Raw genomic sequence first — 121896 nt, forward strand, 5'->3', positions numbered from 1 at the left:
TAAAGGCATTCTCCAGATTCATCCGTTCACTGCTCTCCCCCCTGATATCTAGGGGATGTTGGGTAAACAGAGGGGGTGGCTGAACAAACTGAGGTTTGCTACCCTTCAATCCATATTCAAACACCATTTTCCTTTGAATAAAGAAACTTTCAAAAAGGTTTAATGCGATTGATGTGCTTCAGATTGGGTGAACTTTTGCGATACGTAGAATATTTTATTTTTGTGTAACGTACATGTTCATAAAAAACTATTATTTAGTATCTTTGTAAGTGACTACTTAAAAAAAACTCTCGTATTTTAAAAGCATACTTTACGTGGGATTAAATTGGTAAAGTTATCATACGAAAATCTCTAAGAAAAACTCTTCATACAAAATCATACGAAAATCTCTAAACAAAAAAAAGTTCTTTATTTTTGTAGACAAATAAACTAATATAACCTTTTACCATTAAGTTTTATTTCTATCGTAATTATTACTTGTTTAAAATAGCTATTTTAATGTGAAAAAATGTTTTCATAATATGTTACCAGTATTTATTAGTTGTAAGCTATTTCCAGTCAATGTCTTGCTCAGTTAGTCAGGCGTAAAGCGAAACGACAAACAAAGGTGACGCGTATGCGGAAAGGAGTGACACACTGAATAGAATTTACAGAAAACCGATGTAAACAGTCCGTGCTTTTTACTGTACTATGTGTTTTGCTTGTCAAAATCGACGTGATGTGACGTGACGGTACTTGCTTCCTCCGCTGATCATTCATGTCACTTGGGGACGACTTTTTGGCTCGGATTTGTTATTTTTATATCTGTATCATCTCAATGGATATTATCAGATTAAATCAAACCACAATTTATAATTGGTGTTTAAATACTCAAAAAAACAAATAATTTTGACCACCATCATCCTCTTTTTCGCACCAAGTTTTGCATAGGGTAATGCATTGATAAACCAAATACGTCCTAGTTCAATCATCTGTTACATGAAGGCTAGGCAATCAGTCTTACGCCAGTCGAAGAGCTATGAAACATTGGAGTTTGAAGAACTTTTGTAATCAATATTTTATGTCCGACCTCCCAGATCGAACTAGGATCTCCAGAATATCTAACGGTTTTGATACATACCCGTCTCTTTGTCAAGAAACTTATTATAAGAACATGACAATCTCACTATATACCTTGACTAAAGTGGTTGCACAAAACCATAAAACCAACTTGCTGATAAGATACATTAAATTAGAAGCTAAAACCAATTGCATAGTGCGATTTGCATGTTGGTGTAATTAGTGTCCTGACAAAAAAACAGTTGCGTCTCGAAACCGGTAGACATCGCAAAGTCGATATGTGGTTGTACACAAATATTGACTTATAATATTGAGATGTTTGGCAACGCTTTTAGGTTTTTTTTAATGCAGCAAAACAGCGTTTATTTGGCATATTTAGTAACATATTACGAGAACAAATTTTTATCCACTAATTCTTAAGACTTTTCGGTTGGGCACAATTTTTTAAGACGTTAAATTTTTTGTTAAGGCAGTCACATTAAAACGTGCGTGGAACAAGCTTAAAGACATAGAAGCTCGAGAAGAGGAAAGGCAGATACAGGAGAATCACTTGAGGAATTCATACACATTCTTTCGAAAATTCCTGGATGTTCAAAAGTTAGTGCTGAATATAAAGAAGAATGGATGGTGTGTGAATCGTCAGACCCTGGGTTTTAAATTCTTAATAATGATGAGCTTATTGAAAGTGTGAGAGAAAAATGTGTCGAGGAAGAAGATGACATTACTCGATATTGTCGACGTAATTAATTAAAATATACTCTTTTTCGAAAAAATCCAACTATCCGAATGAGGTCTGATGCCAATTGATTCGGATAATTGACGTTCTACTATATTCACTGTCAAAAAAATTATGTTTCCGCACAAAAACCGAATCAATCATTTTTGCTGACAGGGAATACATTTAATTTTTTTAATTAACAAGGTTAATGTTAAAAACATGGATATTTTAAGCAAGTTGGTTCGCAATTTTGAAAATAATTTTTAATAAGTCGGAAATTTACAAAACCAATGTAAAAAGGGCTCATTACAAAAACATTGGCAAGTTAATCGTAATTGATCCTTTTTATAAGCACAGAATGGTGTTAGATAAAAGGGTATCTCTGATGGAAAGAAATGGGGTTGTTATTCGTGAAAAAATGTGTGAATGCTTCAATAAAAATGCATTTTCACACCTTTTAATGGTTCGTTTTTTATTAAAAGGATCCTTTCTAACAATTCTCCAGTCAAAGGGTTACTGAATCGGCCAGGGGGCATTTTGGAAAAAAGCTTTGAGCTCCTGTTGGCTTTTAAACCACCTTCAGCTAGGGGCGAATTTTCTTACTCTTGTATTATAGGGACTTCCACGTGTTTCGGTTTATTCATATAACCTTTTCCCTTTTCCGTCCATTACACAGGATTTACTCTCTTGGTTGATGATGGTCAATTTGTAAAGAAATGATCAACCGGGTTACTTTGGAAAAGAAAGAGTTTGGAAAAATAGGGTGTGACATAATCATGGTAACGACAAAAACCTATCTTCTGACTAACGTGCCAAAAAAACTCTTTGATAGTAAAACAATGAATAAAATCGATCCTACGTTTTAATATATAAAAAATATTATAGTATATATCACTATCATCCTCTTATCCCTGTAAAGGGGACTGCATTAGTACGTATACTCCTCCAGCCTCTGTGGCGTAGTGCCCAAGATGCTTGACTCACACACGGAAGGTTCCGGGTTCGATTCCCGGAGAGAACACAAAAAATAAATGTGATTATTCTTAAGCCTGGGTGTTCTGTGATGTATTTCACCACTGTAATTGGGCCTCCTGGCCTGTTGTGGCGCAAAAAAAAAGTATTAAAATATATACTTAATTTAGTGTGACTACATAATCTGATACACGGAAAGGTGTCAGTCTTACTCATCGGGTATAAGTTGACGCTGAATGAAATATTGCGTTGTTAATGACATTAAAGAAGAAATGCGATTACAGAGAAATATAATGAATAAATAGTTTTTCTGTCACTCTATTAAAAATGATGTCTCCTTGTATTGTGCGAAAAAAACTATTGTACGTTGAACTGATTATGCCAAACTGAAATCGACAAAATCGAGCTTTTACTGTCCCGTTTTCCGCACCCCAAAAACTGAACGGATTTTGTTATATTTTTTAGAAGGAATTTAAAAATAAACGTGGCCGCCACGTTCCGCAATATTAATATTGGTTTGCTTGTTGATGATACAGGAAGCTTCGAGTCTACGGTCAGAGATAGCAGAAGTAAACGACGTTATGCTTCGATGTGAATTTATAACATGTCGAATAACACGATAGGCGACAGGTCGACAGGCGCCGTGGCGCAGTTAGTTAGATGGCCAACTGTGAATCTTGCGTCACGGGTTAGATGTAAACATTCAAAAACAATTTTTTTTATACACAAAAAACAACAATCTTTCCATTTTTTGCAAATGCATTCTCCTCGAATGCAACCCTGGTAGATCGATGAATAAAACATTTATGCTCCAAACTTCTTTTTTACATATTCGATTGAAAATTTTAATATCTACGAACACGCATAGCGCAAAGATCTATGTTTTCTAAAAAATGCACGTAAATCGGTTAAGCCGTTTAGGAGGAGTACGGTGACATCACACGTACAGAGAAATTATACAAATAAAGATAACCACACGGAGAAAGTCAAAAATCGATGAAGTGTCAAACTGTATTCCCAAAAACGTGCTTAGAAAGAAAGATTTTTTTAAAATCATTAATTACCGACCAATCTCAGTTAGATCTCAAGAGGTGTTTTTTAAAGCCAAGATAGTGCTGTAGTTACTGAAACTATCATGTAAAGCTGAAACTGACTTTTAAAGATTACTCACTAGTCATGGCAATGTTATTAAATTTAAGATTTATGTTTATAAATAATGTCGAAAAATGTCACCTGTTTGAGTATCTCTTTATCAAATTTGCATGGATATTTTGCACCCATAGGAACATTGTTTCATATTATTTTCATGATAAATACCTCACCCCGTATTTTTCTTTAATCGAAAGGAAAAAACTATTATCAACTTGAATGGTCCATTAAAATAAAATTTTATTCTTACACCCCAAATTTATTTGATGTACTTTATGTTTCTTAAACAAAATAAATAAAAAGTATCCTAAATAATGATGAAAGCGAAAACGAACCTCGAATGCCCGATTAAGAGTACTGAATACTATCACAAGACCACAAACTATTTTGATTAGGCTTCTTGTGGTCTTTTATGGCTCAAAAGACATTACTCAAAGACACATGTTTAAACTTTTATCATTTGATATTGTTGTTTCGCAGGAAGAGCGACTCAGAATACACAAAGCAGTTGAAATCTGTTGTGTACGTCATATCCGGCCTACCCAACCCGGGACATAAAACGCACGCTTCCCCAGTTACCGCCCTTTAATATCTGTGCGCTTTTTATATTTCACGTTCAGCCCTTATTTCATCTCGGCTGGATACTCCCCCAACAGAAAAACTTGATAAATATTTTTTATACGAAAAGTTGGATTCGGAATTAAAAAACTTGCGGTGTCAAATTATTATTTTACCTCAAACATTAAGAATATGTTAAGTAGAAATACAAATATGACGTGAAACTTTTCTGTCAATAAAATGAAATTTATGTTGACTTCTTGAAGGTAAAAACATTTTTTTTACTAGACGACAATACAAATGATTATTAAATATTTGTATATAACCACTTACCGACTTTTCTATGTTTACCGGTTTCGATACGTACCCGTCTCTTCGTCAGGACACTAATTAAACCAACATGCAATCCAACATGCAAAACCCACTATACACCTTCACCATAGTTGTTGCACAAAAATATAAAACCAACACGACATGGAATTAATAAGCACACGCACTGATTAGGACAAACATGTACTGATCAAATTAAGAAAATATTCTCTTATTTGAGAATTAATAAAAAAAATAGAGGGAATGGAGGGAGGGGATAAGAATAATAGGTTTTATGGGGTGACTATTACAGTGGAACGTCGTATAAAGGACTATATTGGAAGTTTGTTTGATTATTGATCAAATGAACATTATTTTTTAAAGCTTTCCAAACGTGAAGAATTCCCATATTATTTACTTTTAACCCTTTATTATTTGTATGTAAGATTTTAACTCCAGTATTTTTATTAAAGTCATGATTTAAATTAATTAGGTGATTTGCAAATTCAAAGAAACTATTATTGTGAAGACACCTCATATGTTCTTTAACACGAATATCGAAATCTCGAAATCAACGTTAACTGAAGGACAGAAATTGCATTTTAATTTGTAAACACATGAATTATTGAGAACCAGCGATTGAAATCAGCGCATGTTTGTCCTAATCAGTACACGTGCTTATTAAAATGCATGTCGTGTTGGTTTAATATTTTTGTGTAACAACTATGGTGAAGGTGTAAAGTGGGTTTTGCATGTTGGTTTGCATGTTGGTTTAATTGGTGTCCTGACGAAGAAACGGGTACGTCTCGAAGCCGGTAGACATAGAAAAGTTGGTAAGTGATAAAATACAAATATTTAATAACAATAAGTAAAATGTTTGACCACAAAGTTAATGCTTTAAATATTAATAATAAATGATTAGTATTAAGAATATATGAGTTATGTTCCGGTCTGGAAACTTGCTTTAGTCTTCATCGAAGCAAAAATATTTTTAGACAAGTTCGTACAGGAATAAGGTTTTTTTTATTGATTTATTTATGTTATAAAGTAATTGTGAAATGAAATATGAAAGCTATCTGAAAATCAGATATGTATCGCACCTAATCTCCGCTAAGAACACGAATCGTGTTACCTCACTTGGGCCCAAAACATCAAACTATTGAGTTCTGAAAATAGTAGCTGCAGAAAAATACGTTTGGTTTAAGGAATGTGGAAATAAGACAACAGACGCAACAACCTTCGGTGACAACCGGCATCAAGCGGAGGTTTGTATCACGTATACCTCCCGAGGGCCCCACGCTTCCTTCTTTACAAAGCATAAGGTTCTTGTGGTCCTGGACGTCAATCGACGAAAATTAGATTTCACTTTTTAGACAAATGATTATAACTCTGTTATCTTTCCACTGTAATTAACACCCTGGTGTTTTATATCTGAGACTCTTGAGTTCAGTTTACGGTAGGAAATGTTTTGTAAGTATAATGTGCACGCAACTACACTGGCTCAGTATCAGGCATAGAAGAAACATCCACATTCTATCACTTCTTCACAATATTTTAAATAATCCCATTTTGCTGGTTTGTCTGAGAGAGCTCTTCCAACCTCTATCACAACACGGACTTTATCTTCGTTCTAGTGACGAGAGAACCCTTTTTATATCCTTCCATCGCTCTTATTTTCTCTTGCCTCCTCTTTCACAGTAGTAGCTGCTTGATTGTGGAATAATCTACGCACTAATGTTAGAGACGACCCTTCTTTATTTACATTTAAGTCAAGATTGAAATGTAAATATCTAAATATTTAAGTTGTTCCTTTATCTTTCTACTTTCTTTCCCATTCCCTTTCCTCTCTTCACAGTATAGTGTTATTTTTTTATGCTCTTATTCTTTGTTTTCAACTTCTGTATTTAAAATGTATATGTATGTAAAGTGTTAAAATAAAGATGAATAAATGTGGATTTTCTACTCCCTGCATTAGCGCCCGATGCGTAAGTTCGGTCACCTTTACTTCATTTATATTTCGAATGGTAGAGGTTCAAATGAGTTGCCTTACGTTGTATTGGATGCGGTACACAACTGCCACTGAATTTAATTGCTTCACAATAAAAATATATCGTAAAAACATTAATGTCTGCTCGTCTTGTGTTGGGCGGATCTAAGCTCCAGTATCTTGCAAAGATAGTGCGTGTTTCTGACGGCAATGGCGATATAATTTATTAAGTCCCCAGAAGAGCAAAGACAAAGGATGTTTTCCTCAGTTCCCTGATGTTTTGTTTATAACCTGAGATGGTATGGTAGCAACTCTTTTCAATTTCAATAGTAACTCAGCTTCATCCTTACAGAGAGCGCTATTCTAAAATACGCGAGCCTTTCTCACCCTCGTATTTGTATAAAATATTTATTTTATTTTATTTCTAGATATAGTGTAATAAGTAATGTTTTAATTTTTTTGTTGTCAGATAATAAATCTTCTTGGAGTGATTTTTGTAGTAGAATTATTTTTTAAATTCTGATATCATTAATTAAGCGACTGTAGAAAAAACAATTCATTTCACATGATGCAGCACCCATTGAAATGTCAAAAGTGCTTAAAATAATATATAATTTACTGCATTCGATTTTACAGCAATTTTCCGATTATTTTTTTACACATACATTTTTTTTTTTACAAAACCGTTCAAAAAACTTTCATTTCATTAATTCAATCAATAAATTTCATTTCATACCTATATTTTGCTTTTACAAATGAATTAATTATTTATCTACGTTTGAGAGAGTTTTGTAAAAGTTTTTCTAATAATATATTACAACAGAGATGAAGAATTTTTATAGAAGGGAATATAGAAATCTAGGTATTTACGAAGCTTATGGCCTATCATTGGCTGGTTTAACAGATGAAAGAGTTGAAGGAATACAGATGTTCAAACATAGGCAGAATTGTGAATGTTAGACATTATTTAAAGGAGCCTCGTAAACCAGCCAATGAAAGGTCATAAGCCTTGTAAATACCTAGACTTCAATATTCCCTTCTTAAAAATGTTCTCCATCTCCGTTGTAATAAATTAATATTTTCTCAAAGGGGTTGAATCCAATTTTTGTCTACAATAATTTTAAAAAACGTGTTATATTGTTAATTTTACTGTTTCTTTTTATAAAAAAGAAACAATATTTGATTTCAAAGATGTTTTTTTTTATTAGAATCACGTGTACTAAAATTATTTTGATTATTTTTCTTTATTTGTAATTGTGTATGTGGATATTGTTAGTAATTTCATTTGCACATCTCACCAGTTTCAGTCGTAAACCAAACTCATTGTCTGAAGCCTGTTCCATACCCTATTTCACTACTATCTCCATATCAACCCTTATAAATAGCCGGAAAGGCTGTAGATCACGTCTGGACAATTATTAACAACCACAGACCCATATGCCACCCCGCTCTAAACCGAGCCTTCGATATCAATGCACGCCGAACTTGAGTTACGAACGTGAGGATGCGTAAATTGAAATGTATGTAAATGGAAGGATCGTAACTTGAAGTATTCATCGAAACGTATTTTGTACTCTTCTCCACTGTAGTATGTACAGGCAACTAATGGCATACGGAGCACTGCATTGCGTTTCTTAATTAAATAGTGATTTTTAAAGAGTCCTAAACTAAAAAAAACTTCCATATTCCCCTCTCTGAAATGTTTTCCATCCCTGTTGTAATATGTAAATCTCAATGACTCCCCAGAAAACCCAGTTTTGTGTCTACAAAAATTTGAATAAACATTAAATATTGTTATAAAACCAACTGGTACAAAAATAAGTTAAAATCAACATATTACAACAGAGATGATGGACACATTTAAGAGAAGGTAATATAGAAGCCTAGGCATCTACAGAGCTTATGATCTATCATTGGCTGGTTTAAGCGGCCACTTTACACACTATGTAACATTCGTCATTCTGCCGGTATTTGAACATATATATTCTTTTAATTCTTTCATCTGTTGATGTTTGTGAATTTAAAGAGCTGAAACCTTTATTTATGCGTGTGAAATTCATCTGATTGAATTATTTCACCTACATACTACGCAACGCTTGACTTTTTTTTTTCAATTTCTATAGTTCTTAATGGACCAGGTGGATTTATCGACAATATTTTTAGCTAGTCCAATTTTTTTAATCTGTTCACAACAGTAAAGGTTTCATCTCGTTATCTTTAGTAAAATCAACAGATGGAATAATTGAATAAATATGGATGTTCAAACATAGGCAAAATAATGAATGTTACATAGTGTGTAAAGCGGCCACTTAACCAGCCAATGTCAGATCATAAGCCCTATAAACGCCTAGACTTTCATATTCCCTTATCTTTAAATATTATTCATCCCTGTTGTAATTTGTTAATAAAAAAAATCGTTTAAAGAAAATCAGTTATCATATTAAAAGTTTTTTTTAGATGATACGTCAAAGTTATTTTAGACTCAAGTTTTGAAATCAGATCGATGAAATACACTTTAATAATTTGCCATCATCAAAATTCTTACTAAATAATAACTTTTGTGGGCATTTCAAAATAATATGTAGAATTTCAAGCCTTGTAGTATCAAATTTAGTGATAGGTATCCTTTATAAGTTTTCCTGTTTTACTCCGAATTAAACGTTTATTTAATTTTGTTTACGTAAACTATTTTATTTGTAAATATTTTCTTATGATACACGCTTGCTTTGATAAGGAGACAATAAGAAAAAAAGAAACGCAAAAAATATAGATTTAAAAAAAAAATAGTCTGCATCTAAGTAAAAAGAAAAAATATTAACATCAAAACAAAGCAATCAAAAATATATTTCAACGATTTGTAAATAAGATTATTTAGTATTTCAGAAAAATATCTTGTTTTTTTTCAGCCAAGCTTTTACACTGTGTAAACATTTCACGTCGTATGTAAATATAGTTTCACAGGGCAGATAACATAACTTCTAGTTGACAAAGTTAAGGGTTAGTATCAATGCTTATTGGTTACAAGTTTGTCCTATTCTGGGGGCTTCGGAGGTGTGAGTGCGGGAAGTTTGGGGGTGGAAGTGGACCAAACAATTCCCTTTCAACTTCTTGGGAATTCCAGATATGCGAAATCGAAGGTCGTTTGAAGGTCTGCCATTTTCCGAAAAAAGGATTTTTGAAAGTTTTTCTTTTCTCTTTCTCATATTAAATTCAAAAATTTTGTGACCAAAACTTAATCATACCGATAATCAAATATTTACATTTTTCGAAAAATAAAGGAAAACAACAGTTGGAATTATGCCGTTTTCTATTTCATATTCCTGTTGTAGTGAAGCTGTTTTCATGTGAAGAATGATTATATTGAATTTCAACTTACCTGTAAATATTGTTTTATGCAAATGAGCGTGCATGAATTTAAAATTTCACTTACATATTTATGTGGAGTTTATTAATAACTTAACAATGGAAAAATACAATAAAACGGATCCCGTCCATACTGGGTGAACCTTAGCGTGATATCCTTAAGTGTTCTATTTTTCTACTGAATGTATCGTTTATTTATGCTTATAAAGGTTTTTATTTTTAAAAAAAATAAAAAAAATAATGTCGTGTCGAAATACCCGAAATCAGCGCCGAGCAAAGAGAGTCTGCATTCAGTTTGTCAGTTGTTGATGACGTGTTGCGTTGGTACGTGGGCAGGCCTGGCACCTGGTGTTGCAATAATGTAAATGATAAATCGTTTCAATCACTACCTAAGAATTAGTTGTACTTGGCATTTTTTCTTTATTTTTTCTTTAGTAAAAACAACTTTAACTTTTGATTTATGCGTCGACCGGTTTTGAGGTAATATCTTCATCTTCATGACTTGAACTTACTTAGAATTACTCGCGTTGCTATTTATATTAAATAATATTGTATGAATGAATAAAAGAAGGGAAAAAGAAAGAAAAACAAAACAAAAAAGGAAAAAAAAAAAAAATTCTTGCATTATTTATTATTTAAGTAAATAATTTAAATCAACATCTATCAATGTGCAAAAAACTATTACGCTTTTTTTAAATAAATAATTTTGTTATGATTAAGCCAAATATTTCAAATTAAGAGCTTTTTTCACTGGCAGTTGATAACTGAAATATAATTGAAATTGAACTTATTTGGTTTTTTAAACATAATACACCTCCGACCGTTTGTGAGTTATTTTTAGTTTTAAAATATAATTTTTCTCATTTCGTCAATTCTTATTTTTTTTGAAGAAGACATTGATGATTGTAATGATATTTTAATTTAAAAAAACTTATCCCCAAATCTTATAAAATATTTATATATAATCCCTTACTGACTTTTCTATGTCTACCGGTTTCGAGACGTACCCGTCTCTTCGTCAAGACACCAACTAAACCAACATGCAAATCCCACTACACACCTTTGCACTAAGTGCAAATGCTCATTAAAATGCATGTCGTGTTGGTTTCATATTTTTGTGCAACAAATGTGGTGGGTTATGCATGTTGGTTTAATTGGTGTCCTGACGAAGAGACGGGTACGTCTCAAAACCGGAAGACATGGAAAAGTCGGTATATGGTTATATACAAATATCAAATAACATTTAGTAAAATGTTTGAACACAAAGTTAATGCTTTAAATATTAAAAATAAAAAACTTATAACAACAACAACAACAACAAACTATCAGGCCGTTTTACAGTAGGGGTAGGCAGAGAGGATATAATACCATATCAATCTGTCTTTGCATACAGACCTCGCTTCCTCTACATTCATACATCTTCTCATGCACGCACGCCGTATATACCTATCCTTGACATGTCCATCTTCAAGTATTTGAAGAACTTGATCATGCCATGTCTTTCTCGGTCTTCCTCGTTTTCTGCATCCATCAACATTCGCATCGTAGATCCTTTTAGCCGTTCTTTCGCTGTCCATTCGCTCTACATGTCCAAACCAACGCAGCACCGCTTTCTCGATTCTGTCGATAGTGCAAGTCTTAGCATTAGTTCATGGATCTCGACATTTGTGCACCTATGTATCATACATCCTTTTACCACACATTCGCCCGAGGGATCGCGTTTCGATAGCATTCAACCTACTTTCATAATTGTTTTTCGAATTCCATACTTTGCTCCCATAAAAATCTTATCGTTTACATACTTTAATCATTTTAAATTTTTTCTTACGGAATAAATTCAAATGAGCGGTTTTGATCTATTTTGCATACTGATAAATGCAATGTGAACGTAATTTTTGAAAAAAAAAAGTTAAGTTATTTAGGGGGCAGATAGAGCTTTTACATTTAGACGTTTTACTAAAACAGGTGTATTTTTCATATTTACCTGCTAGATTTTATGAAAAGCGTAGTCATGTACCCACAACAATTTTCAATTAATTTTTTACTCAAATTATACTTTTTATTTTGGATCGATGTCATTTTGACTGGTATGCTTAGAATAATTAGACGCAAGTCACCCTAAATCAAGCACGCTTGAACAGACAAAATACGACTCAAGGGTTTACTAAATAGATAAGACTTTGGTGAGCATTACTTACGGAAGTACTATATAGTATGTACATACTTGACTAGTTTCTACATATTTCCTTTAGTTGGAGAAGAAGGTAATCCAAACATAGCCAAGTAATTTACTAACCGCACTTTTATTCTCAGCTAACCGGTTATCTATTCTCTATTGTAAAGACTTGGTGAATATTTACCCATGTTTGACAATAAACTCAACCCGAGTAGTTAAACATTTTGGAGCATTTAGGTAAATAGTATTAAAGGTATGTCACTAAAATTGAGAATTGAGTAGTCGGAGTTTATTATTTTGTTATTATTTTTTAAAATCCGCGTCCATGGTCATATCGCACCTTTAGGATGAAAACTACTTGAATAAAAAAAGATTATAATTAATTAAGATCATAAAACGACTTCAATGAACATTATCCATCTTTCTGCATTAAAAAAAACGCGACATCCGGGTGGGGATATGACAAACCCATAACATCGGTCTCTTTATTACTTGGAGAATTTAGATTCCATGTCAGTACGGAAGCGACGCAATTAGTGTTATTTGTATGTATGTATGAAGGACCTAACACAGACAAACATTTAGTGAACGAAAATTGGTTGAGTAGATTTTATTCCGCATGTGTACTTTATTTTTTTAAATATTAAAACGATCAATTTAGTTTTGTGATTGTTTCATTCTGACTTACCGATAATCTTAGTGACTTATTTACGTTTGTGTCAGTTCGTAAATAAATAAAAACATGTGTTTGGTGACCTGATCTAACCTATTAAAAATAATGCCATTATTTCATTTATCAACGAGGTTTTGTTTGTATTTTTTTCAATCCAATAATGACTCATTAAATAAATCTCTTGTTTACTGTATTTACTGTATATAATTTATTTTTGATACTTTTTTTATAGATTCACAGCTGAAAGCTTTCAGTATAATTTTTAACTCGAAATTAAATGCTTACTTTGAAAAGTAAGAAACAATCGATGAAAGAATACGAAGGTGTCACAATTTACATTCTTCTTTAGCAATTTCTCAAAAAGGTGATTTTTTTAGTTGAGTCGTTTTCGTCCTAAAAGTGCTATGTAAGAAATATTGTACATTTTTTTTTTCCATTTTTTTTTTGCACCACAACAGGCCAGGAGGCATAATTACAGTGGTGAATTACATCACAGAGCACCCAGGCTTGAGAAAAATCACATTTTAATTTTTGAGTTCTCTCCGGGAATCGAACCCGGAACCTTCCGTGCGTGAGTCAAGCGTCTTGACCACTACACCACGGAGGCCGCCGTATAATGTTAAGACATGTTATGTCTCGTCGGGTTAGTGAAGTCATCACGCACCTTTTTAGGTTGATTTTAAATTTCTCTCCTGTGTAATTTTAAAAGTGGTCAGATAAGTCATTGTAGTTTAAGTCAAATTTATAAGGTTGGGTGAAAAAATATGCCTTTAGGAATATTTTTTAATTTAAATATTTAAATAAAAAAAGTTGGTTGTTGTCATATAATTCGAAAGTTTTATTAGGTAAAAAAAGTACATGTAACTAACATAAAAATAGCACTTTTAAAAAAATATATATATGAATAATCTGCTAAGCTTCTATTTTAAAGACTTGCCAGCCGGTAGAAAAAGAAGTTATGAAAATACACAACAACACCCAAACCAACTAGGATGTTCAGTGCTACGGGAAATTAGATAAATATAATGCTTTATTAAACGCGGTATAAAATTGAAGCATTATTTTAACTGAAAATTTCTGCTTTGTTGTTGTGTTGAGATCAATTTCCAGATTCCAGAAAGCCAGCCCAATAATCAGGACAACTCACCGAAGAAAACAAGTAACATCACGTGCGGAGAACTCAAAAATAAAAAAAGAAAGAAAGACACATTGTTGAATTATTTTGTTTGCAACTGACAGAAATCGAACCCCGGACTCCAGTTTAACAGTTGGCCGTCTAACCAACTACGTTCTTTAACCCCTATCGTAGCAAAATGACTCGAAAAAGACATAAAATTGTTGAAACTGCTTCAGAATTTCTTTTTTTTGTTGTTTGTTTAAGTTTATTATTAATTTTGATAATACAGTTAATATTAAAAAACGTGGTTGAGCAGTTTTAAATTAATGATTATTTACTCGTGTTTCAGTTCGTGAAAAATAATGAGATCATATGTATTTGAAAGGATGAACTGTTAGAGTAAAGACTTAACAACATAGAAAACCCAAATATGAGTAGAAACAGAATAAGAGTTAAATCATTTTACGTATTGCATTCTTAAGTTTATGCGTTCAATGTTCAGTCTACGATAAAACCCAAATTTGTTTGCTAGTCTTGTATAAAAAAAATAAACAATTATTATATTTAAGTGATTTAGGGTCATATTATAATGTGCGTATAATGTGAGTGTCTATAAAGTAGAATGCAAACAAAAAAATGGCGGATTTATCGTTAACGCATGTCACTGCACATAATTTAAGTGCTATTTAACCATTTTAAACTAATCAAAATATTATTAAACTTAATATTTAAGTTGACACAGTGTAAAAAAAAACACTCCTAGTGTTTTTGGTCAGGAGCCGGCCGTGGTTTGATTATCCATATTTCTTGAATTATTTTATCTTTTGATTAGTGCGAACTAAAAACAGATCAAAAGCTCTAAATGCTTAGACTTAAAAATAAAATATTCTCCATTATTGTTGTAATACAAATATAATATCAATCTTAGCATGTGAAATTAATTCAGTTTTTCTATTTAATTGAAATTTTTGATCTACACAAATATCCACATTTTGGAAACAAAATGTCGGTGATAAAATATTTTCAAATGAAAATTGCAATGCATTTAGGTGAGAGAGGGTTAATTATACCAGTAAAACAAAATAAGCATTATCTTGAAGTGGCTTAAGAAATTCGCGAATTTAACCGTAATAGAAATAGTTTGAAAGACTTCAAATAACACAAACCCTGACTAGACAGAGGAGCCTTTTAAAGCTACCCTTTAACCCTCTCATTCCACCGCAACACACAATTCCCTAGGGGCGGAATATTCGCTAAGGGATGGACCTTCCGAAACTGGCTTTAGCGGGAAACCTTAATCAAAATGGCTACATGAATAAATAACGATATCAAATTAGGTATTCAAAAAGGATAATGCTAATTTTATTTTTCGTTATTTGCAACACTGAGAAATCTTCCGACCCGCCCTTTGAAAATACATTAAATTTAATTGTATTTTTTTGAAATATGATAATCCTAAACACGATTTTGTCGGTGATTATTGTGTGATGAAAGTTTAAATCCACCTTATAAAAAATATAAAAGAAATTAATTTTTATCCACTTAAAAAAAAAAGTTGTTAAAAACAAAGTTTATTAAATAACCACCAAAATAAGTGCTTCGAATATAAATTATATCAAATTTATCTGACTGTGATACGCTTTAACTTGCATTTTAATGATACACACGCTTACACCCACCCAAACGCTTTCTCTCATACAAATACACACAAACACACCCTTATGCATATATATATTTTTTCTGGTCCGTTTTTCAACCTTTTTCAAATATGTCATTTAATCGTTGTTCACTAAATGTTCCTTTAAAATAATAAATAAATAAAATATCAAGTGGAATAAAAATATGTTCAAACATAGCCAAAATTGTGAAAATTATGCAGTGGGTAAAGTGGCCTCATAAACCACCCAAATACAGATCTTAAGCCCAGTTAATATTATCTTATCTAAAACTTTCTCCATCTCAGTTGTTATTTGTTGATCTTAATCTCTGGTGGCTGAAATCCAGTATATTGCCTTCACACATTTGTACAAACTCAAAACATTGCCGAAAAAGTATGAACATTAGAAAATGTTTTCATGCGTTGTCTAGTGTGATGTTAAATGATAATTGAAGCTGATTGCAGCTGTAAATCTTCATAAAGATGAAGGTTTCAGTTTTTTCGCTAAAATCACCGTAAATTATTTACTACGGATGCTTCCTTAAGGCTTTAACTTCACTTGCCTACTTTAAAAGACATCAGGTTCTCGACAATGATGGATCAACGAAAGATAATCGGCAAGTACATTACCGAAAAATATTGTTTTGTACAAAACAACTTATGCGTTTATTAATTTTAACTTATAAATACATAAATAATTATGTTTTTGTAATTTTAAACAACAAAACCAATATTCAATGATTAGGTTGTTTTAAAGTTTAGGGTTTTATAGAATCTATGAAAAAGTATAAACCACACATAATGAAGTTTTAAAAAATAAATAAATTATAATTTGATTTCACGATGACCTTTGAAAGAATAAATTACTTTTAATGTCTGCTTAAATTTTTATTTGTATCCTGACATTTTTAAACACCTTGTTCTAAGAAGTATGCTTATTTTCTTCAGATGGTGTGTAAAGTTAAAGATCTTATTCATAAATATTAACAAAATGTGTGTTAAAAATGTGTCAGTATTTCATTTAAATATTTTTCGTTATATTCTAGGGAGATTTTGTAGTGCATTAAAATGTTTGTACTCTTATTTTGTTCAAAAAACATATTAATAAAAATATTCGCGTTTTATAATTATATTATTTTATTTATAAATCAGAGTTACAACTCTATTCGGGACATAAATAATATTAACACTGTCCGGACAGAGAACAACAAAGTAACAAAGCAAGTTTAGCACCTTTATAATTTAATATATCACAACAATATATACGCCTAAAACCTTTTCTTACTCAAGCAGAATTAATATTTAAAAAATAACGCTTTTAAGTATAAAACAAGTAGTGAATCTACTTAGGGAGATAAGGTCATTAACATCACATGCCATGCAGATGATGCAGCCATAGTGATAATGAGAACATATCTATCTCAGTAAGTAAACATCTGGATGCCTAAAAAATGTCGTATAGTTCAATGAACACATGATCATTGGAAACATAATTCGGATATACAAAACGTGTGTTTATTAATATATAAAAAATCCAGAATATAGTGTTAATTGAGTTTTATTCAACTTGCTTATGTACTCGTATATCAAATGAAATATTAGCTTTACCATTTCCCATACATTCAGCGTGTTTTCGCATAATTTTTGGAATTTATTAAACGAAATTTTCCTTCCTAGAACAACAGAAACCGCGGTACAATTAAAGGCAGACCTTTGGGGAAGGGACTGTAATAAAATAATTCAAAGTTATACAGCTGTTACCGCTAAAGGAAAAGGGCTTTCCTCTACATCTGCCGGTTCTGTTTATTACCTGACAGTACTGTCATAGGGCACCAAATAAAAATTTCTGGAAGGTTGCCAGTTGTTAATCGGACCAATGCTAATTGGCCAAGCTGTGATAGTGGCAATGTAGTTTCCGTTGATAAAAAGTATAAAAAAACGCTAGTACTAAAACTATTCATTTACTTATTCAGACCAGTCACACACAAACCTAGAATAAACATGTATTCCTTTTAATATCGGATTTGAAGTTCACCTTAAGTATTGTTGTCTGTTTTGATAAAAACATATAACAGATCGTTAAAAAACTACTTCTGTTCTAGATTGTATATATATGTTTTTAATATTGATGTTTTTTGTTGATATTTCTTGATAAAACACCATTGTTAAATATTTTGATAAAATTATAAATCAAGATATCAACGAAACATCTTGGTTTAGACCAGTCTTGAAGATGCCTACTTAGGCAAAAGCGCTCGTCGGTCAAAATAATAAAAAAAGTAAAACTAAACCAAGAAGTTTCATTGATAATATTATTTATAATTTTATCAAATTCACATGTTTTTTTACATATGTCTACCTATTCCATATAAGCGAGGCTGCATTTTTAAAACATACCATTTTTGTTTTGAGAAAGTGCCGTCTTGCTGATGTGAATTTGACTTCAGTTTTTAGTGCCTCTAAGTTGATTTATCATTATTATCGGTAATAAGTATCGTTTATCTATATTTTAAATATAAAATACATAACATTTAATAAAAACGGTTCGTATTTTATGTAAGAATGTTAGCTAAAACATTTAAGTTTGTTAGTGAAAATTCTTTGTGGAAGTTCATTGTAATTTATAATATAAATAAAAGACGAGTAATACTTAAATCTACAAATTTGGAATATTCAGTGATCGGTTTCATCGCTTTCTCGACATCTTCGAGACTTATATCATTATTAAGGAGTTAAATGTATTTATACAAAACAGAGGTAAGGATAAATAATTTAAAATCATATGAAAGTAAATTAAATAAAGTTATTTTTATCTTAAGGATCATTATCAAAAAAAAATCGGGTTAACTTTCGGTTAAGTTTGAAGGATGGGACACTGAAAAAAATACTAAAACCCATTAAAATAGGATTATATCAACTCATTAGTTAACTCGAAATTTTTTTAATAATGATCCTTAAGATAAAAATAACATTTTTTAATTTACTTTCATATGATTTTGAATTATCTATCCTTACCTCTGTTTTGTATAAATACATTGAACTCCTTAATGAAGATACCAGTCTCGAAAATGTCGCGAAAGCGATGAAACTGGTAACTATATATTCAAAATTTGTGGATAAAAGTATCACTCGTCTTTTATTTATATAATAAAAAAATAATAATTTTAGTTTGTAAAATGTTTTTTTTTGTCATTATAACATCTCAGGGGTTGTAATTATAAAATATATTTATATGCTCATATTTTAACTGATGTTAACATACAATTTTTATATTAAAAATATTTTTTTCATTGTTTCAGGTGAAATAACAGTTTTATCAACTAAAGTGAGATCTCTTGAGAAAATCATCGCTGGATTCGAGGTATGTCAAGTTTTAAGAATTAATAATTCTTTTTTTTTATTTGCATTTTTTTCATAGTAATGTTGTATGACCGTACTCAAACATAATTAAATGCATTATATGTAATTATTTGTAATATTTTAAAAATTAAGGTAAAACAATTATATCATAGATCATTATTATGAAGATGAATAAGTAAACAAACCGGGTAATTAAAAAAAACAGGAAAAAAAGTATCAAATATTCATAATATTTAATATTTTTTAATCACGATTTGATTATAATTTGATAAGCATAACACCATGGTTTGAAATGTTGTTATTCTTATAATTCACTTTATGTATCATAATTCACGTTTTCTAAATATAGGGACAATCATCCATTTAAACAAATTATGGCTTACGTAAAACCGACTCTAAAAAAACAATGTATCAGTATTTTTGCGGTGGCGTATTATTTGCGTTCGATAGTCCGTACTGACCTACACTCTAGAAAATACAAGAATCATATGGGGTGCTTATTAAACTAGTCAAACTTATCAAAGCCCTTCACTTACGTAGTGAATGCCAAATCAGAATCAACGATGTTGTCATAGATTGGTTTGAAGTTACCACCGGAGTTCATCAAGGTGTCGTTCTTGCACCGTTCCTTTTTATAATCCTAATGGACTTCATCCTAAGGAAGTCAATACTACTAGATTGAGGAATATCCATCTTTTTCTCCCGAAAACTCTTCGACCTAGAGTATGACGATGATGTGGTTATAATTGACGATTTAGTCACGGGTCTTCAGGCTTTAAAATACAATATTGCCAAAACTACTGTGTAACACTTGATGCCTTGATGCCCAAAATTCCCTGACCCTGTCAAACCAAATCATTTAAAGGGTCAGGAGTTTCAAATACCTGGGAGTACATGTTGCGGAAAATGGCAGCATTCAAAAAGAACTGGGAATAGGAAAAGCAGGTGCCATATTCAAGAGTATGAAGGGTATCTGGAGATCAAATATTTACTCTGTGAAAACTAAATGCTAACTTTATAACGCCTGCATAACACCTATTCTCCTCTATGGATGCGAATTGTGGCACCTCACTAGGGCCCCAAACAGCAAAATGCTGAGTTTTGAGAATAGGTGTTGCAGAAAAAACTTAGTTATGCGGTGGTTTGGCTTTGTGCGGAATGAAGTAATAAGAGAATTGACGCAGAAAACTCCGGTGACAACTGTCATCAAGCTGAGGCGATACGACTGGCTGAGCCATTTACTGCGGATGCCTTTTGGGAGCCTTAACAACGCTTGCCTACTTTAAAAGGAAAAAGGTTATTGACATCCTGGACCTCACTGCTGACTATTTGTCGGCAGTTCATGTCAGAACTAAGAGACGTGAACCTAACTTAGGAGAATGCACAGGAGATGGCATCCAACAGAGATACCTAGAGGATTTTCGTGGACACCATACGCCCCAACTAGGAAGCGGACATGGAATGATGATGTATTTTTTAAGAAAAAAAAACTTATTAATTTATTATCTCAGTGCGAGGCAGATGTTCATGGCAAATACTTATGATCATAACAAAAACTAGTTAATTTTGTTTATTTACAAAATAGTGAAGCTGTATTTTCTAAAAAACTTATCTACATAGAGTTTTTACTTGTTTTGCACAATTTGTTTTCCGTTTCCTTAATGTATTATTTACTACTTGTTAAACGTAATTAAAAAAATGCACTTATTTACATGAACCCATAAAATACAAATTACCACAAAGCAATAAAAATTACAACTGCTAACTGAAAACGAGATTTATTAACTTATTAAATATCTTACAAAAATGCATTGACTCATAAAATAACTGTATTTTATGTTGAACGCTATGTAAAATAAACCAAAAAATTTGATTTATACAAGAAACATACGACATTTCTGAAAAATTCTAATAAATAAATGTATGCGGTGTCAATTAAAATAACACCATTTAAGTTTTCCAAATAAATTTTCTCATAAGACTTACGAAATTAGATTCAAACTTTCAAATAACATATTTGAAATGTCCAAATTCTGCTCGGAATTGAGTAAAAACCAGAAGTTTTAGGCTAACGATAGTCGAAAGGCGAAGTTCCATCCCTCCATGCAGTAAGGGATGTTTAGGAAGGCTTTGCTGGGTTTAACTTATATCAGATATGTAAATCCGTCACCCAAAGAGATGTTTTCTAGAGTAATCTCCTTAATGGAAAAAGACGCCGAATTCGATGTTTAAAATTTTGTTAAATAAATGCATGATATATAAGCAGTGTTATAAAATAGAATTCATAAATAAATGTATCTTGTTTCACCTAAAATTAAGTTATATTTTTTAACGTAGTTTTTTTTTTTTAATGGGAGCGTTTTAACTTTTTTTTTAAGTGACTATCTTTTGTTTCGTCGGCATTTGTTTCAAAAACAAAGTAGTGATTTAAAAAAATGACAAAAAATCGTTTTGATCCATTGGTAATCCAATCTGAAACGCGTGAATCACGAGAATATATGGAAAAATCATAAAAAAGTAGTAGAAAAATTAGACAATTCCATTATTTCTTGATTCATAAACGTTTTTATTTAAAAAGCATCAAAACAAGATTTCGTGTCTTACTTAATTTTATACTTTTAAATACAAAACAAGTATTTAAGTTTCATATCTAAAATAAAAGTTGATCTTAAGATACAATACAGATAAGTTCTAAAACTTCATTTGAATATAGTTTTAGTAGGAACATGTACTTTAAATCATTGATAAATAATTGATTATTCGAGCCAAAAGATGTCTGAGTACTGGGCTTTAAAATTTGAATAATAAAGTAATAAGTTTCAGATCCTTTTGCGCATAATTATTCAACTTACTGAACTTTTTTTCATTTTTCTTCAGTTTGTTACATTTCTCTTTACTTATTTAATAAAAGCTCCATTCTAACTCCAGGAAAGCTATTCATTTTGCATTTTTAATAATGTGTCCTAAGTAAATTTTTGTTCACAAAATACATTTCTTAAAAATACAATGGATCTCTTAGTCCCCATTTTTTAGTACAACTAATGGAAACAAAATAAACCCGAAATTCTTCTAAGAAGAATTAAATTAATAGAAAACACACATTTTGTAATTCAAATACATAATGGTAATTCATTCATTTTTGCGGTCAAATTACAATATGGTTGAATCTCTTTGTAAAATAATAATTTTGAATAAAACATATAATATTTTTGTTAAAATATTTATGGCCTTTGGTGAATTATTTTACTGAGTTCTTTAGCTTTAAATTTCTTTAAGAAATAAAATAACCCCTAAACATTGTGAAATATTATCTTACTATTTTTAAGTATAAAAGTTGGTTTATTAAAAAAAAATATTACAATTTATTTAATGCATTATAAACAAATATGAAATTAGAAAAAAATATAAAGATTGACCGATAGCTGAACAAATATTAAATATAATTAAAAGATTCAGGTATTTACTTGACAAATGACTTGTCATTTTGAAACATTTACAGTTCCAATCATGTTTATTTATTATCGTACATTTTCCATGTATACAATTAAAAGGATTTAAATTTAATAATAGTTTAAAACATTTTAAAAAAAGAAAAGAAGCATTGACAAACATAAGGGACATCAAGACGAAATCTGGACTATTTATCTAATGCTCGTTTAAATCGTTGTAAACTTTAACAAAAAAAGTCCAGATCTCGTCTTGAGTCAACAATACGACAAAGACGGGTCATTGGAGAATTAAGGCCATAGTTTGTTATATGCTGATCGATGAACAGTGTTTCATTGTTATCAACCTACGAGTCGGAATATTGAATTTTACTTCTGGGATGGTAAATTTCTGAAACACTCATTAAAAAAAAATGAGAGATACAAAAATTGCTTTACTTTTATTTGTAAAAACAATTCGTGGTTACAATAAAAAAATATATATCCAAAAACAATGATATGGGAAATAAATTTCATTGATAATTGGTTTAAATCGGGTCATGGTCCCGAGGTAGTATTGTGGACTCACGGACCAAAGGTTCCAGGTTCAAATCCCACTCTACCACAACTCGATTTACATTTTTCCAGTACAAGTTATTTACGACTTTTAAGAAATGGTCTGAAAATTTTTAACATTTGAGTAAATATTAAGAACTCTTAAATTTCTCTTTTTATAAAAAAAAAAAACAAAATAAAAGTTTATTTTATTGGTCAACATTACTCTAATTATACAATGGATTTAATATGTACCTACTAAACCATTTATGGTATGCTTAGTAAGTTTTTTTTTTAACCCTTAACTACAATTGACTAAAAATATTACATCTCCTTTATGTATCGGTCGATTTGAACCATAAATAAAAAGGAAATTTTATGTGTACGTATACTAAAAATATAAATAAAAATCCTAAGTCATTTAAAGCATTGTTAATTTATGAAAGGAAATAAACTAATTTAATGGAATAGAGCATATAATTGAATTAGAAAATACTGAGAACAACATATAATCTGATATAGTTGTACCGTATTGCTGATTAAATAAATGTACAGTTATTTATTCAAATTTGAAATTTTATCATATTCTGAAATAAAAATAGTTTTAAAATAAAAAAAGAGTATACATTATAAAAACATAATATAAAATAAAAAAAAACTGACAGTAATCTATTTGGGCTTTATTTTCGTTCGGCACATTTTATCAATATTGTGTATTTAGTTTAAAAATATTCATCTTCTGATTCATTGTTATTATACTCACTTTTTTATAAAACAAGCCATAATGAATTTATTCACTTAGTTCAGTTTCCATTTACACCATGAAAAAATACAGGAAAAGACCAACGTGCATTAATATGCATAGCATACAAACATTTATATTAGGGTGGGTCGATATTATTTTTTTCCGAATTTCGATATGAAAAGGGTTTAAAAAGTGCTTTTTAATTACTCAGAATGCAAAAAATATTAAAAAAAATATTTGATACTACTTTTGGCTCTCAACTATAGCTTGAAATTTTCGAAAAAAAATATTTTTTGCGCTAATCAGGCTGTCATTTAGTATTTAAGTAAGAAAATCAATCCAATAAAATTTTATAAAGTATATTAAATTTTATTAAATAAGCATCTAAGAGCGTAAGTTGCACTTTGTTTTGTAAATAGGTAGCATATTTTAATGAGCCATTGTTTTCGTCAATAAAAGCCAGGCGCTTAACGGAATTAGTTCCGCGGAGTGTAAACTTTTTGCATTTCGGTAGTCTTTAAAACGTGTTCGGGCTGAGGGCAAAAAGTATTATGGAAAATTTTTTGAATAATTTTATGTTCAATGTGATCCAAAATGCAACTTTTAAGACCCCTTTTGCTTTGATGTCTAAAAAAAAAAATATACATCATCGGCTCACTCTAATGTATATAGGTCAAAATGACACAGATCACTTAAAACATTATTTTTACAGACATTTTAAAGCAAACAATCATACTACACCAATGCCGTTTGATGCATCAATTTAAACTGGAAATAAAAATAAAAAAACAAACAAACAAAGTATCACAACGTTTCCCCACAGGGTTGAGCAGAGAGGATAGAACGCCACATCTGCATTTGCATGTATACCTCGCTTCCTCTACATTCATAAACTTTCTCATGCACGCACGCAGATTTTTTTTACTCTTGACATTTCCATCTTCAAATATTTTTTTTTTTTTTTCCATTTATTTTTTTTTTTTTTTTTGCACCACAACAGGTCAGGAGGCCTAATTACAGTGGTGAATTACATCACAGAGCACCCAGGCTTGAGAAAAATCACATTTTTAATTTTTGTGTCCTCACCGGGAATCGAACCCGGAACCTTCCGTGCGTGAGTCAAGCGTCTTGACCACTACACCACGGAGGCCGCCATTTTATGGACTTGATCGTGCCACGTCTTTCTCGGTTTTCCTTGTTTCCTGCATCCATCAACATTCGCATTGTAGATCCTTTTAGCCGTTCTTTCGCTGTCCATTTGCTCTACATACCCAAACCAATGCAGCATCCCTGGAAATACCAAAACATAAGACTGATATATGATAGTTTGATGGCACGGTATGTAAAAATAAGTTTTGTGTGCGGCATTTTGGCTTATATATAATAGTTACGGGTTAAAACAAAATATCGATTTGTTCTTTTAATATTTTCTCTTATTTTGTTTTCTGAAAAAAATATTTTTATAGATATATTATTAAGGTAGGTACTAATGTTAGTTCTAAGTAGACTTAATTTGATTTATCTTTATTATGTTATTACCACGAAAGCGGCGCAATTAAAAAAATAAAATAATAACCATATAACTTTATTTTTTTATTAAAGAAGGTAAAAACATGTACTGAAAATATAAAAGGAAAAATAATGAAACACACTTAACCGCGAAACCGGCTTGTCAGCAGATTTTTTATTTTTCCTTTACAAAGAGAAACGTTAGAGAAATTATATAAATTTAAAAAGTAATATAAACATTATTAAGAGCTAATAGCATACCTAATTTTCACCCAAAATTTATTTATAAAAATTAAAATAGATGACATTAAATGTAAATCAATATAAAGATCTGTTACACATTAACCATTTAATCATTTTTTTCTTAAAATCTTTGTCGTATTTTCGTAATCTACCAATATGTTCGCTACCCCTAGCACGATTTGTAATTTTTTTTTTTTTTTTATTTTATATAGGTAGGTAAACTTAATTCAATATATCTTTGTTACGTTAATACCACCAAAGCGGCGTAAATTAATACATAAAATGATTCAAATAAAACTTTCTTTATCTACCAGTATGTTTGCTACCTAGCACAGTGTGTAATTATATTACCATTTTGAACTCTCAAGAAAACGGTTGACAATAGTCGGCAGGATCAACAAATTGTTTCTTTAATTTTACATTGTAAAGATGGCAATTGTGTTTCTAAGATTCTGTTATATAAATTAATGGCTGTTTTCATTTTGTCTCTTGCTATTGTAGTCTTGGACATTCTCCATTCCCTGCGATAATGAGGGGTTGCAAACGGAAGTAAAGGGAAATTGGTACCGCTTCCTTACTAATTAGTTTTTATTGTGACAGATATATTTTTATTTTAATTCTAATTGTCTGAATTGTCTTCGGTTAACTTTTAAAGAGTTGTAATTATTTCAATAATTGCCATTTTACATGTCTTTGTTTTTCGGTCAGAAAACAATTTTTGTGTTTTTTATTAACAAAATTAATTGATAAAATTTTATTAGAACTTCATGAGTAAAAAAAAAAACATTTTTTGATAGACTTTAAAACCAAACCAAACAAAAATATTTTTCAGTATCGTAATATCAGCGCTACGATTTTTAAAGCTTTGTGATTTTAAAATTACTCCGCCTGTGACTTCTCTACTGTGAGTTGTCCTAATTGGTGGGTTGGCATCCCGGTAGCCGGAAATGCATCACAACACTCTGTTATTGGTGGATTTCGGAGAACTAGTGACCTCGTTAAAATTAGTTCATTTTTGTTGAAATCATTTTTATTATCTTTTTTTTGTATTTTCGAGAAACTTCTCCATACAATAAAATGTCCTGATTTTTTTACAGCGCGAGAGAAAACATTATACCGAATTTTCCATTGCCGTGACATTCTTCGTGAAATTAAAAAAAGAAAACCGTGTTTTGTTGTTTTTTTTTGTTTCAAAGAAAAAAATGGGTATAATCTTGTATACTTCGTCTTGTAAAACAGAGTTTTGGTTTATTTAATAATAAAGTTTATATAAAGGAGTATTTTACGTAATCGGCATATTTATTACGCCACAGTTAACATCAACAGTCTAAGACAGTATTATTTACCATTCAGAATATTCCAATTAATATTTATGAATTAACATGGGATATCAACAATAATACAGCTAGATTTTCTAACCACATATTGGTAGGTAAGTATTTTCAGGATACTGAGAACGTTTTGCGTTTCTATAAAACGTTGATTTTAATTATTCAATAAATATATTACGGATAAACAAGACGAGTGATACTTTAATCCACAAACTTGGAGAATTCAGTCACCGGTTTATTCGCTTGAGCGACATCTTTGAGTATCACTCGTCTTTTATTTCCATAATAAATTAAAATGAACTTCTACCATGAATGAACTTAAAACTCAAACTCTAAAATGTTTTAAAATATTTTTTAATTTTACTGATATGAATTTTATTTTTGAATACAGCTCAAAATAAGGTTATTAATTTTAATGTAAGCCAAAAGATGAAGAAAACATTATCAGAAAATACGAAGAAAAAAATGTAATAAAAAATAAAAATTTTGAGCAAACGACTTAATCGAACTAAAAATAATTGAACAATGTTTGAGTGTGTCCGAATGTTTGCAGACAGGCTGGTTTTTCAAGCGTTATCTAGATTTACATTTATTGCAAAAGAGACGGAAAACATTTTTGAGAAGGGAATATGGAAGTCTAGGCATTTATAGGGCTTATGATCTGTCGTTAGCTTGTTTAAAAGGCCACTTTACACACAGTATAACATTCTTAATTTTGCCTATGTTTAAACATCAAGATTTTCTTAGCTCTTTCATCTGTTGATCTTTGTGAAGTAAAAGAGTTAAAACTTTTACCGCACAAATGTCCAAAAGATGAAAGAGTTGAGGAAATGTGGATGTTTAAACATAGACAGTATGGTGGGTGTTACACAGTGTGTAAAGTGGCAACTTAAACTAGCTAACAAAGGGTCATAAGCCCTGTAAATGCCTTGACTTCAATATTTCCTCCTCAAAAATGTTTTCGCTCTGTTGCAACAAATTTAGATCTGAATAATTCCCGAAGGAGAAAATCAATCCAGTCCGCAAACATTTAGGCATTCTTAAAATATTTTTGAATCAACTTACTGGTAAAAAAAGAAGAATAAAAATTGGAAAATGGTTTTCAGGCATAGCCTAGTAGGTGAATTGGTTCAACCGGATGAACCTCACCCACATGATAAATATTTCAGCTCTTTAACTTCAAATAAGACAACACATAAATTGGTGAGAAAATGTGGATGTTTAAACATAGGAAGGTAGAAATTAGTAAAATGGCCACTTAAACCAGCGCCTTGTGAATGCCAAGACTTACATATTCCCTTCTCGAAAATGTTTTTCCCCTTTTGCAACAAGCCTAGAATTGATTAACTAAACCATAATTAAAAAATAAAACAAATGAAAGGATTCTCATTATGTTGTTAAGTTTCCATTGCCATGGCCTTATAATTTTTCCATTTTTAATAAACATTTACTGATGATTTGTGTAAGATATTTTAAAAGAAAAAAAAACGTTAAAATAAAATAACTAGCTTTACATAACATATTTCCAGCTAATTTAACGTATCGAAAAATTCTAAAAATGTATTTCTTAACATACTTTTTGAGTACTATGTATTTATTTATTTTTGTTTGATTTAAGTTGTCGAATTATATTAAAAAAAGCGAAAAGAAGTTATCTCATTTATTTAGTAGACGTAAGAAATTTTTTAATGAATATTTTACAACTTTAATACATTACATTTAGTTGTATCAGATATGTCATAACACGATGATGGTATAATATTTCCATGATTTCTCATCCCTGAGTAAGACAAACCCTTGTTTTATAATCCCACACCATAATTTTCAAAAAAGGCTACCAACACAATATAGATTTTCATAAATCTTCCACAGATTTACCATGGACATCTTATCTTACACAATGGTGAGGCAGCTCCTGTCCCTTCACCACGCGCACTAAATTAAATGAACAGTTAGCTCAGACGTGAACCGCTTTGTGTATAAATCATGGGCGCCATCTAGCCGCACAAGCGCATGTTGAAAATAAATGGAGGATGAGAAAATGGCTGATGTTTTTAAAAAAACGCTATGCAAATAAGGCACTCAGATCTTTTTTCTGGTAAATAAATTAAGCTGCTGGTGAGACAAACATTTTTTCCCTAAAAGTGGTAAATAACTTGTGTTGAAAAAATGGAAATCGAGTTGTGGTAGAGAGGGATTTGAGCCTGGGACATTTGGTCCGTAAGTTAACGATGCTACCGCGGGACCACAAATTGGTTAAATTATTAAAATAACAACATTCAAGAAGCTTCCTTGTGATCTTTGAAAAAGTATTAGAGCAAGATTTTCTCTGCAAAATGAGTTTTTCGAGGTATTATACCGAGCGCCGTTTGCACTTTTTTCCGATGTTTTAGATCGCATTTATTTATTCAACATTTTTAAAATGTACAGAGGTTCATTGTTTCAAGTCCCGACTAACTAATAAATTCCTGTATTTAGGTAGAACCTTCTTTTTGAAGTGCATTTTTTAAAATTAAATTATGCTTAAAAAAATCAAACAATAATGAAAATATCAAAAAATTTAAAATAAATATAGATTAGAAAACATACCAATAATAATAACAATTGAAGCATAAATATAAATTAGAAAATGAAACGTGAATTAAAATTATTTTTATATTTATTCTCGTATATACGCTTAGTGGGCATTTTTAAGGACATATGTATACATAGAACAACAACAACAACAACAAACCATCACGCCGTTTCCCCGTAGGGGTAGGCAGAGAGGATAGAATGCCATAATACTCTATCTTGGCATACAGACCTCGCTTTCTCTACATTCATACATCTTCTCATGCACGCACGCCGATTATTCCTACTTTTGACATGTCCATCTTCAAGTATTTGATGGACTCGATCGTGCCATGTCTTTTTCGGTCTTCCTCGTTTTCTACATTCATCAACATTTGCATCGTAGATCCTTTTAGCCGTTCTTTCGCTGTCTATTCGCTCTACATGTCCAAACCAACGCAGTACCCGTTTCTTGATTCTGTCAATAATGCATGTCTCAGCCTTACATACTTCACGGATCTCGACATTTGTGCACCTATCATGCATCGTTTTACCACACATTCCAATTCCATTATTTTTCCAATTCCATACTTCGCTCCCATACATTAGAGTTGGAACTAGAACTCCGTTGTGAACTGCTAGTTGAGCCTCCTGTGATAAACATTTGTTTGCCAAAGTAGATTTTAGTGCACCGTTCACTCTGTTCCCAGCACTCACCCTCCTTTCAATATCTTTCTCGGCCTTTCCGTCCCTAGTAAACATACTTCCCAGGTACACAATTTTTTCACTTGGTGGGAGTAAAAGCGGGAGAAATGTGTCTATAAATGAATTTGATTCAGTGATCGTATGAAAGAAGACAACTTGTTATCAAATAAATCAAGACTGGCATGTTTGTAGGCAGACCAAAGAATTCTGGGCATAGAGGAATGAAAACCATAGTTAGTTTGATGGTTATCGGTATGAAAGAGTAAGTTTTGTCTGAGGTTTTTAGTTGGGACAATTAATTTTATTTATCTCAGAAGTTCAGGCGCATCAAAGAGTGGGTGGTGAATTATAAATAGGACTTGAAGGTCGGATTTTTTTCAGCGGTTTTAAAGAAAAAAAATATTTAAAATAGTTTTTAACTTATTATATGTATATCATAATGCAAGTCTCTGGATAAGTCCACCCTCCAGCCTATCTTTCTCAAAAATCGATGTTGAACTGATTCAATACTTTTGATCTGAAGATCACAATATGGAGGCCAGGCAACAGAGGAATACTCTAAGTGCAGGTGAACTAGGGAACAGAAAAGAGTGTTAAAGGTCTTATATTTTTTAAGTCATTTGTGCTTTTATAAATAAATCCAAGGAGTTTTAAGAATTTATTGATAAGAAGTTCAAAATGAATTTTAAAAGAATGTTTAGTGTCAAGTCAAGTCAACCCAAATTTCGTATACTAGACACAGTTGATAATAATTAATCGTTCAGTGAGAAGTCGTAAATGATTGGATTTTTCAGACAAAAAATCTCATAACTTTGCACTTACTTCAGTTGAGATGTAGATTTTTGGATGAGCACTAGGTGCTAAAAGATAATAAATCTGATAATAATAGTAAACAATCAAAAGGGTTTTCAATCTGCTTGAGAATCTAAGTGTCGTCAGTGAACAGCCAAATTGATGAAAAAAGGAAAACATTTTTTAGATCATTGATGAATCGATTGAATAGCAAAGGAGCAAGCAATTTTTAGTCATAGATTATAGCGTTTATAATCAGGGTTGATTCAACACTCATTGTGCATCTGAACGGCCATTGCATCTAAGAAATTCAATCAAGACTTTTTCTTGCAGTTGAAATAATATATTGCATAAAAATTTTATAAAGCAAAGTAAAAAAAAACACACTTATTTACAAAGGTACTTAGATTACAAAAAAACTGTTTTTTTTTTTTATTTTTAATTTTGTTATATATTTTTTTTTCAATGTACATTAGAGATAAAACAGAGTATTTAAAAAAATAACTATTGCTTATAATTGATTTCCCACAACATACCGAACACACACCACATCTGAGGAAGGGAGACCACATACTATAAAAAAATTACTAGTTGCCGAAACATGAAAAGCTTCCCAAAAGAGCTCTCCGTTTTATAGAAACTGGCATTTAGAAGTACACAACACAGTCAACATTATTAATAATAAATTTTCGTTCAGAACTGGTATTGGTAATGGTATTCCAAATGATTTCACCAGGGTAAAGAATGCATTGCTAGCACGTTATTTACAACAATGTTTCGAGTATGTCCAAATGCTTGACTAGCCAATGACAGGTCATAAGCCTTGTTATTGCCTAGACTCCCATATTCCCTTCTCAAAACTGATTCCTTTTTTGTTGCAACAAATTTAAATACGTAATTTACATACTAATTGCGTAAAAACAACTTTTTCGCAACCCCTTAGAGAGCGTTAAGAATCACAATTCAAGTTAAAAATGCGATTTCTTTTTACCACAAATTAGATCTTGGCTTCTCATTTGAAAACCAACTCCTGCTTGTCTCCAGCGTCCTCTGGTTTTATATAAGCAGCCAACAAAACGGTATCAGTGAATTGAGAATGAGAACTTGAAACCCGAAAGGTCCACAGTAAAAAGCTAACCTAAAAATTTCTCCTCCGCTTTGTGACAGTTGTTGCTGATATAAAAAATTCTGTCCGTATTATTTCAACGTTTTCCATATACTAAAACGAGCCTACATACACAGTTTTTGTAGGGCCAGCTGCAACATTAAATGTGAAGTTAAAGTTAAAAAAATATTTTTAGGCTTTCATAAAAATGGGCAAAACAATTTTTAACAGTCCATTTTAACAAAAGCGCGACAATTGTTCGACATCAGAACCATTTTGACTTATATTTTTGCTGCCACTAGCTTTTCACATTTATAAAAGAGTCTCAGTTTTATTTGTTGTTATGTGCTGTGTTAATGAAATGGTCAAGATTTGCATCTGCAGAGAAGAAAATAGGAAGTTTATTTTTTTTAATTAATTGGTGGCATTCGAATACTGTAATAATGACATCGTTAATAAAGTAAGATTTCTCTAGTATTTAAAAATATTTATCCATTAGAAATTCCGTTATGAAATAAATAATACACCGTTTATTTTATATATGTTCGATAGTTCAAAATTTAAAGATAACAGGTTTTCTTACTTATAAGAAATGTACGAAAAACACTAAATTATCTGAAACAGGCGTGACCCCAAAACTAACACATAAATACGTAAGTTCTTTTAGGAAACTATTCAGCGAAAACGTTCTATAAACCTCCTTCTGTTTCTAGGCCTCTAGAGGTTGTATTCGGGACTTTAATGGGGTTAAGCACTACCTAAGCGAATTTATTGTTCTGTAGGACATTAAAGTTGAAAATGCTTCCTGAAAATATGTTCCTCTGAACATTCTTGAAGTTATGTGAAGACAAAAACGTGAGCTTCGAAAGAAACTCCTCAAACTTATTTTCTTGAACTTCTTAAAACCTCTGTGGTAAAATTGGTAATTTTTTTTGTACAGTAAAAAAAACAATGCAAAAAACCTTTATGCTTACATAATTGGCGTCCATGGTGAAGTAACTATAAAGCTCACGGGGTGTCTGGTTTGATTCTTATAAAAGCACAATAATTCAATTCAGTTTTTATGTTACGTTTAGGCGATATACATAATATATTTCACCACCTCCGTGGTTTGTTGTGACCCCTTAATTAGGCCAGTGGTACATAGGCCACTGCATAAGTTAACCAAACGCAGCGAATTGTAATCATCTGTTACATGAAAGTATGGTGATCAGTCCTATGCTTCAGGTACCAATGAAATATTGTGGTTTTCAAAACAATCTTTAAAATCAATATTTCACTTCCAACTTGCCGGAAATTGGACGCAAAACCTCAAATATGGCAAGCGATCATACCAGCCACTACGCTATGAGGCAAACGTCTCTCCACTCGATTATTTTTTCGGGATTTTTACCAGAGAACAGCCATTGAGTCGAAAGTACTCGTCCAGGGTTCTGGTTCTAATATATTTCACTCACAAAATATTTTTTTTTATTTGCCAGTCCTAAGTAAATATTTTCTAAATATTAAACTTTAAATATGCTCTAATAAAAGTAAGGTCTTTAACAAAAATAATATTAAAAAAAGAATAATCAAAATATTGTTGTGAATTTTTAAGCAAAAACCGTTAGTCAAATCTTTTTGACACGACCAGTAATACACTTTTGAATTGTTTATATTTTACCACATCTACAAAATTATATACTCCATGTACTCAAAATAATACTCACTGTGTTTAAAATAATAATACATGTATTACAAAAACTTTATTTTTAATGTTGTTTATTTTGTTTTGTTATATAATTGAATTTCTCACCTGGAAACCTATGGTAAAGTAAAAGAGGTGAATACAGAGGTTATGAATCATTACTTATTCTTATCAACCCTAATCAGTTTGACCTTGCTGAGAGATGCTTTGTGGAGAGAAACTTTTAATGGCTTTCCTTAACAAAATGGATAAGGAGCTTAGAACAGCTTTTAAGATTAAGTCCAACTTCTTTTAATGCGCCAAACCAAGCTCCAGCGGAGGATAAAGATAAATGCATAGTCATTCCCTTTTTAAATGTACAGTTAAGACTTTTCATGAAATAGAAGTTTGTCAACCTGAAAATATTATGCAAAATTTACGTTAAACAAAGTTGAACAAACATTTTAATTAGTTATTTGTTACAACGAAGAAATTATTTATATTTTACTTATTTCGAAAAATTTGCTAAAATTTAAACTTAATAAATTAAATGATTGTAGTCTAAAACAGTTGATTATTTCATTTTGAGATAAAACGTTTTAGAGGTAATTTGATTGTGGGTAGCTTTGACTTAATAAAAACTGTTACAACTGGCATACGCATAATAAATAGCCTTATAGTAGTCTTAATCACGCTTGCCTACTTTGATCAGGTTTATAATATCTCAGACGTCAATTGCTGACCGTCGGTAGTTCCAGAAAAAAAAACTATTGGATGCAAACCTTACTTGGAAGGACGCTCAAAAGTTGATAGCCGATAAAGATCTGAGAGAAATTGCAAAGATCTGTGCATTCATGACACGCCTCAGCTACGAAGCAAACGTAAATTTATAATTGTGACACTCCCACATTTTTTAAGGTGGGTACTTTCTTTTATTTCGAAAGTATTCTTTAGCAAGTATAGAACCTCCCATGACTTGATTAGGTAAATCAGTTGTTTTCTTCTTCTGAAGAAGGCAATAACAAACGCTATCTTCATCGATAAGTATTGAGACAGTGAACTAAACTTTTTAATATATCTACCTAACTCTGTATATAAAGCCAGCTCTACAGACATGTCGATCCGTGTTTTCAGGAAGATATTGCTATTAATGGAACAAAAGTTGCAATAATTTATTTTTTAGAGGCAAAATTTCTTCTAGGAATAGCAGGCGCCACATTCAATAGTTTGAAGGCGGTCTGGAGATTGAATATTTACTCAGTAAAAAATGCCGCCTATATAACGCCTGCATAACACCTAGTCTCCTTTTCGACTGCGAATCATGGCACCTCACAAAGGCCCGAGCAGCAAAATTCTGAGTTTTGAGAATAGGTATCTCAGAAGAATCTTGGATGTGCGGTGGTTTGACTTTTTGCGGAATGAATTAATAAGAGAATAGACGCAGCAAACTCCGGTGACAACTGTCACTAAGCGGAGGCGATGCGGTTGGCATGGCCATGTGCTGCGAATCCACGTTTGCTTACTTTACAAGGCATCAGGTTCTACACGTTCTGGATTTCCATTGCTAAGTGTTCGTTGGCAGTTTGTATCAGAACTACGGGACGCGAACCTGACTTGGGGGGTTGCACAGGAGCTGGCAGCCAACATATATGCTTGGAGGATCTTTGTGGACACCATATGCTCCAAATAGGGAGCGGACGTAAAATAATGAACATTTCTTCTGAAATTCTGCCATTGCACATTAAGGCGCATGTTATTTCAAACGTCAAATGATCTGACGCATGCACTGTAATAAACCTCGAATATTCCAATCTTAACAGCTTGATTGTCCTAGCTATCAAACATTTCTCCGCTCTCAGCGTCAAATTATAATTGACTTACCTACTTGTCTTTCTGATAATTTAAATAGTAATCTGTGACAAAAAAAGTCATTAAAAACGATTTAAAATTAAAATAAATCGTAAGTAAAGCATAAAACGTTTGCTGATAAAAATTTTAAAACACAAGTGTTCAAAAATGTTAATAGATATTAAGTATTGATATGTAACCACTTACCGACTTTTCTATGTCTACCGGTTTCAAAACGTACCCGTCTCTTCTTCAGTACACCAATTAGGGTTGCCTACTAAATGCATAGCATGTTGGTTTTATATTTTTGTGCAACAACTATGGCAAAGGTGTATGATGGGTTCTAAATTTAAATTTAAATTATTTTTTTTGCACAACAACAGGTCAGAAGGCCCAATTACAGTGGTTAATTACATCACGGCTTAAGAAAATTTTTTTTTTTTTTTTTGTTCTCACCGGGAATCGAACCCAGAACCTTCCGTGTGTGAGTCAAGCATCTTGAACACTACACCACGGAGGCCGCCATGCATTTGCATGTTGGTTTAGTTGTGTCCCGACGAAGAGACGGGTACGTCTCGAAACCGGTAGACATAGGAAAGAAGTGGTTTTATACAAATATTTCATAACACTCATGAAATGTTCACTTGAACATGATTTATGTCACTTCTTGTGCATAGATAAGCATACCATGGGGTACAGGTGTCCTCGATAGCTTTTAATGTCTGTACCTTCTTCGACTGTCATAACTTAAAGATACAGGTCGATGATGGGTATTTTTGCAATCGCCCTGGTACGTTTGCGTTCTGATAATGGTTTGCTGTAAACACACACAGATCTTCCCCTCCTTTTCCGGTCTTCAGTTACATGTTTTACATGTAATATTAGGTGTAGTTTACATTTTCTAATTTGATCACGGCGGGGTCATCCTCAATGGTTTGTGTATTTTGCCGTTCTTTCAAAATATATGCAGAAGGTTTTATAAGTTTGTTTTCTTTGACGGATATATTTTATCAAAAAGTCTTTGGAAACTAGCGTAAATAAAATAATGCTTAAGAGCAAAGGATTTTCTACTCACGTTGCAATGTTGGTAGAGGATTGCTCCTTCAGAGAAATCTTTTACGATGGTTTTATTTGCGTCTATTCATATCCTAATAAAGACAGTTGTTGTCCTTTCCAACTCCCTTCTCTATTCCAGACCGTTCAAGAAGATATTATCCCACGGGATAGACGAATAACTATAAAGCTAGGGATTTAAGTTTCTGCGAGAAAGTCCTTTTACTATTCACAAAGAAGTTTGTTTTACGCTCATTCGTTTAAATAAATAGTGTTAACAGAATGCATAAATGTGTATAATATTGTTTGAAATATATACTTTAGGTAAAATCAAGTGAGTTAGTATGCAGAATTTCTTGAAAAATAATTCTGGCAATATCCTTGGATACTTCAGCTGTAAGTAAAATAAATAAAGTTTTTTTAAACTTTGAATGTTTACATTGCGTTTTATTTTTAATGCGTTTATGTATGTATATATTAATAAGCATATGTATGCTTTAAATTTATTTATTTAAACACGGATGAAAAAGTCTATTTAACAATTGTTAATACATTTCTTTATAATATATACGGGTACAATTAAAATAAAATACATCTGATGAAAATTAAAGATAGGACAAAAATTAAATAATAATTGCTCATTTTGAATAAATTATAAACCACTTTTTTCGTAATTTTTTTAATTTTTTTTTTATTTTTTTATTTGATTTAATAGCATAATTATACATTTTTACAATTTAAAAAAATTTCACTTGTTATATTTTTACTAAAACTAAAATCCCACCAAGCCACTTTTTGTAGCTTGTTAATAAATAAGCTTGTTAATAAAATGTCTTATGGGCGCTTAACAATGCTTTTCTTTTTAAAAAAATCTCTAGTGACCGAGTTTCGTCGTGACCGACGTCATCAGACTTGACGTCAAACGTGATTCTCGACATGGTTCATTAGAAATATTTATTTAGAAAAATGAATTTATCGTTTCGTAAGTATTATTGTGGTTAGTTTATCTACGGCTGTTTTTGTAAAAATCACCTTAAGACCTGTACAATAGTTTATTCTTGGTAGAAATAAAAAAATTATTTAATTTTTTTCAATTTTGGCTACTTTTTTTTATTTTTATTTTTAAACGACTTGTTACGGAAAAAACATATTTGATAGAATATTTACACTTTGATATAATGTGAAAAAGAAGAAAAAAAATTATAAAAAAACATTATTTCATATAAATATGTACTAGTACAAAGCAGTTTTATATGAAGATATATATTACAAAAAAAAAAAAACTTTAAAAATGTGTGGTTGTAAAAATTTTAATTTTAAAAAGAAAGAATTTTTAAAATTTTTGAGTGGTACAAAAAGTAGTAAGTAAGTGGTAACAAAGAGCAATATAAATAAAAAAATACAAAAAAAAAATGTAATAATAATAACAATTAACAAGAATTTGTATATCTGGGTAGTATGTTTACTAGAGATGGAAATATGGACAAGGATATTGAAAGGAGGGTTAGTGCCGGTAACAGAGTTAATGGTGCCTTAAAGTCTGTCGTAGCAAATAAGTGTCTATCGCAAGAGGCTAAATTAGCAGTTCATAATGGAGTTCTGGTACCAACCCTAATGTATGGAAGTGAAGCATGGAGTTGGAAAAAAAGGGACGAAAGTAGACTGAATGCTGTTGAAATGCGATCCCTCAGGCGAATGTGCGGAAAAACAATGTATGATAGGTGCTCTAATGTCGAAATTAGAGCAGAATGCAAGGCTGAGTTAAGCATTATCGACAAAATTAAAAAAGGTCTTTTGCGATGGTTCGGTCATGTGGAGCGAATGAATGATGAAAGAACGGCTAAAAAGATTTATGATGCGAATGTGTCTGGTTGTAGAAGTCGAGGAAGGCCGAGAAAGACATGGCATGATCAAGTACAACAAATTCTTGAAAGCGGTCATGTGAAAAGTCGGAATAATCGACGTGCGTGCATGAGAAGATGTATGAATGTGAAGGAAGCAAAGGAAGTGTGCCAGGACAGAGTGGTGTGGCGTTCTATCCTCTCTGACTACCCCTCTGGGGAAATGGCGTGATGGTTAGTTAGTTAGTTAGTTAGTTAAGTAAACACGTAAAAATGGTACACAATAAATATTACCCATTCTTAAGTAAATATAGAAAGCACTTTAATCTGACAAATGTAAATTACCGTTCACTGTCTTTAAAATGATGAAATTGAGTTGATTTATAAAAACTATATTTTATGTAACAAATATCAGCAACGTCGGAATACTTATTGCCGAGTACATAGAGTTGATTCAGAATAGCATTATATGAGCATACTTTCAGAAAATTGTTGCAACTAAACGGAGGTACTTGGCGAGTCCTTCGTCCAGATACCTTCAATTTAATGAGTGCTAATAGTTTTGGGCAGGCCTATGTAAGGTTAAAAATCTTAAGTTAATACATTAAATATATAACTTTTCTTCTCTCGGTTAATTTTTACAAGTTTTAAGTATTTAATAGAAAGTGAAAGTAGGTAAATTAAAATCTGATCCCGAGTTTAAAGTTAACGTATCTTAAAAAAGTATAATATTTACTTTTTGAATTTTTTGTCACTTGCAAAATATAGCCAAGTATTTTTAAAGATTTATTAGCGATGCAGTTTATGTGACTGATAAAATACAACTTTTGATCGATTATTACTCCTAGATTTTGCACTTCAGAAACAGAAACTAATTTGTCGTTTCCAATAAGAAGGGTCATTTATTCTAAAAAATGGCATGACCTGACATATTCTTTTATTTGGTTGCAGCTTATTTATCGATCACAACATTAGCAATTCGTCAGAATTTTTCTGTACAGTTAAGCAATCATTGACAGTGTTGATTATTGTAAAAAAATGTATATCATCAGCATCAACAATACCTCAACATCATCTATTATATATATTACATAATTTACAAAGATAATGAAAAGTATTAGACCCAAGTGGAATCCCTGAGGAACACCACTTGTTGCAAAGAAGGAATGGCATTGAATGTCATCAATTTTAACCCTAAGTATTCTACCGGTTAGGTAACTTTTATACTAATTTAGTATAGGTCCGCTGATACATAAAATAGATTTTACAATTAGTTATGAAAAAAATCACTTAAAGAAAATGGAAATCAATTTCTAGTAAGGTGGAGTTCAAACTTCGGACTTATAATTCGTGAGTTTGTGACACAAATCATAGAGTTACAACGCGTCTTCCGGCTACTTAACGCACAAACGGTTGGTAATTTTTTTCTTTGTATCAAATAATCATAGAATTTAATAACAGACAGAAACTTGATCACAGCACATCTCGCAAACTACCGAGCGCATGGATGCTGTGAAATTCACCGTCATTTACGTAATTTAAAAAATTTACTAAAGTATGTATTTTTTTTTATAGTTTACAATTTTAATAAAAGTTTAACAGGTACAACATGTCCTGCGTTAACATGTCAAGCTCATGGATGGTTAAAACTGTAGACCCTATGTACTAAATGAAAGTATAAAATAATTTGATAGTCACTGAAATTTACACACAGAAGCTAGAATTTTATTTTTTATTTTTTAAAAGCAGCTACAAAACGCCTAGATGAAAGAAATTATAGCTGAATAAAAATTATTTCAATAAAAAGTATGCATTAGACAGAGAAGTACTTTATAGTCTCTGGACTGGTATCTCAAAGATAAGACTGATCATCTTACCTTCGCGTAGTAAAAAAGTCGAGACACGCTGCGGTTGATATACCAAAGTGCTTAAAGTACCATTAGATGCGGATTGCGTGATGATGATGAAGGTAATTTGTTTTATTAATGATAGACGCGCTTAAAATGCAAATTGAAAACTTCATCAAGTTTACTACACGTAACACTCCGTTATAGTTTAACCAGAAAATCACTGCCTAGCTTTATATCTAACCCTCTTGGATAGGGGTTGTATTATTATGTAATTTAAACTTGGGCGGTTACCGTTGATTTTAACTGTCAAAAACAGAAGTCTGTGATTTTAGGAAAACAGTGTAAAGCAAAATACGTCACAAGGTTTCATACTCAATTTCCAAATTAAAGAAGTTTTATTAAGTAAAAAAAAAGTTTTAAAAAAGGCTGAAGGAACTCTTTCAAGAAAATTGGTAAACAGTATTCTGAGTGTGTACAAACGTTTGAAGACCAATCCTGGAATAAGACCCTGTTAGGATTTTATCTGCATAAAAGGACGTCTGTTTTATCAAGATATGAAAATTTTTGCTGGTATTGAGATTTAGAGCTCCTACCTTAGTTCAAAATTGACGAAAGACACGAGGTTGATGTTTAATGCATATTTATTATATGGCGAGTAAATAAATGAGAAATGATTAATATTTAAAGCAATAACTTTGTGGTCAAACATTTTACTAAATGTTAAAAATATTTGTAAATAATCCTTTACCGACTTTTCTATGTCTACTGGTATCAATGCGTACCTGTCACTTCATCGGGACACTAATTAAACCAACATGCGAAAAAATATAAAACCAACACGAAATGCATTTTAATAAGCAACCCTTCCATGCACTTATTAGGTGATGAAAACATTAAATGTTTATTTATTTATTATTATTTATTTATTATATGTTTGCACCACAACAGGCCTGGAGGCCCAATAACAGTAGTGAATTACATCACAGAACACCCAGGCTTGAGAAAAATCACATTTTGATTTTTGTGTTCTCACCGGGAATCGAACCCGGAACCTTCCGTGCGTGAGTCAAGCGTCTTGACCACTACACCACGGAGGCCGCCAATGTTGTGGATGATTTAGTTGGAAAAAGAGGGAAGATGTGAAGGAAAGAAGGAAGGGGCGTGAGTTTAATAGGTATAGGGTGACTATTACAATTGAACATCGTATAACGGGCTATATTGAAAGGTTGTCTGACGAAGAGACGGGTACGTCTCGAAACAAATAGACATAGGAAAGTCAATAAGTGGTTATTTACAAATATTTAGTAACATTTAGTGAATAGATGAGATTTTGTTGTGAAGAACGAGAGTAACGGCGATGAAGAGTTGAACTGGCTGCACCTGAACTATGTACATGCTAGAATTGATTTGCTGTACGACGCTGACTCATTGGACTGGCTGTTTGGGCTGACTGTTTGGGCTTACTAAGCATTACAAAGCCATTTGCATTATTTAAAGGCAACATTATTTTGTTATTCATATCTCCATGGCGCGAATGATCTGCAGGACGTTGCTCGTATCTAGACGGACGTTTTATGTGCCATACTGTTCAGAATATAATGTTTTGTATTCAAAATTAAATGATGACTCGCTTCATCGGTCGTTGCTCAGTTTTTCAGATGAGATCATTGCAGGTGTGTGTCATCAATAATGGACCATAACCCCCCCAGATACATTATATTCATTCATTATTCCCTAATGGTGTATGTCCGTGAAAAGTTCACTTCCCTTTTTTCGTCAATTCAACGAAGAACATATTATGTACTTCTAGGTTACCTTATTTCAGCACAAAGATACCAGAGCTTATGTATAGATTACAGAGAGCTCCCTTAGCCAGTTTTTTTGTTAGGCAACGAGACATTTCCTCATATTTGGGCATCGTCTAGGAGACTCCTCAAATACGGTGTGCGTATGTGGTGGTCAAGCTGTGCCTCATGGTGAACAGAAATGTTCATTGGTATACTAACTGTAGCGTATCTTGATCATTTTTATTACATGAAAGTAGTGAAAAATATTTTAATGTAAAACATCTTTGAAAAACCTAATACTACATTTCATTGGCTGGTTTAGATTAGATTTAGATTTATTTATTGATGACAAAATACAAGGTTTTTAAACTGTACATATTACATGACATTACATATTTTATTTGTACGAAATATTCCTAATCAGCAAAAGTGCTGGTGTGAGAAGATATTATATATAATTGCACAATAATTTAAACAAAAAGTAGGTAAAATAACACCACATATCACTCGTCACACGGGCTATGGGAACTGTTTTATTAGGGTGTTTTTTAAGTACGTATGTGTTTTGTATATTTTTTAGGTCATTAGAAAGTGAATGGTAAAAATTTATTGCTGTATTCAAAAAACTGTTTTTTTTTCTGTTGGTCCTAGGTCGTTCGCAAGTTAAATTATTTGATGATCTTGTATTTATTTTATGTTTGTTGTTGTTAAAATTAAATTTAATATTTGTCTTCATTTTATTCGTTTTCATCCTAAATATCATTTTATTTTTTTCTGTGTAGATGAATTCCTGTAGATTAAGCATTTAAGAGTTTAAGTAATTTAATTCTGTCAACCATTATATGATTTATTGTTTCAGCATTTACTTTGTGGAAAAACATTTTGAATTTATTTAAAATAAAACACTTTGTAAATAAATAATTCTGCCAATGTTTGAACAGCCCATATATATGAACAAACTCAGAGTATTGGTAATTAAACCAGCTGGATATAAGAAAAAGTGTTCAGACATTATCTACTAAATAGGTAAAATAATTCAGTCAGATGAACTTAAAAAAGGTTTCAGTTCTTTAACCTCAAAAAAATCAACATATTGTTGAAAAAAAAAAAATATCTGAAAATATAAGCAGAATACTGTTTTTTTTATATTTTTTTTATTGAAATTTTTTCACATAAGCATTCTTCTAAACAATTTTTATTTCCTGCCAAACTGCAAAAGCAGTTTCTTTGCAAGGATTTCTCTCTTTAAACATTTTGGTAACACAATATAATAATGTTTACATAAAATATAAAAAAATCTTAAATATATCAATAAAATAATTTTTTTTTAAAAATTGAATAAAAGTAAATCAAGTCTTTTTTGATAACGAAATATATAAAAAATGATAAACAAACACTTTTTTGACACTGTTTTGAATTGTTTGGTTTCCCCATTTAAAAAAAAAAAATACACACTTAACTTTCATTTGAGAAAAAGATTTTTAAAACTAATTTTGCTTTGTTTTTATTTATATCACTATTCTGTATTTCGTCCGGGAGTCTCTTTACTATGCGAGGAAGTATATACGCCCTGGTCCTTTCTCCATACGCATTTATAACTCTTCTTTCTATAAAATTTCCTCTCACTTTTTGGCGCGTTTCATGCTTTTGGTAATTTGGTAAGGTATGCAAAATAAAACACCTTTATTTTTTTTTATATATATCTGATAATGTCTTAAGATGATGGAACGCGTCACGTATATTTTTTAAAAAAAAGAACTTAATCCAATACAAGTATTTTATTTTGGATACCTAAATTTCAATATGAAATTCTACCAATTATCTGCATGCACTATAAATGAGAATAAGAAATGTTACACAGTGTGTAATGTGGCCACGTAACCAATGACAAGTCATCAACCCTGTAAATGCTTAGACATTCATATTTCTTTCTCCCAAATACATATATCACTATTGTAATATTTAAAAATATTTTATGTTGTAACTTTTCATTTTAATGAATGAATCGTTTTATTTTGAATTTGTTCATGTCTTGATTTTCTTGGAATAATGTTTTCTTCATTTCGCAAGTCGGGATTTCAAAACAATATCTTTATGAAAGAAAAACAAAGCTGTGGAGCTTATCAATTTCATTAAAAAAGGACTTACGGAGACAACCTTCTTCAGTTTACATTGCATAAGTCCTTGTGAAAAATTCGTGAAAAATCACCAGCATTTAATTTTTGTATTTTATTTTAGCGTTTCAATAGTATTTAATTTCAAAATATCGCTTTGTGAATTCATTTATAATTACTAACACAGTGTTAAGACTGTCAAAAATGCTGTAGAAACTAATATATTTTGTATTTAAATATTTAACTAAAATGATCGTAACGGCAAAAAGATCTTTTTTTTATTTTATTCTAGATTATACTATTTCAGGTAAAATTTAAAACCCTTTAATCCAAAAATAAATTCACAAATTACTCGTTCTCTTTTTTAACGCGAACACAAATTTTATATTTAACCTTTTTTTCTTAAAGAAAACGGAATTTTAGACAAAGACAAACATATTATATAAGAAACCAATAAATCTATCTTTTTACTAGATGTTTGAATTAGATTTTCATTATTAATCATTTTCGAATTTACTTAAAATAAATGAGGGTTTTTGAAGCAAATTAAGAAATCTTTACCAAAAAATGGAATAATAGTTATTGATTCCAAATAAACTATACATAAAAACCTAGTAACCTAAATAAACAATAGGTTAATTCATAACCGTCTATAAATCTAACGGAAAACGATTTTAATTATACAACTTGAAACCCCAATTTAGTTGAATTAGAGAAAGTAAATCATAAATAAACATCTAACAATTATTTTTTCAAAGTTTTTCGCAAATGTTTCCTTCAATGGAGATTTCTAAGTTTGCTTCTAATACCCCCATTATCATCATCAAATCCCAACATCTAGTCTGCAACAAACGACGGTGGAAATTTATATGCAGCGTATCTCGATAATTCAACCCAGGACAGAATGCCGAACACTCCTCTAGTGGAACGGAAGGCCTGTTGACTACTGCCAACAGGCCGGCTTCTCCTGAAGAGTTTTAAGTGGTTTCCTCTCCACGTGAGCAAATGCTGAGAAGTTCCTGATTAGCCCACATTAATATATTCCTCCTGATCCCAATAGTTTAGATAAATTTTAAGATATTTAATTGCAGAAAAATCCACTTTTTGAAATATAAACCTTGTATCAGCAAGGTAAATAATAAAGCAACTCCCATAAAAAAAAATAAAAAAAACCCAGGACAGAGAAATTTGCAATGTAAACAACTCAGTAAAACAAGGTGAATGTTACACAGGGTGTAAAATGGCCACTGAAACCGGCCAATGATAGGTCGTAAGCCCTGTAGATACCTAGACTTCTATATTACATTCTCTAAAATGTTCCTTATCTGGGACCCCAGGGACTTGAATCCATCTTCTGTCAACAAAAATTTGGCAAACTCAAAATATTGTCGGTAAATTCACCTGGTCCATGAAGAAGAATAGATATTGAAAAAAATTCAGGCGTTGCATAGAATGTAGGTGATATAATTCAATTAGATGAATCTCACCCGCATAAATAAAGGTTTCAGCTCTTTAACTTCACAAACATCAACAAATGTAAAAATTTAAGGAAAACAGATGTTTTTATATAGACGGATAGTGACTGTTCCACAGTGTGTAAAGTGACCACTGGAACTAACCGATGATAGGTCATAAGCCCTTTAAACGCCTAGACTTCCATATTCCCTTATCTAAAATATTCTCCACCCCTGTTGTTATATGTAAATATCAACAACTCCCCAGGGAGTTGAATCTAGTCCTTGTTTACAAATATTTTATATTCAGCCTCCCAAGAATTTAACTCGGGACCTCAAGCATTGAAAGCAAACATTCCAACTACAACACTAAGAGGCACAATTTTCCAAACTCGATTTTTTTCTGAAAGTACCCATCAAGTCAGAAAAAATCAAACTCAATTATAAACACCTCTTTCCAGCTTCCACTCCCACAAAGTCTACTAAATACTATTGAGTCTTTTTACTTTTTTTATAATAGTTTTCTAAGCATAAATATGTCCTTAAAAATGCCCATTGGGCGTATATATAAATAAATAAAATAAATAAATTTGTTCAGAATGCTAATTCTATTTAACACGCATATCTGTATACTTTATCCACCCGGACACAGATACAGATATTTATATTTGTTATATGTTTGGCAATTGTAAAATTTTTATTCATGAATTTTAATGATTAAATTTTCCATATAAAAACATGGATGATTCAGACTTTTAAACCTTCAGAAATTATATTATTGTAGTGAAAATCTAACGCAACTGAATTAACAGAAGATGTATGGGCGTGTTTGATTGATCAAAGGAAAAATCCTAGAGCTATTACAGGTTGTAAATAAAAAAGCCCTTAGTACAGTGCAATGGCCGGATCAGCGTTGCCAACTAAAAATGCTTCAGTTTTGGTAACCTGACCGAGTTTATCCAGGTGCGTCCGCTTTCTCCTACATGATCATGATCTAAAACAATTGATTAGACAACTCTAAAAAATAATTTTAATTGAATAAAGAGAAACAAATAAAATTGTAATAAATATAAAGGAAGATTTTGTTATTAAATTAAATATTTTTCTATTTCCATAAACAAAAATCGGTTGAGTAAATAATGCATCTGGAGTTAAAAGCTTCGAGCTGCCCGAAATGGAGCTTTCACGTTAGCGACCAGGCTTTTAGGAAACTTTCAGATCAGGTAACTGACGGTTAAGGACATTTCCCTGCGCTGAATGCATTATTATTTAAAGTTGAGTCGTACGAACGCTCAAGGAATAACAATATAAAGGATCTCGGGGTAGCTACTAACCTATTTCCGCTTCCCTCGCCATGAAAGTAAGAATAACTTATTCATAATAATAAAAACTTGCGAGTGGCATCATATTTTATGTGAGCTATATAAATACAGCTCAGACCTAAAGTTATTATGATAAAACCTATAAAAATTGTGCATTATTACTTTTTAACAATAGGGAAATTTCACTTTTTTATAACAATTTTACAGTAAAAAGGGTCTATAAATATTGTCGAGTAAAAAACATTTTTTTACCTCTTATTGGAAGAATGAAATTTTTTTGTAAATTTATGATTTTGAATTTCCGTGAAAACGATCATTGCATTGGCCACGCCCCTAATACGTCACGATTCATGTTTATTTTGAACTAAGTTTGACATTGTTTAAATTTTTATTTATCATCGTCACGAACCTTGACGTCACAATTATCAATGACAAACATGTTACATAAGACAACATTTCTTCACAGTATTTTAATGGTTTTGAAAAAACAATTATTTTTTCTAAATCCATTTCGTATGTTATTATCTGTATCCATAGTGTATTGCACCCCTTTTTTATAGCATACATCACGTTCTTTGTGTTGGGCAAAACAAGGCGATCACTATGGAGTTTGGGTGCCGACCCTTATGCATAGAAGCGAAGTCTGAAATCGAAAAAAAACAAGGATGAAAGCTGCATGCTGACGAAATGTGATTTTTGTGCACGTTTGTATGATAGATGCACACAGGACATGTCGAGATCCGTGCATTATGTAAGGACGAACAAACAAACAAACAAACAAATAAACCATCACGCCGTTTCCTCGTAGGGGTAGAGATAAGGGATAAAACGCTATAACACTATATCTTGGCATACAGACCTCGCTTCTTATACATTTATACATGTTTTTATACGCACGCCAATTATTCCTACTTTTGACATGTCCATCTTCAAGTATTTGATGAACGACTTATCGACAAAATCATGAAATGAGTTCTGCGTTGGTTTAAACGTGTAGCGCAAACGGAAGGCACAAAAACGGCGAAAAATATTTACAATACGAATGTTGATGAAGGCAGAAAATGAGAAAGACTGAAAAAAACATGGTTTAAATAAATCCAATAAATACTAAATTTCAAGATGGACACGTCTCAAGTCGGAATGATCGGCGCGCGAGCTTGAGAAGATGTATGAAGGTAGAGGAAACGAGGTAACCGTTAAAACGGCCGTCTTATAATGCGTCTTGTAATGTATGTTAAAGTTATTTAGTTAGAAGAATATTACCCGCATAAATAAAGGTTTCGGCTCTTTAACTTCACAAACATCAAAATATGAAATAATAGAAGAAATATAGATGTGCAAATATGGGTAGAATGTTACAACGTGTATAAACCACTTATAACTTAAACCATCCAATGACAGGTCATGAGCCTTCTAGATGCCTTAACTTCTATTTAACCTTGTCTAGAATGTTTTTCATCTCTGTTGTAATATTGTATTAATTTTATTTGTTTTGTTTTTATAAAATAAAAACGACATTTTGTTGCAACTGAGGGGAAAACATTTACAGGTCTTTTGACCTGACATGGTTTGAGTGGCCAACATGTAACATTCACCATGTTGTGAAAAATGGTTATCTTTAAACATCTACATTTCCTCAACTCTTCTTTCTGTTGACTTTTGTTGCAACCAATTCAGATCTTAATAACTATCTAGGGAAATCCGGCTTGTCTACAAACATTTGGACATACTTAAAATATTGTTTAAAACTACGAAAAAATTTTAAATTTTCAAAAAATGTTTCTAAAAAAGTACAAACACATTTGCTATGGTTATTTCGTTTGAATGCATTAAAAATGTAGAAAAAATAATGCAAAAATTTTAAAGCAAAACAATTAAACCAACCAAAAATAAAAATAATTTTAAATACTGCTTTAATATAAAAGACTTAGTTTGTAAAGGGATGTATGCCAGCTTTTACTTTACACCAACAAATTCCTATTCCCTACAGACTTAAGCCTTGAAAGCCTTAGTAATGAGGTAGCCTTGAACTTTTTCACCTGTTGTATTTCACCTTTACACCCCCTCTCTACATTCATGTTTTTACTAAAAGATTCGAGAAAAAAATAAAAGAATTTACTTCAGCCATACACACAATTTTGTTATCAACTCAAAAAAACAAACGTAAAGTTATAGCATGTGGGGTGGCGATTATAAACTTGCGTGGGTATTATTTGACTGAATCGTTGATCTTTGTTAGTTTTTGCGGGGTGAGAAAAGATGCGTTTGCGCAATGATGGCAGATGTGGACAAGAACCTCTGTTGAAAGAAATATAAATCTTTTTACTTCTTAGGGAGTAAAATCCAGCCCTTGTCTACAAACAAGACATACTCAAAATATTGTTGTAGAGATAATTATTGTTAAATAAATATTGTCATATTTTTTAAATGTACTCCTCTCTTAATGAATCTCATCTTATTCTTGTGGGTAAGGTTAGTAGGTGTACATATTAAATTGTATTTTTTTTTGTTACAACCGTGTATTGTTTAAAGGTTTTTTTCATAAAGCGATACTTTAAATGAAGACCCCAAAGAATTACTCAATAAAGTACTTATACGCGAATGGAAAAAATGTGATACATTTTTCACGACCCTCTCGCGGTTTAATTTGATATTATCAAAATACGGGTACGTTATTTATTTTCACATAATAAATTGTGGGAAAAGTAGGGTAACTTTACCCCACTTATACAGTAGGGCAAGTGCGGCCCACTTGTACAGTTGCTCCGGAGTTTCTAACCGGTTAGCCCTTCACATTACTAATTCAGGAGATGTTTATTGCACGTTTCTCGCCGCAAGTTGTGGGAAAATGTTAATTAATGGAAGAAAACTAAACGGTATTTTGTTTCATTAATTTTTATTTTTGTTTATTATTTATATCACGTTCTTCAATTTGAGCCATGTTACTTCACTTCACCCTGTTTTTCATACAGGTACAGTGCGGCTTACGTAAAAATAAAACAGTTCTTTTGCAGCATCATTTTTTATGCCCACCGTCTATAAAACAGTTTACCCGCATTAATAAAGGTTTCAGCTCTTTAATTTAAATCTCAACCTTTTAATTTTAATCAACAGATTGAAGAAATATGGATGTTTAAATTGAAGGAAAATTGTGGATTTTACACAGTACGTAATGTGGCCATTTTAACCAGCTAATGACAGGTCGTTAGCCTTGAAAATGCCAGTCAATATTTCCTTTTCTTTATGTAGTGTTTTCAATTTCTGCTATGATTGGTTAAATACACGAATTGTATTTAAATAAAGATTGGACATTCCATTATTTTTTAAGCATTTTTTCATATATAAATTGTTATTTGAAGCACTAACATTGTAGTTATTCATTACGTATAATAAAAAAACGTAAAACAACTTTGTTTTAACCCACATTTTTTTTCTACTGATCGGTTTCAAAGCTACTCAAGCTCCTTAACAAGGTATTGTTAACTAATAAAATCTATACTTTTTTATTTTAACAGTAATTATTAAATATTACATCAACCGTATGGAGCTTATAAGTCGAGTCTTCTTGTCATATTATTGTCATGATATAATATTTAGTAATCAGAGTTAAAATAAAACAAGATAGCATTCATTAGATAATTATACCTTGATAAAGAAGCTTGTGTAGCTTTGAAACCAATCAGTAGAAAAATAAAAATAATAGTGTAAAAATAAAGAAATGTGTTTCACGGTATAACAAAACTATACAAAACAATTGTGTATCTTTTAAGTAGAACTTTTTTTTTCAAAGCGTTAAATTATATATTTTAAAGTAATTTATTTGTTTCGAAAAAACTTGGTTTATTTCATACCAAGTATTTTGAATTGATAACTTATATGTAGTAATTACATCATTACAATGTAATTCCATCAAGAACTGTCGATAAATAATTTTAATCAAGTATAAATAGTCAATAAGACTTATTTATTTATTTATATATATATACACTTAAAATAATAAATGTTAAAAATAATATAAACAATTCAATATAATGTGAAAAACATGAAAAATAAATATTTAAGTATTATTTTACACAAATACTATTGGTTACGCGTGAATGTTTACTGTCATTTATATGTTTTGGTTGTCGGCTTTTCCTTGAGAAGTAGGAACCTGAGCAGCCTGGCAGTACCTACCGCATTGCAACAATTCACAAATTCCATTTTCAAAATAAACTGACAGTATTTTTTTCTTAAAACAAATGATGTCTTCTGTGATCCGCACTATAAACTAACAACAACAAATAAGATTCGTACCGCTATCTTGCTATAGGAAGTTACCGCTTAAGTGTCAGCATTTATATCATCACCGCAACCAATATCTAATCCTGATACACCAAATAAAATAAGAAAGAACTTGACATCCGCATCATTCCCGCATTAATAACTATAAATAATATATATATGTATGTATAACACAGCAGTTTTTTTTAAAACCATATTTAGACATAAAAAAATAATTAAACAATGTGTGCAGATATAATTTTAAAAGGAAAATAATTTACATTTTTATTTTTCTTTAAAAAGGTACAAAATATAAGTATATTAAATACAATAAAATTAATTTATCTTAAAAAAAAATTTAAAAAATTAGTAATAATAGTGACAATTAAAGTTATTCAAAAAATAAGTATACACGTAAATATGGTACACAATAGTACCCATACAAAAGTAAACATAGAAAGCACTATAATTTAAAAAATGGAAATTACCGTTCGGCATCTTTGAAATTATTAAATAGGGTTGATTTACTCGTATATAAGATATACTTTTAGTGAAAAATATCAGCAACGTCGGAATAGTTATTGCCGAGAACATGGAGTCGATTCAGAATAGCATTATACGAGTATACGGTACGTGAATTGTTGCAACTAAACGGAGGTACTTGACGAAACATTTGTCCAGGTACTTTGATGTATCTAATGTGTAATTTGCGCGAATAAACTTATGAATACGGTGTACAGCGCTGGTATAAAATATTGTTTTGCCGATGTTAACTTAAATCGGGTTGTGGTCCCGTGGCTAGTGTCTCGGACTCACAGACCAAAGGTCCGTGGTTCGAATCCCACTCTACCCCAACTTGATTCCATTTTCTAATAGTGAGTTATTTACAACTCGTTGAAAATGGCCCTCAAAATTAAATATTTGGGTAAATCATAAGAACGCAAATATTTCATTTTTATAAAAAAAAAAAAAAAAAACTTGAAAGATTATAAAAAAATGTTTATTTTCTGCTTATTTCAGAGATTCAAGTGAAGTGGGAAAGTAATGTACTGATTTGTGAGCAAGATGATCGCCGCGGCTCGCCTCTGTCCGCTGCTAGTCGCGCTGCTCCTCTTCGCGTCTCCGTTCCCGGTAATAGGAGACAAATGCACAACGTAAGTCAAAACAATACTTATTTACAAATATAAATATTTTGTATCTATTTCGTTTATAATGTGTAAAAAGGTATACAAAAACGTTTTTATTTCTTTAAAAATCAGCACTAAACAAAATAATGACGAAGTTTTATCAGAGTATTCTAAAGTAAAATTATTTTTTTTAAGCACGGAAGTAATTTTTTTTTCAATATTAACACAAAAAAATTGAAATTAAAATCCTGCTAAATATAAAGCATACTCGTACAACTCGTGAGCAGGTTTTTATATATTGTTTCAATATTTTTACTAAATTAGTCGTTATTTTAATTGAAAAACTTACCTTAACTTATTTAACCATTTTATTTATTTTATTAAATTATTTAAAATTAAGAACTTACATTTATAAAAAAAACCTTTTTCCACAAGCCAAAATTTGTGCAAACGTCTTATTCTTACATTTAATTTACTTTTCTTTTATTGTTTGGTAAAATGTTGAATATTTTAGGTAAAGGTACATTAGTACAGTGTCGTTTCGCCATATTTATTACAATATCTAGGAACAGCTAGCTCTTCCACACTAGTAAACCTGGTGTAATAATCATTTACCAATTTTTGTTTATCCTCGGAGTGCGATGCATGCTGACAAATTAAGTTGTACCAAAGTAGAGCCCTGACTTTCTATTTTCTTATGGTTTTTGCTTATAAAGCTTGCAAACAATTGTACACTCAAAATATTGTATATATCAGAATAACTATATCCAAAATGCAAAAAAAAATTATATTGAACATTTGATAAAATTAATCACTGAAAATAAATGATCACATTAAATGACATTGAAATCAAAAGAAATCTTTAAAAACCCTTCTAAATTTATTTAACAAATAGAAAAATATGTGTCCTAATATTAGGTGAAAAAAGTGAGATAGAACACGTTCCATCAGGGGTGCCACAAGGTTGGACCCTACCTTATAAATAATATATGTGACTGTTATTCAAAAATTTTTAAATAATGTCAAACATTATGTATATGCCGATGATACTGTTTTAGTAATGTTTTACAAGGATATTCAAAATGCAGAGAAATTGCTGCAAAAAAACGTTGTGAATCTGGAAAAATGGTCTCATGACGCAGGTTTAATAATTAATCCAAAGAAAACCAAACTATAACAAAGATCGTAGATTTATCTCACTGAGATCTACAATCTGGCAAAATGCGGTATGTCTTGGTTAAGTAGAGTTAGAGTATATTATCCGTCAATATAATATGTCTATTTTTCCATTTTCAAATATCGCAAACTGAGATAATATCATTTAACAACAAACATGACTTGTCAACAAATGTGACATACTATCTTTAGAAATGGAGTATTGAGTGACAAATTAGCTTATTTTACCTTCTTTGTTTTAGATGGCAAAATATAATATTTTCAAATATATATTTGTTTGTCAACCATTACTCTATTTCTAAAGATTGTATATCATGTCTGTTGAAAGATTGCCAAAGATGGCATGTCAAATATATCTTGTTTTGCCGTCTTTTTTCTAGGTGCTAAATATGATTAGTCAAACATTTCTTTTTAGCGTCTGTTTTAGATAGCAAAATATGATAGTTCAGGGATGTCCGCAAACAAATTTTTCTTCATTTTGTGCACAAACAAAAAATAAACGGCGAAATAAAATCCTACAAATAAAAATGTTCAATGCATCTTTTGATACTTGAATCGGACTTGTAAACTAAAATTCTGATTTTTCAGAGCCCATCATTCAAAATGTACAAAAAAAGACATATTATATTTAGTTATCTTTCGACTGTTAATATTTATTCGTTTATTTGATTAAAATCAGAAACATTTGCGCTGAAATAAATTAACTACGACTATGTATGCTTTCCGAATTTTTGTTTTTGAGCTTGGCAAAATGAATAATGGCATCGATTTGATTTAAAATGAGAAAACCAAGAGATGAATGTTGGGCGGACGTAGAGGAGGAATTTTGTGGGTCAGAAGGAAGTATTCCAAGCACGTCTGATGGAAGAACGAAAGGGGCGTAAAGGCGGCAAAGGGTATAAAAAAGTCATCTGACAAATATGGTACAAGTTTTACACCTATGTACATTTCTAAACAGGGAACGTAAAAGTCAGCGAATATGTTTTTTATAGCCAAGAATAACTCAACCAATACCCCGTGCCTTATTAATCCACCAGATATTAATGATAACATAAAACGGCGGTCCCTCGGATAACTTTTTAAATGCCTTTGAAACCTGGTTTGAATTTAAATTGACTTAAACATTTTCGAAGACACAAAAATTCGTTCATATAATCATTTTCACAAATAATGAAACACGTGACACTGCCAAGTAATTAAAATATAGTAATCATCTTACTCCTATTCATACCCTATGGCGCATAGGGCACTGGTGTAAAAGGCACTGGTGCAACATGTAAACAAAATATAAAGATACACAGACAAACAGTAGTATTAATTGCCTAGCTTGGAACGGGGTATGTACCCTTGTTAGCTGGGCAAAGTGAACATGGAATCGTATTTTGATAGAGAGTGTGAATAAATAAATAAATTAAAAAAAAAAAAAAAAAATAATGATTTGTAAGAGTTTTTAAGCAGAGTATTTAACAATAATTGTTGCCCTAGGGCCTAAATCATATTTTTTTTTTTTCATTTATCATTTATTTATTCATATATATGCACATTACAAAATGGAATATCCTAATTCATACATATAGAAATCATTAGGTAAAATTAGGCATATTTAAAAAAAAAATACATTAGTATACATAATATCCAAAGAATAATATGTTGAAAAAGTAAGAGAATCTTGTAACGAAAAACTCCCTCAGAGACGTGAAAAATGTCAATGTCCAAAGTGATATTGTTCAACATAGAGATAGCCCTTCCAACAGGCATAACCATTGGCAGGTTGGTCTTGTTTATTGGAATGTGAAACAGTCTATGCTGACGCTGTCTAAGGTAATTATCAGGAACATAAAAACTAATGCTCCGCATAATTTCAGGGTTGTCAATAATACCGCGCAACAATCGAAAGAAGTGCGTTGTTAAATACACATTCCTTCTAGTCTTCAAACTGCTGTAACCAAGCATACCCTGGAGGAACTCAGTGGGATAAAGCCATGAATAATATCCGCTATCCGGATAATATCATGTATAAGTCAACATTATGCTCTTTATTGTTAATGTTTTATATGAATGCGTATTCTCTAAATTTGTGTTATATTTAGTGTTTCCTATCAATTTCTTATGAATCTTGTATTTGATGTGTTGTGGATAGTTTTAAACTTTTATTGGATCAGAAATAATATTTTATCTTCAAAATAATTAATAATAATAAAGGCATTATTAGTTTTCATATTCTTTAAAATATTACCAGTGAAATTGTGAGCAGCCCGAAAAAATGGTTGGTGTTCAACCAAATTCTATATGTACATAATTCATACGATTCGTTCTCGTTTTCTCAGGCTTTTCCAACCCCAGTTCCAAAGCTATTGAGTAATTTCCATACTCGCTGATGCCGCGCGCGCTTTCCGTTACTTAAAAATATTTCTTTACGTACGGCAAATCCCTTTTTGTGGAAATGCAAAGACGATGCCATTTTTTAAGAGATTCAAGCTGTTTAGTGAAGAATTCTACGGAATAGACCAATCAATCATGGGATTTTGAATGATACATTTCAATTTAGCTTGATTTTCATACGAAAATTGCTAGTATTAAAAAAATATTACAAAAGTGCACAGAAAAAAATACAAGTAACTTAACAATTCATAAAGTTTGAGATAATATTAGAGCCTACTGCTTCAATTACAATTTTGTTAACATTTCCCTTCCTGTCCCAAAAACATTCGCGCGTTACGGTGCTGTGTAGTAATTACACATTAGAGATTTTAAATCGAAAAAAAATATGATTCAAAAGAAATTGATTAAATTATTTAAAGTTGAAATTTAAAGTGACGTTTTTTTATTTAATTGCTAAAAATATGAAATAAATATTTGCTCATGCTCTCAGCGCGTGCAAATAACTACTACAGGGGTCTGGGAAAAGTACTAGAAACTTTGCTGTTCACGCATGTCACGCATAAAAGTATCTCTCTTGCTCCCGAAAACATCTGTATTATTGAGAGTGAGATGTAAAGAGTGTGTGAGACAAATATATATTAGGATTACTCCTTTACTACGTACTCCGCAACAAGCGACATACTGGTAAACTTTTTATTGTTCTGATGATTTATCTCCAATTTTTGATAAAATGCTTTTTCTGTTCCCAATAAGCATTAATTATTCGATAAAAAACCAATACGTAAATGCAAAATGGAGGAATATCGAGAATCTCAACCAATATTCTTTTTTATTTATGGAGATATTAAAGTTATTAGATGCAATGTGTACTAGCAACACATTACCGGGAAGGAAGAGTTAGAGGTTTAATACAGTATAATTTATACCTACAGTTTCAGTTTATGTTAATGTAAATTTTCATTACGGAGGGAGTCATAAAATCAGTTACGTATACACTTTAATTACAATTTCAGTAAAACTGTATTTATAGTTTCGGATACTGTAACAGTTACTTTTTCAGTTTCAGGAGTTTATTAAAATGTAGTAACTGTTTTAGATAAGTTGTAGTTACAGCTATGAACATGCTATCAAAATTGCAAAAAAGAGCATATGGCCATGAAAATTTTGGTAATTATATTTAAATACTTAAAAATTAATCAAAACTAAGTGTTTATATGTCGAGGTGCAAGTTTTCCTCATTGACATTGGTTAAATGCAAAAGCGTCATTTCTCAATTGTATAAACCAAATCACTCTTTGTAAAAAAACGTTTTACATAATTCTAAAATAGCGAAACAAATGTTGGAAAAGAAAAAACTTAATTTCAAATACGCTTAACTTAAAATAATATTGATATTATTTTGTAAGAATAAGTAAAAAAAAAACATTTATTTGGTAACCTACTGAAAGTTATTGATTTTTAAAAAGTAGTTCTTTTTTTCTTCTATGTGTTACCCTCAAATGTGAATTGTTATTTAAATTTGTCAATTTTGCTCCAAAATAATAATTTTTACATTATTTTATCGTTTGTTCATCATACCATTTCAACACCTAATGTTGCATAGGGCACTACATTCATACAACAATCGCAGCGTATCTTTTCTATGTGTTACCCTTAAATGTGAATTGCTATTAAAATTTGACAATTTTGTTGCAAAGTATTTTTTTAAACTTTATTTTATGAAGGTAAGAAGATCAGTCTTATGCTTCAGGTGCCAGTCCAGGGACTGTGAAATATTCTAGCCTAAAAACACCATTTGAAATTAATATTCATATCAACTATGTCAGGAATAAAATCCGAAACCTCTTGCATGGTAAGTAGACGCGCCGATAACTACACCGCAAGGCCGACAATATCATTTGTAAATGAAATGTATTAAATTTTAAAAATATATATTAATATCGATAAAAACTGGTCTGTATTTGAAATCAAGTCTCTTGGCAATGATTTATCACTTTATGGTAGTTAAGACACATAAAGTCGAGAAAAAATATTATGTATCAAAAGAAAATTGGAGACTTAACCCCCGCGTTTTTTAAGGGAGTGAGATGTTTTTCTTTAAAAATGAGAAGCGAACACATAAAAGGGAATCTAAAAGAAGCATTTACACACTTCTGGTTGAACGATAAAGATAGATCTCAGCAAAATATATAAACGAAGTTTTCCCAGAGCACGAATTGTGTCATGCCTAAAACTCGTACAATTTTTGCTCAGAGACATCTCTCCTTTATCGCACCTAAAGTGTTTGATATTTTGGAAGAACGTTTTAAGCTCTGAAGGACAAAAAATATTTTCAAGAGAGGAGTGGATTTTCCTTAGTGGGGTGGATTTGAGTGGGAAACTCCGTGATGATTTTCCGAATGTTTGAGTTTGCTGTTTATCATATTAATGTGCCATATATTATTTTTTAGAATTTTTCTTTTGTTTCTGATCCAAAATGATATTTGTGGTGACTCATATGTCTGTATCAAGTAATTGCTCGTTCCTACTTAACACAGTAGTTTTAGTATCATAGAATTGAGACTTGTGAAAAAAAAGTGTATAAAAAACTTCTTTTTAGTAAATTAATAAATGAAAATAAACCAAAAAATCAAGCGAATACCCGTTACAACGTTCGATGAATTTCTGATAGATTATTCAAATTCCTTGATTTTTTGTACTCGTACTTATCTTTCTCCTATTGGTGCATAAATAACTACAGCGGTAGATCTATTTCAGCGTATATCAATCGTTTACACACTTCATATGATTGAATCGTACAGTTACAAAACGCTCTTTGAACGAATGACGAAAAAAATGATACCTAAAGATATCGAGAACTTATATATCAATAAATCTAAAAAATAAGACTTCGGCGAGTTATCCAATCTCACTCCGTTGTATTGAAATATCGAAATTAATAGTCATGTGAGTTTTTACACCTGTTCCACTAACGTGAATACTGTAAAACAATCGAGTCATTGAATTATGAAACCTGTTTTAGGCGTAATAAAAAAAAGCATACATGTATATCGCGAGGAAATGATTACAAATAGGTAACTTTACAATTAGCATTTTTGTGTTACGCACTATAAAATAATGTTTTCTTCCATGAATGAAACAAAAAAACGAGTCGTAATTTATTCAAATCATAATAATTATATGTTATATTGTACTTTTACATCGATTCCTGTCGATATATTAGAAAAGTAATTGAGAAGACATTTTTGTTTATTTCTTGTTTAACTGAGATGTCGCGCTAGTCTATATACGATACAAGACTTAAAACATCTTTTAAATTGTTTCAAATGATAGTTTTGTATTTTTTGGAATCTTCAAATGGACATTTTTACATCAGATTTAAAAATTAAAATTTGTACAACTATGCTGGACACAAAAAATATTCATCCTTGCCACGCGAAGAATGAATGTGACGCCAATACAGAAATAAATCTGAAGTGAGAGCACAGAAGATAGATGTAATAACAAAGAAGACAGAGACGCTGTTCCGTGGCCGGTGTTTGTGCGAAACAGATTCAGTCGGTTATAGACAGTAAAGGGAGACGCACGCATGTAAGATACGCGTATTTATGCTATTTAATTTATTTTGCTATGACAGAGTTGAATTAAATGTTTTTTTTAACAACTTATGGAAAAGGAATAATAAACTATCAGTTGTTTTCCATGATTTATTCTTAATGTCTGAACTAAAGAATATTTCGCCTTTCGCTTGAAGTAACAAAATATTACATCACCTCGCGCAATGAAATTATTTACAACTGTCTTTTAAGAGTTAAAAGTAATATGATTTTTTTGCATTTACAGGGTTGTTTACCTGTCGTCTATTATTCGATATAAGGATTCATATCGTACATCCAATAAAATAGACTCAAATAAAAAAAATAAAAATAGGAGAGATTAAACATTTTAGTAACAATGATATATTATATTCAAAAACCTTTCGTTGAGCTTTTAATTTTTTTTCACCCTTTAAAGCAATGCCGATGTGTCATATTATATATTGAGATATGTCTCGAAAGATGCTTTTACATTTATCAAAGAAAATTTCGAATGTGTCATAAAGAAAAAGGGAAAAATAAGACACCGTTTGAGAATCGTCGCGTTCAAATAAGTGTTCGTGTGTCATAATGCCATCAAGCGGCTAAATCGTGAAGCTGGGATTACGTCTATTTTTCAACACTCTGATTCAAGAAAAGTATTTCAGTAGCAATTTCAATCATATAAACAATAATAACTTATTTAAAATTTGCATTATTCGAATCAATATTTAAACTAAGCTCTCCGTTAGTAATATTTATTTATGTTAATACCGTTTATTTCATGGGAATTTTCTATTATTATTATTTATTGCTATTATACTACTAATTCCTAAGTGTTTCCATTTTAGTTATTTTATTTTTAGTCCTTTTTTACCTTGCTTTTTCTTAAAAGTAATCTATATTTTGTAGTATTAAGTTCATGTAATATTTTGTAAATAAAGGTTTGTATTTGATTTTCTGAAATTGTTAATTTTTTTCCTTTTTTTCCTATTTTTGTATATCTTATTGATGAGCAAAATACAAGATTATTCACAAAAAAAATATTAAAAAAAAAAATTACCGTGAAATTTAAAATAAACTAATATTTTCATAAATATTTTATATTTTATTATTGTGTCAAAATCAGATTTTGCTGCTGTGTAATTTAGAAAAATAAAATGTATTTTTTTTAACATTTTCTGACGAAATCAGTTTTTTTTTGTTGTAAAAACAAAACAAAAAACGAAACATCGTGCCGTTATTTGTAGGGTTAGGCAGAGATGATAGAATGCCACATCTCTATGTCATTTTTTATATTTTTTTATTCATAATATATTTATTTATCATTTATTGAGACGTAGCGATCAGATTTTGTTGCCTGTTTATTCATACATCTTCTCATGCACGCACGCCAATTATTCCGACTTTTGACATTTCCATTTACAATTATGTTTTGTATTTAGTTGTGTCATGTCTTTCTCGGTTTTTTTGGTCTTTTTCGGTCTTTCTCGTTTTCTGCATCTACCAATATTTGCATGGTAAAAACGTTATGCCGTTCTTTCGCCATCCATACGCTCTACATGTCCGAATGAACGCAGCACTCATTTCATTATTGTGTCGATAATGCTAGTCTTCTTTTGAGTTATGACTCTATTTTATCGGACGTGCAATATACAGTGCTCACCGTTTGTGATTTTTCACTTATATGATCTTAATTTTTTCAATTGGTTTAATTTCGAAATAATTCCTCTAATTTCTATTCCGTTTGATTCTTTACAATTGTCAAAATTGAAAAACTCTTAAGTTTGCTAATATTTGTGTGTATACTAGTGACGTACTTATTTCTTAAAAAATATTTTTTGTAATCTTTGTGGACAACAATGTAAATTCAAACCAAAAGGGATTTAATTTATTGATATTGCAATAGTAAGGGAGAACTTTTTATGAATGCAGCACAAAAGTCTTACCATTTATAAGGCTGGTTTAACATTTCACATCTACTTTCCTGTTATGAATGATGACTTTATGTTAATATTATTAAAATCCAAAGCATTAACTTGAAATATTACTAAATGATTGCATATAACCACTTACCGACTTCCTTGATTGAGACGTAATCGTTTCTTCGTTTGGACACTAATTAGACTGACACGCAAATCCCATTATACACCTTCACCACAGTAGCTGCACAAAAATATAATACTAATGTGCTGATATGGCAAATGCTTTCAGCAGCTTACATTAATGAGCACTGATTATAATTTATGAAAATGTTTGATATTGTGAGAAAAATAGTTAAACTAACTGTTAAAATAGTTGAATTTCGGCCATTGTCAAGTCATATGGCCGGAAAATTCTAAGACTTTCAAAATTGCTTATTGACGACATATCGATCATCAATCTTGTTTTTTTTTTTTTACAGCGGGAATATAAACTATTTTTATTTAGAAAATTGATGACCCTTTAGATCTTGTTTCAAATTTAAAATCTGGCATCGTAAACCCTTCCCAGGCTAAACTTATTTGAAACAGGTAAATTTATTTACCCGATAAAAACAATCCGGCCAAAGATATAAATTGGCCGTTTATTACTATTAAGCCAGAAAATTTCATTTCGCCGACTTGGCTTGGCGGAGAACAAATTTTATTCCCTTAATAAAGTATTATGCTTACTTGCGAAATAAGATTTAAGACAGTTTTAAAAAATAGTAGTAATATGAATATTACTCATGTTTTACAAATCACATATTATTTTTAAATTAATATTTGAAACATTGTGTCATTTCCCATGACCGTTTTTGTTACTTTTTGATTTTTTTATTCAACGAAAATACGCATAAAAACATTTCAAGGGATTTTTTTTTGTATTTATTTAATATCTGCTTTGAGAACAGTGCATTTGCTTCGATTTAAGATATTTATTTATCCAGTTAAAGTTACACTAGTTTACATATTTTTGATATTATTCAGAATTTTCAGGCTGTGCCCGTGTTAAGCCATAATAATTAAAAATAATAAAAAACACATTGCAAAATAAATTAAATCATATAAACATATGATGCTATAAAATAACAATCCAGAAAAAAAATGTATTAATAGTTAATAATAATATTCCAAAGACGATAACACAAAAAAATAATTAAATGTCAGTATTAAAATACAAATTAAACTAATTTTGTCACAAACATAATCAAATATACCAAATATAAGAGACATTGGAATCAATAGAAAATAATACAAAAATATAATTGAATTGATGATTGAGATATGGTTAAACAAGTAATAAATAAAATGCCAAATAACAGTTAGTACGAAAGTAAATAATAACAAAAAATCAAGATACATGTTATAAGCAAATAAAAGTATGAAACGAAAAGAGATTAGTAAAAGTTTAACTAGTATGACTAGATATGAGTTCCGGAGGGGAGCACTAGGAATCCCAGACCTAAAATGCCATAAATACGAATTTAAAAACTAAAATCGTTTTAATTGTTATTTCATAGTAGTGTGTTTAGAGCGGTTTTTTTTAAAGTAAACCTTAACGCATAAGAAAACAATTATATCACATATTGAGGCAAATTGGATGGTTAATATTAAATATATTTTCCATAAGGATCTTCAAAAATGACAAAAATTAAAATAAATTGAATATGAAATATTTATAAACTGTATGAAGTTTATATTTGAAGCACTAACTTTGTGGTCATTATAATAAAATAATTCAAACAACTTTGTTTTTAACCACTAATTTTTATTTTCCACCGACCGGTTTCAGAGCAAACAAGTCTTCTTCGTCAAGTTTTTTTATTTATAAACTGATTTAATTTGGTTCACTGTTTATTTTTGTAATGTCAACAGTACCTATTTTTTATGAACATCAGAATGAGCATATTGAACGAATATAGATAGTAAGTATGAATATTAATATACAATATTTCATGGGTCTTAAACTAATAAAATTTATTCTCTATTTTAAAAAAATAAAACAAAACCCATAATTCATCTAAATAAGGTTGTACATATAAAATAAGTTGAAGTAGGAAATGACATTTTCAGATATCGATATGGTCTGCAAATTCATTGCTGAGGTTTTGCATTTGATGTAGAGTATTGAATCTAGACTTGCAATAAAATATATATTGGTTTCTCATAGTTTTGTTTAAAGCATAACGATCTATCATTTGCAATAGTTGCAATTAAAGTCAGATAAAAAACACTTTAATAGCATTTCAACAATATCAAAACGCATCTAAAATTATTTTTTTAATTTGTACCTTAAAGAGTAAATCACAGGAGCCGTAGAGTAGAATGTCCAGGAAACAAGATTTTGTGATGGTGCGATTTTCAAAACATGATAACCTTTGAACCAAATGAGATAATTTCAACCTTTTTTTAGTCAATATGTTTTCATAAATGGTACATGTTTTTTTTATTATATTACAAATCTAATTTTATACATATGGTAAATATTATAACTGTAACTCTCAAAAAAAGGACAAGCTTTTGTGCTTGGAGAGTGACTGATACCCGTATGCAGAGACAAAACTTAAGGTGAGGAAAGTACATTCTAATTTCAAATGCAGAGAATAACCCGAAGGTGAAGACAATATAATGTACTTTCCTCACCTTAAGGTTTGTCTCTGCATACGAGTATTACTCTTTTATGGTTATTTATTTATTAGAATCTATATAATTTTGAATATACGAGATATAGAAAAATAACGTTAAGGATATAAAAAGAAAAATAAAAAAAATAAAAATATTAACGCTAATTGAAATAGAATGCAGTTTTTACATGGGTTCAAAAAAAAATCTTTGATTTTATTTATTAATATATGTTCTAATAATATTAAGTTAATTGGCGAGATTATTGTAATTTTTAATACCTTTTAAGACAAAGCTATTTTGACCATGATTTTTGTGGAATTAAGAGATTTTAATATTATTTTGGTATCTGCGTGACTCATTTATTTCAAATTAGTTTATTTTTTCTACTTTATAAATTTGTACTCGTATAGTGGAATTTATTTAACAAATAGTGCCTACTGGGCCTTGAATATTAGGGATTTCTTTAAAATGACTTTAATAATTAATCTTTGTACTGTTTGAGAAGGTTTAATATATTGGCATATGCACCACCACATACAACAATACCATATTGTAACTAAGATTGTGCAATTTAGTAATACACTGTTTTTAAATTATTTTTTTTTTTAAATTTTCGATAATTTAATACATTTGTTTATACATTTTCTAATACATTGAAACAATTCCCATATAAAATAGTATTTTCATTTTAAGTGTGAGTCTATGTATACATTAATAAATTTTATTTTATTTGTTTTATCAAGTACTGAACGTGTTAGATCGCAATTAGTTTTGTTGGAACTGCTTTGGTGAATTATTATTTTTATTTCTGAATCTTAATTTGTTTTGTCAACAAAAAATGGGATAATTATTGTCGTTTCTGTATTTAAAGATAATATATTTTTGTCAATCCACAATTTCAATTTATTCATAACATTATTAGCTACTAAATTTACTGAAATTCAGTTTACTCCCTCAACTGAAACAACATTATCATCGGCATATAAAATTATATTTTAATTAAAATTTTGACAAAATACGTCATTGACATAAAGAATAAATAGAAACTGAAACAGGGTATTGTGACCTATCATCCATGAGGTATTCCAAAATCGCAAGTATCAATTTGACTATAATATATATATATATTTGGCTAGAATCGATAACTTGTAAGCCATTCAATGGCTTTGCCATCCATTCCCACACCCTTTAATTTTGATTTTTATCATTTATCATTTATCATTTATTTATTCATATACATGTACATTACAAAATAAAATATCTTAATTCATACATATATAAATAATTAGGTAAAATTAGGTATATGTAAAAAAAAACACATTAGTATACATAATATCCAAAGAATAATATGTTAAAAAAGTAAGAGAATCTTGTAACGAAAAACTCCCTCAGAGACGTGAAAAATGTCAATGTCCAAAGTGATATTGTTCAACATAGAGATAGCCCTTCCAACAGGCATAACCATTGGCAGGTTGGTCCTGTATATTGGAATGTGAAACAGTCTATGTTGACGCTGTCTAAGGTAATTATCAGGAACATAAAAGCTAATGCTCCGCATAATTTCAGGGTTGTCAATAATACCGCGCAACAATCGAAAGAAGTGCGTTGTTAAATACACATTCCTTCTAGTCTTCAAACTGCTGTAACCAAGCATACCCTGGAGAAACTCAGTGGGATAAAGCCATGGATAATATCCGCACTCCCTCATGTAGAGAAACCGAAGAAATTTCTTCTGAACCCTCTCCACCATAAGAGAGTACTTCAACTCACACGGTCCCCAAATCATCGAGCCACTCTCGAGTCTACTTCTACGCTTGTTAGTTTATTGTGTGATACAGTATCAAATGTTTTTTTTTAAGTCAATTAATATACTAATACACTTTGATCTATAAAAAACTGCCTTTAGTATGTACATTATAAACCTTTTTATGTTTGTATGTGCAAGCATTATCTCCTAAATAAAAAACAATAATTAAATAATAATTAATTAGGTTTTTTTGTATTTTAGTTTTTTAGTACTAATTGTGGACTAAATTTTCCGTTGACCAGTAGGTTTTTTGATTGGCTGGAAGAAGTTGCTTTTAGCAATAAGTCCACCAAAGTACTTGTTCTATGTACTTGAAGTTTCAAATCAATACCAATTAATTATAGACCAGTATTTGAGATGGAATGAACAAATTGAAACTATAACTGCAAAAATTAAGCGCTGAATACATTTTTTCATCCCACTTAGAAATATACTTAAAGTCCCGGACTAGAAACACCTATACCATGCACTGGCCAATTCTGTGTTGACTTACGGTCTAATTGGTTGGGGAGCTTGCACAAAAACCGCCCTTGAACCTGTAGCAATTGCACAGAAATCTTTAATCCGAGTCATTTAAAAATAAACATTTCGTTATCCAAGTGACTTGCTCTTCAAAGAATTCACAGTACTGAATATTATTCAACAGTATATATTGAGAACGGTAGTGGTTACACACATTAAGAGAGACATTTACCCAAGCGTCAACCACAACCATAATACAAGATACTCTAATAGGAATATGATACTAAGTGAAGGGGTCAACACTGTTCTGGCATCGAGACAACACTATTACGTAGGCAAAAAGGTCCATAACCTTTTGCCAGAATCGTGGAAAGACGGGAGTGTTGTCAAGTTACGGAAGGTGTTGACCTCGCTCTTTCATGACATTGGTCGTAGGGAGTCAGAAAAGTTGATGCATGCCACGGATTGGAGAACCTTACTGGATGCCAAAAATAAAATATAAAAAATAAGGAATAATTAAAAAAAAAAAAAATTTATAGATGACAACCATGAAGTTTCGCATAAATAAATTGTCTATGTTTTTATGAATGTATGTATGTGTATGCGCATGGGTGTATGTACGTATGTGTGTATGTACATGTGTATATATGTGTATATTTATATATATGTGTGTATATATGTGTATGTCTGTATGTATATTAATCAAAATGTATCCGAATAAGTTTATATTTTGTTTGTCTGTGCTCTATATTAATTTGTTAACTATTATAATATATTAAAATGTAATTGCCTAGCTTGGAACGGGGTATGTACCCTTGTTAGCTGGGCGAAGTGAAAATGGAATTGTATTTTGATAAAGAGTGTGAATAAGTAAATAAAATAAAATAAATACATAAATAAACTTTCGAGGCAAAAAATATTATTTTCATAATAAATTTTCGTTTACATAGCATATCTGGGACTATTGATATTTTTGCATTAAAACAAAGCGGAATTCAGATTCTTATTTCAACACAAAAATGCATTTTCATGACGAAAGTGGACTGAGGTGTTTTATTCACGTATAAAATAGCTTATAACGATAATTTCTGCATTTTCAACTTCAAAGCGGAAAAAAGTGGACTTCTGTGCTTTATCATCTAAGGTACATGTATTATTATTTTATATTAGAAATCAAATCTTGGACCTCGAGAATGGTAGGCAAATGGATTTACCTCCACTCAATTAGTTTTTTAGGAATTTTACCTGAGAGTAACCATCGAGTCGAAAATACTCGTCCAGGATTCTGGTTTCATAATCAGAAATGTATACAGACAAGCATTCTTTGTGTGTGAGAATAAGTATTATTTTCTTATTATTAAATTTACAAGTTAATCCTATCCTAGCGTGTTATCTTTTTCATGTCAAATGAGGTGAGATATAAAAACTATCTTCCTTTCTTACCTCGGCATGAAATATTCATGTTTTATTTTCTCGGGTACAGAGGGTTAGCTGCTTGATCGTGTTTAATGTAGTTGACATCTAACGGAGTCTCCCTTTACCATTCCCAACGAGTGACAATTTATTTAGCTTTTTACCTATTTCTTTTTCGGCGTCACGTTATTTTCAGTGTAACCTTTTTATTTATTATTTTTACATCTCTTCAAACCGTCATTAATCTGGCACTTTAAAATGTCTTCTAAAAAAAGTGATATCACGTTTCTTGCTTTGAGAAGGTATTAAAATTAAATTTTAATGAATTTGTTATTTTATTTTATTTTCATGAATTATTTACAAAAATGATGTAAGATAAACAAGTACTTAAAAGTGATAAAAACATTGAATTAAATTAAATACAACGTTTGCATTACTAAAAGTTTATTCAGAATAATTTTATTTATCCTAAATCATTATTTATTTATTATTTTATAAGTGTGTACATGGCACAAATGCTTTTTAATAACATAAATACATCTAACATAACAGTGTTCTATTACAAAATTATGAAATAATATAATAAAAATATATTTATACATATTACATAGTTGTTTTATAAATTTTTCCGTATAATAACTTTGGGGTTTTAATACTTAACATATTTAGGTAAAAAAATAATAAAAATAAAGATAACGTGGTATATTCGAAATAGCAAAAATCATAAATCATTGATTTGTTGGTATTGTTGCAATGTATATTTAATGTCCGAGGTTTAATACTGTCTTCTGATAAAAGCTCAAGCTCAACCGTTTTAAAAATAAAATATAAAAAGAAACAATATAATAAATCTTTTTTAAAATTTAATTAAAAAAATATATAAATTAAAACTATAAAAAAACAAATATCTAGTCATACGTTTTATATGACGTTAATTTATTAAAACATTTTTTTTTACTATTTTTACAAATGAACATAAACACTTAAACAGCAGTCAGAATCCTATCATCATAGTTAGGGTATTTGGAGTTCACAAAGAGCCTCTAAGAATCTCTGACAGCTGCCAATTCTTACGCATCCTCCCGAGTCAGATTCGCGTCCCGTAGTTCGGACATAAACAGCCGACGAAAAATTCAGGACTTCAAGAACCCGAACCCTTGAAAAGTATGCAAGTGGGGTTAAGGCTATAAGGAGGCATCCGCAGTACATGACCCAACCAAACGTATTACTTTATCTTCTTGATGATAATTATCACCGGAGTTTGCTGTGTCCGTTTTCTTATTTCTTCATTCCTCACAAAGTCAAACTACTGCACACCCAAGATTCTTCTAGGACGCTTGTTCCTAAAACGGAGTATTTTACCGTTTTGGACCTTAGAGAAGTACTACGATTTGCATTCGCAGAGAATAATAGGTGTAAAGCAAGCGTTATAAAGGCAGACTTTGGTTTTCATTTAATAAATTGCATTTTTCAAATTAATTTTGTATTCTGAATTTATTATCCTCAAAACGTACGTTAGTTATTATTATATGATAAAATCATAATCATCATTCCCTTTTTGCACCTAACGGTGCATAGGGCACTGCATTGGTACACCAATATGATATAATATGATGACTAAAATATAACGAATCAGTTACTGGCTTTAACGTCAATATAGTCGTTTTTAAAATATTGTAAAACAGCAAGTATTACTTATAAAGAAAAATCAGTTTCGTTACATACCAATATCGAAAATATAAAAATAAATTTCAAAAATTTCAAAAAATCTAGTTTATTCCTCTTTTAATTCTACTTAAGGTATACAAACGTTCAAATATAGACGATCCTTCAATGGAGATTTCTAAATTTGCTTCTAATACATAGTGAATGTTACACAGTGTGTAAAGTGGCCACTTACACCACTTAGACACTAAATTACAGGTCATGAGCCCTGTAAATGCCTAGACTTCTTTATTACCTTCTCTAATATGTTTTTTATCTCTGTTGTAATTTGTTAAAAAGTAGTTATTTAATTCCGTTTTTTGGATAATAACACTGCTTTTTAATTCTTGTGACAAATCAGAAGATAAAAAGAAAAAATAACATTTTTCATTTTGGTAAGCTAGTCGCATAAAAGTGTAAGAGTTAAAGCGTCCCTTCTTGAAAGTGCTGGGCGTTAATCTGGGGGTGTTAAACATGAGGTCATAACAACTTCCTTTTTCTCTTTCTTCCTATTTTGCACCCCCTCTCTCTTATCTCAGCCGTGGGGGCACTGAACCAGAAGAGAATTTGGTTCCTAATGAACCCCATAGTATTCAAGACCTAAGGTCTAATAACTAAACAAAGAAAAATCCCTTTGCAGAGAGAAAATAAATGTCTCCTTTTGTGTGAGGAAGTTTGATGTCACGCTGCGAACAGATAAGAAAAATGATAAATTATTCAAATGGTGTGATGATTCGAAATTTCCGACCTTTCGCTGATTTGTCGGAACAATTTTCTGGTTGATTTTACTATTTACTGCAAATTTTCGTTGATTCCAGCTGGTTAAATCACTACTCATGTAAAAATTTTCACTTTGTTATAAAATCATGATTTTATTGTAAATTTGATTTATCCTTCAATAAGCAAAAATGTTCAGATTGAGTGTCAGTGTCAAGTGTCAAAAAATTTAAATGTTATCATAAACATTATTAAACACTTTTGATAAAGATTTCTATTGATAATTATTTATATATTTGTTATTATTCCCTTTCCGCACCTAATGTTGTATAGGGCATTGCATTGGTACATCAATTGCAGCGTATCTTGATCATTTTTCTTACGTGCAGGTAAGATAATCAGTTTTACGCTTCGAATATAATAAATTACGCTTTCATTCGTTATTTTCTTTATACGAAAAAAATGTTTAATAATGCATTCCACCAGTTTTAATGATTTTTAAAGTCTGGCTGATCACACAACATAAGGTGTACATTTTACAGCACACTTTTAAAACTGACGTTTGTCGTGTCATTTATGTATTAAACATCTCCTTTTTCTTCTTCTTTAGCCTTGTTTTCTCCACTGCTGGATAAAGGCCTCTTCCAAACGTCTCCATTCCTTTCTATGACCCGCTTTCATCATCTATGTTTTACCTATTGCGTTTGACCTAGAGTAGGCGGCTACAAAAAGCGTCTGTTCCCTATTAAGGGCGGCTAAATCCTAACTCACCAACACGTATTTCAAGCGTGGTGTTTTAATGCCAAAACCTCCAAACAAAATGAATTAAACAAATTATTTTACATTTTTATTAGGTTACTCAATTGTAACAAAACACTTTTTTATTTGTTGTGTATGCAGATACTTAGTAGAATTTCACATCACAATTTCATTCACAAGGCATCCAAAATAAAACACTTTTAGAAAACACTTTGAACACTTTAAACAGTTGAGGGTCTCAAAATTTTTTTAAATAACCTTTTGTAAATGAAATCAATATATTAAATCTTACAATTATATTAATTTTAAAGCTGCATCCCTACAAATATTTTTAAAAATGCAAGGTTTTCCCTATATACTCATAATGTATCCAATTAGATGTCACATTTTACAAGTAGGACATTTAGGTCCAAAGTTAAAAAGATTAGAAATTTTAGAAATAAATAAGATAAAATATAAAAGCGATTAAATATAAATAAATCAGCAGACAGAATTCAAAAACTCACCCTCATTAGTCCCCTTAGTTGGACCCTGTACATTGTAGTAAAGCAATATTTTTTTCATAGAATAGAATTCTCTCTTACAGTACACCGCCAACACATGTTTCAATAATTTGTCCCACTCTGTTCCATTGAAATATTGCGTACTGTATCTCTTTCAACTTATTTTTTACTGTACCAACACTTAAGATAATATTTAGCTTTATATCCTTACACTGGATAATATTCACTAGTCTGAAGATGCCCATTAGAGAGTGAAAGCGCTAATTGGTCAAACAAATAAGTGTAAGGGTACCAAGTTTTAATTTTAATAACTTATATGTAAATATAGGTTATGACATCATTACAATGAAATTCCATCAAGAATTGTCAATAAATAATTAAAATTAGATAACAGGTTTTTTTTTGTTTTTAATTTATTTAAATAGTATAATTATACATTTTTACAATTTAAAATAAATATTCACTTGTTATATTTTTACTAAAACTAAAATCCCACCAAGCCACTTTCTGTAGCTTGTTGTTGAAGATTATATTTATATCAACTTAGTAATATTATTTACATTTATTAAAACAATGAATAACAGATAAAAAATAACAGCCGGAAAAATCGGAATAAACAGAATAATACGTATGTTAGTAAATGAATTTATAAAATTAAAATACTCATGCCCTTATCTTTTTTATTTTTTTAAAGAGAACTGGGTTTCTGGAGACATACACCTTCTCATGAGTATCTATACCGTAAAATTTCTAGTGCTGTGGGTCTTTTCTGTAAATTGAGAAATGTCGTTTTTGTGATCAACACTATTTAGGAAGGCGATTATTTTAGTTTTTTGCATAAAGAGGCTTGATTCTTTTTAACAGAACATAGAATTGACCTTACTGCATCCGATAAAGTTTTTATCTTATTTATCCGAAAAAAGTCACAAATGAATCGGAAAAAAATACATAAAAACCTAAAATATAAGAAATCAAACTCAGATTTGAGTCTACTGAACATTTTTTTTTATTAATTGCTATCACACCACTAAATGTAAAGGCTGAATGTCAGTAACACTATGCATTCAATAGGGATATATCTAGACAGGAAAACTTTCTGAAGTCCGAACTGACAAATCGTGCAGAGTTCCCCTTGACAGACAATATAATCTTAATTGTATGCCAAGGGTGAGGATATAATCTCGCTTCGGTTTTAGACAATATGTTGGAAGCTCAACCATCTATCAGCCAAACCATAAAACATCATTTACACAAAACATCAGAACGAATCCGGCAGTTACCTAAAACGCATCCAATAAAGAACCTTCCAAATAAAAATCAACTTAAAGTATAATTTTATCAGATACGAGTACATATCAGTTGGGATTGAAAATAACTTGAAAATGGAAAAAAAAGCCAGAAAAAACTTAGTTAGTTAGTCGAGAAATCTCACCAAAAATAAATAAGTGAAAAACATAACAAAGGACATTACTACCTAAGAAAGACATTAATGGAGTAAATAAACGAATTTTGGTGTCATCATAATTCAGCAAGGCTGAAAGAGCCACCTCACATAGAAACTGATAACAGCCACGTAAGCCAAGAGGAGTGATGCATATCGGTAGTCAGATAGCCGAAGGGACCATCTGTAATTTTCAAAAATGTTCAGGACTGCTGAAATACAACTCAATTTCAAGACTTTAATCCACAAACTAAATTATTTTACTGTTGCTTTCCAATTATAAATTACCATTCTAAATGATGCTGTCCTTTTTTGTTTTTTCCATATGTTTTTACTGAAATAATAATTTAAACCTTTAAAAACTAAAAAACAAAACAAAATAAAGATGGTCCCTTCTAACTACCAATATGTTGTAGAAAGATGGGTGAGAGGTATAAACTGCCATAGAATGTGTCATGATTTATGCACTAATGTGGATAAATACATACTAAATGTTATTTGTGACTTTTTCTTGACTGGCGCAAAATAATTATTATTGAAAATAAGAATGGTTTTTACAGAAGAGAATACACGATTAATTTGTGTAATGATCAAGAATCATATTTTACATTCAGTTCCTATTATTTTTGATATTTTTTCTTTACAAATTATTTTTTTAAATATTTATTTACATTGTTCGTCACAACTTACTTTACACTTGTAACAACTAACTCCACGGGTAGGGTTATAACAGTTTCCGTATTTTGTAAAACTCTATTTATTGATTTGTTATTTGGATGACGACTACTGATGACTACTACGACTTGTTATTTGGATGACGACTACTATATACCAAAAAAAATATTAGTAAATTACAATTTGTTTTCTTATTAAACTTTGATTTTATTAAAGGTTTTTTGAAAATAACGTTTTTTGTGATTTAGTCAAAACACGCCCTACCCTTCCCTAGAGAAATGTGATTTAATATTAAAGATTTATAAAAATAATATCCTAATTCCAAGAAACAAACAACTCGTTAGAGAAGCTTGGCGTAATCATAAAAATATTTTACATCAACATCCGCATTACATTCTACCTCAGTGAAATTTCCTCATTAGATTTCTTCCAAAATATTTCCTCGAACATGTTCGTCTCAAGGACATAAGAGCACTCTAATAATTTCAGTTCTGGGATGAGATTTACCGCTGAAAATATTCTCTTCCTAAAAAAGCTTTGTGATGTTTTAAGCCAATTTAGTCGCTGAAAGAAACGCCCGAAAAGAATGTTATTAAAATTACGTGGAACACACACCGTTTTTGAAAGCAAACCTTTTACCCACATACTGTTTTTTTACTTGAAACCATTATAAAACCCCATAAACATGTTTTATTGAGTGCTTTTGTTTGTCAAAACAACTTTATGGTAATTTAGTTATGATAATATCATTTTGAGTATGTTTTGTTTGTTTCCCTTTTATTTGTGGTTATAAAGATGTATTTTTAAAATTTATTTTGTTACATGAAATATGTCTTTTAGTTTACCCGGTTAATAGACATACATATTTATGTACATACTTCTACTAATATAAGGTTTAATATAAACACTTCTGTCTCTCTTGTATCAAATTAAGTCTTTCCTTTTGTTCAATCCAATTAAAAAATACATTTTTTATGTTTTTAAATCTTATATCTTGTTTTTCTATTTCAGTCAGTTATTTTGTCTTAATAATTTGAAATAATTCTCATGAATTTTGTTTGATGCTACGTATTTTTTTTATACATTGGTTTCAATGTACAAAACAGTATAAATTAATAATGTTCAAATCTTCTACATAATTAATAAATGTAGCCTTAAAAAAAATCAAGCGGAAATAAGTCAACTTCTTTGTGTAGTGGTAAATTTTGAGGTCTAGGGTTCGATTCCTGGCAGGGCGAGCGTAAAATATTGGTTATAAAGATGTTGCTACTTTGCAATATTTCAATGCTTCTGTACTGGTACTTGAAGCGTAAGACTAATCACCTTACCTCAACAAAGATGATATAAGTACGCTACAATTGGAGTGAGAATGCAGTGTCCTATGCACCACTAGGTGCAGGTATAGGAATAATGATGATGATTGTGACGATTTCTTAATGTGTCTTTTTTTTAAATGTATTTTCTTTATTATTCAATGAGAACCTTGCGGTTTATATAATACACCTTAAGGTAAGTTTGTTAATTTTTATAATATTTTTTTAATTCATTTTTTAATTTCTGTAAAATTGCGGTATTAATATAGTGAGTCATGTTACTGTACACAAGTAGTCCATTGTTTACAGGTTGTTTAACTTAAGCTGGCGCGTTCGCAAAACTCACACAGACGCATTTAACATCTACAGGAAGTTGATTTAAAAACAGTTATATTAAACTTTAACCGAATTAATGTGCTATCTTTATTGTTCATCGATAAGTGTGCATACATTTTCTCTCCAATATAATATGTACTGTGTATTTAAATTACGCTGTATTAACAATTATTTTAATGAACACAATATATTAAATACAAAACATTATTCTTTAAAAATAAATAAATATACGACGTTTCTTTAAGAGTTTGTTTTTTTCGGTCTAATCCAAAAGAGATTTTTAAAAACGCTCAATAAAATATCAAGATTATAAAAATCAATATTCTTTACATTAAAAATGTATTTGTGCAGGTTTTGCGAAAGCGCCAGCACTAGATAATCAACCCATGCACGATTTGATGAAATGAAAATACATATATATTTATAAACAGGTGTGTTTAATCCATGGCTTAATACATATGCATCAAATACATTTTTTTTTTTTTTACTTTTATGAATCGCAGCGAAATTCAGATGATTTTTTACCATATCATTAGCAAGTAACAAATCAATAGTTGTCTTTGTCACCCTCATAAGCACGTAAGAGCGCAAGAGACAGAAATTATTTTCATAATGCGTATGCCGTGCGATGTCATAACCTGAGCTTATTCACAAATACTACAAAATGCGTTTGTGTAAGTATTGCAAACGCGCCAGTTTTAAAAAATCCACCAGTTCAAGTCGGGATTAGCCTATTCTTGTTTTGGTTCTTTGTATGTGGTAGTGTCGTGAGCTTCCGTGTTGTGTTAGTGTATGTCAGTTACTCTGGTCAGAGAGATGTCATCTTCTTTAAAGTGTCCATGTTTAAGTGTTTCTAGTTTTCTCAGGCTGTTTATGTCTAGGTGTAAGGTAGTCTAGATTATGTGAGTATTTAAGTATTTTTTTTGTTGCCTTTGTTGTCTTTGTATTGTTGTTTTGTTCCCAGTTTCCCAAACAGCTATAAGATAATTGAGTTTGCTTTCTCCATATCATTGGCATTTAAAGGTTATTTCTTTTTGCGGAATACATTCTTTTATTTTGTAGAACACGCAGATTTTCAATATAGTTGTTCCATTTTATTTGTCTGTCGAGTATGAGTCCTAAGTATTTTGTTGTTTTAAGCTCTATAAGTGTTTTTTCGTGTATTTTAATGGTCATTTAATGGTATTAAAAAATAGCACTCTTTGAAGAATACAGATTACATATAATGACAGTTTTAATGACATCGACATATTACATTGTAAATACCATATTTTTATCAGATCTGTTCAAGACATTTTAAATTTATCTCCTGCTTGACTTTTAACTTTTAATTTGACTTTTATTTTTATCTTTCAATTTTAACTTTTTAATTTAAATTCTTTATTTTAACTTTTAATTTCAACTTTAAATTTTAACTTTTAACTTTAATTTAAATTTTTACTATTACTTTTGATTTTAACTTTTGATTTAAACTCTTAATTTATACTTATTTATATGAAAATCTACTACCTGCATCTAATAAATTATTGTTGGTTGTGAATTTTTCAAAGAAATATAAATGTTCATAGAAGCAGAGAGAGAAGGAGGAAAGTAGAGTTGGAGCTGTACAGTGTCTTCTCCCTTTTATGAACTTTTTATTTAATATTCAAATTTTTACTTTTTTAGAATTCAATTATTTTTCCCCTCTCTTCCTACATTCATAATAAATTAGTGTGAAATCTGTAATTGGTCTTACTTTTTTTAATTGTTATTTTGTACCTTATTTTATATAAAGACTGTATGATTTCCTTAATAAATAAATAAAAATTCAGGTGGTTTTTAAAGTGTTCGAATATGAATTTTTTAGCGTTTAACTCTTGTGTGGCTTTGTATCACACTAGTCTACCTACGATACAAGACTTGACATATCTCTTTTATTTAAAAAATGATGGAATCGTATTATTTGTAATCTTCAAACGGACATTTTTACACCGGAAGGGAAAGTAACATTTGTATAAATTGTAATATAAAAAATATTTATTCTTGCTAAGCGAAGAATTAATGCCCGCTAATTCAGCAACACATATGTATAATAGAGAGCACGAAGATATAACTCATAACAAGGAAGACAGAGACGTTGTTTTGTGGCGGGTGTTGTGTTAAACAGATTTAGTAAATTCAGTCTTAAGTCAATTAATGACAGTGATAGTGGACGCACGCACATAATGTGAGCGGCGAATTAATGAATTTGAATTAATTTGCTATAACAAGGCTAAATTATATGTTTATTTGCATAAATTATAGAAAAAGAATTATAGAACAGAATGAATCCAGCTTTTTTTTTCTTTGAATGTCTGAACTTGAGAATTTTCCTTCTTTTACAAATGATAACACAATGTTACATCACCGCGTGCAACGAAATTGTTTACCACAGTCCTTTAATATTTAATGTTTGTGAATTTAAGCAGTGCGTGTCTTCATTTATAAGCAAAAATGTTTTTTTTCCTGTCTTCCGTATTTTCATAAACTTTCCAAGATCATCGGCAAACATTATTTTCTTTCCTCTCAGTTAAAGTATAGTTAGTGCTTTATATAAAAAAAATACTTCTAACTAAATTGAAAAAGTTGATGTTTTATAACTAGATGATTGCTAAAGGATAAAACAGAATAAAAAATAAAGTTTATTTTCCTTTTCTTCGGGAGTTGACGCTCCTCAGTCACGTACTAAAAACTTTACAATTCCGATAGGTTCCTTTGCTCAGGGCGCTGAATTTGAAAAAAAGTCCTAAAGAAAGTCAACATTCATTCTTGACAATTTTCTTAGCATAATCAGCTCCAAAACCTGTTTCCTTATACGTGCTTAAGTTTCAAACGAGTCATTTAAATATCTGTTTATGTAGGTAAAATAAATTAACCAAATAAGCATCGGTTCACGGAACATTATTTCTAACTATTTTCGTAAATACCGATAAAAATATATGAAATGGGTTGAAAATAATCAGTCGTATTTTCAAAATCAATATGGATATTGTGGAGAAATATTTTCAAATATAACTTTAAAAAAGAAAGTAGCGGCATGTTTGGCATTGATAGTTGTGACGTCAAAATTCGTGATTCGTCAAGATTCATGAAATAATTTGAATGGTTTGGAATCGAATTGAATTAACACGAATCGTGACGTATTAGGGGCGCGACCAATGTAATAACCGTTTTTGCGGGAATCCGAAATTATAAATTTAAAAATATTGTTTATGCTACTAACAAGAAGCATTTTTTTTTCTACAAGATAGTATTTTATAGTCCCTTATTACTTTGAAAAGTTAAAAAAAGTGATATTTCTCTATTTTGTTTTCAAATGAATCAAAAACAAAACGTACTATTTTTCAATAGTAAATTTACAGAACCTTATTCATGTTTAAAGCATTAACTTTGTGGTCCAAAATTTAATCAATGTAAGAACTACCATCACGCCATTTCCCCGAAGGGGTAGATAGAGAGGATGGACAGCCACACACGCCTATCCTGAAGTACATTCCTAGCTTCTTCCATATTCATACGTTTTTGATCATTTGATCATCTCTTTCTTAGTCATCCACCTCCTACGTTACGATGATGTAATTATAAAAAGCCACTTTGACTTTTCTACGTATAACTGTTACAAAACGTTCACATTGCAATAATTCATTTGTAAAAGATCGATAAAAAATAAAAATTAAGTTGAAGTTTAAAAGAATTGACCCAAAATAGTATTCTGAAACTCGCGATCCTCTATTCACAAAATCAATTGCCACCAGCTTGGCTACAATGCTAGAACATGACAATTTCAAATGAACTCGAATATTATAACACGAATCACAAAAATAGATAGGAGAGAACAAACACCAGTCCTAACTACATGCGAATTTAATTACTTAACATTAATACTTTTTTTTTAAAGCTAAATAATTTCTACCTGATTCCAGAATCCATTTAAAATTCACATGATGCTGTTTTATTTTAACTTAGTTATTTATTTGGAAAACAAATAAGGTTTTTAACATATCGCACCTTAAGAATGAAAACAACTTAACTCAAAAAAGCTTAAAACGAGTTAAGATCATAAAATGACTTCAATGAACATTGTCCATCTTTCTGCATATGATAAAACGCAACGTTCGGGTGGGAATAGGACAAAAGTGTTAGATCGGTAACTTTATTACTCGGAGAATTTAGATTCCGTGTCAGTACGGAAGCGACGCAATTAGTGTTTTTTACATTGCTGTGTAAAGGACCTAACGCAAATAAACATATAGTGACCGAAAGCCGGTTAAGTCGAATTTATTCCTGTACAAATGCCATGTTTATTATTATTTTTAAATATTAAAATCTCCAATTTGGCTTTGTGTATGTTTCGTTCCGACTTACCAATAATTTTAGTGACTTATTTAAGTAAACGTCATTTCATTATTTAAATTATCGATAATCTTTGTGACTTATTTACGTTTATGTCATTTCGTGAACAAATAAAAACATGTGTATGGTGACCTGATCTGACCTTATAAAAATCATGTTATAATTTTATTTATCAAAGTTCTTTTGTTTGTTTTTTTTTCAATGTAATAATGACTCATTAAATAAATGTCTTGTTTAAACTTGTAATTATTTATATTCATTACGCTTCTTTTTCATAGATTCATGGCTAAAAGCCTTCGGTATAATTTTTAACTCAAAATTTGGGGCTTACTTCGAAAAATATGAAACAGTGGACGAAATAATTTATTTTATTTTATTTGGGATTTTTACAGCTATATCATTAACAAAATAAGTAGAAAAATATTAACAATAATAGAGCCAATTTAAAAAATCCACTGTAAATCTAATGATACATAAAATAAAAAAATAATAAAAAGAGTTTACGTAATTGTATGTGTGTGATGTTTGTATTCATGTGTAGGTGAATGTGTGTATGCGCGAATGAATAAGTGAGAGAGTACATGTGCGTGTGGGAATGAATAAGGGAGAGGGGAGATAATACGAAGGTGTCACAATTTTTTTTTATTTATTTTTTATTTGAAATTTTATTTATAAACCCTTACGGATTATTACATTCATATTACATAAAATAATATATACATTTTTCATTTATACTCTGTTGTTCAAAATAATATTTTTTACATCTTTTGAAAAGTTTGTCTGAGTCTTTTGTTTAGTTTTGTCTGGTAGTTTATTTTATAATTTCAGTCCCTGGTTCATTAGTCTTGATTGTCCTTGTCTTGTTTTAGATAGTTTACATTTTTCTTTCGTGATTTCACAAAAAGTTGAATCGCGGCAAGAAGAAAACAGTCCGCGAGTTGCGCGGTCGCTTTTAGATATAAATATACCTCCTTATTATTATTGTTTTTGGAAATTTAGGATCTTGTTTCGTTTATAAAGAATGCATAAAAAAACTTGTGAAAAGAAAATTTGTTTACGTTTATTTGTTCGTCCACAACTGTCATTCGAATCTTACCCAGTTTTCGGCCGTTGAAACCTTTCTGATCCCCTTAAAAGCCAAGACCTCATCACCCAGAAGGATTCGATTAGCGCTTGCAATTCTCAATTTAAGTACCTATGGTCAGTTTTATTTATAAGTTTACACATTCATTTCATATTTTACAAAATGGCGCAAAAACACTGGCAAATTCTGCTTGCACTAGGAGTAGGCTCAGTATATGAAGGGTCGGCAAGCCAGAAATATTAGTATGCCTAATGTTGCAATCGGTTCCTATATCGGCAAATGCCTGTTCTATGAAACCAATTTGTTGTGGCAAATATGGTTATCGAACATGTTTTCTATAAATGAAAATAAAATTGAAGAAATAGAAAAACAGTTGTAGCCCACAAGAGAAGAAAAAAAAATACAGTTAATATGTAGCTAACTTTGTGATCAATAATCATAAAATAGTTGTTTCCATATGGGCGACTCTTTTAGGTAACTATTCTTAGAAACTATGATATATTTTGTAAGACACTTAAGAATAGCTGACTCCTGTGTCGACGGGAAAGACGTGATCCTAGTAATTTGATTTTACTATTAAAACTCTGGATTAGCGATTTTGATAAAGTTACAGATTTCCTTTTGCATGCGGGGTCCATTTGCTGGCCTTGTGTGTGTCTACCTAATACCGAATATTAAACTAGTAGTTTAATATTTGGTATTTTAACAGAATATTATGCCTAATACCAAATATGTAAAACTGCGCCGAATATTCCGAATATAAGTTATTACCAATTATTTGTCGCATCTCTCTCTTCAAAGTAAATATACGCCATGTTGTAATTTGAACATTTTTTTTCTTGTTGAAATTACAATAAATCGCGATTAATTCTGGATCCTTCGTTCCAATGTAAGATAATCTTTTGTCCGTAAAAAAAGTTTTTTACCCCTATCTATCAGGGTTAACAATATGTCAGTCCCTTGTCAGTGTTATAGCCAGATAAGTATCTGAAATTCAAATATCCCTCTATATAAGGGCACTTAGGGAAATAAAATGAAATTCGTCCGCCTTCAATCAGATTTACTTTGGATATACAATAAATATTCTCGTTAATTGGACCAATACATTATTTTTGTGGAAAATCTGCTCTCAGATAGATTGAAAATTAGATTTTAAAACAAAGTGTTTAAAGCTTTGAATAATTTTAAAAGCAGGGGAACAAAAACAGAATGGGTCAGTTCAGTGCTACGGAAATTTTTCATTTTGCAAACAATATTATGGATACAAACCATTTTTTTCATTCACATAAAATTAATCTTTTAAATTCTGTCACAAACAAAGGTTTTTCAATAAATAACTTTGGGAATATTGAAATCCGAAAAAATCTGAATTCAGAGAAAACATCAATTGATAATATTATATTCCAAAATGTTTCACCCCTTTTATCAATTTTTCTCATAATTAGGAAAATCCCACCCCCTCCACCACACATGTCCTTGTCCCTTCCAACCAACCCTATCAGTTCATAAGTACTAATATTTTAATTTAGTTTATATTTACACCTGATGATTGGTAATTCAGAATACCTGAAACCAGTTGTGTTATAATATATTAAACTCTTATGTGGTCAACATTGCAAAGTTTTTTATTTTAAATAAAACTTATTTACTTTTGGTCACAGTAAGGATTTTGATTGAAATTCCAATTATCAATCCTAACCGAAGATCGATAGTTAATGAAATTGGTTTGTAAAATACACAACTCTTCAGTCACTTATCGGTTAACGGTTCTCAGCGATCGCCATTAAGATATTTACAGCAATACAAAATAAAAATGACATAGGCAAAACATAAAAATAAACAAATAGACAAGTTTACTTTATTATATGAATAAAAAACGAGTGATGCTTTAATCCAAAAATTCGGAATATCCAGTGACCGGTTTTATCGCTTTTGCAACATCTTCGAGACTGGTATCTTTATTAAGGAGTTTAATGTATTTATACAAAACAGAGATGAGGATAGATAATTCGAAATCATCCAAAAGTAAATTAAATAAAGTTATTTTTATCTTAAGTGTCATTATCAATTTTTTTCGGGTTAACTAATGAGTTGATATAATGCTATTTTAATGAGTTAAAGTATTTTATTTTTAGTGTCCCATCCTTCGTGAGTGTGATTTTCGTCAATCATGATTTTTGAAAAACAAAGGGGAAAAAAATAGTAAGTAAGAAGTATACAAGAAATTTGTACTTGTATAAAAAAAAAAATGGAAAGTAAAATATGATTATGGGTGCGTGAGTGTGTGGGTTAAATGGTAAAAGAGGGTGTGCGAGCAATCATCCATAAAAATATACAAAATGTATTTATTAAATAAATTTCTCAATTGATCATGATAAAAGTCAAAAGTTGTATTGGAAATAGGATAACTTCGAAAAAAAATACCCGCCTTAATTTCTTTTCTTCCAGTACTAATATCAGTCCTTTGCACTCGTTCAAGTTTCTGCCAAAAGGGAGCAGAACGAAAAATAAAAATACAACATAAAATTGTGTAAATTTGAAGTTGGCTGTTATTCGAAATGGCATATTTACCTCGTCCTCGGGTGTATCGTAAATTTACTTACTGAGTGTGTCCTGTACACTCGAGTGAGGAAAAGGTTCGCTGTGGTACTCAGCCCGTAATACGCAACGGGTTGTGTTGCCGTCACTACTCTGAAATGTCTGGAAATACTTCAGAGAAAGATTTTTTGAGCTCAATAAAATTGAAAATATTGATGATATCAATCTAGCCCTTAAGAATTTTTTAAACTAGCTTGTATCGGGTGTTAAAATAAATTGTGCTGGTTTTTACACAAATTTTAAAATGTTAAAACCAAAATCTTATACAAATGGAAAAGTTATTCGAAAAAAAAATTTATGGTGTTCAAGATATTGCGTTAGCTTTAACAATACTTTTTTTTTTTATTATTAACTTATTATGAAAATAAAACTTTGTTATTAGTGTTAAACATTTTATTTTTATTTTACTAGAACACTATCACAGTTTCGGGAGAGCACTTCTCCCATCGACGGGTGATATAAAACTAATATAGTTAACACAGAATATTGTTTATAATCTCTAACTAACTAACTAACTAACTAACCATCACGCCATTTCCCCAGAGGGGTAGGCAGAGAGGATAGAACGCCACATCACTCTGTCCTGGCACACTTCCTTTGCTTCCTTCACATTCATACATCTTCTCATGCACGCACGTCGATTATTACGACTTTTCACATGACCACTTTCAAGAATTTGTTGTACTTGATCATGCCATGTCTTTCTCGGCCTTCCTCGACTTCTACAACCAGACACATTCGCATCATAAATCTTTTTAGCCGTTCTTTCATCATTCATTCGCTCCACATGACCGAACCATCGCAAAAGACCTTTCTTAATTTTGTCGATAATGCTTAACTCAGCCTTGCATTCTGCTCTAATTTCGACATTAGGGCACCTATCATACATTGTTTTTCCGCATATTCGCCCGAGGGATCACATTTCAACAGCATTCAGTCTACTTTCGTCCCTTTTTTTCCAACTCCATGCTTCGCTTCCATACATTAGGGTTGGTACCAGAACTCCATTATGAACTTATGAAGAATTAAAACAAAAAATAAACAAATTAATCAGAGAAACTTATAGCAGGGGGGTTTTATTCCACTAATCTAAGGTGTGAGGATATAAACGCATAGTTATCTCAAGTACAGATATGAAAACATGATCAATGAGGGGAAGAACGTTAAGTAGAATTTATTTCTTAAAATTTAGCACATAAGTGGAAGTAACAATAATTTGGTCTAAGATTTAATATGTGCGCAGACATCACTCGGCTAAAAAAGTATTATATTCTTGTAAAATAATAAAAATTGTGTAACATTATTAAAAAAGTTTTATTTTCATAATAATGTATAATAAAGTGTTACGAAGTGAATGCCGATTCAATTAATAATATTACACATATTATTTCATTTGATTACAAAACTTTAAAATGGAATGTCAAGTAGATAAAAGTGAGCATTTTCGACACCGCTTTCTGTTTGCGTTCAATCGAGGGAATAAAGCAAATAAAGCTGCAGACTAGATTTGCCCGATAAACAATTAATATTCTTTGAATAATTGACTAATTTTTCGTAATATAATGAAAAAATTCATTATTGACTAATTTGTGGCATTTTCCTCATGTTCGCCTGATTTCGAAAATAACAGACGCAACTTATGTTAACACCAACAAATTACTCGATAATTCATCTCACCTTTACCGTATACTGCACAAGTATCGAAAACAGCTTTGGCAGCTTTATTCCCTAGATTGAACCCGAACAGAAGGAGGTTTCGAAAAAGCTCCCTTTCATCATTTTTACATTTCATTTTGAAGGTTTTTAATGTAAAATAAAATAATGTACGTAACAACAGCATATACAATATCTTGTAGAGCAAAAAAAATTCTTTCGAATAACGTATTATTAATGTCACTATTACCATTTTGTTTTACTTTGAGTGCTCATTTTTAAATTTGGAAAAGAATGGCTTACAAATTCCGTTCACACAAAATTCATCGTTTATCATTATTATGAGTATTTACATTTATGTTTCATTTTTGATAAAAAGCGGTATATTTTCTTTTTTATAATTAGATAATTCATTTATAATACATAAAACGTTTAAAAAAATTAAAAATATTCCTTTAATTAGTTATTAATGATAAATAAACGACATTGTGTAACAACAATCAAAGTCCAAATATTTGTAGAAAAGGTTGGATTTTAATCCCTAAGGAGTTACAAAGATTAAAACGCATTGAAACAGAGAAGAAAAAATATATTTGGGAACGGAATATACGAATCTAGGTTTTTACAGTGCTTATGATCTGTCATTGGCTGGTTAAGGAGGCCAAATTACAAACTGTGAATCATTCACCATTATGCCTACGCTAAAACATCCACCTCTCTTCAACTCTTCCGTTAGTTGAATTTTTTGTAATAAAAAAGGTGAAACCTTTAGTGATGTGAGTGGGGTTCATCTGTCTGAATTATTTCACCCTTTAATGAATTGTTTTTTTGTAAAGATGACTATATTAAAAATAAAACTTATTAGGAGTTTTGTTGTATAGTTTGCGTGTATTTTTTACTTAATTATCTACAACAGATGTTCAAATATAATAATGAGAAATGTAGACAATACTGAATGAATTTAACCGTTAAAATATTTGTTCGTTGAAGTAACGTTTTGTGTAGTGTCGATAACTACGTTTTGGAAAACATCTAGTACCAGCGCTGAATAGAGAAAGCATGCTTTTGTTTTCTGTTTTATAGCGGCTGGTGACGCGTTGGTCTGTTAATTGTGGAGGGGTTGGCATTTGGTGTTGCTAGTGTTCATAAGCCACTAGATTACATAATTAAGTGAGAAAGATATGTCAGTTAATAGTTTGATCAACAATATTTCAGGTATGGCTAGTGGGTGAATTAATTCAATATCTCACCACCATTAAGAAAGCTCCTTTACCTCACAAAAGTCAACAAACGGAAGGCTTGGAAGAAACTTGGATTTTTAAACATGGGCAGAATGGTGAATGTTATACTGTTCGTAAAGTCACCACTAAAACCAGCCCATTCCCCAGCCTAGACTTCCATATTCCCTTCTCAAAAAAATTTCCACTCTGTTCCAACGATTTTTTACATTTGGCATATTTATAGTCATGGTATTAAAAAAGCAAGTACTGTGCCTAATTTTTTTTGAACCTATAAAATAAATTGACGCCTGGCAATACTGTGTGTTGAAGCGGAAACCTCGATGCGTTGAGGGTAAAAAATAAAAATGCGAGTGTACTGAAGCACGTTAAATTTTGCTGACGCTGAGGGTAATAAAACGTGGAGAAGATTCCCATGAAATAAAAATGGAACCAAAATCGTGAGTGCAGTAGTTTTTATATCGCACACCTAAATTAGATCTGACGCGATAACTCATTATTTTGTTCATTTTCAAACGGGGTTCCTTTTGTTGACCAACCACCTAATTAAATAATACCATAACCGTCATTACATTTTTTGACTTAAATAATGATCATCCCGGATAATTGATTCATTTGCCCGATTTGCTAGATATTTGAGATGAAAAAAAGGAAACACATATTTTAACTCAGAATCCCAGTACAGTCGTACTCCTTTCTCATAAGATTTAAAACGTGTTTCTGAATAATAAAATTTTACGTTTTTGATGACGTCATTATAAAATAACACATTTTATTTCGTGATTTGGAATGAGTGAATCGTATTTCCAGAACTCTATCTGAAAAGAAAACAAACAATGCGTCACAACATAAGCATTTTATTTTGGTAACCAATATGTCCGTAGGCAAGGAATAAATAAGACCATATAATGTATTTAAACTAAAACTTGCGAAATATCTAAAAAATGTGAATTTTTCAGGAGAAGGTTTTTTCATGTTAAAAAAAGAACTATTACGATTTTAAATGTAAAAAAAATACGTTTTATAGATATATAAAATTCTTATAATTGTGCAAAAAATCAACAATATAAAATCATTAAAATTAATTAAAAAAATGTTCTAAATTCACGATTTTTTACAAAAAAGAAATATCTTCATATTTTTTTGATAGGAATGTATGGAAAATTGAAGTGTATTTTTGCACGAAATCATTTAAAATTGTTTTTTTGTAAAATAATGTCTACTGACATATCTAAGTACCTATGTAATTATACACGTTTAGGTATCTACCTATTATATATTTTTTCACAAACATAATAGCTCGAATAATATTATTTTAGTTTTATTATTATACTTCTTTTTTTCTTGGCCGAAAACATGTTTTGTTTGTGATTTTTTTCAATTTTAAAAAACTTAACACCCCAAAAAAATTTAGATATTTCGCTTTGTGAAAACTCTTTGTAGTATAGTTATTTTGTTTTGTGAAAATTCACGATATTTGAACCGCTACAACTTCGCATATATATCGCTTTGTTCAAGTTTTATTTCACCAATCAATAAAGCTCACGTGGAAGAACCCATTTCAATAAAAAAACTCATTTGGTTTTTTTTTTTTAAATTTCACTTTTTGAAAACGGTCCTCAATTTCGATCCTAAACAATTTTTTTCATTCCTGTAAACAAAAAATAAAAGAACAAAGACATTTTTTTCAAAACTGTATGTTTTGTTACAATGCTTTAATGGGTGAACTTTATTTGAAAATTATGTATTCATGATGATCAAACGCTTATCACGCTTATCGACACCGCATTATTTAACCAAATGCATCGTATCTCAATCATCTGTTACTGGTAACGCTACATGTGCACATATTGATATATATTATATATCTAGCACATTTGCTAGGATAAGGCATTCGGATTTGTTTATTACCTGCGGGACCCTGGTTAAGATGTTGCATTTTTCCCACGGGTACCTATATTGTTCCGGCGCCAGAACAACGACTGAACCGACCGTGTGCACATGTGATTTCTCATATTGTCACCGCGATCGCAAAAAAATATTTTGCCATCAATAAGTATTAAATCTACTATGTGTATAATTCGTCAAGTGCCCCTCCTTCCTGACAGCAAGGGAGGATCGGATCGTGACTGCCGCGACAGAAGTATCAGCAATAGAGGTGCCAGAACCCAGAATAAAGTAGGAATTGCAATTATTGTATTTATGGTTCTGTAGTAAAGTGAACAAAGGATAACGCATCCAACGAATCAACAATTTTCGAGCGTGCACTGCTAACGGGCAAGTGGCGCGACCAGTTACAGAAAGGTAAGGTGATCAGTCTCAAGTTTTTGGTGCCAGTCCAGGGACAATGAAATACTTTTATTATTTTTTTATATTTTTATGTAAAACAGAGTATTTAAAAAAATAAGTATAATTTAAAAGCAATGAAATATATATTAACAGTAAAAATAGTGAACAAAAAATCCCACAAGGTATACAAGAATCGTTTTTGAAATTTTGCTCCTATAATAAATAGACAGGTCTAATATTTTCTTGTAATATATGAAAGAGGAAAGAAAATATTATGTCAAAGATTAAAAGGTAATACTTCGAAGATAACACACATTTCAACACAAATATTTCATGTCAACATTCCCGGGAATCAAACTTGTGACCTCAAGCGTGGTAGGCGAACGCATCAATCACTACAATAAGTGGCAAATGTTTCTACACTCAATATCTTTTTTACCTGAGAGCAATATTATCCCTATTGTGTCGAAAACGGTAATTTACGTTTGTCAGATTATTGGGCTTTCTATGCTCAACTTTATATAATTTCTGTATATTATTGTGTATTTACGTGTATGTTTTATTAGATCGTCATTTTTTCAAAGATTATAAAAAAAATTGTTGCTCTTTGCATTTAATGAACTTATATTTTGAAACCTCAAAAAAAAATCCGTTTCTTTTAAAATTAATAATTTAGTACGGACACATATTTTTTTATATATTTATTTATTTAAACGCCTTGTAGGCTTAAACATGTTTTTCATATAAAAATATAAAAAGACAGACATTTTACACAAGAGTAACAAAAAAATCAAATATAAATATGAAAAAAAAAAAAAAAACATCTTTATATATTAGTATATAATAAATGGGTATACAATACATATTTAATAGTACGTACATATTTTGCAGTGGAAAAAACAGAAGTGAATTTTTTAATATAAAGATGGACACGTATTTTACACAAAAATTACAAAAAAAAAATAACTAAGAAGGGCAAGAAAAAAAAATTCATGTAAATAATCATCTTTACATATTAGTAAAAAAATTAAGGGTATATATAATAGTGCATGCAAATATTGCAGTGAAGAAAACACAAATGCATTTTATTGTATGATTTTTACTAAGAGAATCGTTAATTCGTATAATTTATATTAAGAGAATCTTAAGAATCTTAAAAATAGTAAATTAGAATACAAATATATGTAAGTCAATAAACGGTACACAATTTAAATCAATAAACGGTACTAAATAAATGTATGTATATATATTTTTATAATCTCTATCTAAGCATGTTATTTAAGTTAAATCACTAACCATCTTATAACCTGTAATTTGTTGGTTTAAGTGGCCACTTTACACATTCACCACTCTGCCTTTGTCTCATCCACATAATGAAGTTTTCAGATCTTTTACTTCACAAAAGTCAACAGATGGAAGAGTTGAAGAAATTTGGATGTTTAAACTTGACAGAATGGTGAATGTTACACACTGTGTGTAAAGTGGCCACTTAAACTAGCCTATGACAGGTCATACGCCCTGTTAATACCTAGACTTCCATATTCACTTCTCAAAAATATTTTAAATATTTTTAAGAAGTGAATATGGAAGGAAATTGGGAAATTGTAGACTGGCTCAATTTCCTGCCTAGGGAGGAAATTGAGCCAGTCTACAAACGTTTGGATATACTCAAAACACTGCTGTATTATTTTATTATTTACAACTTCATTTTAAATCTTAAAACAGGGCAAACATAAAACATATTCTAACTATGGAGTTTTTAAAAATTTTATTTCTTAAATCTCAATATGCGGAAGATTATTATTATTCGTTCGAATTAATTGTTATCAATTAAAAAAATATATTTTACTTAGTAAATTTGTACAAGGCAATAAAAATCAACTTCCAAAACTTTTGACGCGTAGAGTAAAAGATAAGAAAAAGGGGATGTAAGAAGTTTATTAGATTGATTAGAACCTATTCTCTTTATTGCTTTCTATCACCCCCTAAAGTTTCCGACTTTAATATATATCTTCCAATACTAAAAGCTTTAACTTTGGCGTCATTAAGATTGCGAGATTCGTTTTTTTTTCACAAATCTCTTACCACAATGAACAAAGTAGTTAAACATATTTTTTTTAAAACAAATATTATATTTTACTGTTACATGTTTGACGTCAATATTTTTTTTAGACAAAACGAATGAAAGAATGTGAGACGCTTATTTTTAAACGCTCACTTTTAAAGTAATTGACAGCGTCACAACCCCCCTTCTATTCAAAGGCTGGAGTAAAAATATCGAAGTATCGATGGATTGCTTTGTTTTAGTAGTGCCTTGCGCGTTGGACCGAGATAGGTGGCTTAAAATTGTGTTATTTATCAATGTATTGAGTATGTCCAAATGCTGGCAGACTGGCTGGATTTCCTCCCTAGGGAGTTATTTGTATCTAAATTTATTGCAACAGAGAGGGAAAACATTATTGCGAAAACATTATTGTTATTTATTTTGTGTAAATTTTTTAAGCACATACAAAAATACATCCCTAAGTAATTATTTTGTCTATGCTGTGCGCTATGTTTTGTTTGTTTTCAATCGTATCTTCGTATTAATTTATTAAATGGTTTTTCGAAGATAATTTTTATTGTTCATTTTTCATAAAGCTTCAAGATTTATTGAATAAATGTCTAATTACAAATAAAAATCAGTATTCATAAAAAAAATATTTCAATTATAAAATATGAATTGCAGTTTATTCATGCAAAATGTAAAAAAAGAAATATAAAAGCACAAATCAGTGTATTTTTTATTATGAATGTTCCACAAACGGTTCATTCAACTACATAGTGTAATGTAGGTTCATGGACGCCGCGCCGGGTTAAATTAATTGAATTATTTAATTTTCAAAATGTTCAACGTTTGTCTTCTTTCCGTTGAAATTGAAAAAAATAATACAAGATCGAAATTAACTTTTAAAACGATAATTACTGGTTATTAATTAAAATCTTTTAATAAGTATTATCAAAAATAAATTTCTAAAAGGATTCCAAAATTTTCAACTAAAAAAATTTATAAAACTATTAAATAAAACATTATAAGTTAGAAAGATACGTAAATGAAAAAAATTAAATAAATAAATGAAGTTCTATGTGTAAAATTGACACCCATTATTCATAGCTCCGATAAAAGAAATACATTCTCATAATGTTTATGTCAATTTTTATATTTTAAAAAATTAATACAGTATATTTATATGTTATTTTTCGTATTTATTAAAAAATATTTGTTTTAATTAAAGTTTTAAAGCGCAATTTCATTAAAAATACAGGGATGAACCTCTAACCTTACCTTTCTTTAATGTAGCAGATGATTTAAATATTCACCAATAAGTGTTGGTAATGAGATGATGATAATGTACAACTTCATTGTGTATAGCTTAAAAATTTTCATCACCTTTTTTTGAGTGCTAAAATGAAGCCTGTTTTCGAAAGTTTTCTTTGTAAATCAAGACAATATTTGTGGTGTAAGCTCACCTTAGGGAGTTGAGGAAAATAGCAATATTAGATATACAGGGCATTCTTCGAATGTCTGCAGAATATAAAAGGTTTGGCGGAAAAATATTACCGAACACTTTCCATTTCAAATAAAGACGTCAAATAGTTTTACATGGATCTTTAACTGTTCATATCTAATATTTGGAATTTTACAAATTTTCTTTTACGCATAGTTCAATAATTTTTAATTAATAAAATATTTTAATGAATCTAACATTAACATCGTGTTGAAATATATTTGCATGCTTGAAAGTTTACAATATATATCAATATTCTTATCATAAATAATCATTGGTATTTGTACTACAACTGCATCATATTCTAACATTTTTTGTTATATAGAAGTCAGTTTTACGCTTCAGGAACAGAAAGCGTCTTACTAATCTAGGGAAAATGAAATAAAGAGTAAAGAACCAATTTCAAACTATTATTTCAAATCCACCCTTCAAGAAATCGAACCTAGGGCCTCAAATGTGATAGGTGAACGCGCTAACCAAACAACGACTTACAAACGAGACAGACTTGCTCCGCTCAATTTTACTATACAGACGACATTGCACTATTATTTAAAATCAAACAGACGTTTAAACAAACAATGACAAAAGCGAAGACTTGACTATGATGGCTAAATGGACAAACACAAACTTACTTACACTTAATAAAAAAAAGCAAAATTTTCCATTTTGAATCTAGAAAAAAATATCATAAAATAGATGCTCAAATAAATGATAAACGACTAACTGAAATGAAATATTTTAAATACTTTGGGCTTACAATAGAGAGACAATTGACATGGAAAATTCATATCAGCAATTCAATTAGCAAAGTGGCGACATTATTTTTCTCTTTTTTAAAAAATCAATTTTTTTTTTCCAAAATGGGAAAAAAATCTTTTGTATGAAACCTATGTAAAAACTAAAATATGTTATATACAACAACTATGAGGAACAGGAAATCAAAATGACATAAACAGACTACAAAGACAGCAAAATAAAATATTTAAGTTAGCTTATGACTTTTTCTATCTAACAGCAATTAGAGAACTTTTTCTAGAATTATTAAAATTTTCCATAAATTAGCCACTGATGTAATTGTATACAAAGAACTAAAACTTGAAAAAAATGTACTAAACATGGACACAATACGAGAATATCAGAAAAATATCATACACAACCTCCTAAATTGAGACAAGGACAGTCGAGACTAATAAAACAGGGACTGAAATTATACAATTAACTACCAGACACAACAAAACTAGAAATTTTTCAAAAGATGAAAAAAATATTAATATCACCAACAGAGTATGATTATATATTATTTTTCTGAAATGAATGTAATAATCCGTATCCATTCTTTGATCCATTTTTAAATAAAAAATAAATTGAAAAAATACTTAAGAAAAGTCATCGGGTCGAAAGCTCTAGTCCAGGGTTCTGGCTCTATTTAACACCAAGAACGGTATTAAAATATAATAACAAAATTAAAATAACATTGCCATTGATGTGAGAGATTAAAACTAAAATCAAGTAGAAAAAAAAAATATATGGATTAATTGAATCTACATATATTTATAGGAGTACATGTAAGTATTTATGCATGTTTATGTATGTATGAATCTATGTTGTACGTATATACTAATATGAATTTTTATTTTATTTTGCATTAGTTTATATTTATTTACTCTTTTCACTTCTTTCTTTTTCTCTCCCTTCCCTATTTTCCCCTCTTACTTCCTTTCACCCCTAACTAACTGTACCCTCTGTATTTTTTTGTTCCTATGTGAAACCAAAAATTGTTTTTGTTATTTGTTGTTGTTTTGTATGTATTGTTTATTAATGTGACTGTGTTAGTTTCATGAAATAATTAAATAAAAATAAATGAACATAACAAAATAAAATGTTTATATTTCGTCATGAACCAGTTGGTTTGATTAATAATATTTTGGACTAGATTTAATTCTTCTTAAGTCGCAGATTAGTCGTAAAGCACTTAAAAATACATTTTATGTGTAAATTAACGACTACAAGTAATATGAAAATATATATTATTTTAATGATGGATTTATAGCAAATACGTTTGTTATAAACTTTCCTCTTAAAGTTTGTAATAACGTCCTGTAATTTAAAACTTTCAAGTTTGTTAGTGAAATTTCTTGTTGGAAGTTAATTGTATGTAAATTTATAAAATAAATTCCTTTAATTTATTTCAAATAACATAATTCAATTTTGTTTTATACAAAACTTAGGATGGAACAAGTACTTAAAGTCCCAAAACTAATAATGCTTAAGTCAGCTTTATCCAAAACAATATCTGCTAAACGCTGAACGTTAACATTTTAAACCCTGTCCATTAATAATTACAAAACTATTTAACATTGTTATTGTGCTACGACTTCCCTTTTACGTATCACTTACGACATTTATTCCCTTCAACAGCTTCAAATGAAGTTAGGAGCTTTTATAAAGCTCGGTAGAGAAGTTTTAATAGGCTTCCAACCGAATTCCACGCCGTGCATAGCGAGGGATAGTGACAAAGCTTTCGGAATCTGCTTCTAAATTCATCAATGTCATCCCTTGATTACTCAGAATATATCCAGAGCTATTGATTGATGTGATCAATGGGAATATTTGACGCGGGGCGTAATAGAGGTTTAGGGTTCACTGCCATTTGGAAAAACGTAGAAAAAAACAGTTTTCAATATCCATTCCCTATAAACCTTCCCACCTCCCATCTCTGACCTCTATTTCCATATCCTAAAAACATCTCAAACCCTTGACCCTAAAAGGATCTATCGTTTTTTTTGTTTCATCAGCCTAGATAATACATTTTTGAAAGTATGTCGAAGCTTTTGTAATCTTATGTTATTTAATATTTAGGTAAAATTATCAATAAAACATCTTGGTTTAGTTTCTTTAATTCAAGTTATTGCAAACCAGTTATCATAATATTGATGTTTTCTGTTCCTAATAAAATACTTATGTGATCTTTTTATTCCCAAACCTTGTAACAAATATTATTAAAAATCAAAATATTGTCATTAATTAACCAGCTTTCTGAAGCGAAAGCGCTCGTTGGTTGAAATTAAATAAAAGTGAATCTATATTGTTGATAATTTTATTTATAATCTTATCTTAATCATTTACTCGTACTATGGAGTTTTATTTACAAAAAAACATAAATATAATTTAAATTTATTTCAACAGAGAGGGTAAATTTTGAGAAGGGGATATGGAAGTCTAGGCATTTACAGGGCTTATGACCTGTCATTGGCTGGTTTAAGTGGCCAATTTACACACTGTATAACATTCACCATTCTGCCCATGTTTGAACATCCACATTTCCTCAAATCTTCCATCTGTTGACTTTTGTTAAAATAAAATTAAATATGAAAAACTCCCTAGGGAGGAAATCCAGCCAGTCTGCAAGCATTTGGACATAATCAAACATTGATAAATATAATTGTTTGATTTGGTTTAATAATTCAAAATAATTTGTTTAGAAAAAGAGAATTTCACTATGAATTTCAGAAACTTTGTTTATGCGCTAGTAATCGACCGTTTTTTTGAAAAAATATTATTCTACCAACACAAATAAAATATGTGAGTTTACTTGTCTCGTCAATAGTCTTTAACACATTGACATAGGCTGGTCGAGCCACATTTACTATATGTATTATAATTGTGTAATTATAACACATGTATAGTAAAACACTAGTTAAAGATCTAACTTTTTTGTAAAATGAAAAAAACCTAAAAAGCCTTTATAAATTCATGAGTATGCAAACGAGTGTAACTTTGAATGAAATTGAATGTAGTCAAATGAAATGTCAAAAGTATATGTAATATGTGAGAGTTTTAGTCGCGTTAAATTTATTGCTACCACCAGAGCTCTAGTTTGAATGTTGCAATTATACTACTGTGGGTAAATTATTTTTCTCTCCCGCCCAATAACAACTGAACTGTCACCGAATGTACACGTGATTTGATATTCTCAACGCGATCGCTAACAAGTTATTTATGCTATTAATAAGTCATTTCAATCCTCTCTGTCGTGTTATCGCATGAATCAATTATCAAGAAACCGATAAGTGCCAATCTGGCCACAGTATCTGATAAAGTCTGCCGAGAGAAAAAAATTCGAATGTTAAGATTGGGAGAATCCCATTACAGGATAGGTAATTAATTGAGATTTATATAACTTTAAACATGTTTGTTTTTTTTAAATGAGAGGCTTTACAGTAAACTTATATTGATTCACATTACTTATCATCACAAGAAGAAGAAGATCAAACGCTATCGGCGCTACGATTTTTTAAAGTTTTGTATTTCTGAAATAACTCCGCGTGTGACGTCAGAGGTTCATTTCCGCTTATTCTCATTCAGTTCTTCCTATTGGTCCAGAAGCGACAAGCAGACCGGAAATCTTCCATAGCTCTCAGATCATAGGTTGATTCACATGAACCAGTGACGTCATTTAAAGTAGTGCGATTTTATCAAAATATTTTGTATTCTTTTTTCTGTACATTTTCAAGAAACTTTGCCGTACAATTTAATGCTCTAATTTTTACCCCGCGTAAGAAAACATTTTTTGTATCCAATTTCCCGTAGGGCTGAAGTTCCTCATTGACTGAATCACTGAATAATTATTCAGGAATAACGTTTCCGAAAATGCTTGAATAGTTTTGAGATTTAGTAAAATATTTATATGAGAATATGAAACAATTGTTATTAAATTTGTTAGAAAAATAGAGATATTAAGTAAAGGTCTCAATTTCCTAAGGCTCTATTTTCACTTTGATTATCATGTCCAATGAACATTCTCTAGTGAAGCAGAAAGGTTTTGCGCTAAATGGGGAGGAAATAGCCGGCGAGGGTGAACGCCCCTCTATGGGTTCAAATCGAGAGTTTGTATAACATTTTGGTGAACAAATATTTACATACAAGTATTTAGAGAATGTACTGGTATTATTTTTCTTATAACTTATGATAAAGTATGTTTATTTTAAAGAAATTAATTATCGTATATTTTTAAATAATTCATTTATTTTAAGTCCTCTCCTACTTTTTTTTTCATATTATCTATTGTTAACCCTAAATTTAATGAAATTTAATTGGCGGCCTCTGTGGTGTAGTGGTCAAGATGCTTGACTCACATACAGAAGGTTCTGGGTTCAATTCCCGGTGAGAACACAAAAAAAAAAAAAAAAAAAATGTGATTTTTATCAAGCCTGGGTGTTCTATGATGTAATTCACCACTGTAATTGGGTCTCATGGCTTGTTGTGGTGCAAAAATAAATAAATAAATAAATGTTTTAAATATTCGTACATAACCACTTACCGAATTTTCTATGTCCACTGGTTTCGAGACGTATCCGTCTCTTCGTCAGGACACCAATTGGCTCAAAATTAAAAACCCATTATACACCTTCACCATAGTTGTTGCACACAAATATAAAACGAACACGACATGCGTTTTAATGAACACATGCAGTAGGTAGACATAGAAAAGTCGGTAAGTGGTTATGTATTAATATTTAATTACATCTAGTAAAATGTTTGACCACAAAGTTAATGCTTTAAATACTAAATATATTGTTTACCCATCCACGGATAAACTCAAACTGATATTTTACTCACATTTTCACTCACACTCGGTTACTCTTACACTGAAAATCTTTATTTATTTTAAAGAAACAAACAGTCGCCAATGATATAGTAACATTTAAAAAATACAGTTTAAAGACAGACCAGCAAAGTTTCTAAATAAGAATCATACATAGTAACATTTAAAAAATACAGTTTAAAGACAGACCAGCAAAGTTTCTAAATAAGAATCATACATAGCAACATTTAAAAAATACAGTTTAAAGACAGACCAGCAAAGTTTCTAAATAAGAATCATACAAAGTAACATTTAAAAAATACAGTTTAAAGACAGACCAGCAAAGTTTCTAAATAAGAATCATACATAGTAACATTTAAAAAATACAGTTTAAAGACAGACCAGCAAAGTTTCTAAATAAGAATCATACAAATTATTAAATTGTGTTACAACAAAAAGGTGTGTTTATGTGTATTTGTATGAAAGTAAGTGTAGATGTGTGTCGGCCTCGTGGTGTAATGGTCAGAGCGAATGCCTACCATGCAAGAAGTCACGAGTTCGATTCCCGACAGTGTTATATAAAATATTTATTTAAAAGAGTGTTTTCACACTGGAATATTTCACATTTCCTGGACTGGTACCTGTAGCGTAAGACTGATCATCTTACCTCCTTGTAACCAAAAATGATCAAGATACGCTGCGATTGGTGTACTAATTCAGTGCCCTATGCACTATTAGGTGCGGAAAGGGAATAATGAATGAATGAATGAAGTGTAGATTTGTGTTTATGTGTATAAGTGTGGGAGTAAGTGTTCAGGTGTGTGTAAGTGTGATAATCATTAAATAGTAAGTGGGATACACTCACATTCATTCTTACTACGACTAAAACTCTCACATTACATATACTTTTGATATTTCATTTCACTACATTCAATTTTATTCAAAATTACACTCGTTTGCATACTCATGAATTTATAAAGACTTTTTAGGTTTTTTTCATTTTACAAAAAAAGTTAGACCTTTAACTAGGCGTTATAATTATATTATTTTATCAAAGTTGTATTTGTTTATTATAAAATATTTTTTATGACCTAAATACAGTGGTGCATAAAAAATACATGTTTTTAGCATCGCACGTTAGTATCATTGTAATAGCCTCATTTCATACTATCATAAAAATTTACACAGGACGATAAAATTACATGGGGTGGATTAAGATTTATCGTGTTACACTTATTTACATATGCAATGGGATACAAACAGACTAACCAGTTTACAATAATACCAATAAAATTAACCTCCACTCTGTTTTCATTTGCAGAAATTTTAACTGAGTAGCCACTAAATAAAAAAAAAAAAAAAAAAAATTACAATTGATTCACTCTAATTTAACAGTGTCATGTGAAACTGAATGATCATTGGGAAATTGGCTTGAAGTTATGATAGTTTTTCTCTGAATTTTTCGCTCGTATTTGAGCGATTTTTGCTGTAACAACCAAAAAACCGAAAACAATAAAGGAAATAGGAAAAAAAAACTGGAGAAGTTTAAATCAAAGTGTAATGTGACAGTAAAAACAAATTAATACAAGAAACATTTAACAACTCGTGAAATTTTTCGCAACTTTGGCTAAGAGCAAAAGGGGGTAAATATGGAAGAGAGGGCAGATTTACCCCACCAAAAGAGTAATAATTTACTATTTAAAAGGTATTTTTAAGGAAAATATTTGTTACTTTGATGACTTATTTTAAGTAATTATATCTTCTGAAATATTAAAAATGGCAAACGAAACTTAAGTGTGCACATACATTTATTACATTCATAATCTTTTATTAAACTATGTATTTACCTCTTATAAATTAGTACAAATAAAAAAAATGTAAAGTAACACGTGCCTCAGCTTTGCGGGAGCAAAAATACATTTATGTTTGTTATTTTATTTATTAAACTAAATTTAAAAAAATTTAAATGTGACTTAAGACTTCACTGTTTTGAGTACGGCAACGCTTCATATATTTATGCTAATTCTCCTTTATTAAATTATGGATACTTTTGAACGTTTTTTTCTTTTCCACGCCCTTAATTGCGTGCATGTAAAATGTTGTTCAAGTACGCTGACGATGCAGTTCTTTTCAAAAAATCTTTTGGTTCTTCTAAAAAAAATGCATCATTTTATGCAAAAAATCTATCCTGACCCTTTACATAACAATGGACAGAAGATCGAGTAAATTGACAGCTTTAAATACCTGAAGACTATAAAGAAAAGAAAACTTGAGTAATTTGGGCATGTGATAAGAGGCAAAAAATATAAAATTTTACAAGTCATTCTACGGGGAAAGATTGAACGGAGACGCAGTGCAGGTAGAAGGCGCATCTCTTGGCTTAAAAACTTGCGCGACTGGTTCCATTGCAGCACTCAGTCCTTGTTCAGGGCAGCTGCCAATAAAGTAAAAATCGCAATGATGATTTCCAACCTCCATCGGGGAGAGGAACCATAAGAAAAAGAAGAAGAAATACCTTAGAGATACTCATAACTGAAGACGGTGGCATGCAAAAAATGTCAACCCGGTTATTCTCGGTCAAAACAAAATCCCGAAATAACTGTTTTATAATTCTAGTATTTTTCTCATCGTTTCTGGCTCCTTACAACCATTTCTAACTTCAGAGTCATGAGAGTGTATGAGGAGAATAGGTATTAGGTTTATGGTGGTTTTTTTTTACCAATCTTAAGTCCAAGAACGGACGCAGTAACTTAACATAACAAGCGTTTTAAAGATGAGGCAGTAGACCTAGCTTGGGCACGTGCTGCTGGTCTTAACTTATTTTGTCTCTTATTCAGTCCTGCGCGCTTTTGCCGTCCTGGAATCCGTCGATGACAATTTTTTGGCTTTATTCGGGGTAGTTTAAGGACGCGGGATTAATGTGGGAGAAGGTAAGAGTGCTGGCTGGCGGAGTCTCCTGGAGGCGTCTGGTGATATCTAAACCTACATTATTTTATTTTTTATTTTTTTTACTTTAAACTTAAAAAAACATCCGTCCCTATAATAATAAATATTATGATTAGTCGTAAATGATTGTTGCTAAATGTAATTATAAAAAAAAAAAAAATAGATATGAAAAATATATTAATCTGAATTGAAGGTTAAATTAAAAAAAACATTTCCGAAATGAACATCAAGTTAAAAGAAATATAACACCTACCTGGAATTCAATTAGTAATAGAAGATCTGAAATGCGTATAAATTTCAAAACGCCTGTTGTTTTAATTAATTGAGTAAAGGCAAGTCACATCCTTTGATTATTATCATTGTCTGTAAATTAATATAACTGTCTGAACATCAGTTCTAAATACATTTCTTTTAATTTGAAATTAAATTGAATTGATGAAATTAAAACGTAATTATTTTTACGTTATAACAAAACTCGATAATCTGGTTTTTTAACGATAACAACAAAATACTTAATCAAACAAATTATCATTTGTTTGTACTTTTTAACTTTTAAAATTTGTATAACTGAAATGGTAACTTTTTATTTACTTATGCCTTTTAATGTATTTTATTTATTAATTTTAATAAACAATAAAAAATAATGTGACATTGCTCGGGCTACCCGAGCCGATGACACTTAAAATATACTTTTTAATAATCATTAACTTAACTTTTGTGGAAATTGATTGATATGTATCATTATATCTTAACCCACAAAATATAGTGCATAGGGTACTGCATTGGTACCTTAAATGCAGCGTACCTATGTGGCAAATATTCAAAAAGTTATTTGTCACATAAACATATAGCTTGAAAATTGAAGGAAAACTTGTTTTTTAGAACATTATATTTGTTTAAATGTAAGAATTTAAGGACATATTTTATCAAGAAATAAACAATTTTCAATGAAAAGCGTGATTTTCTCTCATAGATTTAAATACCAACCATAGATTTGGAAACCAACTATGACATTAAAATCACTCGCAAACGAGTGGAGGCGTATTAAAAAAAAATTAAAAAAACTATGTCATTTGATGTACATTTTTTTTTTTAAATTTGAACAAAACACTTTTTAAATGTTTGCTCCTTATATTGATAACTTGTTTACCGACGAGCCATATTAGTTAACTAGGTGAGTCCTGTAAAAAAAAAAAAAAATGTTTGAAAAAATAATAAAAATGTAATATGGTATGTAAATAATAAATTAATACACAAACGAAAGATGAGCAGTTTTTCATTGTTAGTCCGGAACAATGAAATATATAAGTGTAAAACCACCTTTTGAAAAGTACATTAATCATGATGACTTTCCCAGCAATTAAACCCAACACCTCAAGTAAAGCTAGGGTTTCCTAGGACAGCGGTGCCCATATTTTAACAGCCGTAGTGAACGGTGATGCGGTAGACAGCCGTGGTAACGGTGACTAGAGAGTAGTTTCTTAGAAAAACGGCGATATCAACACCATTTAACACCGTTTTCATAGGAAACCATTCTCTAGTCACCGTTACGACGGCTGTCCACCGCATCACCGTTCACTACGGCCGTTGAGATACGGGCACCGCTGTCCTAGGAAACCCTAGCTTAAGGTAAGCAAATGCGCTAGCGACGGAACTACTCGTTTTGTCGCACAGACAAAACTATGTTTAACAATACTAACAAAAAGTACAAAATAAATCCAGAACCTAGGACAGGTAAAAATCCTGAAACTCGATTTGATTTTCTTTTATCTATCTTTTTTTTATCTATCGATTCAAAAACTTTTGACCAAGGTTCTGGTGATATTTTTTCCAACAGGACTATATTCATCAATCCGCCTAGATACGAAACGCAATTGTGATGCTTGATTAAAAAAAATCACAATACTTATTAATAACAATAATTAATCTGGATGCCTATGTACAGTATTGAATTTCGCTGACGACAGTATTAGGCGGGAGATTACCAAGATCCGGCTCTACGTTCCTAGATACAGCTGCGGATCAGACAATGAATTTAGAGCTACAGAATAGGAAAGATTTTACTTTGCATGAAACTGGCTGAATTAAGCAGTCAAAAGCGAAAGGAAAATCTCGTATTAACACATAACCTTACTTTTGCATATAAGATGGGCTTGGGTTAGGTTAGGCTACGCAATGTTAGAAAACTGACTGACTCTCGCATAGTGAATTAAATATGTAGGTAATGAAATAAACACGGAGTTGATATTAAATATTAAAATGCCCGGTTTTCAACAGCAACACTTGAAAATGTACGAAATAATAAAGTAGGATAAAAGTACGTTTTTAAATTAAAGATGTTTTTTACTTTGTAGTTTCACATTAAATTTTACAATTATTTGTTTATAAATGTGTGCAAACCAATCATTTTATAAGTTATACTTTGTAACTTTGAATCACACATATTAAAAAAATATTGTAATAAAATAATGGTAGATTAAATGAAAAAAAACTTCATTCAAATATCGTATTTAAATTATGACGTGATCAAATTAATACTTTTAAGTCCTGGTAATGAGGTGAAAATCTTGAAACTGATTGACGTGTAGCTAAAAAATTATGTTGTTAATACAAATGTCTAAATATATGGGAGTTGTTTTAAAATTGTTCATTTAATGAAAATAATAAAAGTACGTATACAGTTTTGTACCACTATTTGTGATTTTTTACCAGTGACTGGGTTTCGTCGTGACCGACATCGTCAGATGAGATTTCGATGCAGTTCCACAAAGAAATGTCGGTAGAAAAAACTCAATTGTTCATTTGAAAAAAAATTGTTGCAAAAATAAATAATTTTTTTTTATCATAAACATGTAAACCCACAATTGTAGCATATAAGATTAATAAAATTAACAGATGATATGAATTAACATTTAAAAAAATAAAATCAGTGTAACGGTGGCAATGTATCATCTAATATAATGCATTACTTTATAAGGTAGTCAGCGTCAGAGACAGTACTTATAAGCAGTCAATTATTATAGTTTAGATAAGAAATATCTTAAAAGTATCGATTGAAATAGGATAAATGTAGTAAATAACTAATTCCATGTTTGTTTGGTAACACGTGGAGCAATATATATTAAATATTTTAGTGTTAAAACTTATTTTTAAATAAATATTTAATGAATTGTTTTAAAAATAAATAAGAAAGAGAAACACAATATTATTTTCAGAATCCTCGAGGATATAGAAAGTTTGTTTTAAAATAATTCACAAAAAAGAATCGAGAAATTTTTGTAGCGTTTTTTAGCCTGTTCAATCTGTTTTACCGCCCAAACTGACCTCTAAAGCGAAATACTATGTACTGTGGGCGGTTTTTTTGTTCGGCAATTTAACTTCGGGGCTCAAATCATAAAAACAATGTTTCTAAAGTGTGAACACACTTTTTGAGTTTCCAATACAATACGTGTCCGGAATAATATCTGAAGCCGATACTGATTGGAACGGAATCGTAAGTTTTGTGAAAAGATCTAGAAAATTCTTCTGTTTTACCGGATTACTATGCACGAGTTTAACCGAAAGTAAAATTTTGTGATCGTTCGAGCCAGGGGTCTCCAAATATCGGCCCACGAGCTCCGCCAATCCGGCCCGCGTTGACCGGCCGGACATGCTCGGTATCCGGCCCGCCACAGTTTTTTCATAACATTGTAACATTTGCAATGTACTCCAGATGTTTTAATTTAACGACCGATAAAAAAAATACAATGTCATACATTTATCTTCAAACATATTACAGCGGAGATGAAGAACATTTAAGAGAAGGTAATATAGAAGTCTAGGCATCTACAGGGATTATAACGTGTCAATGGCTGGTTTAACATTCACCATTCTGCCCATATTTAAACATCTTTATTCCTTAAATTCTTTCATCTGTTTATGTTTGTGAAGTTAGAGAGCTGAAACCTTTATTATACGGGTTGTCTACAAAAATTTGAACAAACTCAAAATATTGTTGATTTATCTTCAACTTTATCTAGAGAGTAAAATTTAATTTTCTCTTTGAAAATCAGAATATGGATACGATTTTTTCTTCTTAAAATGTTCAATTATAGGTTACCGACGAAGATATTTTAAACGTTTATGCAAATATCATAGAACTAGGAATAGTCCAGAAGGAGCGTAGAATCATATTTGAATCCATCGGACTGTGTCCAATAATTCCCCCACTCCGGCTTACTTTTGCCGCGCGTATTTGTGAAGTCATCAGGTAATGTTGCTTGTTGGGAAAAAAAATCACAACACAAATGTTCGTCTTGCCTTTTAATTCATTTCAAATTGAAAAAAACCCGTCTCCATTGAGTATATTTATAAAATGTGAGATTAGAAAGTTGCGATTTTCTTATTTAGTAAAAACTAATAATGTAAGATTTGGGAGCCATTAATACCTACTGTTTGCAAATCTACTGTGAATTAATTTTATTTCGATTGTCTATCATTATCTTTTTCTTTCCTGGATTTCGCAATGTTATATTTAAAGGTTTTGAAAGACCACGTTCTTTATACAAAATGACGTACTAACATTTAGATAGCCGGTATTCGCTTTGACTCTTGTGTGGCTGTGATGTCACACTAGTTGACATACGATACAAGACTTGATATATCTCTCTTATTTTTAAAAATTATGAACTCGTATTTTTTTACAATCTTTAAATAGGCATTTTCACATCGGATTTAGAAAGTAAAATTTTTATAATAGTAACAATGCTGGATGTTAATACAAAAAATATTTATCCCTGCTACGAGAAGAATGAATGTTCGCCAATGCAACAACACATTTGTATAAGAGAGAGCAAAAAGATATAATTCATAGCAAGGAAAACAGTGACGCTGTTCTATGGCGGGTGTTATGTAAAACAGATCCAGTCTTCAGTCAGTTAATGACAGTAATGGGGGACGCACGTGCGTAGCATGAGCGGCGTATTTTTGATTTTAAATTTATTTTGCCATAACGGGGCTAAATTATATGTTTATTTGCATTAATTATGGAAAAAGAATTATTAAACAGTGTATCTCTATGTGTTTTTTTTAAATGTCGGAACTTTAGAATATTCCACCTTTTACTCGTGGTAACAAGATGTTACATCACCGCGTGCAAAGGGATTATTTACCACAGTCTTTTTAGATTTAAAGATTTAACTTACTTAATTTAAAGATTATGTATATATATATATATGAACTTAACTATTAGCACTTCCTGACAAACAACATTTTATGCAGTTCAGTACGACTTGATGATTTGTATGTTTTTGATAAAAAATAAAAAAATAGCCGCTTATCGTTTTGTTAGAAAAACATGTTTCGGATTTTGATATTGATTTATCTGTTTTTCCGTTTACATACAGTTTTTTTTCCCTTTCCGACAATATCGAAAATGCAATTTACCTCAAAAGCGTGGATAGTAGAGTTGCACTATAAGCCAACGACATTATTTTAATAGAATATTCAGTTGACTGTACGACATTTTGCACGTGTTTTTTTAAGCGCACGTACATGAAAATATGTATGGATGTAGAAGAAGCAAATTATGCATGCAAAAACAGAGAAATATAACGTTATAATCTCTGCTTCCACTTAAGAGGAAATTAAATTGTTTTTTTGTGTCATTTTAATAGTATTATTCCAAATAAATATTGTTTTTTTTCTAAAGATCATCAATCGAGATGTAACACTGTGATAAAAAAATAAGGTGAAATTGTTTAAAAATTAAAAAATTTAAATTTATTCTTCTACACCTATTTCATTGCCTACAAAGTTCTTCCCTCCCGATACAATACACTTATGCCAACGTTTGTTCCAACCCTCAAAACAATTGTTACAGTAAATTTTTGGAATGGCCTTTAAAGCCCGTAGTGATTCGGTTTTTATCTCTTCAATCGTGTCAAAACGGTGTCCCCGGAGCGTTCTCTTAAACCTAGGGAATAGTCAGAAGTCACTCGATGTTAAATCAGGCAAATACGATGGTTGTGGAACGATATGAGTTGAATTTTGGTGACATGGACTTGAAGCTCCAATGTAGTGTGGGATGGTCATTATCGTGGGGCAAAAACCAAAAATATAATGTCAATAATTCTGGTCTTTTTTGCAAATAGCCTCATGCGAACGTTTTATAACGCTCAAATTATATTATTTGGTAACAGTTTGGCCTAGCGGAAGGAATTCATGCACTACACCACGATAATCGAAAAATACTGATATCTATGATCTTGATTTTCGAAGGACTTTGGCGCGATCTTTTCGGTCATGGCTCACTTTTTGCACGGCATTTGCTTAATTTGTCGGTTGTTTCCAAGTTGTATGCAAATATTTAAGTTTCGTTTATAGTTATCATGCATTTATCCTACCCTTTTAGTCAGAAAGCATTGTTTAACAGATTTCGACGCGACGCCGTTTCTCCAAAAAATGAGTCTTTGTGGCACAAAACGATATTACACTCTTTTTGGGCATAAAACTATCAACATGGTCTGGACTGATCCAAATGAAATGTAACCAATATCAACAATGTCTTTAATTGTCAATCCCAATTTTGAGCATCATTTATTGCAATTCCTTGACGTGTTGTTTATCAGCAATGTTGATGGTAATCCAGGGCAATTTTTGTCTTTAACGCTTTCTCTGCCTTCATTGTTTATACCACTTGTAAACATTTTTTTGTGACTTAACCTGGTCCTCAAAGGCTTTCTGCAATATTTGCAGAAGAAATTTTATTCTGCAAACAAAGTTTAATTCAACTTCTGTGCTCAATGAAATCAGTCATCGTTAAAATCGCTAAATCAACTTTTTGGAATTCATAAAACACGTGCGTTCTTATTGAACAAATGCAGATATTGACATGAAAATTTACAATGTGAGTGAAAAAATTAAAGATCCCGCGTATTTAATATTGGAAATTTCATCTTTTATTTTTATCACAGTAGGGAAGTAAAAATAATATGGAAAATAAATAAGATAACAAAGAAGATACCTCAGGTAGACAAATTGGCAACTTTGGCTGGCTGTCTGAGAAATGTCTTATGGAGGAATAAAGATACGAGAATAAATAGCAAGGTAGGCGTTTAAAAGACTTGTGTTTAACCTTTGTATGCTGTGGCCATTAGAAATGACAAAACTGAGCTATTTCTGGGAAGACGTTACGCGATCGTGTAAGGAACACCCCAATCTGAGAGGTCCATGAGGTTTAAAATGTAGTTGAATGGGGGCAATTTCGTTGAAGACACTGGTACCAACATGTACAGAAAATAAATTAAATAAGAATTCTATATATAGCTCGGCATGGAATAACAAATGTACAATGTCCACCATGGAGACTCTCAAAACGTGGGAAAGATTGGAGCTCAGGTCTCATAAGAGGATATACTTACAATAACAGACTCATGAGTCTACAGAAATTTGAAGAAGACGACGACAAAGAAGAAAAACAAAAAGAATACTGTATAGATGGGTGCGCGTAAATTGTTTTGAGGTTAAATGAGAAAGATAGATTATAATTGAAGTTATTTATTGAGTAGATACAAACGAGTTACATCTACACGAATTTACAATAGCGAACACTGGCGAGGAGCTCGTGGACGGGCAACACAAAATGCCAATATAAAATGTGCATATTCTTTCGCTGCACGACGTTTAATTACTTGTCCGAGCTGACGTTGCGTCGGGTTACACGTTGCGGGCCAGAACGGTGTTTGGCCCTGCTAACTTAGTGGCTTGATAGTGGTGACCTCCACAACACAACAAATAATAAATCTAGAAAGAGTTACCGTTGGTTCAAAAATTTGCGGAACTGCCTCTAAAACCAATGTTTCAAGTCCTCTCTACCAAGAATCAAACCTAAGACCTCAAGCATCGTAGGCAAACGTGCCAACCACTACACTTCAAGGTGGTCTATTAAGCACTGACCCTTATTTCAATGAATATATTTAGAATACAAATATTAAAAATGCTTTTTCAGAACACGGGATGTACGTTAAAACCCAAAAAATAATATCAAATGGATTTCAATATATTTATCTTTGTTTTTGACGTTTTGACATATTACTTCGACGGAACAGAGCGGTACCTAAAAAACATTCGGAACAGTGGGACTGGTATCGTTTAGTTAATTATTAAGATTCATACATTACAACAGAGATGAAGAACATTTTAGAGAAGGAAATATAGAAATTTTGTCATTTACAGGATAAACGACCTGTCGTTTGAGGAGTGAAAGAGGTGTGAGGAAATACCTCGTCCCGTTGGAAGAAAATTTAGAGTTAACTGTATTGTTGGGAAAGGAAGGTTTTTTTTTTACTTTTATTTTTTATTTATATATCATAGAACACAACGTATTTTACAAGTATAATACATTAAATTACATTCCTAGGAGTTACAACAACCCAATTCGGGACATAAATAATATTAACATTAAAAAAATAACACGTATTGAGAACAACAAAGAAACAATGCAAGCACCTTTATTTAGGTTGCGCAACTCCATTTACCTTTTGATGATGAGGCGTGACGTGTGCTGCAACCTGGTGGAGAAGCTTGCGGTGTCACGACCCTGGCACAGCTTGTATGAAGCTGGCGGTCTAGATGGACGCTGGCACAGCTCGCTTGTTGAATGTTGGGAGTACTTGACTAGTAAGATGTTCGTTTGGTATTAAAAATTCAATGTTTTTTTCCGGCAGTCACCGCAGAATTATTGTTACGTGGAGTGCGCCAAAAAAAAAAAATAAGCATCTATTAAATAACTCTGTTAGATGAATCTCACCCGCATCTTTCTGAATCTCGCTACTTAATTTCACAAACTCAACAAATGGAAAAATTGAAAGAATGTTGATGTTCAAATGTAAGCGGAATTGTGAATACTGCACAGCGTGTAAAGTGGTCACTTTAATATAAGATGATAAGTCCTGGAAGTGCTAAGACATTAATATTTCCTTCTGTGAACATTTCTTCATTTGTGTTGTAATATTTGTTAATGTTAATAACTCCCTAAGGGTTTGAATTCAGTCTTTGCCTACAAAAATTTGGACAAACTGAAACTATTGTTGGCAAATTTAGAAAGGTTCTACATCTCAGTTGAAAAACCCGTCAAACGCATTTCTCGATTTACTTTTTGTTTGCGTTTCTTTGAAATAAAGCGACGATCGAATTCCATTTTGTGATTCAAAGTAAAACAAATTATTTCTCTTTCTTTAGAGTAGGAGCTTAAAGAAGAAAGGGACGATACAAAATGGAGGCGTTTTCAATTATTCCTAACCCTTAGCTTATGCCATTTTCTTAACGACATTTTAATTATTAATTTATGCATAGAATGGTTAATTAAATTTTCAGTGAAATGCTCTCAGTTAAATTAGAAATTCCAGGTATGTCTTCAGTTGAAGTCTGAAGCTACAAAAGTAAAATTACTAAAAAAAGTCGACAAATTTCCTTGGAAAAATAAAAGTCGTCCCTTATAAAATTTATCTGGAATGTAACAAAGTGTTTCCATAAATATTATTAACTTTGAAATATACATGTTTTTTGCCACACTAAAGAAATAATAAAGCTATCGTATTATCAGCGCTACGACCTTTTAAAGTTTTGTAATTTTGAAATTGCTCCGCCAGTGATGTCACAAGTTCTAATCGGCGAGTTTGGCTGATTGGTGAGTTGGCTGCCAGAAAATCAAAAATCTTTTACAAAACTCTGTCATTGGTTGATTCGGGTGACGAAGTTCAAAGTACTCATAGTTCAAGTATTATTAACTGCTCTTATTTTTACCGCGTCCAAGAAATATTTTTTTGTATCCATTTTTCAATAGCGCTTCTTCATTTACTCTTCAAAAGGTGTGGTAAAAAAAATCCTTATGCGTGGAGATGTAAAATCGTGTTATCTCAGTAAAAGACGAAATATTCTGAAGTTCGGATATTGAAAAAAAAAGCATGGAGACACACAGTTAATGATAACTTTTTTTAAAATTAAAACTCAGCGCTGTTATAGCAAAATAAATTTAAAGTCATAAATGCGACGGTCATCTTACACGCGTACACCCCTTGCTCATTGCCAATTACTGACTGAATATACAGCCACAGAAAAGCGTTTCCGCCTTCCTTGATATGAGTTCAATATTCGTGCTCTCTTTTATACCGATCAATTGCTGTATTGGCGTCACATTCATTCTTTGCATGGCAAGGATATTTTTTTTTGTATTAAAGTCTTGCATGTTTAAACATAATTTTACATTCTGCATGCAGTAAGGCGGTAAAATTCCCTACAAATATTATTTTTTTATTGCGAAATTCAACATTTTTAAAGCTTTGAAAAATATGTTGCTTACACTGCGGCGGAATAATATATACCGTCATTTTAAGCCTAATAGAACGCCATATTATCACTCTATCTTTGCATACAGACCTCGCTTCCTCTACATTCATACGTCTTTAAGTATTTGATGGACTTGATTGTGCCATGTCCATCAACAATTGCATCATAGATCATTTTAGCCGTTCTTTTATTGTCCATTGGCTCTACATGTCCAAACCAACGCAGCACCCCTTTCTTAATTCTGTCGATAATGCATATCTCAGCCTTACACAGTTCACAGATCTCGACATTTGTGCACTTATCATACATAGTTTTATCGCACATTTGCCTGAGGGATCGCATTTCGATAGCATTTAACCTACTTTCATCATCATTATGGTGAAAAAATATCATAAATCTAAATTGTTATTTTTTTAATTTTGAATATATTAATTTCATGGATAAATAGTGTTTTTATTATCACAGTGCACTGAGGGGTTTTTTACAGTCACACTCTAGGCTTCTATGAAAACATTCTTACTTTATTTTAAATTAAAATATTTTTTTCACATTCATCATTTATCCTTAACTTATTCTCAACCTATTAAGTGTTAAATATCATCGACAAAATGTGTTTTTACAATCAAAAATTATTTGACCTCTTATAGTTTTAGGTGTTTGGGATATAAATCAGTGAGTTTTTTGCAATCAAACAATGCATCTAACCACAATGAACAATTTCTAGAACAAAAGTTATTTTCAGCAAAATGTGGTCAAAAAAGTGTCATTGCAATCATACATTCATATGTAAAAGTTAAGCAAAAGATAATTTGATGATGACTTTAATAGACTTAATAAAACGACTGTAAGTAAATTGATATTAAACTCACAATCAAACAAACCATTAGGACGTTTTTTCTTGGAGGCAGGCAGAGAAAATCAAACGCCATATGACTCTGTCTTTGCATACAGATCTCGCTTGCTCCACATCTTTTCTTGAACGTACGACGATTATTCTGAATTTTGACATGTCATTTAATGTGTAAAGTGATTACTTAAACCAGAAAATGACAAGATCATTTACTTTCTTTTTCTTTATAGATATGTTCAATTAAAAAAAAACAAATTGTGTCCCTGGCCTTGTTGAAATAATCACTTGAATATTTTTCATTTTAATGAGCTCACAATACACATATTGGTGGTCAAATTATTTTTGAATCACATGATACCCCAAAGAAGTTTCCTTTAAAACGTTTTCCACAAAGGCTACCCAAATCACACTTCGCTAAAAGACTTTTGTGACTAGGAACATAACAGACTACAACTGACTAAGGACTTCCATCTCGGGCGACTCCTTTTGTGTTCCAACGATTCAAGGCTTCTAGAAAAGTAGACTCTTATTTCCACAGTTTATCGGAAATCCATCGAAAAATCTTACGTTTCGATTGAAATTAGTTCTATGACTTCGTAGAGGAGAAAGTTCTTTGCAGTAGTTACCAAAACCAATACTGTTACTTTATACTTTCCAAGTTTGATTAGTTATCATTTTAACTTTAATGAAAACAATTTAATACTTATACATTTTACTCTATCATAACGTCAAAATACTATATGACTTAGAATTTTTCAGTTATTGCTTAGTTTTCGAGAGTATCCAGTTGGTCACAACATTTTAAAATCTTATTAGGGCACTTTAAAAATTACGATGTGTAATTGCTGCATTTCCCTCGAAATAGCGCTTGTGAAATGTAAAAATGAACGACCCGTTTTGACAAAAACGCAACAAATATTTGAATTCAACTTTTTTAGATATTTTAATGGGTGCAACAAGCCCTTATAAGCATTTAAAAACATAAATAAACAATTCTTTGAAAAGCAAACTAACGATTTACTTTATATGTTTTTTAACGTTATGCATTATTCCTGTCCGTAATATTTTGTGTCAAAATTATATTCGTGTTGAGTTTTTTATAATATTAATTTAACAACTAAAATTGTAAAACTGCTTTTTTAAAATAATTTTAGTTGTAATATTAATATTTATTAGGTACTTTGTAATCATATTCTTATATGCGTTATATTCTGATCACTAGAAAGGTGTATTGATAAATTTTTTCTTGCTATTTTTTTTTCATTTACAGTAGAGGTACATGTAAATTTCTCAAAAAATTAAGCACCATTAATTTCAGTCACGAGAGATAATATTATATTTATCGATGAATTTACATAACATTTGTTTATCAATCTTAGTTAGGCAGTCAAAGCAAGTTATATTAATGCAAAAGATAAAAAAAATTGTAAATAAATCAAATAAATTAATACGTTTAGCAAAAATGATGACAACTCTTCTCTTACTGGTAAGAACCAAAAATACAGTTTGTACTTTTCTCTCTGAAAAGGCAGTAAAGTTCATGTAAATAAACGAATTTAAATAAACACTTTGACCCATCCTCAATTTGGAAGTTACTTTAAATTTTTTTGATTATTAGGTATTTATTACTCTTGTGATTTAATAATAATTAACCGATCAATTATAACACTGTTCTCAAGATATCAAGTCAGGATTTAAAAAAAAACAAACATTAAAATTTGACGAAAGTAAACATTTGGCGACGCAGGCAGGCACAGAATAATTTTACCATAAAACTTTTGCACGGAAACTTTTCTTACCAATTTGATAAAAGAAAATCTTCATGGCTAGTCAACTCGAGTGGTATAGAAAAAAAAATTAAACGACTATCATATCGTCGTAAAGGTAGCACACCTGGTTCGTACATTAGCTGCCCGCCGAGATATATTGCCGAGAGATATGTAGCGAATAAATAGCATGATACTTATCTCGCGTGTAAATTGCAGGGTCGGCTTTCAAAGTTACGTAACATTGTCGCAGCTTTTGGTGAAAACTAGCCAGGACTGAACACGGAAAAATGATTGTCATCATTACACTTATTTAAAAAAAAATGGAATTTCGTTGTTGTTAAATTACAAATACGTATATCAACCGTTGTTCTATAAAGTACATTTTTTAAATGCGTGGGGGTCAAAGTCCAGTGAAGTTCGGATATATTTTTAGATACATTTTAATATGTGCTTTGTGCAAGTGAAGTAATTATACCTTAAAAAAAGGAAAATGTGTACATATTACATGATATTCAGTAAAAAAACTGAAATGAATGAAACGTTTAGGTACCAATGCCTTTAAACCAAAATAATTTGTGAATTCAAATTCGGAGTGATTCTAAAGACAAGCGACAAATATTGGAAAAGAACTCCAAAATATGTGGTTCCAGTTGTGTTCAATTTTTTACCAAACATTTTTAGAAATGGTAATACCAAAAGAGACAAGGGCAAAATAAGAGACTGGCAATTTAATCAGGATTTTATATATTAATCAAATTGAATATTTGTAAGTAAAGGTACATAAAACAAAAATATAAATCTGTAATATAGACATGGATATTTATACATGTGTATATATATGTTCATGTATAAAATGTATGTGTGCATGTTCGGGTATAGATATAATTAAAGATATAGATATGGATATAAAAATGGAAATAGATATAGATATGTAAAGAAATAATGTTTTTAATAAAAAACTCTGTGCCTATTAATTATGTTACACACTTCTGTTTTAAATTTTGTTATTCCAGTTTTTGTATTTGTTTTTTATCTTTTAATTTCCAAACCCATAGTAAGCTCTTCTTCACATCTATTTGTTTTTTGGTTTTTCATTACCTTTTGAAAAAAAATATGTAAGTTTTTAAAAATATTTTTAATTTGAACAATTTTGAACATATTTTGAAGCGAAGTCCGACAAAGAAAAATTAAAACACAATTATTTTGTTTTTCCTTCACAGCATTTAAAATATTAACTAGCGATTTATAAGATTTTTTGTAATAATGAAAAGTTTTCTTATTTTCCTATTCCGGTTCTGTGAGCTAGAATTCGTAATAGCCCGCGGGGGGTAAAAACGTTTGTTTGTATTTTTGGCTCGACCCGCCGCTGCAGATTACCCGATAATTCTACACTATTTGTGAACAAAGTGTAGAATTTACAGATGCCACACAAATTCTACTGTTTGCGCGCAATAATCATATCGTGTCTGGTCTACTTTCTACTACTGAGAATAATACAAATGCTACATTAGTAGGGATTTTATTTTTCAATTTTATTCGTAAAACAAGTTTTTTACTTCTTTTTTTTGGTAATGTATCCAAAATAAAACAGGATTATCGGATTTAAATATTGTTTCATTTCTTTAAACAAACAAGAGGGTATATTGTGACGCGTTTCGTTTTGTTAAGACATTTTCAAACTCAAGTATTTTTTTTTTTTCATTAGTTGGATTAAAATAGGCAAGGCATTGCCCTGAAATTTCTAGTTTAAACAATAACGTTTTGCTTTAACCTTCTATTTTATACCCTCATAAAACTAACTTACGTTTTAAACTTCCAAAATAAAATTATAAAAGGAGTAAGCCGCTGTTTTTTTTCTTTTGTTTGAGGTACCTTCCATTTCAACTGCATATTACTTCATGCATTTTTTGGAGTTTTGCCAAAGCTGTTTAATATCTCCTAGGCGACAAAACAGTACAACTCAACCATCTTAATTCCGTCTGTAATAAGTACCTACCTCTAGAAAAATAAGTATTTATGTTAGAGAAAATAGTGCGAAACATCGCTATTCTGAAGCATTTCGTCGTGAAAGTTTTACAGCAAAATCTTCTTTAAATAGGAGTTTAAAAACACTTAAAAAAATATGATTTTCTAACGGATTTAAAAAATAACAGCTAGAAATATTGGCATGTATTTTTGGATATATATTCATTTGTAAAAGAAATCTATAATATAGTCAGCGGAAATAATAAATGCTCTAAGGAACAGTGAAAGTATATTACTCCTTATACTCTAAGCTATTGATTCTCTGTATAAAGACACAGCATGTGTTAGGGTAAATAGATCATACACATCTTGGTTTGATATTTGTAAAGGAGTCAAGCAGGGATGTGTGATGTCACCATGGCTTATCGACGTGTATATCGATAAATGTATGAAAAAACTGAACGGCTTAAGAATGGGACCCAAAATGGGTGATTTAAATGTCAAAAGCCTTTACTTTGCTGACGATGCCGTGCTTCTTGCTAACAACAAGGAGGAACTACAATTCTTGGTAACAAAAGTCTACGATGTATGCGAGGGAAACGATTTGCTGATGAATGTCGATAAATCAAATATGGTGGTTTTTGACAGAAATAGAAGTATGACTAAATGTGAAATCACTGTTAATGGAGTTATACTAAAACAAGTAGAGGAATTTGTGTATCTGGGAAGTATGTTTACTAGGGATGGAATGACTGAGAAAGATATTGAAAGGAGGGTGAGTGCCGGGAACAGAGTGAACGGTGCACTCGAATCAATCTTGGCAAATAAATGTTTGTCGCAAGAGGCAAAATTAGCAGTTCTCAACTGAGTCCTTATGCCAACCCTGATGTTTGGGAGCGAAGTATGGACTTAGAAAAACAGGGATGAAAATAGGCTGAATGCTTTCGAAATGCAATCTCTCAGGCGAGTGTGTGGTAAAACTATGTACGATAGATGCAAAAATGTTGAGATCCGTACATTATGTAAGGCTGAGACAAGCATTATCGACAAAATCAAGGAAGGAGCTCTGCGCTGGTTTGGACATGTAGAGCAAAAAAAAAGCGAAAGAACGCCTAAGAATATTTACAATGCGAATAATAATGGATGCAGAAATATAGGAACACCGAGAAAGACATGGCAAGACCAAATCTAACAAATACTTGAAGATCGACATGTCAAAAGTCGGAATAATCGGCGCGCGTGCATGAGAAGATGTATGGATGTATAGTGATGTGGTGTTCTATACTCTCTGCCTACCCTTAACGGGAAATGGCGTGATGGTTTGTTGTTGTTGTTATTATTATTCGAAACTATTTTGAAGACCTTGAGTCGTCTTATCGGTTTCACTCATACAAACGAGTTACTCTTTTAAAATTTTTAATTTCATATATTGCGATATGAAAGGCCTTTGTCGTATTCTGTCATTCATTCATATGACCATATTGCAATAATGAATGGTAGCAAAAACTGAATTCACTTGTATCACAATAACATGTGTCCATGATAGTAATTGAATCAATTGAATAACGTCAGATTTGATTATATTTATAACTTACTTTATATAAGTCTCCAAAAGATAAATCCCATAATCATGCATCTGGCACCGCTTATTTACTGGTTTTTAACTATACAAATTTAATCAAATCATAGTGAAAGGATTATTAATAGGAAGATACTACGTTTGAAAATTTTAACTACAAGGGTTAGCAACACTAATTCCATTTGATGGGAATGAACGACATAAAATATTAGTCATGTTCACACCCGGAAACATCAGACTCCAAGGAACAAAGTATTATTCAAGTGATATAAAATAAAATAATCCACGATGCAGTTAGTTAGACTGTTAATAATTGTGAAACTAGCGTTGCGGGTTTGATACCCGCCTTTGTAAGAAAGAAATGAGGGAACGTTTTTATATCTCAATTGGTCTAGATGTTGTGGTGTATTCTTCATAACTTTCTTTCACATACTCTTTTTCCCAACTGCTGACAAGCCTCAAAAATTGAGGCGTAGCTTTTTTTATTTAAAAAAAAAAAAACTTTTCCAACCAACCGCTCACAGTAAATAAAGTAAACCCACCTAAACAATGGAGGCAGATACTTTTTATAAATGATATTTTTTTAAAAGAATTATCCTATTCCCTACCATTAAACATTAAGGTTGCTTTCTACACAACTAACAATATGGGAACATTGTTAAAAAATCACAAAGACAAACTCCATAAATATAATAAATATGGGATATACCAATTAAATTGTAATGATTGTAATTCAATCTACATTGGAAAAACAAAAAAATACTTTAATATTAGAGTAAAAGAACACTTAAGATGCTTAAATAGTTATAATTTTTCTAGATTCGCAAATCATCTGATAGAAAATAATAATAACTTCAATAAAGACACTGGATTAAAAGTACTTCATTTTAAAAATAAAATATTTAAATTAGACAACTAAGAAATCTTAAAAATTAAAAAAGCGATTCATAATAAGAAAAAAATAATAATAACCCAATAAACAATATTTATTTTAGTCCTCTCCTGTCTAGCTTTGAAAATATTGATATCAAATTACCACCCTTGTAAGAAAAAAAAAAGACTTGATTTATTGGGTCCACGTGAAGTATTTAGTAAACATGATAAAAATGAAATAGGAATTAATTCATTAGTTACGTAAACCTTTACGAAGAAGCTTGTTTGCTTTGAAATCGGTCGGTGGAGAAAAAAATGTTAGTGGTTAAAAGCAAAGTAATTTTAATTTTATTATTATAATGAATTACGACAAAGTTAGTGCTTGAAATATTAACCTTCTAAACTTTTTTTAATTTTGAAGGAGGAGATTCAATAGTATTAAAGCACTCACCCTCTACTCAGTAGATCAACCCTTAAAGGATGCGAGCTTGGAGGAAGAAAATTAACGAACGAAAACTCATCACAATAGATCTACACAGGTCGCAGTATACCGTTTATAGATATCACTGACCCCCATCTTAGTAGAATAAGAATATGTATTACTATATTAACTATTATTGTGGATATAAAAAAAATCAAAACTGTCAAAGTGTATGGTACTGAAAAAAACTTCACTCCAACATTGATTCGCCTTTTTGACATATTTTGTGAAATGAAAGGAGAGTAAATCTTAATGTTTGTAGACAGGCTGAATTTCCTCCCTAGGGAGTTATTTAGATCATAAGCCTTGTAAATGCGTAGATTTCCATACTCTACCGTCTCATAAATGTTTTTCCTCTGTTGCAACCAATTTAGATCTTAATAACTCAATAAGGAGGAAATTCAGCCTATCTACAAACATTTGGACATACTCAATGCAATGTTGATTAAACAAATTGGTATAAAAAGTAGAAAAAAATAAATAAATGTTTTCAGGCCTTATCTAGAAGGTAAAATGATTCAGTCAGATGAATCTGACCTACACAAAAAAAGTTTCAACTCTTTTACTTCACAAAAGCCAACAGATGGAAGAGTTGAGAAAAATTAGGTGTTTAAATATAGACAAAATGGTAAACAGTGTATAAAATGGCCACTTAAACCAGCTAATCACAGGTATTAAGCTCTGTAAATACCGAGACTTTTATATTCTCTTCTCAAAAAAAATCTCTATTGCAACAAGTATATGTTTATGTTTTAAAAATGAATGTAAGTTAACTAATATATATTCTCTTTGTTTTCAGTGGTTTTTCGGTGGTGGCTCCTGAGGCTGCAGTTCCTGGTAGAACCACCGCAGTTCTTGTGACTCTTCATCAGCAACTTCCGAGGAGACCAGTTAACGTAACCTTGAGGTTGGAGACCCAGGCTGAGAGTGGGGAGAATGACTCCACTATAGTGGCTGTCACCTCTAAAATAATATATGGTGAGTAAATTTATTAAAATATAAAAGAATACTGTTTCACGGATATGAGTCTACGAGTATTTTCACGATGAAGCAGATTATCTGGTACCTATCTGATAAAAAGTCTTTTCAAATGAGGCTAGGAGTCAAAATTTCACAATATTTTTTTTTTTACAAATTACTTAAAAAATATTTTATTTTATTGTTAGTATTTATTATTTAATATTTCTGCTTGGGTTGAACAATTGTCAAATAAATAAATATTAAAAAGATAAATAAATAAATATTTGTCCACAAAGTAAATGCTTTTAAAATTAATAATTAATAAATATTGTTTATCACGTAAATACAACGAAGATTTTTCGTACACTCCTCGATCTAGCAAAGCATAATTTTAAACTCTCTAGTAAAGGAATTAATGTTTGCTCAAATACTAAGAACGAAGAAAAAAAATTTTTTAAGCAAAAATAAAACCCAAAACTCTTAAATATAATTATTTTTCAACTATATAAAATTGTCAGTATTTGAGGAATTACCAGCTTTGATGTTTTTATGCTCCTTGAAGAAAGTACAAAAAAAGGTTGATATTAGACCCTAAAAAATAAAAAGGTAATGTTACGAAGAAAAACGTTACATCGGGCGTCAAATTATGGAAAAAGTAAGAAGCACGGAATGAGTAAGTGAAAACTAAAACTGGAAGAATAATTTAACAAATTATACGAAAAATGAGCCTTTTAAATACTCGTGAATAGATAACAGGGCCTACATTGTGAAGACATGAATAAAAATAAAGATGAACAATATTTTGAACGTTTCCAATTTTTGTAGACAAGAACTGGATTTAACCCCCATGGGAGTTATTAATATACTACAACATGGATAAATAACATTCTATAGATGAAAATAAAGAAGTCTAGGCATTCACAAGGCTTATGACTTGTCATTAGCTGGTTTAAGTGGCCACTTTATGCACTGTGTAAAATTCATTAATCTGTCTATTGAACATCCATATTCCTTCAATTCTTTTTTTATTTTTTTTTTTTATTATTAATAAAACATATCAAAAATTTCATATTATACTCCCAGGAGTTATTAGAAACTCATTTGGGACCGTAAATAAGAAAAAACATTTTTTTTGACAATACATAATATCATACAAATTAATACATCCGAAATAAAAAGAAAATATTTTTGGATAAGAAACATAGAACACCATCTTATGTAAACTACATTAATAATTATCAATATCAAAAAGATTTAAGAAATATTTTTTAATTGCGACACTTCTGGATTTTTTATTGAGTTTTTCGTGTCTTAGCTCATCTTCTTTAGAAGAATAGCAGAATTGTGAATATAAAACAGTGTGTAAAGTGACCACCTAAACCAGCCAAAGACAGGTCATAAGCCCTATGAATGCGTATACTTCTAAATACCCTCCTTCGAAATATTATTCACCCCTGTTGTAAGACGAGTATATTAAAACTTAATGTATTTCAATTTTTGAGCTATTTTCAAATGTCACAAATAACAGTGAAAGAAAATGAGTCGGTATCATATGAATTGATTCTGAAATGGAATTAAACCTTTGATTTTAGATCTTGCGCAACCACGGGACCACAAACCTACATTTTTTATATCAAAACAACTCATTAAACATGTGCACTCATACGTGTTATCAAAGTTTAATTTAGATATATAGTGCGTAGTAAGATAAACAAATAATATATTAACAAACATATTCCATTATAACGTTTACCTACATGTGCGTACGCATGAGAAACTACTGATTCAAAAATAAACATGTTGGATTCTCGTTTTCTAGAAGCTTCTCCAACTTAATTCATGTTTATTATCGTATTCTCATAAGCCATGGAAAATGAATTCATTATGTGTACGCCTTGAGTTGGTTTAAGGGGGTTACCTTGCCCTAAGCAACGTGCAATAACTGGCTTGTAGAAGCTACAACGAACGCTATCATATTCTGATAAATTCATACGTATACCTAGCTTGTGATTACTCTTTAATCTCTCAGATACGACTAAACAAGGCTTTGAATTTCTGTAATCATGAGATAAAGTTATTATTTATGCTTTAAGCAAAGTAACGTCTAAAAAGGTCGAAGATCAAGAGCTTTCCAGACTTAATTATTTCATTTTGATCGGAGATGCGAATCAAATTGATGTAATTATGTTTTTTTTATTTTTTTATTTATTTTTTATTTTCAAATCCAATAGCTATTTTTAATTTATATACAGAACAAAACAAATTACAAATACGCCAATTACAGGCTATCGCAAGTAGCATCACAGTTAATTAAAAAATATTTTCGAACATAAAATGAACAGTAATCTAATGTTAATCCAAAAGAAAATAAAAACATAGAATTATGTCGAAAGCAAACGCGGCACTTGGAAAAAAATCTGTGTTTAGTGATTTTTTTATAATATTTAAATTGTAAAAAAGTTCGCTATAAATATGAATTTTGCATATAATTCGATGAAACAAGACAAATGTATAGAAGTAGGTTATTCCTTAGAACTTTTGTAG

At 30.7% G+C, this 121896-nt stretch overlaps 1 long non-coding RNA gene across 1 annotated transcript; it reads left to right on the forward strand.

Annotated features, from left to right (window-relative positions):
- Positions 1-52399: 52399 nt before the first annotated feature.
- LOC148284034 (uncharacterized) lies at positions 52400-119209 on the forward strand. Its single transcript, XR_015825424.1, has 3 exons — positions 52400-52413; positions 118333-118450; positions 119192-119209. It is a non-coding gene; the product is annotated as an uncharacterized LOC148284034 (long non-coding RNA).
- The last annotated feature ends 2687 nt before the right edge of the window (positions 119210-121896 follow it).

The sequence above is a fragment of the Micrasema longulum genome, unplaced genomic scaffold, assembly GCF_059751315.1.
Source record: "Micrasema longulum isolate JH-2025_06_02 unplaced genomic scaffold, ASM5975131v1 h1tg000163l, whole genome shotgun sequence".
In the NCBI taxonomy this organism is placed as follows: Eukaryota; Metazoa; Arthropoda; class Insecta; order Trichoptera; family Brachycentridae; genus Micrasema; species Micrasema longulum.